The sequence below is a fragment of the Tetrao urogallus genome (assembly GCF_951394365.1).
Source record: "Tetrao urogallus genome assembly, chromosome: 5".
NCBI lineage: Eukaryota > Metazoa > Chordata > Aves > Galliformes > Phasianidae > Tetrao > Tetrao urogallus.
In genome coordinates, this window is record NC_136818.1 from 20,920,484 (window position 1) to 21,064,662 (window position 144,179).

Below are 144,179 nucleotides of genomic sequence, written 5' to 3' on the forward strand. Positions count from 1 at the left end.
CTGTAGCCATCATCTGTAGCCATCATCTGTAGCCATCATCTGTAGCCATCATCTGTAGCCATCATCTGTAGCCATCATCTGTAGCCATCATCTGTAGCCATCATCTGTAGCCATCATCTGTCCTTCTCAAAGCTGCAACTTGTACATCTTTCCTCGGAAGAACAGATTTCCTGCTTTTTTTATTCTTTTTTTTTTTTTTTTTGAAAGAATTTTGAGAGAAAAACCTGAGTGTTTTAGAGATGATTGACACTGTAAGCACAGGATATTTGGCAGTAAAGGAGACAAATTACTTGAGCAGCAATATAACAGAAATGAAGAAAATCTTGTAGGCAAAAATATACGACCCAGTTTCTCAGTGCAGGCCAATAGTAAAATGGAATAAGTGACATTTAATATGGTGTAAGTTTGGAGAAAGATATTGTTGCTAGGTCTTAGCCTTGTATGGAGACAACATAGAGCAGATCAAGTATGTTGGGCATTGTGGACACTGACTTGACACGAGAGGATGACAGTGGGGATTAGATCAGGTAGCAATGATAGAAGGCGGCATATCACACTGAAGATTGACAGCTCAGAAAGAAGAGCGCTTGCTAGACAAATTCCTGTGAGGAACAATGTAGAAAGGCTCTGCCAAATGAAATATTAGAAAAGACAGAAGTACAAAGCAAACTATTATGCAGGAAGAAGAGGCGAGAGTTAAAAAACTAAATACATCCAGCTGGGCTCATCTCTGCATGGATAGTTTTATGAAACCAGGTATCTACCTTTCACACTTTTCTTTAAACCACTGTGAAGCTTACGCATTATCACCAACTTGCCTGTCCCTGCACTTACACCTTTACAAACAGGGTAACAAGTCTGTCTAGCCCGCTACCCCCTGGACAAGATATTTGGTTATGTAGCACAAATAATCTTTCTACCTCATTTTGAAAATGAGTTTTATTTCTAATACTGCAATGGGAGCTGACTGTTAAGAAGTGTCAAAAACACAATTAGAGCTTGCTTGTGTAACTGCTGTTTTCATCTCTTTGTGGGTCTTTTTCAAGTTGAAGGGTTTAGTTGTTTTGAAGAAAAATATTGTTTCAAGCGCATTGTGAATCCTGGCAAACAACAACTAGTCATTTTGTAGCCAAACTCTGGATAAAATCTTTACACATTTCATCACTCTTATTTATTGAAATGCTTTGTTTCCGGGTGGATTTTGTGAAGACCAGCATCCCATTGCATCGGAACATGCTCAGAAAGCTATGTCCACACACAGCTATTCATCCAGTCTCAGAGTGAGGTTTTCCACACTGTTGCATCAAGATAACCCAAAAAGTTTTGCTTACTGGTTTGGTTCCTCTTATTTTAAGAAGTCAGTATATTTTGAGTTGTTATTGACATTTTCAAATTAGACCTCTTACAGCAACTCTCTGTTTTGTCATGTTTCTATACGCACTAAAGGTTTATCCCCATTCAAAAGTCATACTCTGTGAAACCCCACAGGCTTTAGACAGCAGGTTGTAGCAGTACCTGGATACATTCTTTCAGCCTCTTCAAGTATTATGTCAAAGTTATCTGTCTGATGACACCATAAGTCAGGATGCTACTACTTTCTACATGAAAGCTTCACAAGAGCATGAAAACACAAACAATGACAGCACTTAATTCTTGCAAGTGGCAAAAGACACTCTCCAGAGGATTTCATGTTTTTCCATCTCAATTTTCATTTCTTGAGCCAACTGTCCTGTCCAATTGCCCAGCTGAGCCCCGCTCCCAACTGTTAGAGTTCATAAAAAACAACTTCTGCCTTCCAGCAATCTTACGTTCTACTTTCATCTAGAAAGGCAAAAATGTGTTCCACAGTGCACCAAAACCACAGTATTCACCACTGTTAGAAACAATCTGCGTGGCTCTTTCACATCTCCATTTGCAAAGCCCCTTACAAAATTCAGTACGGTAACCACAGCAGTAACTTTCCAAGTGTCCACACACATCATCCTCTAGGTAAATGGAGAATATATAGCATCAGGCTGTGAAGCCTTATGACTGGGATCAAAATAGCTCCATGAATACTGCCTTTCTCATCTAACCAAGAGACTCCAGAATTAGAATTACAGTGGCTATTTCTGCTGATCTGAAAGATTGAACGCAGCCCTTCTCATTAAAAATTCTATTTGAGATAAAAAATGAATACTTCCAAATCTAACTGTGCTGTACACAATATAAGGAAGAGACAGTGATTTGGTAGCTTAATAAATCTTTTAAAAGATATTGAGGCAAAAATCTCAATTCCCACCAATGAAACATTAGCAAAAATTAAAATAGAGATGTATGACCAGTTCATTTTTTGTATCATTTGATGTGGACAGACCTGACATTTAGAGCAACTCACAAACTTAGAAATCACATTTGTCTCAGATCAGCCTTGATGAATGTATGAGAGAAGTCAAACATGAGATAAGCAAGTTAAAGCATTTAGTATAGTAAACAAACTTCATTCTCTGTCCCCTTAATAAAATAATGAATAACCACCTATAAGTGTTTTTAATCATAAATGTTTTTGCAGAATGCCACGACTTGTGATTTGCTGTCAAGCTGCATGATCAATTTGAACCAAAACACTGAGGGGAAAAAAAGGAAGTTTGGCCATTTGTTTCGGTATTTTCAAGTAAAAACATTGACTGCCTTTCCTCTCAAAAGAGAAGTTTACATTTTAATATTGATGAAACCAGTATAAAGTAATGTTTAAGTTAAAACATTCGCATCAGACCAGGAACTTACATTCACCCAAAAGAAGCTGATGGGAAAGCTAACCCCACCTTCACCCATCTGGTTTGGTTTGTCCTGAAACCATTTTCTCCCTGCTCATTTCAAATGCTTTAATTCAATCAGTGAGCTGAAAAATCCAGCTTTATTTGACATCTGTGCTTTGATGCACATATATAACTGGAAGATTGCAAAGCCTTATGCTGAGCAGTATTTAATTATATTGCAAAGAACTTTTTGAAATTTGTTCTGTTTTTATTAGATGCCACTGGGGCCATTCACCAAACTGATTGCATGGCGACGGAAACCACGTTAATTTTCTCTGGGCACCAATAAAGGAAAATTTGGCAGTAGACAAACTGCCACTTTATTGCTGGACAATAAATTTAGAGCAAGCTGAGTTACTTTCTTGCTCCCTTTACACCCCTGCTTCAGCTGTCCTTACTGCTGCTGTCAGGCAGGGCTCTTCCTGTCACCGTGAAGATCCGAGGACCAAAGCAGCCTCTTTCCTCTTACAGAGAAATGCAGGATCTCCGGATACACAAGAATCAACACCCACATTAAAATGCAGAACTGCTTTCCTTCAGAGAAATTAAGCATTGTGTAGCAAAAACTATTGCATCTGATCCAACCAAAACAAAAAGACAAAAGAACTCTTCCACTTTCTCTTCTAGAAATTTCCAATCTCTTCCTGTAGAAATCTTTATTCAAAATCTGAGGCAGCAGTTGGAAGCCATGCAGCACCTGCTTAGTGTGCATTCTGACTGGGGAGGGGAAGCAGCACAGCACAAGGTGATTCAGAGCAGCATTTTTAATTCCATCAGTTTAGTTTACTTTGAATACAGTTCAAGGCTGTCATGGCAGCTTGGCCAAAATTAACTTGGTTTCTATATTTGCTAGTTTTAAAAAGTCACAATCTCGAAGGCTGTTGTAAGAGAGAGTGACCTAGGCTTCCGTCAGTGACATGAAGCAGCAAGGAAACGTGCCTGACAGGGCTACCTGCAGACAGCCATGGACCTACTCCACATTTAAAGTTTCAGATAAAGAATGAAATCAAGTGGTATGATAACAAAGGATGGGGAAAAAATAAAAACAAAAATCGAGGAACGTTTTCCAAGATAATTTCAACTACCACAGTAATCAACACAAGACGGAAGACTTGCCAGTAGTTTGTTCAACTAGCTTTTAAATGAACATTTTAATTACGTAAATCACATGCTCACTTTTAACTCCTAACTCAGGCACCATTGAAAAATCCAAGTAATAGAGCAACGATTACAGACTAACAAGCATCATTTGCAGATAAATAAACCATTCTTCTAGCTCAGAGGACCCACTATTTGCTTTGTTCCACCCAGGTAATTTCTCAGACACTGAAAGCATGGCAGGATGCTCTGCTTTCTTCCCATTGTAAGGATGAAAATATCCTATTCAGTCTCATTCCAGAGATGTTACACTTCCTCTAAAAATAGAAACTGAAATGAGTAGTACTTCTTTTATCAGAAAGTAGTACTTCTTTTATCAGTGCTTCCGCAAAATGTTTTTTCCCTGATGCGTAATATCCGATTTAATATTCTGTCTGTTTTTTTGTATGGAAACCCTCAAATGGTAGAGTGTGGGAACATAGAACACAAGTCTGTACAGAAGATGACAAAAGCACAAAGCAGTCAAAGACACAAAAAGCACAAAATGTGAGCAGACACACAAAGTGGAATTTGAACTTTGTTAATGCAATTCCTTGAGTAGCTTGCTTTTTTTAGATTAAATAGTCAACAAACATGGGATTCTAGGTATGACTGCTTTGACAAATTTAGACACTTCATGCTGCCACGGACAATGCAAAAGCAGGCAATTATTTAACATTCTGAGACTTAGGTGCACAAAAATTAACAAAATCAAAAGCTTTTTAGATGCCAGGTTGCAAAGCAGAATTCATCACACGTGCTTGTTGCATATTATCTCACTGCAGGAGCCGTGAAGTTCTCCAAATGTACACAGAACAAGATTTCAATCTTGGAGCGCCTTTTATTCATTGCCGAGATGTAAGGGCAGCCCCAGGTGCAAGCAGGCATGCCTGCACTGGCATCAGCCGCACGACTGAACCTGGCACAGAACACTGCTAAGTGGCCTAACTCACAGTGCTGCCCCATCTCCCCATTCCAAACAGAAAAGCATTGCACAGACCATCACAACACCAATAGCACTCAAACAGAGCTCACTAGCTATTTCAGTAACCTTACAAGCCGCAAGAGGTGACAAAGCTAGCACTGCTAATTCAGGGGAGAATTTCCAAGTTGTACATACAGGCTGTAAAACCTCCTAACAAAGACAATGTGGTAAGAGCTTCAAACCCATCTGAAAAGGATTTACTGAATAAAGTCAGCATTGGATTCAGAATGCTAATTTGGGAAACAGAGTATTTACGTAACACTGTTAAAGCATACATTTTAAGATGCCATTGGAGGATAAATATTCCTGAAATAAGTTCACAAAAAAAAAATGTCTGAAAATGCATACCAAAAGCAAAGCCGAAAAGAAAATACAGATAGCATTTTGTTTTGTTTTTAATTTATCAACTTCATGTTGTGCAAGATTCAGAAAAAGCTGAATTTTCAAGTTGAATTAATCATAAACTTCAGGTTCAACAGAGTATGCAAATTCAAGTCTGAAGCCTCAAACTCATATTTAATACTTCATAAAGCTTCCTCTTAAAAAATAAATTACTGCTCTTTGGTAAGACAGAGCTCCCCAAGCACAGAAAATGACCCCTGTTAAAACAGATATTATATTGATTATCCAACTTTTAAGTATAATCTAAATAACATGGTGGGTTGAACTAGCCAAGAAGCGAGACAGCTCCTTACTGAATTGGCCACTAGGGATTCCAAGATAAATCAAAGTATTAATTAGGTTAAGCATTGGTGGTGATTATCAATCCCAGCTATTAGATTATGCAACATTCCTATGAACTTTTATTCAAGAGCTCACAAGTTCCTTATCACTCTTGAGGCATGCAGAGTTAGGTGTTAATTAAGGAAGTCCTCACTTGAACTAACTGCTGTTACAAAAAAAAGTCTTTAAAAAAAAAAAAAGAATTCTCATGTGTTATCTTTAAGCAGTCGCTGCAGACAGAATCGCATTTCTCAAGCTGTATTCTCAACTACTCTCAGAAGCAAGGATTGCTATTTCATATCATACACTAAGAAATTTCACCCCTTCAAGCAATCTTTCACACATCACTTCTATGCTTATCTATAAATATAACGAGCAATCAGCTCCCCCAGTGGTGCCTTGCTGTCTGTCTACAACTACTCTTCTATTGTAAAGTTCTCAGACAGCACTTTTGCCTATTAATACACAAAGCATTCAAACCTGCCTCTTTTCACAAGTATAATCTCAGAATATCTAAGCTGCCCACAAACCCATACATCTTTATGAGCAAATATTTGGCACACAGACAAACTTTATTAAAGATCAGAATTTTGAGCTAAAGGCCAGAAGTGAACTTTTTGATGGCCTTTCTTTATACACAAACTACAGCATTAACAAACATATGCCCTATTAGCTGTATGTTCAGAAGGACAAAGTTGGATGCCTGTCCCCCATCCTCCTCACCTCAAAAAAAAAAAAAAAAATCCCCCAAAAAACACACAAGCACATTTATTTAACAAAGAAAGTGGTGAGGCAGCCTATGTCTGCACCCATATCACCAGCATACACACAAATTTAAGTCTACTGTAAATGCATTACCACAAAGACACCCATGATACAATGCTCAGCTTCATAATACTTTAGTAATCTCCTCTAAGAGAACAAAGTCATGGGTCTCTTATTTTCCCTGAGCTTTTCCATCCACATTTTAAGCCCTGTGTCTACTTCAAATTGTTTAGAATCTAATCTGCTATCACTTGAGAAAGTCTTTAGGAACAGGCCTTTCAGGTTTCAACCATTTGAGTTCTTACCATGGCACCAGGAACATGAGAGGCATTTTAAATAGTTAAGACACCAGAAATGGACACAGACCCATTAAATCAGAGGCTGGAACCAGCCTCAGGAACATGCTAACGGGCAGTCAGAGTCCCTGGATTCAAGCAGTGCAGCCATTCAGTGCTGCCTTCCACTTCTTGCAGATGCATTCAGGAGAGGCACCACCTGTTTTCTCCAGATGTTTATATTAACGTTCCTTTAAAAGACAACTAATCAAGCAGCTAATCAACCATGATTGTGCCATGAGAATTTTTCATTTAGTGGATACTTCATGCGAAAAACAACACCCAAGCTTACTGTATTCCTTCTATCTACAACCATTTCATGAATTTTTAGAAGTTAAAAATGCGTCCGTGCACAAGAAGCTATCCTGATGAAAAATGATATAAAGCTACAGAAACTCTTTCAGAAAAGCTATAAAGCAGCAACTTAAAAACCAAATGCAGTAAGTCAGTTAATATGTGGGTACTTGAAGTTCATACATACTTGCTAGCATGCACTTAAGATCTTCTGAAGCAATCCGATTCTACTGCTTTCCTTCAGAGCAAGTAAAACGCAAACTATGTAATAACTATTTGTTTTAGGGTGTTTCTGTGTTTGGATACATTTGTTCAAATTCCTGGCTAAACATTATGTTTATAAATGGTACCTGATTGAAAGGCAACGCAATAACTATGGAATTAACACAGCCCTTCCTCTCTCTCACAAATAGAAGAGTATATTCAAGTTGCATACCTGATGTAGACTTTTTTCGTTTGTATTAACTTCTTTATTTAGAACAGTTTCCTATCCATTTCTCGGTGCTAAAGTCAGCTCTTTTTTTTTCTTTTTTCTTTTTTCCCCAAATTGCAAGAAAATTTATTTTGTTTTGTATTTCAGTCAGACATTTAAGGTCATCACTGCCCAACTGGATCCAGTGCTAATTACAAGATGTAGATTTCTATGAACAGAAATGCTCTCCAAGCTCTACGTTGTAGAGCCTCCAATTTGACACAAAAAAGCTGTTTTAGTCTTTGACATTACAAAATAACTTATTCCACATAATGCACGTCTCATACATCATTTTTCATTTGCTCCCATAGCACAACCACATATTTTGATTGTAGAGTGTAAATGCTTGCACAGTTCTCAGAATCGAAGTTCATTTTCTATTTTTGTTAATACGTTATTATTTATTGAAGTTGTATAATAATCATTTTATGACAGCATTCTTCTGTCAATAAAGATTAATATTCTTGAATACACAGTAAACAATTAGAAAACTTCACCTTATTTTACATTTGCTAGTAACACTCAGACCATGTTCTCAGTCTTTACTTTACTAATTCCATAAACAAAATTTAACATAAAGATAAGTTTTAACTCAATAAAAACAAAATAAATTCACTTAATTTCCCCCTTATTTTCTTCTAATCCAAAGCAGCTGCTAGTTGGCTCACATGGGAGCACTGGGAAAATGCAAATGCAAGTTATGTGTCTCCTTACCTCTGAAGCACAACTGAAAAAGAGTAAAGTGATCACATTTACACAAGACCAATAAGGAAAAGTCTTCCTAGTACCAGGAAAGGCAAATTGTATATACAATTAGACAGTCAACGTTACTTATCTTCTAGAACAAAAACTGCACTAAGATTGCTCCTCCCTCAAAGCACTGGCTCACCTCTCAGAATCCATAGCAAGAACATTCTAGCCCAGCTCAGGGCATACTATAGTACTAAAAGAAACAGTCTACAACACCAACAGTGTGCACAAGAGATGTTTGTTAGGAAACATGATGCTGCAATTAGGGCAATAATTCATTAAAATCTTTCCCTACAAATACCATTAGCAGGTCTAAATCTCTTCTCCACATCACAGCCTATGAGTGTGCATAGCCAAGTGCACAGAGCTTCATGCTACAAAGGAAGAAAAACAAAGAGCCTGGAACAGCAAAACAGGGACCACACTTACACAAACATTACTGCTACCATTTAGATGCAACACTAGCCAATCATAGCTGTAAGAAATGTTAAGAGAAAATACTCACCTAAGCACCTTAGTCCTCTCCTGAGGAGCTACCCGAGAGAATGAGGGTTGCTACCTGCTAGAAACTGCCCTATATAGCTTCTGCTGAGGGACGGTGCTCCCCGACCAGGACTTGGTGGGAGGCTAGGCCCAGGTGCTGCCCATCAGCCCTGGCACCCACACAGCAGCTGTGCGCTCACGGCCACCTGCCTCAAGACCTTGCTCTGAGCTGCGTCTTCAGCTTCCTTTTGTGCCATACCACAGAACAGCAACACTTCAAGCAGGAGTTGGCTATCCCAGCACAGCAGGGCTGTGTGGGGCTCCCCGAGGCACTGCTCCCAGGTCCCTGAGGGTCCCTCTGCACCGTGAGCTGAGTGCACCAAAATGCCTGGACCAAACTCCAGCCCTCTGCTTCAGCCCGCCTGGCCACCTGCCTCATTACCAGCTGCACCTGTTGAGCTATTGCTTTGTCTAGCAACAGGGCATTTTCTGTGCAGTGCCAGAAACTCGGTTCTTACCTGTAACGTCTGAGTAATTCTTGGTGGAAGTTTCTGGAAGCACCCAGCACGCTCTGAGGCAGCTGCTTGCTGCCCTTCCCTCAGGGCGCACTGCCCCCCCCCCCCCCCACACACGCACACACACACACAAAATGGCGCCCACAACATGGCGGCAGGCTGGCCTCTGTGCTGCCTGCTGCAGCTGTGCGTGCGTCACGAGTGCGCCTACCCTTGCAGGCCTGCAGGGTGTTCATTTGTTCATTCTCTCAGTGATTACAGAACTCTAACACTCTCCAAACTTCGTGCTGTTTAAATGCCACGTTCCTACCTGTGCTCCTACTTCCACTGCCCTTTGGCCAGCTGTTATTAATTGTTCAGTTAATGGTAACTAACGAGAATGCCTGACCACAAAGGGACTTCTGATATTAAACAACAACAGTTACACAGTAGCAATGGTAGCATGAGCACCAGCTGTCAAAATTTTCCTGAGCACTTTTTGGTTCATTCAGGCAAACAGAATTTCATCTTTTAAAGTCATGACGTCACTGTTGTTTGTTTTTGATGTGAATGAAGCACGGTCTCTTGAGTTGCACCAATTCTTATTAAATGCATAAACAATCTCCTTTACCTGGGACCTCTGTTTTACTGTGGCAGTTCAAAATCTGTTGAACATTGCAAAGAATTCAGAACGTTTCTGTTTCTGACACTCATTGCTTATAAATCATATCATTCATATGATCAGAAACAGCTGTTGCGTTAGACTTCTAATTACCTCAAAGGAGGCAATGAACATTGGAAGGGATGTTGGAAAGCTTTTGCAGAAATGCCACCTGACCACTCCAAAATCCAGTTCTTAGGGATTCAGAACTTTGCTAAGCATTGCAAAAACTCTTCACATATAACATCACAACCTGGACAGTAATGTTCTGTGACAGAAATAGAAATAAAATAGACACAATACACACAACAAGCAAAAGTGTAGAAAGTGCTCCAGACAGATGCATCTTTTAATTAAATATACAGCACATGTATCACCAGTTTTTGTGAAATGTAAAGAATAAAGTTTTTGCCTAGCAGTCCCTATTCTCCTTGAGTTACATAAATCCCATTAATCCAGGCTTATGAATCCTTATTTGAGATGCAGGATAGAAAATGTTTTGTTTAACACCAAAAGCTGCACCTGTTCTCTTTACCCCTCATTTAAAATTCAATGAGGCTTTCCACATGAAAAAAAAGAAAAAGGAAAAGAAAAAGAAGAAGAAAAAAAAAAGAAAAAAGAAAAGAAAGACGTGAAACAAACTAACATAATAGCGAGATACTTCAAATATATCAAAATTGCACAAAGATCTACTCTGCTTTATATCACGTGCCCAAATGTTTTACCGTTGCAGATTATTGGCCGCTACTTTAAAGGAACAAAGTAATACAGGTGATAAAATGTCTTGAAAGTCATGCTTGGCTCCTGCCTCTGTTCTGCAAAACAGTCCCAGGGAAAAACAAATAATGCTTTCAGGCATCCATGAATCACATTCAGGAAAGAGAATCCTATTGTCTCATCATAAGAAACTGATCTATAAATGAAAAACAGTGTAGCACTCAGAAAATAAAAATAATTGGTGGGGCTTTTTTCGTTTGTTTTGTTTTCCCCAATGCAACTAATGTTATTCTAAAATACACTGAAAGAAAAGCAAATACAAAAAGACAGGAATCACCATGTCAAACCAGATGAAAGATCCTTCGTCCAAGACAAAAGCATGACATTGAAAGTGAAAATTTCTGCGCTAAGAAAGTTGGAATTGATCTTTCCACTCCCTCCATTTGAAGTTCTTTTTCATTAATCAACAGTTGATTTGAAGACCATCATGTGTGGAAGTCATCAACAATTTCCCTGCTAAAGGGCATCATTTTGCACATGTATCCCCTGTGACCTTCACTTCTGCTCACAGTTCCATGTTTCCCTTGACACTTAAGTCTCCATATTCAGCAAGAAATTAGAAATGCTTTTTTAGCTGTAAGTACTCACTAATAGCCATCTTGGAAATTTGTTACACCTGGGTTGCCAACACTGTGAAACATATGTCTCCGACAGCCTCTTAATTTAGGTGTTCTCTCAGGAAAAGCATGTTCCAACAGCTCTTTCACTCTCCACAGTTCCTGCCTGCCTTCATTAATTACATGAATCAGTACTCCTGTTAACATTTCTCCCCATTAGTGTTGCTTCTCTTAAAAATGTTTGATTTTTTTTTTTTTTTTTTTTTTGTCATGCGGAACTGCAATTAGTAAGGTCTGATGGATGCTCCTGAACATCATGAGAAAAAAACAATTCAGACAGCTAGAGCAGTGTGTGATTTTCTTTCATGACAAAGGTGACAAAGTCTACACTAATAAAGACTGCTAATTTGAAAGTAGAAGAAACATCTTTGTATCAGAAAGGAAATCCAGGTTTGCTGCTTTTGAAGAGAACACTAGGATTTTTCTCAGTGACATTCTGCCCAGAAAGCCACCAAACATCTCCTTGTAATTTCTTCTCAATTTTTTCCTAAGCTTCTTTTTGAGCTTTAGTCTCTAATTTAGACTCAGACTAATTTAGAGTTCAGCATTCAAAAACAGAAAGGATGCAGAGAAACAGAAGTGCCTGCAAAAGCTGCTCTGAAGTTTAATCAGTCCTCCTTCTTCTGGATTATTTTCACTTACTTCCAGAATGGATAAGGACATAACAGAAGACATCATCTTCTACTTTCTCAGCTATTTAAATCTTAATCATACCTTGCATTTCTCCAGAGATTTCTGGTTTTGATCATCAACCTTGGATTTTGACTCCATTAACAAAATTGAAATGGACATGCAAATTTAATAGATAGCTTTGAAAGTCCTTACTCCCATTCTGCGCACACTCTGCCAAACTGCTGCAGCTTTGGAAGTATGAGATGGGAAAGAGTACTGTTTTGCTACAGTTAAACCTGTTTTGCTGACCTCATAGAGAGTGGCTTTTTTAGCAGTCAGACTCTTGCTTCTCTTGAAACTATACCTAAAAGGAAAAGCATAGGAGGATAAATATTTGTTTTGTTTTGGTTTGGATTTTTCTTTTTGTGCATTGTGCACGTGTCTTTGAGAAAACTGATCTCACAAACAGTGTTATCTGCCTTACCCTTAAGTCAGCACAACTTTCTGACATCAAGTCCGTGTTGCTCCAAACTCATTTGGTGAGGTACCAAGCACTGTAGCTGCTCTGTCTTTGCAGTCTGCCCAGGCAGATCTGTTCTCCCTCCCAGCTGGACTAATTAATTCTGGTGGGAGTGCAGGAACAGCATGGTTGGACTGCATCTCATCAGTGGTGGCTCCCAGCTCCCTGGCTTAGCATTAGCAGAGGAGCTTCTGCCCTGTACTCCTCTGTGTGACACCTTCTAATGCCAGCATTGCAGTGAAGATTCATCACATTTGGACCGTTCTGCCCCAGTTATCTGGGGGATGAAAAGAAACCACAAACTGATGTGGAATCATTTCCATTTTCCTCTTGACAAATTAATTCAGGTACAACCAGGAGGCTGTGAAAGGTCTGTCATACCACATTCCCCTTATCCAAGGCAACAAAGATTAAATAAGACCTTGCTTCGTTTTACACAGAAAACAAACCAACAAAGTTCATTTGCTTTAGTAACATGATTTTGTTAGTTTTCTTTAATTTGGGGATAAATGTTGGTGAAATTCAGTGCTCATAAAAGTGAAAGATTAATCCTGGCCAGAACAAGGCTTGGTGCAGCTGACTCTCTGCAAACTCCCACTCGTTCCCATCAATGCATCTCAGTCAGGGTAGCAAGATGTGGCTCCTGTCCCAGCGCTGGGCCTCTTCTGAGGGGAGATTGCCAAACCTGCTGAAAAGCCCAATGGTTTGCTTGATTGCAAATAGGTTTCAAGCCCACTAGAATAGCATGTTTAATTACACTTCCCTGTTGCTTAACTCTGAGATAGTAACAGGTACTTATGTGTCCTTCAATGATGTTCATGTAATAGGCCCTATAAAAAAAATTCCATGAAACAGCAGAGATTGTATTTCTGATGATGGTTTACTTCTTTTTCTTCTTTCCTTCTCTCTTTCTTAACTAAATGCTGATTTTTAGTCTGCTGGACTGAATCTTGATGTAACAAGAACCACTTCTAAGGGCAAATTCCTGCTGCTCCTTGCTTTGATCTTTTGCACACACAAACACACAAAAATCCAACACAAAGGAAGACAGGATTTGAAAAAGAAACAGGTGTGAGACTCTGAAAAACACTATAACCAGGTCAATAGGAATTTCCCACTTGCTGTTCATATTCTGTGCCTGTTTGCCAAGGAATCAAGGGTCACCACATACAGTTTCCCTACTGCTGGCAGGGGTCTTATCACTGAGCCAAATTAGCAGGAAGGCATATTCTTAGATCTTTGTTGGCTAGGGGCCAATGTTACCATGGGCTCCAGGTGAAACAGAACTGATTATTGTATCCTTTCTCTTAAGGAAGCAGAATGTGAAAGTTAATACTAAGAGTTCACCACAGACCTATCCTGTGCTCTTCTCTACCTATAGGGCAGCAGAATCCAAAGACTGAACAGCTTCAAGGCACATTATTGTGCCAGATGCACATTTTTTATGTATATAACCTCTGTTCTCCCCTTGGGAGACTGTATTTGTGAGCATCAGTATCTCTGGTTCAGAAGGACAAAAAATATATATTGAATGTCATCTATTCGTGTTTTCTCCTCTTATTTAAAACCCAAAATATCGCACAGCAAAACCACTGGAAAGAATCCCACTAATTTTAGTTGGTAAGGGACAGAGCCCAAATTCAGAATAATGAAGTGATCATATCAACATTACTGGACAATTTTAAGCAACATTACAATAGTAATTTGTCCCTGGAATTGCTTCCCCAAAGCTCATGATATGCCTTGTGCAGCAAAAGCACACACTGGGAAAACTCAGGGAAGGCTACAACCCAGGGAATTGCTTATGCATTATCCAATTGGGTCAGAAAATTTGTTTTTCTAGAGAATGTGAAATGCATTGGACTTGAAAAGCTCTTGGCTTATGTAAGAGATGCCAAAGGGCAGTCTATTCATTAGCCAAGACATAAAAGTAAAAAGGCTGCTTCAGGGCCTTGAGGCAGCACAGTTTCTTGAGTTCTCCTTCATAACAGCTGCCCTCCAGAGTCTGCCTAACGTCATCAGACATGCTCTGTACTAGAGGAGGAAGATGATGCACTTACTGCCAGAAAATCCCCACGTTGGACAGACTCTGTATGAGAGGAAAACACCTTCCATTTTCAAATCTGTCTTTTCTAGTGCTGAACCCCAACACTGGGGTTTTTCCTTTACTTCAGTGTAATTGCAGTTGGAAAATTTACTCCTTTCTTCATAATATTGCTTTCTACCCTTCCATAGAGCTGTAGCTTCTCACAGATTTAGTACGTGTGCTGCTAGCCCTGCATACCTCTATGAAGAAGCTGCCTTGATCATTTGGGAATCATGAAGCAGCCTTACAGAATGTACGCTTCAGATTTACAATAGGCAACCAGTACCAGAAAGCAAGGAGAGTTAACAACTGAGTTCCTTTATTACTTGGCTGTAGATATGATTAGTGCATGTTGCATTTTTTCACTTAAATGCTGCCATAAAATGATCTAATTGGCTACAAATTCTTTGTTACTCAGGCTGGTACGCACTTTTCCCTTTTGGAAGTCCAGCAGAACAGCAGGGCATCTGCATTTCTCCCTTGCATACAAGCCGACTTGCCTGATGTAGAGGTGCCTCCTGCTCTGTCTTCCAGCTGGGCTTCTCCTGCTACCTGCTAACAGCACCCTGCATACAAGCTCTGCCTGTGAACCACTTCAGAGGGGCCATCAGCACGCAGTTGTAGCTGTTCAGAGCAGTTACCGTCACACGGTCACTCGTCTGTGTTTGTGATGTCTCTCAGCCAAGAGTGTCAGGTTGCAGGGGAATGCATTGGCTGGGATGTCTACTGTAGTTCGAGCTCTTGCCAAGGAAACCTGAATAAACCCTATAAAAATATTCTCCTTCTTCCTATTTATCTTAGATTTTTTGAAGTTATAACTATTTAATTTATCAGGCTTGATTTATTGAAGTATTTACCTTGGATGCTGTTGTACTTGATGGTTTTGAGCAAAGAAATGACTAATTCATAATGACAGTTGGGATAAAAAAAATTGCAGCACAGGAATTAAACTAAACAAACTCTTGATTTATTTATATCTTTAGTTGCAAGCAAAAACCTGAAGTTGAGTAATAGAGTGCTAGCTGCAATTTAAAGTACAATACAGAAAAGAACCAAAGCAAAAGAAAATTCCATTAAAAAAAAAAAAAGAAAAAAATACCATACCCACCTGCTTCATCCAAAAGCTTTGAAGGAGAAAAGGGAGAAGAGGTGGAACTGGCTATTGAATAACACTCATTCGATGACTCCTGAGTATTTCTTTACATAAAGAGAGTAAGAGCGTGAGGCCATCTCAGTCCAAGCCTGCTTACTCCCTCTCCAGCAGTGCCTTCTGCCAGCAGCTTCCTGCCACACAGCGAGCACCGCGGCTGGCCTCATGCCTGTGCTATTTTAGTGAAGCTTCTTGCTAAGAAAAGGTGCCCACTAGAAGGCTATGGGGATATCAGAAAATGAGATGTGGGATTGTTAATACATCTCTGTGTTGCAGTGCAAAACCCGTAGCTTCAAGGAGTACTGAGTTAGGAAGTCAAAAATAGCAGTTTTGAAACTGTCTCTCATAGAACACCATCAGAAAACTTCCTGCTAGATGGAAAAATTATGAACAAGATATCTAGTTTGTGAATACTTCTTTCCTACCAGTTGTAGGACAAGCTCTCACAATAAAATCTCAGCTGTGCAGGTGATGGGTGGATGCACTTTGGATGCAGAATCTGCAGCTAAATAGCTCAGAGCAGAAGTGGGCCTTGGAAGGAAATATCCAGGAGCATCCTCTCTGTAAGGCAATGAACTCAGCTAACTTGCTTTTCTCTCATCTCTACGTGCTTAACTCAACTTTAAATTCTGCAAAGGTCATTATAAATAATATTTTATATCAATAAAGTTCCAATTTTTATTCTAAATACTCAGCTTGCACCACTGGTTTTACAAGAGTCATTGCTTTTCCTACATGCTGAATATGAAAGACCTAAAATCTCTGCAATCTCCAGAAGTACTAAAGCAGAGACCATAGCGTGGCAGGGCCACTGTGCTGCTGCCCTGATATCTCTGGCCTCATTGACTGCACAGTGGTGTCAGGTCCCAGGGAGGATGTCACAGGCTCCAGCAACACCACGCTGTGACAGCAAGTCAGCCCCTGCACGCCAACCCAAGTTGTACATGAACTTTGCACAGCCAGTAAATCCAAAGAGGTGTAATGCCATTGGAAGAGTAGATGCAGGGTGCACTTGTTTCACAACACAGGGAGGGCAGGGCTAGGGTTGGGAGTTAATCAAGTTAATTAAATAATGAATGTAACAAATAGGGAGAAAACCTAGAAAGCTGATGTAAATGTTCTGGTAGGATATTCCAGTAGGCTGATAAGACGGGAGATAATGGCATCAAGTTGTGTCAGGAAGGTTCAGGTTGGTTATTAGTAAAAAGTTTCTTCTCTGAAAGAGTGGTGAGGCACTGGAACAGCCTGTCCAGCAAGGTGCTGGTGTCATGGTCTGTGGAGGCATTCAAAGAAGGTGTAGATGTGGCACTGAGTGGAATAGTTTAGTGGTATGGCAGTGATGGGTTGATGGCTGGATGAGATGATCACAACAGTTTTTTCAACTTTAATGATTCAATGATATCCAATTCAGAAATTCAAGCAAGAGCTACCGAAGAAAAAGGCAGACTGACTCACTGGACTGTGGGGGATCAGACTGGGGCTGTCTGCTGCTAAGTGGGTTGCACACTCCTACCCAGCACACTCAAGAATGTCTTTCCTTTGCGGCTGGGGCAAGACACCGCCTGATCGTGACAATCACTCACTCTCTTGAGAAGGAGACGCGGCTCCTTATGGAATAATTTATTAATGCCATTTAAGAAATTGAGTTCCTGTTCAGTGAGTATTTATCCTGAATCAATACATGAAGTCAGAATTTCATTTTATTGCTGAATAGAAAACATATTAAAAATCAGCATGGAAAACGGAAATACTTTTAATGATACTGAGCTGTTTTAGTCTTCAAGTGCTTTCAATGACAAAATGATACATTAAAAAGAATACATTTAAATATTTCATATAAGATGAGAGTAAAACTGAAGTCAGTGCTAAAGTTAGAATAAGATATGGTTGTTCCCAAAATGATGTTAATGTCAGTAAAATTGGATGAAAAATGATTCATTTTCTGTTTTTTTTTTTGTTGTTGTTGTTGTTGTTGTTTCAAATCGAAGCTAACACATCTGGCCAAATGCCTGCGTTTGGCAAGAACTTCAATTTTGAGTGAAAATTTACTATCATCATTTTTTTAACCATATTTCTTTGCAGTTGAAGATCACGAAAGATGACTTACATTGCAGCATAAGGAGAACTGATTTCTTGGTAGATGCTGATGCAAATACTGATTTACTCTGCATGCATGCAGCCTATTGCACCTCACCTCTGGTTAAGTTTTTGGAAAGTCACTTTAGAGAACCACTGTTCCAAAGTTCAACAGTCACACAATTCAGTATTGTCTCTGTGCTGTATTGCTCCACAGAGAAATTAGTAGAGAGACACTATTTCGCTGCTTTCTTTCCTACTTTCTTTTTCAGCCTGAGGAGTTACCAAATCAACAATTCACTGAATTCTGTGTTGGGAACGCAATCCTACTTTAAAGCAATTAACAACATCCACAACCAAACAGGGCAGGCTAAGACGGTTCAGTTACAGCATGTACACTTCAGATTTGAAATTGAGCTGCTCTGAACAGAGCAAAAGGTGTTTGAGGAATTCCAGCACAGCCTGGTGGGTAGGCTAGGAAAATGCAGCAGGCTGAGGCACAGGCAGGCAGCCAGGAGGGATGCTCTCCAGAACAAAAAACATGATGCTGAATGCTAAAAGTGGTCCAAAGCAAGCTTACTTAGTTTAGAAGTTGTCGTCTTGCTTTCATTTGCACTGAAAGATCAACTTATGAAACATTTGTATAAACCTTTTTATGTATACTGTACAATATGTTTATAATGTATTGGGTCCCATATTTCCTCAGAAGCCTTATGTTTTTCTGAAGTAGAGCTGATGCATACAGAAGTGCACTGTACTGTGACTAAAAAGTTCCTTTTGGTTTGGTTTCCCTTGAAAGTGATCAGAAATCAGCACAGCACTCTGGGTCTTCGCAAACTGTTGCTCTATGTATGGAAAAATGGCTGTGGCACAGCTGTGCAGAGCCCTTGGGGAATTTCTGATATTCTTTCAGAGGCAATATGGGGAATGTACAGAGTCAAAAAACACTGAGCCTGTACAAAAGCAAGATGCCTTGTGTGAGAGATAAGCATTGCTACTGGAGAGCTTTTCTGAGGAAAGTTTTAAAAAGGATATAATTTCCAACTTAATGAAACACCTGTCTTGAGCAACTTCTCATTCTTACCCTCTCTGTCATCTCACACAAACAAATGGGCCAAATTGTTAGCATTTCACTTTCTTTCGTAGCTCTTAGATGAAACTCTGGGATGTGCCAGACACACTTCTTTTCATACATACCCAAGCAATTGGGTTTCTGTGATCCCCTCAGAGGTGGCCCCCAACCACCATGCCCTGAGCCAGCGTCCCACACTCAGTGGACTGATATTTCTGTGTTGGGTAACATCCATCTCAAAAATTGTGCTGTAGTTGTTAGTCATAACATAGAGCCTCTGCGAAAGGTTATACTGTAACTACTTTGTTCATTACAGGGCACAAGAAACATAAAAAGCTAAACTAAAGAGAATGCATGACTCATCCCATTGTACTCACCTCGGCAAACAGAAGCTTGTGAAAGCTCAGGGACCCTTCCTCTCTGACATCTTCCCACACATGGCTTCACTAACATAGCATCACCATTCTTCCACTTTTCTATCACCTTCTAGACTGTAAATTGAGCAGAAATCTAACCCCTTTGGTCACATCAGTCCTTGATTAGCTTCACTTGTCTCCCAGCACACCTGTCACTTACTTATTCTTAGCCTAGATTTCAGATTATAAAATACTTTTGAACAACAACTAACTTTTAGTTGGAGGCAGCAATTACCAGTTTTTGTGCAGCTAAGCTCTACCTGAGAAAATCAACAGTTTTCCATCATACTTTGCCTGACTGTTTCTCAGGTTTGAGCTGTACCAGGTATCCAGCCCACTACAATGAAGTTGTGCTTTAACAAAGTCAGGTCAGTTTCCTATGAGCAGAGCTTGTTAGTTTGCGCTTTGTGCCCCACCTGTAATACACTTCACCGGGTTCCTGGAAGACTTGCAGATATGCCCATAGCTTACCCCTATGAGTTTGTAAGCAGTGTCCCAGCGTATGAATACTCCTCTACAAAGACTGTGTCACCATCTGGTGGACTTCTGAAACTCGGGTGACAGCACAGAAGGCAAAAAAAATACAACCCTGGTGTATGCACAGCAAGATCTTGCAAACAATCAGAACTTCTAAACTGTATTAAGACAGGCTCTCTCAATTGTCACATTGGGATTTTGCGAGATTTAATTGTGTGAAGCATTATTTAATTTGAAAATAATTAAAAGCCAAGAGCTCAGTTTACCCTCCAGGAATTATACTCTGAAAGACATTTCCACTCAGCATGTGGGGACAGTTTTAATGTAAGGCTCTGTTTCCCTGTCTTGGTGCCTAGTGAGAACATGCATACAGCAGAATTTCACACCATTTGGAATTCTTCACTGAAAATGCATTCACAAATCGATCTTCAACTCTTTGTGCACTTTTTTAAAAAAATCCACATTCTGAGGTTTGCTCTCCAAAACAAAGAATGTGATCCTAAGTGCTAAAATCGGCTCAAAGAAAACTTCTGATATTTTTCCTGTAGCCAAGAGAAGAATTAGAATCCTCCTAGGAAACAGCTTCCAAATGAAAATGAAATGCTCCAGAATGCTTACAGCCCCAGTGTTGCTGGAAGGGCTCACAAACAGTTTTTCAAGGAACCAATATGAATGAGTATCTCCAGAGTTACACAGGATGAAGATTTGGGAAATATTTGCAGTTATTCCTACAAATAAGGTAGATCTCTGTCTGTGCACTCAGATACTGCCTGAAATAGCCAGAGAGGCTCTATGTCAACCAGATCTTAGAAAAAGAAACAGAAATGAAGTATTCTCTGTCACCCAATGATCCGCAGTGAGTAGATCAGTGTCTCAGGCTTCTTTTTTTTTCTCATTTGATCTCCAGAAGCATTCCTCAAGACCTGCCATTACAGAAGCCCCCAGAGCTTTGTTAATGATTTCGCACAGAGCTGGCTGGAAAGAGAATTCGGATCATTGCTGAGAAGAATCCACTGCCTCTGTGATTGCAGCCACTTACTTAAGCAAAACTGTCAAGGATGCACTTAATCGAGCTGATAATTGTGAATGAATTATTTGATCTATATTAGCAGCAAAATTAAACTAATGTTTTAACCAAAGCAGTGTGACAGTGTACACTGTTGTAAAGATAGGCGGCAGATAGAACTGCCTTTTGAACACATTTCGGATCAGCAGAGGAAGGTATTGATCACAATCTGTAACAAAGAAGGAATAGTTTATGCCTTTCCGAGGATCAGAGCTCACTGAAAACTCCCAAAAAAGGTGATCTCCGAGTAGAGATGCTTTCTCTCTGGCTGCTGGCCCATCAGTGAGGTTTGGGAGGGGTGGACCCTGGATGAATTGCTTGCACCTGTGCTCCCAGGGCTGGCCATGTCCTTTCACCAGTTGCTCAATTCCTGGTTCAGTCCCTGACCTAATGGTCCCCCGCAGTTGTTTACATAGCTCTCCAGACATTTTCAATTTTGTTTTGAAGGAGAATTTATGAACATGCACTGATAAGTGAAGTGGCACTACATCTGTTGAGCGACAGTTTCTTTAATGACTTTCAGCAGAAGAAAATCAGCTTTGTTCATCTGTAATGAGAGAATCATGACACATACCCAGGCTCATACAGTTTCATAAGAATTTAATGGTGTCTTTTCCTAATGAAATTTGTTGCTTTTTTTTAAATCCACATGTTGGATAGAACAAGATTTTGGGCCTTTAGAAGAAAATGGCCAGTTTAGAGACTTCAACAGAAGAAAACAATTACCACTTTGTTAACTAAGTTGCTAGAATGCAGCAAGAAACAGTAAAATTATCATAGCTATAACATATAAAATCTCAAAAATAAAATAAAATCCCTGTACTAATAAAAATCTACACTTTGGAGAAAAGCATGTAAGTATTTTCCAGCTCTGAAAACAAGTCATGTGCATTTGTGGAAGTATTCTCTTCAAATCACAGGATATAAGCATAAGAAATAAATGTGCAAGCATTTCCATCTCTAAGAATAAACAGAATGCGTTTTCTGTCAGAAGTGTTGCAGTCATTTAAATCTCAAACCCTTCTTCGAGTCTAATATTGAAATTGCAGATGAATTTTTGTGGAGCAACAAGGACATCTTGAGGCAAGATAGAGAAATGCAAAACTTCTGTTCCACATTGATTTGGGAGGATAGAGGGTCAGAATCTTGGCACACAAATGTAAATGTTATCCTCTTGAATTCTTTGGCAAAGTCCCACAAGTTCCTCAGAGTATTATTAAAGCAATTCTTAGCCAGCAGTCCTGAAATGATAGGAGGCATGCTTACCCATTATGTTGCTCTACTTGCTAAAAGCTTTGAACACAGAGCTGCGTTAGCAACATGCTTGCCATGGTGCGTTGAGTTGCTTTTCTCCTTCTTAGAGAATTGAAGAAAAAAACTTCCCACTGCTCAAAATAAGAATATAGTATTACACTGTACATATTTTAAAATGGAAAAGTATAAAGATAGTGAGGAGGCTTTTGAAGCATTAGACGCAAATCTACAAAAAATTTAACTTTCACAGTTCTTTGTCACTCTTTAGAAGTTTCAAGTATTGCTTTAAATTTGTACCTTTGAAAATCCGATATAAATGTTCTCCAAAAGGGAGGGGGAAAAAAATCATAAGTTTCTTACTGTGGTTAAGATTTGTTTGGTATGAAAATACCAAAAAATTTTCTAAGTTAAAACTGGAGTTGTGGGCCCATTTGTAGAACTTTCTGTCCCCTTATTTGTGTCTGCAGCCTTAAAATCATCGCAACATTCAGGAGCATCATTTGCCTCTGGAGTTGATGGAGTAAGGTCAATAGTGATCAAATCAGTTTCCTGATCTTTTTTCTCTACTTCGTTGCAAAATTCAACCTTATCTTCCTGCTGGCTGGTCTTTATTTGTCCATTCTGGGCAGGATAGGTACAAGCAATGGTGTCATACAGAAATTGGTAATGTTCCTTAAATACAAAGAGAAGAGGATAGTATGAATGGAATGCACAGAGCCCACAGGTTATCTCATTCTTACTTCTTTAAAATTTTAGAAATGTAGCACATAGCTGGATGTGCAGGACCATATATGAAGCAGATTCCACAGCTTCTGGCAGAGAGGACAGTGGTTCTATGGTATATTCCAATTTCATGTGTACGTAATGTCTCTGCAGCTGCCTTTATCAGATGCACCAAGCATTGCACTCTCGCTTTACAAAGCGAAGTCACCAAAGCACATTCTTCAGAGTATCTAAGCATTAAACAACTTGTACTGTGAAGACTCTGGAAGAGTTATCTATAGTCTGCAACATACTGACAAAACCATTTGGTTTGTTAGTAAAGCAGCAAATGCCACAGAGATCCAAAACCTCTCGAGTGATTTAAAGTAACTAAGTTGGTGGCTCCTAATCTGTGCAATGGAGTTAGCCCCCTAACCACTCAGCCAAAGGACGCTGTACCTGCATGTCCTTTGAGCAGCTGCAGAAACACCAGTTTATGCTATTTGTAATTGTACAACATGCATCCTTCCGTAATCTGTTCTACAATTCCAGCTTTGGACTGCTGCTACAATTACAGCATAGACTGCTTTATTTTTATCAGTAATGGCCAGTTCTAAAGTAGTGGTAAGTGGCTGTTCATATTCTGATTGTAATTAGTGTTCCCTATGCAGAAACAACACATATGGTTAGGAGGATATTTGACTGATGAGAAACCTTGTGATTAGTCCTGTTATTTCACAGGATTTACTTACAAAGGTAGAGACCACTCCCAGCCTGCTGCGACGAAGAGCTTTTACTACTTGGAAAACATCTATTACTTCTTCAGTTTCTGCACTTTCCAAGAGGGTCATCAAAGCACAAAACACACCAGTCTGCTGCGATCCATCACTAAAAGAAAATGCACCTTCTTAAAATGTAAAATCAGTAAGATTTCTTAATTAAACAATAACTTTATTTCAAAGTCTATACAATGAATTACCTATCTGAAAGGTGTTTTACTGGACAGAAATTGTGACAATTAAGGATATTTGTAGGATACACACAAGACATAGCTTATTTAGATTATATCTTGAATTAATGTGGCCATTTAATATATCAGAGAGAAATTAGAAGTAACAGACTTACAGGCTCAGCAATGATTAGCGTAATTATCTTCCTTTTAAGATAGTATGCAAGGTTATTTTATTTCTAGAAATGGTCCTAAAAAAGCCAACTTATGCACTGGGATAAACTAAATACTCTGCTGGATCCTCACTATTATTTCACTATAAGAGCACTCTGAGCTAGCACTTCTCAAAATACACATATCAGGCAAAAGCAGCTAGCTCTAATCACCTACCCCATACAGGCTTGTTGAAGAGAAGTGCACTTATCTTACAGTACTGCAATCAAAAAGGTCAATTCTGAGCTGAAAAGAACATCCTAAGGATAGCTGAGTCTCTCCCTCAAACCACAGAAAGGCTTGTGGGAAAAGGTAGCTACCACAAAATTGTGGTTACGAAGCATACCCAAGCCTCAGAGGCAGGTTAAAATATGTGTTGAGTCGAGACCCACCAGCAGTGGATGACAAGTGGGACAGTGCGGCTGTTCCTGTTGTCCTCAGAGGCTGCTCTGGCTGGCACTTTTTGTTTAAGGCTTAGAATCATATCAACTAAATCTTTGGGGTCTTCGGGAACATCCAATCCATTCCACTTGTGATATTGATACTGATACACCTTCTGTGTTTCTTTCCTCTGCAAAACAGCAGTGGAGTTGTAGTTAATGGTCAGGCTGAAAGAAAAGGTTCATGTAGCAGTACATCCATTGCAGCTGATACACAAAAGAAAACTTACATTCCTGGGGAAGTACATTGTGATATGAGCTCTGCCTTTATGTAATTATGAGGTAGGGAGAGGACCAAGCTTTGCTCAAAGTACAAAAGATAACTGACCTCCTGGGACTCTGCTACCACTCTCTTGGCAATGAGCTAAATGGTAAATCTGAGGCAATTTGTCACATTTAGTGTAATTAGCAGCTGGTCTAGAAGACAAAAATACTTCAATTTTTTACAGCAGAAGGTGTAAGTGGTGGGAACTGCCCCTACTCTCTCTTTGGGCTAGAACTATAATTAGAAGAACAAATGTAAAACGCCCTTTCGTAATTTGCAAAGAAACTTCTACCTTCAGATGTGTGACATCAAATGCGCGTATGGTGTAGCTAGGACAAGAGTTGACATCTGTCATTTGAACTTCTATGCCATCGTATGTTTGTCTTCCTTCTCCCCAGTACTGTGCACAGAGTTCCTAAAATAGATAAAAATACAAGTTAGTGCTTACTGTATAAACTTCTTTATATTTTATCTTCCACGTTCACTTACAGAATGCGTTCTCTTCCAAGTAGAAGAGAATAAGAGAGTGCAGGTCAGTATTTTCTTTATATACAGATGACCTTTAATATGAGAAAATGTCGCCCTTACCTCATCCCCTTGTTTCAGCTCTGTCAGCATAACAATGACTTTGACTTTTCTTTGGAATACCATTTGCCAGAAGTCAGAGATAGTTTCCTGCAGTGGTCCTTGCGTTGCAATCATAGCTTTTGGACCCCAGTAACCCTACAAAAGAAATGTAAAATATTTTTTCCCTTAAATTCATTTCAAATGTGACTGCCATGCAACAGAACTCATTGTCATTTAAAGAGCACTAAATTAATTATCTCTTTTGGTCATTGGGAAAATACGCCCATCACAGCAGGCAACAACTTTGCAAGAATTACAGAGTCAAATGACAGCAAAATCACAGTATGAATTCCAAAGTGTTACTTCCAGATTGACAACAAGATGCATGCATGCTACAGTGAGTGAGGTCTCACAGTGCCATTACCTACAAAGCATATTTTTTCAGGGCTAAAACAAATATTGAATTCGATAGAACTGTTTAATTAGATCAATAATAAATAAAGTTTACACTATTGCAACAGAGTTAGTATGCCACAAGTTCACATTAACCTACCAAGAGTAAAACTAAGTTTACACTTAATAGAAACAGTGTAGAAATAGAAATGTAACAGTGTCACATTTTAAAGAATCCAGATAAATCTAATTTACCTACTAATTGCATAACATCCATTATTTTCGTAAGTGACAGATAATGGCTCTCTTCCTTGGGGGTAAATATGTCACCGTAAAGCTGATAGTCCAAACTTTACTAGCACAGTTTTGTATATGTGAATAACAATCACATTTCACTTGTAGAGAAAATATTAATATGGATAAGTATGTTGTAGCAAAGTTTAGAATATTTTTATTACTAAAATTAAAAGTTGATTTGCCAATCAAATCTTCCTTGTGAGTTACTTACAGAGGACCCTCTATATACATACAGTTATGAAGGAAGCATTAATGTATTTGCTTGATTCTTCACAGTCACTCTCCTCATCTGAGGAGTCCTCTGAATCGTGTTCGCCCTCCTTACTTTGTTCCTCTTCATTCCTGATTGGCACTCGGTTAAAGTCATCTGCATGAGACAGAGTCACAGTTACACCACACTGCTGCTCATATAACAGTATTTGAGCAGGGCTGACCCTCTGTGTCATCACCCTCCTGCCACCTCCAGGGAATCCCAGCTACTGTTTTATCACTGGTGAAGGTGGCCACACACATGGTGGCTTGGGTTCCTTTATGGTTTGTTTGCTTTATTCTCGGAGCTGAGCACAGGAAAGAAGTTTATCTACTCACTCTGAACTGTATCCATTTCTGAATTTGGGATCTTGCTACCAGATGTACATTTGTCACTCTGACTAGTAGAGGAGGGTCAGGAAACTGGGTACTGATTCTGAAAAGCCCTTGCAAAACACGTTATGGCCAGCAGTGTCCTTCCTGGCAGAAAGCCAGAGGCATCAGAAAAAGGGTGTTTGATAGAAGAGCACTATGAGCTTCTGCACCTTGGGTAATGCCAGAGGTCAACCTTGGAGAACTCAGGATTTGAGAAAAGCTCCTCCAGGTTTCCACCTGTCAGGCTTCCTCTTCCCAGCGCAATTCCTAAGTGAGCCACAGACATTTTGGGGCACACTGCATCCAAATACTGAACAAAGTTTTGCCCTATATGTAAGAGAGCAACCTGCTATTTGAAGCTTAGTGCCTGTCATCCTTCACTAGCTTGTCAGTCACCAAGTTCAAGTTCTTCATTTTCACCATCAGAAAAGACAGCAGGTTCCTGATATTTTAATGGAAACGGCAACCAGAAAAAGGCCAGTCTTTCACCTAAAAATTGCAGAGTGAAGACCACCTGGTTTGAAATAAATCACTCCCCAAAATTCATATTTTTAACAAATCATTTCTTCTTCGAATCACAAGGGGAAGTTTCTAATTTTACAATCTTGAGAAAATTACTTAAATACATCTTTGTAAGGTAATTTACTGCCCTTGTTTGTTCAGAATTTAATAGGTTTTCTTGAAGAAGACAACAGATGAAATTCAGAAGGTTCACAGAAAATACTTACATGGAATTGTGTTGGCACTCCTATTTTTGTTTTTATTTTCCTCTCTATTCCCAGTGTTCTGTGTCCGCCATCCCTTGTAGGAAGGTAGTCTCTAAAGAAATAAGTTTGACATTATATTTGAGATAAAAATGGTTTCTTGTATCTTGGTCCCCTCTGAACACCCACATTCTGTCCTCATCTCCCTGTGCCTTGAATTCTTACTTCAATTCTATGAACTTTGGTCACATCTGGACTATAGCTTACAATTGCCAACTCCAACAAGTACAGTAACATGGAAAATATGCATGCAGACGCAACTAATCATCCTATGCCCCTAATCTTTATTAAAAATATTATCACAGAAGTGATCTATTATATATATTATCTCTTTCTTGTGGCTATTGTGCAAGTCACTTTCAAACCTAAGTGGGAGTGAAGGCCTAGGAGACCAGAAAACAATGCTTCTTTACCTGAAATTCTGCCTCAAGTAGAGAAGGTTCACTTGGAGGATCTTTTCTTTTCAGATTGTTAAGATAGGAATGTAGTTCTGAGAGGCTGACCTCTGTTTCTCCATACTGATTGTATTCCACTAGTGCTTGATGGATAAGGATGTACTGTGACTGGTGTTAACCATTTGAAAAGTTTAAAAATGAAATTATGAGTAAACAAATTTATACCATTATTTTAAAAACAACTACCAACCACTATTTCTTACGTTGTAAGTAGTAATAACATTAAACATTATAATTAAGCAGCCATTACATTCAAAAAATCATAGGGGCTTCCAAGTTAAACATTTTGGAGCACGCAATGTGTTGGATGAAAGGTATCCTGCAAATAAATGCCATATCAATAAAAAACTATGCAATTAAGATTTGAAAGATCAGGGGGAAAAAACGAAATAAGTTAAAAACATGCATCCCATTAAGCCTACCATTGTACTCTCAACTTAACTGAAAATCCTGCTAGACAGTTTCTTCAATACAAAATTTATTTGATTATGCAAGTTCAACTCTGCTTCTTTGCGCTTATGAGTTGCATGTCAAAAGCTGGATTATCAAATCTAAAAAGTAACTCTCCCCTTTCTCTAGCATCTAAACTCAGCAAGCCTAAACTTGTTAAATTTAAACTAAAAAAAAAACTTTGCTGGAAGTTCTCTCACCCTTTTTCAAAGCTGTATTTTGTATGAAAGTCTTCACCTGAATTTTAGCAGTATCCATAACTGAGCAGAGCAGTTCTGAGAAATACAGATCAAGAACTAGTAAAAGAGAGCTTTAAGTGAAAGGAACTTTAGTAAGATACCTCTACTTGAACCATGAGGCACCGCTGCCGGCGCAGCTTCACAACGTAGCCATAAACATCCACTCTGCCTTCTGCATCCAGCCCCTCCAACATAGCATCAATTCCAATATAGGTCCCAGTGCGCCCAACTCCAGCACTGCAAAGTGCAAAGGGATTTGGTTATCATAGAATCAAAGAATCACTAAGATTGGAAAAGACCTCAAAGATCATCTAGTCCAACCGTCTACTTCCTATCAATATTGCCCACTGAACTATGCCTATAAGTACTACACCTGCATGTTTCTTGAACACCTTCAGGCACAGTGGCTCCACCATTTCCCCAGGAAACCTGTTCCTCAATCACTTTTTGGGAGAAGCTTTTCTTAATATCCAATTAGAACCTCCCCTGACACAACTTGTCCTATTGCTAGTTATGCAGGAGAAGAGGGCAATCTCCCCGTTGCCACAACCTCCTTTCAGGCAGTTATAGAGAGCAATAGGGTCCCACCCTAAGCCTCTTTTTCTTCAGACTGAACAACCTGTGTTCCCTCAGCCATTCCCAAGAAGATTTGTGTTCCAGACCCTTCATCAACTTTGTTGCCCTTCTCTGGACACGCTCCAGGGCCTTGATGTCCTTATTGTAGTGAGAGGCCCAAAACTGAAGACAGCACTTAAGATATAGCCTCACCAGAGGCCTCTCTGCTCCTGCTGGCTGCACTATTTCTGACACAAGCCTTCTTGGCCACCTGGACACACTCTGTTAGCTCATGTTCAGTCAACTGGTGACTAACATCTCCACGTCCTCCTCTGCACAGCTTTGCAGCTATTCTGCCTGTCATGTTTCATGGTGTTGTTGTGTTCAAAGTGCAGAACCCAGCACTAGGTCTTGTTGAACCTCATCCAATTGGCCCCAGCCCAGCAATCCAGCCTGTCCAGATTTCTCTGTAGGACCTTTCTACTCTCAGGCAGATCGACGCTTCCCCCCAGTTTGGTGTTATCTTCAAACTTAATGAAGGTTTTCTTAATTCTCCTACCCAGATCATCGAGAAAGATATTAAACAGGCATATCTGAGTCCTTCCCTGAGAGAGGAGCAGTCAGCAAGAGAGCAAAAGTGAAAACAATTCTCGCTGGAAATTAATTGCAACACTAAAAATGATGAGTCTGAGTTTTAAATGCTTTGTAGTGACAGTAAGGTCAATTCTGTCAATCATGGTGCTTATAGCCAGAATAGTGCAGCATTTACCTGGCTGCTTTTCAAAAGTCTACATATCCTCAGGTTTAGTCAATTTGAATAGAGAATGATTCACCAGAAAAAAAAGCTTTTCTTTGCATCTTTAACTACCTCCTCTCAAGTAATTATTGCACAAAATTTGGCATAAGCCAATTACTTTTGACTTTTGCTAGCTCCATTCTGTGAATAGCTTAACTTCATATTCATTTAACATAACATAATCATTATAAATTTTTATGATTTACCTGCAATGAACCACTATTGGGCCACTAAAAAAGTTGCTGAGAGCATTCACTCTGCGTCGGAGTTTGAGAAGGAGATGTGGATCCTCAGGAACGCCATGGTCTGGCCAGCTGGTGAACTGAATGTGAGTGACATCTCTTCCAGATGTTCTTTCTCTTCCCTGGACAAAGAGAAGTATGACTTTACATATATATATATATATGTGTGTGTGTGTGTGCATGTGCGTTTACGAAAAGCCAAAATCAAATGCAGATACACAAAGCAAAAGAAAAATAAGGACAAAAGTCATCAAATATTGAAGCAGAAATTTCTGACAGTTTGGTGTCATGTGAGGCTCCCAGCAGCCTCTCAGGTTACAACATTTTTCATATTCACTTTTAATAAAAAAATTACAGTCAAGAGCTGTGAATCAGGAATTCACAATGACTTGAACAGAGGACAAGCAAAAGGTTCAAAGTGTTACAAATGTATTATTGTCAGGCTAGCCTATGATCCAGGGTGTAATATGTTTCCCCATTCCATTCATGAATAACTTAGTTTATAGCTCTTCTTGTTTCAAGTGATATCGGTTAGTAATTCTCTCATGTCTCCTAGAAGTAGTCTGCTGAGGGCACCTTAGATTAAGAACAATAAATAAAATAAAATAATAACATATAAACAAAATAATATACATTTAACTGCAGACCATACAAGAAATAGACACAGTAAAGCCATAGTTCTCATCCTGTTGCAATTTTTTCCTTTTAAGATTAGTCACAGAGCAATTATTTACATCATGATACCTTACTAAGTTGCAATTTCTGCATTATTGCAATGTAATGAGAGAGAAGAGGAGGAATTTCCAGCTGAAATAATGACTCAAGATGGGTGGATTTGCTTGATTCTTCTGCTCAAGATATCTCAGTAGAATTACTCTTCGAGTTTTAATGCTTTTATCTGTGAATTAAGTTCCATTTGCCCTTGCTAAAATTTATTAGCATGAGAGAAGCATTTAGCCTAACATGGTAATTTTTTTTCCTCAATTACTCATAGAGCAAATAATGTATTTCAGATGTGTAAAGAGAGAGCAGTTAACCATACTTACTGACTCTTCACATAGGTAGATGGTAATTTTAAAATGTTTATATTTATATTGAGATCACTCAAATTTTGCAACTACTGTACAATTATCATGGAGTTAGGTAACAATGTCCTATGAGTCACATTGATACAGCAAAAGATAATGCTGAGATGCCTATACAGTTTCTGTATTAAGGAACAAGTTATAAGAAAATCACGAAGTATTAAGTTTTCCATGCTTAACATGTTAACAGATTCCCCTTAAACACAGTCCAGATACTATGAAAAATAGTTTTTTAAGTTGGGAAATACATATCTAACTCACATTTCCTGAAAGAAATGACACCCACATCTGTCAAGTTCTCTTTTAAACAAAATGTTGCTTGGGAAACATAAGCAAAGCATCTTCCATTGCTACTTAACTCTTCTCATGCTATAAATAATCTCTTAACAATACCTACAGACTGACCCCCATTCAGCCTTATGCTCCTAAATCGACTTACATTTGTGATGTGTAGTTTCTGAATTATATAGTCTGGACACATTTTACTTTCATTGATCTTCACAATAATGTCTCCATATGTTGCAGAGCCATTCTCCATTGATGGCCAGTACTGGGCACACTTGTTCTATGAAGATATGAAGTTAATTGGTGAGCAGAATGACTGCAAAATGGCAGACAGCAGAGAGCTAGAACAAAGTCTGATTTAAAATAGACAATAACTTCATATCGTTTTCCAATTCCTTATAGGTCTTGTTCTCCCCTGAAAAGGCAGTCAGTGCTTAGGATGTCACTGCCAAACAATTCCAAATATCTATGGAATTTAACTTGAAACAGAAAGTGGGAAAAAATCTCATATACTAGGTGACAATGTGAATACCTCCATGCAGACCTTGTGGCTGTTGCCTGAAAGCTGTAGAGAAGTTTGTTGCTAATTCTACGGCGTCTTTTTCAGCCTCCAGGGAGGAACTTTGCTCATGCTTGCTGATAAAACAACTCAGAAATGCTTTAAACCTGCATGCTGCCAACATTTTAATCTTTAAAAGCTATCAAAACTCCTCATGTTACCTTCCCTGCTCTATGTGGAGTAAGGAACATAAGCAAGCCAGAAGCATCCAACTTTCCCAATGAACGGAAGGGAAAAGATAGTAGATACAAAAAATATTATTAACTGAGGGCATTGGCAGAATATCAGTAGAGCCTAGACAGGGGAAAATGCAAATCATACATTTTTTGCCAAGTCTACAAAAAGCCAGAATTCTACCTCAAGCCCTTTTCTGGGCTTTACTTGGAAGCCCACCCTTTACTACTTACAGCTGTAAATAAAGTGACGTTTTCTGATAAGTGATAATTCCATATGGAAACACTGGTTTGGCATGCTATCCAACATAGGTTTTGACAAAGCCAGAACAACAAAAAATGAAAACAGAGGACTTAAGAAGAAAATGTAATTCACCACAGCATAGCAACCCATTTTGTTTTCAGACAAAAGAAGGATGGATGGATGGACAGATGGACAGATGGATGGATGGGCATTTCTCACCCTGTTTCCTTCCTCACAGCGAGTAACCATGACAATAATTGTTGCTTTCTGTTCCCAGATCATTCTCCAGAAATCATCCGTAGTTTCATCCTTGGGACCTAGCGGCAGAAAATTTCTTTACTGTGAGGGTTATATGGCACTGGAATTGTGTCCAGGGAGGTTGTGGAGCCTCCTTCGCTGGAGAACCCTCCTAGATGCTTTCCTGTGCAACCTGCTGTAGGGAACCTGCTTTAGCAGAGCGTTGGACTCAATGATCTCCATGGGACCATTCCAACCCCTACGATTCTGTGACTGTGATATTTCAAGGCATTTTTTCAGAGTACAGCTACTCAAAAGCTGCCTTGATGTTAGCCCTGCAGTCTGAAAAGCTAAACAGATATCGTGCAAATAACAGCCACAGACTTGCTTTTACAAGGGCTGCTGCCATTATGCTACATTTTAAAATGTTCATACATTTTCAATACATGGCTGTGAAATGTGAAAACTCCTGCTGTAAAGTTATGCATCATCAGAAGTCTACCTCTAACATATTATTTGTTCACCATCACAAAATTCTCTAAGCTAAAACTTACTGGAAGCATTTTCTCATTAAATTTTAAAATGTCAAACTTTCAATTCCTCCTTAAATTTACTTTAAGTTTACTTTGTGACTACTCCCTAAAAAAAAGTGATTGAAAGAATAAAACAGAAAACTTAAGGTTAAACTTACCTTGTGCAGCAATATATTTTCTTGGTTCTTTGAAGCCCTATTAAAATGTACAATGTTATTCAACTTAAAAAAAAAGAAAAAAGCATGACCAATAAGATTTGTAACTTTAAAAATGAATTCCATATGCAACAGTCCAATAATCTCAAATACATTGTAAAAATGGAACAAACACATGAGGACATCTTCAAAGCTGTTTAACACATGAAATGCACAGGCTCAAAATTTCTTCAGTAAGGCCTATAATTTTGTACATGTAAAACTCACTCACATCAATATAACTTGCGTTGATATAGTCTGATCCCGGGTCTCCTGGAATCTCAGAGAGCTCAACACGGTTATGATCATCTGTTTAAATTATTTGAAACAAAATAATTATACTCTCACAAGGAACTGAGAAAAGAGGTACTAATACACCACGTAAAAACTGTAAAAATACTCACATGGAAGAATATCGATGTAACGGTTTTTGTTCTGATTATGGCTCCTCTTGGCCTCCTTCATTGGAAATTTAGTGAAAATTCTTGGTATGCTCTGTAAATAACAATGTTTATTTAACTGGTAATCACATACTTCAAATAGCTTCTGTTTACCACCAAATACATACAGAAGACATTTGGTACTGCTAAGAATCTGGAAGACAGCATTCTGTTTCATACAATTCTATTTCATATATTTCTGTCATTTATAACAGTCATGACATTTATTTTCTTTCGTTATATATCTCCACAATATTATTTATATCCCCAAGCCTACACAGTAAGAGAGACTAGAGAAAATCTACCTCGATAAGCACTTTTGAATTAGATAATTTTTAAACTATGCATTTTATACTTTTGCTGAAGAACACCTCCAGAAAGAAAAGGAAAAATTGTAATATGATCTAGCAATGAGGAGAAGTAAGTAGAAAAATTAGCTGGAGCCTTATTTGACCTTTGATGAGAATTCACTGAGGTGTCTGTTCTTTGGGTTTTATTTGTAAGCAGTGCATATACTTCAGAAATGCTCTTGAAAAGAATTCTTCCCACCACCTGGCCACAAATCTGTGGTATATTTCAAGCCAGTCACAAACCTGAAATTCATCCAAGAAAAGTCTTCCTTCATCAGCAATCTTCCTCTTGTATGTCTCCAACAATTTCTCTGAAGGTATTGGATCTATGTTCAAAAGCTGCCTTTCATCATCTTTAACTGTGTAAATATGTTGAACATTTATCTTTACTGGCTCTTAAAACACAAATTACATTTCAGCAAATGTGATTCTCAAACTGTCAGCTGTATTAACAAAAGGACAAACCCATTTATTTTAACTGAGCACGTTAATTTTTCACGAACTGGTGTCCCTCAGGCAATCTACAAGGAAACAGGTCCCAGGAATAACAGAACTTGCCTAGCTCTGCTGTAGAGTTGAGAATGCACCAGCAGGGCGTATGCGGGGCTCCTGCCTGAGCAGCGCCCTTCTACAAAGTGGCGGTTGTAACACCTGGGTCAGTGCAACAGACTGCCCAAACACCCACCGTAGTTACGTGAGTGTTCTAATTCTTTATTGGCAATGGTAAATTGAATTACTGTATAAACAGCCTGTTAACATTTCTCTTGAAATATTACAAGACATGTTGCCTATTTTTCCTAATTTTCTCTGACATATTCTCCATCAGATTCCGTTGTAATAATCTGTAATATTATGTTTAATGACAATGAATGACAAGGCTTAACATCTCTAAATATATTTTTTCACTTCTGCTTCAGAGATTTCTTTAAGCAATGAGTCGGAACAAATGGATTTGAGTATCAATATTGTATAATGTCCCATTTAATACAAGGGCTGCCCTGAAAGTAATGCCTCTCATTTCACAGTGTTGGCCCACGATGTCAGAGGTGGATGATGGTGGTATGGCAGTAGAGGTTGGACCTTCCTACCAATATTCCAGCAACATGCTGTTGCTGTGTGACAGATGGCAGCAGAGGGGCAGTCTGACAAAATGGCATCTGACATGGAAATGTGTTTGAAGCAAAGATGTATCACTGAATTCCGCCTTAGGGGAACAATGGCACCCAATGACATTCAGTGACACTTGCTGAACATTTCTGGAGATTGAACAGTGGATGCGAGCACAGAAAGGCAGCAGGTGGAGCATTTCAGCAGTGGTAAGAGCAATAGTGTGTCACCTCCACTGGTGCAGCATGCAGGCTCTTGTTCTTTACTGATTAAAACGCACATCCAGTTGTAGTGACAGTGTTGAAAAACAGTACTTTGTAGCTGAGAATTTGCCCTCTCAAAGTGTTATTGTACTCCTTATATCTGTTGTTTCCATGAAAACATATAGGAGGCATTACTTTAGGAGTGGCCTATAATAATCAATTTTTCTGTGCTTAAATGCAATACATGATTTTTTCTTGAAGATCTCTAGTAGTCACTGATTTCGTCTTCCTCATAAGCTTTGAAATCCTGTACAAAAGGTTGCACGCACTGTCTAGTTTCAGTCTCCGGAATTTGAAAGCCTTAAAAAATTTACAGTGATAAAGTACTGCTTCATGTTAAAATCCTTGCTTTAAAGAAGGTAAATTGGGAAGGAAAACTCTAGATGAAGCAATATTTGACTCTGAAGTTGCTTTCAGGGTTACAAAGGTGATGACCGTTGTCAGAGACAATTGTTTTTTCAATGAAATAATAAATAAGAGTGTTTCAAACCAATAAACTTTTAGTTCATTTAAGTATAAATACTTTTGAAACATATTTGAAATTCAGTATTTCAATGTACCAAAAACACTCAAGTTTTTTTTTTTTTCCTAAATTTCCCTGAATTACGTTATATCATGCTAATATTTGCAAACTACATTTATAACCTAGAATGCAAACATTTCAAAATTGGCAGTAAGAGATCTGACTTATTTTATTTCCATCTGTTATGTAAAGATACTCACCACCTACAAGGCTGATGACTTCAGAAGAATTGCTGTAAGAGGCAAAAGAATCTGTAAAAGCTTTGACTGGTATGACACATATCTGATAACAGGTTAAATAAATGCAGTTTTGCACAAGAACACCAAGGCTTTTCAGTAACCAACAGACAGCATTACAAGCTCACTTTAAAACAAGAATGCTACAGTTGAGTCTGACAGCCCCTGGGCAGATGTGGTCAGGATCTCTGTTGTCCTGCATTGAGCACTTAGAAGGGGGAGAAACAAGGGAGCTGCATCACAAAGTGTTACAGCTTGCACAATTCTGTCCTTATCACCAGTAGGTAACATCTTTAATTTATTGACTGGAGTGACTTCTCACACCACCTTTGTTCCTCTTGTTAAACATGTGTCAGAAAACTTACACATATGCAAAATGTAAAATTAAATAATAAGAAAATTAAGTTTAAGTACTAAAATAACACAGAACAACTCAACCTCCCTGGAGTCATATAGTGAAAATTGATTTTGATTCTTGTATTAGAAAAGTTTGAGTCTGGGGAAGAGCAGCTCCCTGTCCTCCTACTGGAAAAAGAAAACATGAGAGGATCTAGCAGAGATGAATTCCCTGGTTTTACTGTGGCTTGAAGGCTGAGAGATTTCTGAAGAAACTGTTCTAACTCCTCCTTCCGTGCCAGCAGTAAATGTCCTCTCACATGTTGCACAGCACCCCTCACAGCAGAAGCAGCAGTCAGCCTGGTGTTCTAGCACAGTACTAAGGGAAGGCAATAGCTGTCCTGTCCCAATACACCATCCTACAGACCTGTCAACTCAACCCAGAGATGGCTGTAATAAACAATTTCTCTGACATGGGTGAATCCAATTTCAAAACAGTCCCAAGAAACTGTGTATCATTTCCAATACTTTTAATTGAAATCATTTAGGAGAGGTATTCCAGATAACTTGCGAATATTTTTCACATAGTGAGAGGCATTTTCTTCTAGCAGATTAAACCCTCCATGTTTCAGATAAAAAGGCACACCAGGGAGATTTTAATTCTCTCTCACTGTATTTGCATTGCCAGACAAGACGAGAGGGTTTCTGAGTTTCTTTTGAAAGGATGAGAAGATGAATGGATGACTGTGCCAAGGATTAGTGAAATTAGAGACCTTAACACTTCCGAACTACTGCTTGTGAAATATTGTTGAGAAACAGAAAAGAAAAGCAAAATATTTGTTAAGAAAGGGAGAGAAACACGAAGCTTACCTAAGCTTTTTTTGATGAAGGTCATAGATTTTATACAGAACCAGTAGTAAAGCAATTGATGTCACAACAATCAAGAACACCAAGAATATAATCAGGGCCCTCGAGTTATCTAGAGACAGGCAAAGAATAAATACATTATTCCTCAGATAAATAATTAACAGTATATAAGTTTCCTATTTTTTCTTTTTTTTTAAATTTTAAAAAGTATATACACAAACCAGGGCAAGTTTTTTATGTGTGTGCGTGTGTAAACAACTAAGTACTTACTTTTAAATATTAAGTTTAGGTTTGTTATTCCAAGGTCAAAAAATGTTAAGCTCACAGAAAAGGAGGGAACAACTTCTTCCTCATTATGAAAAGTTTCACTGTAGTCCTCCATGTCCACCTGTCAAAATGCCAAAGCTCACCAGCCTGGCACAGCCCTGGTCTGCATGCTGCGCTCACTGAGTGTGTGCGTGGTGGGAACGGGGGACCTCAACCCCAGGGCCGCAGCAGCTCCAAGTGCAGCCTGCCCTCTGCACGATGGCCCATCCTGTCATCATCTGCTCACTACACAAATAAGCATGTGAAGTCTTGGGTAGTTGGTCAGAAAAACTTCTGTTCCTCAACTGATCTCTTGATTCACCTCTTTTTATCCTTTTTTTTTTTTTTTTTAATTAATGACAGCTCTTGCGAGCTCTACCAAGAAACTTTAGTAACAGATATTCTTCAAATGAAAAACTCATTTATCCCATTTATCCAATTCCTTTAATCCAACCATCATTTTGAATTGAATTCAAAACAGGATATCTCACATGGGAGATCACTGACATGTTCCCTGTGCCTCTGACAGTTGATAAGACTTCTCTGACAGACACGGAGGGATACCTCCCAAAAAGATGCAGTGGGAAAAGTCTTCCATGTAAATAAGTTACTTTAGTTCAATAATATATAAAGTTCTTCTTTATTTATATCTCGTCCACTATACTTTCATGCCTACGATACTTTAAGTTTCTTAAAATATTTGGAGTTGTACACACACACTCCATGGGAGTGGGGATTCCCTCACAAAACACAGCTCCTGGAACACGGCATCTGAATACAGGAAAATAATTCTGAAGTGATCGATTTAAGTCAGACGAATGAATTTCTAAATGCACGCATGAGGAAGCCACGGCTATGTAGGTATTCTGAGTTGTGTTTGATGACTTGTTAACATGGTCTTTTACATTAATGTTGAAGAAGGATTTTTTTTTTTTTTAATGCAGTTAATTATTACCTATACAAATAGGCAGATTGTAACAGAATTCAGAATTTACACCATTACTCCATACTACACTTAAGTCAAAAAGTAAAGATGCTGTATGTTTTTACTTACATCTGGTATATATTTCTTCACATACTGCGTCTCCTGTATAAAATCCATTATTCACGGAGATCTGCATACAGTGGGTGAGAATAATAAAAATGTTCAGATACGCCAAGTAAAAATGCTTGCATAAATTCTTTAAAAAGAAAAAATCTGTAGGTCTTTCAAATATATCTATTTCCAATGAATATCAATCTCATTGACAGCCTGTTACAGTGCATCTCATGTTTCCAGTTAAGTTACAGCAAGATCTTGATCCAGAAATAACTGTTTAACTGAATGGCAATGTTAATGAAATAGAAGACATTTTACAAAGTCAAAGACAGATGCATCTACAAATATATTCTTTCTCTAATCAAATCTCTCAAATCTGAAAGAGAAACCAAACGATGTGCAATGAAGCATCATTATTATATTTGCTTCAATACCAAATACATAAATAGTAAACTGATATGGATATTTCTAAGCCAGTTACTGTGCTGGAATTTATTCATAAAAGGTTAAATTACAAAAGCCGAAGACAACTGTTAAAAACTTGCTTTCTAGAAATATTAACTTTTGATTACTTTAACTGTTAAATAAAATACCAGCTTTGTTTAGATATGTTCATGTCTTTCATACTATTGTACATTTATCCCTCCTTTTTCATTTTCTTTATAGAAAATATCTTTTTCTATCTGTCCCAAGCTATTCAGCTTGTAGGTTGCATGCTGTCTGAACCTATACGGAGTAGCAGGTAAGGGCTTGATTGATACAACTAGAAACATATGCAGAGACATGTTATTTCATAAGTAACAGCTACTTGTTTACATCTCCTGCCTGCAGATCCATAGATGATCTCCACCGCCAGATTTGCCTTTTTCTCTAAAATCAAGAATAATGCACTTAAACAATGTAAATATAGGAGTTTTGCTTTTTATTTAGCTAAATAAGCTCACTTACCTTAAAGGTATATTTTGTCAAGTAAGAGAGATCTTTTATTGTAAAATCGCATTCATTCTTACTCTTTTTCTCACTCCCGCTGCTGGAATTCCAAGCCAATTCAAATTTTGTTTCACTTCCATACACTTTTTGACTTCTGCATTCAACTTTGACAGTATTATCAGCCACCAACTTTAGTTTGAAGCCAGCCACTTTCTCTGGTTCTGTTTGTAAAAGAAGTGTTACTGGATCCATTCTCATCATTTCAAACCAAACATTTTAACAGTATGTGTTCACGTCTACTTGTTATAACTTCTCAAAACAATGTTATGCGATTTCTTCCTTAAAAATCACTGTCCCAATTTAACAAGATGAAAAAAAAAACAATTTGGGAAATCAATTTGGACTTATCTGAACTGAAAAAGCTATCAAAGGGAACTGAGACAGCTGGGAGGAACAGAGCTTCACTGGAAGTCGGGCTGCAAAGATAATAATATGGCAACTATCTTTTGCTTCTGACGTCACCCATTTGAGGACAACGGACAAAGCATGGGAACAAACAAAGTTTTCAGCCTGAGCACATAGGTTTCAAAACTGATGTGGAAAAGTATAGTTGGATTCAAGTATCAAATTGTTCTAAAACTCCTAAAACTTTTTACTTTTTAATGCTAGTACATCTATTAAGTCTAATCTATGTTTTCTACCTTTAATTTTGCATTGTGCTGCAAAAGATTTAAGAATGGGACACAGCCTAAGGGATCTTTCACTGGCTGTTAAAGCCTCAAAGGGCAGTAAATAACCATCCACATAAGGCAGCTTTATTAGCCACACTGCCATGGGAATTTTCTCCAAAAATCACTCCAAGTTGCAAGCCAGTACACTAAGAAGTATAAATATGCAGCTGTTTTTTCTTCGTATGGAGAGTTAAGGTGTGTGAAGCTTTATGAGCAGACTGAATTTCATCTGGGGGGCAGCAGGACACACTGCTTCGCTGGATGGGCTGTGGTTCCTGATTCACTTTTATCCACAGGGCACATTTGTGACTTTCAGAATGCTGCTAAAAGAACTAGGACAAGAAGAAAGCATTTCTTGTGGGAATGTGTGTGTTGAAGATGGAAAACTGTTTTCCAAATTGTAGCTTTTCCTATTCCCTAGGAGCTGGTTTCTAATGACATGTTCTCCTGTTCAAGAAATCAAAAAAAACCTCTCACAGTATCTGCTTGATCATGTTGTTATCATCTGTTGTAGCAGCTGGAGAAGGTTTAGTGTCACAAATTTGTGAAAACAATCAAATTCTAGTTTTCATGAATAATACAGGATTTTTTTTTCCTGGACCTTTAAATATATGGTGGACCACAGTCTCTACCAGATATATTAAAACATGACTGGAGCCCAAGAGAGTAGGAGCTCCAAAATTCAGAAGTTTTCAAACTATTGTCTTAATTTAAACAAACAAAACACGCATACAAAAAAAAAGCACACCAATTTAAGCTATTGTAAGAACACTAGCACAAAAATGATATTTTATTTTTCACTATAAAGTATTTTTTCTGATTCTGTGCAGCCAGAGGAAATATTAATTTTGTATTCCATCAGGTTATGTAGCAGTGGTGATGCCACACCTTGACTTCTGTGCTCAGTTTTGAGCCCTGGGGGCAAAAATCAATCAACCCATCACCACCACCACCAAAATAGGAAGCAGTGATGTCTGTATTAACCCTTGTCTCCATCAGGAAATATATTCGAAATCTGGTGGGAAGGGTTCTTCTGCTCTTGTCACAAATTTCAAATGAATGCAATTAAAAAAAAAAAAAAGTCTAGTATGGATAAAAATATACCGTGTTTAATTAAAATCATATTAAATAATCAAAAATGAAACACTACTGATATAAATGTTAGTAAAAATAATAATGTTAATAATTTTATGGCGGAATAGTAGTAACATACATAAAATTGCAATTAAGTACAATAAGAAATTACGTACTTCCTGTGTTAGTGTCAGCCTTGTTTGCAACAATTAGCAAATGAGACTTACTTGCTGGTTGTGTTTTCAAGCAGCCTTTCACTGTATCTCCGCAAAAGGTTTTATTCCTTACACACTTGCTGCTTTTAAATGCTCTTACAGACACAAAGACATCAGTATAAGGTTCTAAATCAATACAAGTAAAGTTGGTCTGATTCATGGTAACGTCTTAAAAAAGAAAAATGAAATTAAGATTTATGCATGCAATCTCTTGCACCTCATCAGAGTTATGCAAATCCACTGTTATGCACTTCCATTTTAATTACTATCTAAATTTGACATTTATTTTCTGAAATAACTTATCAGGCTCTTTCTTTTCAAAACGTCATCTTCCAGCACGTTTCTTATTTTGAATTAAAGCTCACAGACAGAATATATGGTCCCAGTATAATGGGGACAGACACATCCATCTAAATGTAACACAGTCTAAAACGGCATAGAGGAAGGGAGTGAGAAGAACCTGGATTTATTTGTTTAAACATATATATGCAATCCTGTACTTAGCACCCCTGACTTTTACATATATAATTTTTCCACAGAAGGCAGCCCCCTTTTTGCACTTTCTACCATTTCAGTAAGCAGTCACAAATCTGTAGTCCTTCTTAAAAGTTCAATTCTGTTTATCATCCTTGAAGGAATAAACAGGTTTAGTGCTGCTTTAGGACAACCTACCCACAAAGGTTCTTAGCCTTTCCCTAAAAAGTAGGTTTTTTCCTAGGGAAAAATAAAAATAAAAATGATTCCACTTTCTCACAAATTTCTGATGTGTTAAAAATTAGAATTCTAAATAGGAATGTATCTTCTCAGTAAATATATTAACAAGCTGTAGGTGCATTTTCTGAGGCAGAGAGTACTGTGCTAAAAACCTATCAGGTAACTGATCCCATCGGGACATTTATATTGCAAGACACATGAGAACTGAAGTGTGACAGATGATGTCCTGAAATGATAAAATGATAAAATACACCACATTGTTGAAGTGGAGCAGCTCAACTCAAAGAAATGTATAAATATGTTTGTACAAACAATATGTTTAATTGTTTCTACTGGACAGGTTTAAGAAATACATTTGGAAAATGCATCATGCTCAGTGCTTCGTAAATATTAAAATATGCATGCAATTATTCTATGACAAAGGGGCAATACTTACATTTAACAGTGTCATTGCACATCACAGTATAGCCATCTACATGGTTTTCTGATGTGTTGGCAGGTTTCATCCACGTAAGTGTTACTTCTGTGGCAGTAGGATGTACCGTAAGATTTTCTGGTGCTTTTGGAGCTGTTTGGAAAAAATGTGACAGGAAGAAAAAGTTTGAATGAAAGTGCAAAATACTCCTTTTTATATCTACTTTGATCAAATTAAATTTCGTTAAACAGTACACAACATACCAATATTATTTAACATTTTGCATAGCACATTTCCTTCAGAGAAATTATACGTAATTATAAAGAGAGTACATACAAAATCATAAAAATCAGAGAAATTTCATAAATTTATTAAATTTGAGACACAGATGAATACAGCAATACCATATATTACTAAAATTTTTCAACACTTCCAGTTAAAATGAAATATTTTAAATTCCTTACAGTTTTAACCATATGTATATTTTTTTATCCTGAAATTTTATTAATAGGTTACATGTTTTAGGGTGATTTTCTGTTAATTCAGAAAATAAAGCTAAACCATTTAGCCATCTCCAAGGGCAATGCTGTAGAAAAACGTGTCATTTTTCTATGGAGACACTTTTTGCAATCATTCTATCATATCTTTCCTCAAAAGCCAGAATTCAACTGTCGTTTCAGGCTAGGCCTGCACCTTCAAGTGCTGGGCAGCCTGGTCTAGTTGTTGGCAATCCTGCCCATGGCGGGGGAGTTGAAACTAGATGATCTTTAAGGTCCCTTTAAGGTCCCAGGCAATTCTATGATATGATTCACTGAAACCTGCTTACATTAAGCCAAGTTCTCTCCCTTAAAAAAAAAAAAAGTTAATCTCTGAGTGAAGGAGAGAATGGCTTCAGACTGCAGGTCTGAGCCAGGGGCTAGAAAAGGAAAAGACAATTGTGACTATGGTCAAAAAATACAAAGGACATGAGATGGGGGTGGCAGGAGCTGGCAGAGAACCTGAGACTGGCTGAGCATAATGTCGAACAAATATCTTCATCTTCAGGAAAAGAGTGGAATTCCTAATGGGTTTTCCTAGAAATATATGGAACGTAAAGCAAAAATAAGCATTATACTTACCATCATAATCTGTGGTTATTTTGATATTTTTGGTGAAGTTCTTTTCAAAAAAATGTACTGTAACACTGCAGTTGTACTCACTGTCTGATGATAAAGACTTTAGAAATATGGAGTCACCAATTAATTCCCCAGTGTATTCTAAATTTGGATTATCTGTGGACACAAAAATGTCTTACGAATATTTTTCACAACTCTGAAAGTACATAGTATCATTTTAAATGAGATTTGCTCTTCTGCGTTTAATCAATATCTAGAAAACTACAGAAGTACCTCAAACAGAAAAGTATACAAGCTCACACATAGACTGAGTTCTATGTGCTTTTATATCAATTCAGTTTCCATAGATCTTTACTTTTCATCACTAACACTCTCTTGCTTTGACTTTCCAATAGTTTAAGTATAGAAATAAAGCAATTCATGGCAGAAACCTGAAGAGTCGCAGCTTCTTAGAAGCTCACCCATCACCATCTTCAGCTCCCTCAAGTGGAAAACCTCAATCCCAGGACACTGAAATCATAGACCTTATTCTGAATTGGAAGGGACTGAGAGGATCATGGAGTTCAATTCCAGTGCAAAATAAAAAACCATATATATCAGAGCACTGCTGAAACACTTCTTGAACACCAGCAGACTTGGGAACACGACCATTTCCCTGGGGAACTGTTGCAGTGCTTGGCTATCTTATCTGAGGAGAACTTTTACCATCAACTAAAACCCCCAGATCTCTGTGTGCAGGGCTATGCTGCAGCAATTTGTTCCCCAGACTATATGAGCTTGCAAGATTACACAGTTCCAGGTGCAGAATCCAGCATTTGCTCTTGTTAAATTTCATAGTCAGTGACTGCCCAGCACTCTGTTCTATCAAGATCTCTGTGCAAGGCAGCTCTACCATTATGAGAAGCAACAGCTCTTCCCTATTTAGTACCATCTGCAAACTCAGCCTGCACTCAATGCTTGTGTCCAGATCATTGATAAAAACACTGAAGAGAACATTCATCATACATTTTTCTGGAACGTGAGGATATATCCAGCATATCTTCTGCATAACATCAATTGCCATTGAACCAATGTTTCCTCAGACTCCAAAGCTGGCAAACTCCAAGACCAGAGTGCCTCAACTCTCACTGTACAGAAGCCTGCAGAGCCAACTGCCTAGGCAATTTGCAAGGAAGCAGCTCACAGCAGACACTCAAGTCTCTAAGCTCTCACTTTTCCTTCAGGCAATCAAGCAGGAGCTCAAAAGCTCCTTATGTCTGCAATGTGTGAAGCTGGGAATCTCAGCAAGTGAGCTTTCTGGGCTTGAACTCTCCCCACATGTCCTGCAGGGCACGCAAACCCCAGAGGGCAGTCTCTGACCCTCTGACCTCAGAAATTCTGAACAACTCTTCCCTCACTCTAATACAAATAATTTAAATCTGCCAGACTCATCCCAAAACATCTACATTGCTTAAGAAATAATAAAAAACGATCAGCATTTAAAATATGTTAGATGTATCTTACTCGTTTTGCAGCTAGCAGTCACATTGGGACAGCCATCTTCACAATCTCTACATAAAGAATGTAAAGGCAATGTTGCAGAGTTGTTTCCAACGCATGAGTTATTAAAAGTGTACCTTTTTTCATCTAGAAAAGATTAAAATTAAATATCACTGTGATAATAGTTATATATATTGATTTGTTATATTTATTTGTTTTGCAACACGAAGGTTCAATTAGCACAGAATAACATGCAAAGAATTTAGAAGCTGAAATTGAAAATTAAAAGGTGTTCATGAAATAAAAGACAATGTTGGCATTCAAATAAAAAATGAAACTTTTAATCCACCGAAAATAATATCATGAATGAACAAAACCTCAAGCATAAGTAATAGCTTTCAAGTACTCAGTGGCCCTGTTACTGCTAGCCATGCTGTATGTGGCCAACACAGATGAAGTTCATTTTTTACATTTACAATAAGAAAAGTACATTTTTTACATGAAAACCTCTGTCAGAGTCCCTGAAAAGGCAACAATAGATAAGAAAGACCAGTACAGCTGAACTACCATATAGCCAAAATAAATATATATTTATTTATATATATATATAAATATATATTATATATTTATATATATTTATATATATTATATATTATATATATATATATATATTTATATATATATTATATGGTATATACCATATACCAAAAATAAATAAATACATAAATTAAAAAAAAAATTAAAAAGAAACTACTAAAACCCATATATACCTACCAGGTGGAATAGTAAGATACATGTCGTTGCAATTATCAGATCTAACTGTATATCTTTTGCACCACTTAAGCACTGCTGTGTTGTTGCTGGCACTCACTTGTGAGCTCTCCCCACCTTTCCCCAAAATATAATAGGTTCTGTTTCCTTTGAGATTCTGTAGCGTAACTTCAGCTAAGTTATTCTTGTCTACTATAATCACGTCATCAATATCGTTATCTAAAAGAGAAGGAAAAAATAGTCAACCATAATTTTATGACAATTTTTAAGAAGTATTAAATGCTTTTTTGGCTCTCCACAGCATCATACTTGTTTTAAGAACTAGAAAATATAGGAAAATTAGTTGCTTTTTTATACTTCATTTTTATTTTTATATAACTTCTACCTTAAAAACAGTTTAGTTGAAACAGAAAATTTACTTAGGAAAATACTCTTTTAAATTGTTCTCTAGTAAGGAAACCTAAAGAATTTAAAAGATTAACATTCCAGAACAACTTTTTTTTTTTTATTACTTAAAGCACCAATTGAAAGATAAATATTTTATTTTGACACATTGAATCAATTGCTTGAAGAGAAATTTAAAATCTTCTTGTCCAAAACATTTCGTAGCTATCTAGTAAATATCAAAAGCCATTCCTGAAAATCAGAGAGTGGAGTTATTTCAAAAAGAGAGAAATCAACATCCAAGCTTTGGATTTACTATGGCTACAAATTGTGTTTTGCAGCATGTGATTATCGGCGTGATGGGGGAAAATTAGCGAGGGCCTCGTGAGATGAACGCAGGTTCTTCCATAGCCCTGAACAGCCCAGTACAAGGGCAGTTCAGCAGCTCTGCGAATGGAGATGAGAAGGCCAGAAGAGTTAATAACTTTACTGCCCATCTTCCAGAAACACGAGACAGCTCAGATGGTCACTAATTTGTTTTTGTGATCAGCTTTCTTTGAGTTTACCGATTTGCTCAACCAGTAGGGCTGAGATGAATAAGGGGCTTCTTTCTTACCACAAGATTCTTTTGCTGTTGTAGTACTTTCTGTAAGAAAAGAAAAAAAAAAAAAATGAAGGTATGCTTCTCACAGAGTGTTAGAGGGGTGCAACTGATAATGCTCAAAACTCTTCAATACATTACAAATATTGTAAGTCTACTCACATCTAAAAAAGGGAAGAAAATATCAACTACCTACACACTTCTCTTAGCCAGTTCTTTCAAAGATGCATGCTTCACCATCTTCAAATGGTGTCAAACTGCTTCTTCATAACATTACTCCATACAAAGTTATACCAGAATATTCCAAATTCACTCATTCTCTGTGATATAATGAGTTATAACAGCGTCCCAAAATACATATGCTATGTAATGCCCAACTGACAGTTTCTAATATCACTAAAGAAACACAATTTACCTACTTTATGCGTAGCTACTCTTTCTGAAAACAGATTCATTCAACATTACACACTAATTTACAATTACTTTAATACTGGTATATCCATAAAAGGAATTAAGAACCAGAGTATAGGAAATCTGTACAGAAGCTCAAACAAAGAATTTCATCCTGCAACCAATTATTTAAAATGCACTAAGGTAAAAGTATTATCCAAAGAGACTGAAATCTGAAGAAAGGCCCTGGGGTTGTGTCCCTCCAGCACTGGAGCCACACGGCTGAGCAGTGCCCCTGCTATTCTTCATTCACTCAGCAAATAGTATACCTCATGTCTTGTGCTATTAATAATATTGCTTAAAAAACAAACAAACAAAAACACCCGAGAAGTTTAATTCAGTTGTATTTTCAAAGTTTGATTTTAAATAAATCAGGATTATTTCTCTCTAACACATTTTCTGTGCTTGCAGTATCATAATTGTGACAGCTGTGTGCAAGTTTGTCACCTATTGTGCTAGTGGGGATGGTCTCAGTGCTTGCTGGCATGGTGACTGGTGATGTGGTGCTGTGCAAGGATGCTGAACTGTAATAATCTGTAAGGGAATAAACAACACATCAGCATTTAAGAAGTAAAATTGACTATTGCATATGGCTATGTCACCAGTAAATATCATGCACTATACTCCCTCCTCCCCCTTTATTTTTTGTAAATCCAGGGTTTTTCTAAGTTAGAGAAAAGTGCTGAAAGAAGGATCATGCTAATTTATCCAGTAAAAGAAAGCAGATTTTTAGGAATATGCCATTTAAAAATGAATTTTGCCAAAGGAGGAGGCCATTCTTTCTGGTTTTTTTTTTTGTTTTGTTTTGTTTTTTGTTTTAATGCATAATCCAGGATAGAGTCAATAGAATACAGTACAATAAAAACTGCTTTAATGTTTGTGAACAAGGAACTAAAGCACAGTGCTGTGTTCTTACAATAATACACAACTATGAATAGTGCTCATGCTCCTTCAGAAACAATAATCCAGTTGGGTTTATTTGGCAGATAAGATACATTGCTCATGATGTTATTTACTGTTAGCATTTACCCCATTGCTTACAAACCACTGACAAGTTCTTCCTTTCTCGTAGGTCCATTTGTGTGGTTCTTGCTTTGACATCAGCCTCATTCACCAGAGTTACAATACTACTGAGATGACTGCAAGACTTTTCCATCAGATACCAGATCCCAAACACTATTGGGCTCTTGCCCCTATGCTGAATTGCAAGTGCCTGTTCTATCTGATAAACCACAAGGTGGAAAAAGTTACCCTGAGGTCAAATAACTCTGTTTTTCCCTACAGCTCTGAGGGCATTGCATGGCACCTGAAAGAAGTAAGCAAACCTGATGCAGGCTGATGAAAGTCAGTGAGAGTGTGTGTGGTGAGGGCAACAGGGCTGCTATGCTGCGAGTGGCTGAGTCCCGTGGTCGGACCGGAGCCTGTGTGCGTGGAGAGGTGTGTGCTGGCTGCGGGAGAGGCACCTGTGGTGAGAGGCACAGCGTCAATTGCTTTGGAGACATTAACTCGAGGAGAGACACAAAGCTCACACAGCTCTGCTGAGGCAATATGAACTTGGTAGGAATCAAAGATACCGTGTATGTGCAAGGCTCACGGTGCTGGGGGGAACAGGAGGCAAGAGAATATCCTGCAAACGTAATCCATTATGGCACTGGTTGCACATCTTCCATAATACATGCTGAGTTTAAATATTCTCAAGTACATCTTGTTTGATATTCTACCCTCTTAAAAAAGCATATTTCATTTCACCGGGCTGAATGAAAAGACATTACACAAGATGACAGTGAGCAGGAAAAAGGAAGAAGAAACCATAACTAAAAGGTGTCAACAATGTTCTGTAATTTAAATTAAACATTTCTTACCTGTTGCTGCTGGCTGAACTCCTTAAGAAGAGAAAGAGAGAGAGAAAAAAATGTAAATCACACTTTCAACAAATGATACATAGTCAACAACAAAAATAATAATAAAAAAGAATAATTTCTCCTATCAGCTGAGCTCTCCCTGGGGAATTACTTATTCTAAAGTAACATTTAAAGACATGTAGCAACAACAAGGACCCCAAAACATCAAGCATATAGTGTATGAACTGATACTGTCACATTAAAGTTCCATTTTCCTGAGTCTTGAGGGAGTCTGTGCCAAGCAGCCTAAGGGATGGTCATAGCTTCAAGGAAGGCTGTGATGGATGCCAGCTCAGCTGAAACAGAAGAGCAGCAGAGCCACGGTCCCAATTTCACGGTTACCTGCAGCGGTGCTTGGAGGTGAGAATGATGTGGAGCGTGTAGGTGTAGGTAACGTAGAGGAGAGAGAGCTGGCAGAGGTCAGATTATCATTTCCTTCTGCGCAGTGAGAAAAAGATATCATCAAGTGAGAAATGCATGAAGGTGAGAAGCTCATCTACATTAGAAAAAGACTGGAAGTTTGTATGGCTTTCTCTAAGTAACGTTTCTTAGGACAGAAGATACTGGACAGTACTGAAATGGCATTTTCATAGTTTTCAGTGTATTTTGCAATAACAAAAACTAAAACATTCAAAATCTTTCAGTTCATCACAAAGCAGTGTGTCTGAGCAATACCAACAAATGGAGCTAGACTTGAGTGAAAGAAGAATGAATTTATTAGCAAGAAAAACACCAAGTTTACTTCTTTTCTCAAGGAAAACCTTACTGGTATATAACCCCCAACTAGCTAGAAATGAAAGCTAGAAATACTTGACTCAGTATTACTAAAAGCCCTTTAATTTTACTAATACTCATTCCTATATCCCAGCACTTTTCCTGGACCACCCTGCTGATATTTAAGAAACTCTCCTGAAAGCACTAAGTTAACATCTTATAAACCACTCCCTGATTTCAGCTGGAAGCTGTGACTTTTTCATAGCTATGAAAATAAACCTCAGCTTAACACTTTGCTTTGAAACTTTGACCAAAACCATTCTAGATTTGTGTAATGCAATATCAGGAGAAAGACAAAAACAAATGACAATGGCTGGGACTGTGAGAACAACGACTTGCAGGAGCATCCACCATAAAACAAAAGTTTGTCCTCATCACTGTATCTTTTGCTCACTTTGAGGATTAGAAGGCTCCACTTTGAATTAAGAAGCATAAAAGCCCTGCTCAATTCCTGAAGAAATCTCTCTCTAACACAATTGCCATGCTTCCAATATCTAGCAAGCTTCCACTTGTTCACATGCTTCTTGCTGTAACTGTTCACAAACTGTCATCTCTCTTCTGTCACTTGTTTTTTTTTTTTCTTTTCTTGCCCTTTTGCTACTAGTTGTTCTCCATTATATTTCTGTTAGAGTTAAGAAACAAAAATGTAGATGATCTTTTGAACCATCAACACAACTTTAGCATCTGAAATCTCAGGTAAGGACTGGAAACTTTGTTAACAGCAATTGTATAATCTAGCAATATAGATGAAGTTGCCAAAGAACCATGTAATGCTAACATATAATCATATTTGCCGTAATCTATTCAGCCTCCAAGTAACTTTATATTTTTTAAATCCAGTATTTGAAAGCTGGCAGTTAGTCACTTTCAGTGTCATGGTGTGATTTGCTTTCTTCAATCGGCTTATCAGCAGAAGAATCAATTATTCCCCCTTCTTCCCAAGCCTTGCCTTGCTTCAGTGCATTAAGTATACTTCATGCCTAAAATTTACTTTCTGTAAGCATCTGTACAGATTGACTTTCAGTTTAAAAAATAATAATAATGAAAGGAGTTGAAGTATCACAAAGTGGCTAATGAAACAATTCAAAATATTTGCTAGGTATTTAATGGAAATGCGATGAAAGCAAAAATGTATAATTAAAGATTCCCTCTTTTGATTAAAATTGAGTAATATGAGCAAAAACGTCACAGTGTTGTAATTCAGGCTGTCTCGCTGATTTCCTTACAGATCCTGTGAAAGCCATTTTCTTCATTCTTTCCCTTGTAAAGTTAGGAACGATGATACTACTGTAAATACAGTTTCTTGCTTGCTCATGGTGACAGATGCTACATGTTACACACAAAGAACTGATGAAGTTTGGAAGGAGATGACAGAGGAGATTGTCTTGTCCAATCTGACCTACACCAGGGTCAGCTAGAGAAGATCATTTCTTAAAGAAGTCTGGAAAATAACAGTCCTAGATTACCCTTTTTACCTTGGAATAAGCACTGGCGTTTTAAAGAACTGCATGGCAATTTTGTGTCATTCTGAGCGGTTTATAAATCTCCTGTTCTGTGATTCAATGCTGTTATTTATCATGGCAATGGAATAGGATGCAGTTAATAAGAATTCAATAGGTGGCACCAAAACACTAAAGAAGTCCTCCCAAACAGCAAGGCATAAACTTACAGGGAGATCTTAGACAAACTGAAGGGACAAAAGAGAACTCAGCAAACAAACTGTAATACTCCAGTATGAGTGGGCATGTTGATAAATTAATTTACTTTTCTCTAAACATCCCACAGTTGTCAAATACGTCTGAGCCAATCTCTGGTTAACAAAGTCCAAACTGTTTGCTCACACTTGGATTCTAAAACATGTCTCTGGAAACTTGGAGGCTGAAATCTAAGAATATCTTTAAAATTAATAAGGATGTTCAGCCCACCAAAACCATGCCAAGCAGTATGAAAGTCTGATGATCACTAAAGTGAGCAAGTTGGTCTGGGTTTAAACAGGAAATGCTTTTCTCTCATCTTAAAGTGCATCCATTAAGAAGCCTTTTTTAAGATAATATAAAGAGGATAGCCTCAGATAATCCAAGTAAAAGAATTAAAGCACATAAAAAGTACTAAAATGCACATGAATACTTCTTTTGACTTCCTTTAATTTGGCCACTGTCTTGTTCCTGCTGACTTACCCAAAAGACTTATGATCTATCAATAGCGTTTGAGCAGTTCTAGCCTTGGCCAAGAACCTTGCAAAAAGATCCCACCAGCACATCCTGCCAGCAGATGGGCAGCTTGGCTAACTCATTTGGTTCTCTTTTATGTCTCACTATCAGTTGGCAGACAAGAGTACAGCTGCTGCTTAAAAGAAAGGTTTGAGTTGAGATGACAGCGTCTCAAAGAAATACTCCTAAACTGGATGAGCTAATCATGTTTTCTCCTGAAAGCCTGAAGGCATTCAGGCCCTAAGATTGAAACATGGGACTATTATATTTTGTGTTCAACAAGAGTAAACAGAATAACTTTGAAAGAAAACAGGCTACAAAAAAAATAAACCCGACAACCACAAACATCTTAAACCCCAAGGAGAACAATGTGTAAGGTCACATTTGGAGACCCAGGAGCAGCTTTGTCACTGCTGCAGTTATGACTTTGGACCTCCTGCAGTGAACCATGGTCGCACTCTTCTAAGAAGTTAATGTTTGTTGATGTCCTCTAAGGAAAGGCAGAATAAAGTGAAAACACTTCACTTGGAAGAAACAAGCAACTCAAGAGCAGACAGCTAAGGTCTAGGATATGTTAAAAGTTAATGCGCATCAAGGCACAATCTCTTTAAGCAGAACTCTCCAGCACATGCTTCATGTGCTTGTGTGTAAGTAAACAAAACTCCTATTACATAAACAGAAGAACCTGTGTTAAAATCCTGAAAACTTAATGTTTTTACGGACAAAAAGACTCTAACTGAAGCACATCTCCTATCAAGGAAGGTTGAGGGAGCTAGGCTTACTTAGCTTGGAGGAAGGCTTCAGGGAAACCTCACTGCAGCCTTCCAGTACTTGAAGGGAGCTTTGAAGCAGGAAGGGGACCAATCTCTTACAGGGGAAATAGCAACAGGACAGAGAGGAATGGCTTTAAACTAAAAGAGGCAAAATTTGGGTTAGACGTTAAAAAGAAATTCTTTACTTAGAGGGTGGCGAAGCCCTGGCACAAGCTGCCCAGAAAAGCTGTGGATGCCCTTTCCCTGGAGGTGCCCAAGGCCAGGGCACTGGTGCTGTGGGCAGGGCTGCACCTGCAGGCAAGTCGTACACAGGTCCTTTGGTGCACACAGCTCAGAGAAAGGAAGAAAGGAGGGTCCCTTTCTGCTGACAGTGCATTTGGCTTTTTATCTAGGGTGGTGCCACACCTATTGGCTCTTTGCATCCAGCTGCACTCTGCGTCTCTGCTTGAGCTGGGGAGAGGCAGAGGAAGTAATCCTCTCAGCCTCGTGTCGGCATCTGGGCTCCTCTGCCGGGAGAAGAGCTCAGTAACTCTGCAGAGCTGCCACCCTCTCCCAGGCGCTCTCTACCCTTTGGCATATTGGACAGACCCCAGACCCCCCACCTAGTAGGGCTTCAGACAAAGCAGCCAGTATAGCACCAGAATAGGTCTTCCTCCTTTTTACAGTTTCAGCAGAGGCAGGTTCTTCACGCCTGCACTGAAAGTAACAGGATGTGGTCTTGTTCAGATGGAGTAAAGCTCTCTGAGGGGGTCCTCTAGCAAAGAGCGCAGACATTAGTCAGCTCCACTGCAAGCCAATCCTAAATTGCAAAAAAAAAGAACAGTTCCTAGTGGGAGGTGAAGGGTGAGTAAGGCAAGGAGCCTTACAAAATGCTGCCAGCCGCCCTTCTTTGATTTATTTTTAAACTTCAAGTGGGATAGGATGTAATTCACACCTACTTTAAGGCTGCCTTCTGCTGCCAGAGCCGGCTGAGGAGACATTAAAGTAAATGAGCATCAGGGCCAGAGATGTTACTGCTTCTTTTGGCCACAAACACAAAATAAAGAGATCCATTGCTACTTTATAAATAAACCTGGGAAAACCTATGAGTAGGCTTGCAAACACTTAAACGTCTGAGTATTTCTATACCACAGAGGATGCCCCAAATTCTAAAAGTAGAATCATGTGTGCCAAAGTGCTTCCACAGTCAGAGTGCAGAACTGCTCTTCAATCTTTACCATTGTGTCTTGAGGATGAAAAATAAAGCTGTTTCTATTTTCCGGACAACTTGCTGCTTTTTGAAAATTAACTAAAATAAAGAGACATACAGTTCACACAAAAAAACACATGAGATTTTGCATGCTTTCAGTTATAAAGTAAATAAAAATTAATCCTTCAAATTTAACATGTAGAAACTTCTCAGGAAAATGGGGCAATTCAGATAGATGGTCCTAAACAAATGCAAAAGGTTTTGTTTGTTGTGGATGGAGACACAAAAGCACTTGAAAATAATCCATAACCCTAAATGATAAAAAACTTCAGCAGTCCTAGGAATGCAACAAACTTAAGGGAATTAAAAGTAATTAAGAATTAGAATTTCTATTCACAGAGGAAATATGATGTTTATTTTCATCTGGAACTCTGGGATAAAAATTTGGAATTATAAATTTTAAACTAAGAAAAATTCTTAAGTGTTGATCATACATTGCCAATCATACCCTTTTGGCATCAGGATGTACGCGTTCATTCTGACTCTCCAAAGTGATAATTAAACTAAACAGTTTTGGTGTGAGTTTCTCAAACTGCTTCCTTTTATACAAATCCATTAATTTTCCCCACTGTGGTTCCTTACAATACTGCAATCACAGTTTAAGAGTGTGATTCTGACAGCTCTTTCCTGCCACACATACACCTCTGGGGAACCAAAGGTTTTGTCCTTCCCGGGACAGGGGAACCTTTGCTCAGACCTGAATTCCACTGCAGAAGGCACAGACCTTCAGCAAACTGTGTCTCAGGAGTAAGCACAGGTCTGCACACCAGCTAAGTATGATAGGATGCAGTACTGTATTTTTAATGAAAATTGACCTTTAAAATTAATGCTTATTCTTGCCTTGCCAACCATTGCCATGACCTTCTTGCTCTACACCTTCCAGGATGGGAGCTGCCTTTATCCTTCACAGTTCCAGAGCCAACCAGATACACTAAGCAGAAGGCAATGAATTCAAATTGACCAGAAATCAATACAAGGGCAGGGGGTGGAATTAAGAAGAATTTATAGCTGGCAGATACAACAGGGAACACAGTGTTGTAGGCTCAGGAAAGAGGGGGAATTACAAACATCAGAGTTTGTCTGCATCCACCAAATTAATACCAAGTATAAATTCTGCTATCATACAGAGCTTCTCTTAAGGAAAGAATAAGAAGAAAAGTGTAAGAAGAAAGCTGGAATATTTTTTTCCTCAGCTCATCTAGCTAATCTGAAATCTTTTTTTAATCAAAAACAATTTTCTGATTCTAATTTACTTTTCCTAGAGAAAAAAAATACAGGGATAAACAGAAATTTCCCTCTAGAAATATTGATTTTATGGAAACATCTGTTACAAACAATATCTGGAGTCTGACAAAACCATAAATGTGGAGTAGAACATAACCCAAAGGCACTAATTCAAATGCATTTTGCCAGCTGCACAGTTCTTACAAACTAATAAATATTTAGGAAGATAGTGCATTTATCAGGCAGAAGAAAAGCATTTCTATCAATTGCACTGCATTTCAAATGCCCTTCTTGGTCTTCATAGGAATACTTTAGCTACAGTAACCCACTTGTTCGACTGCAGCTAACGACGCCTTTGCTGCTCTGTGGTTTCTCTCATGCTGTTTACTTCTGTTTTTCTTCTACAGAACCCTGCTCAAAAGGAAGAGGGTGCAGCATACTGTGGTTTTCAGCTTAAGCACTTCCAAATGGTGAAACTGTGTTACCATAGCACCCACATGCTCAAGCAATCAGACCTATCTCAGTGCTAAACCACAACTTCTCTAGTGCAGTCATGAAATTTCCCTATTAAACTCCTTTTTGCCAAATTTGCATTTTATAATTATTTTTAGTCGTACATTTAATTGTATCATTAACACGATACTGCTGAGGATGCTTTGCATGGAGAATTTGTGATTATGTGAATTGCCTCCAGGAGGAAAAAATATCAATTGCTGATGCAACAGTTCGCTGTGAAGCGCTGGCTACCATCCACAGTCATTACGAAACACCGATCCATGAGGGATGTAAGACTGGCTGTGATATTTGCTTGGCAATTTTGTGATACGTCCAAAAGAAAAGATGTGCTGTTTGTGTTCCCTTTTGTATATTTTCAGTGTTTGAACTTGTACAGAGCCAAGATCCTCTGTCAAGAATCGGTACCTAACTTCAGTTACAACTCTTCCAGGTCTGCTGTCCCTTCCTTGATCTTCTTTTTCCAAATTTACCGTGAGCAGGAAAAAAACACTTGGTCCAAATTGGTGGCTTAATGATAAAATCCAGTTGTGGAAGTGCTGAGTGCACATTGCTTATGGCAAACAGAAGAAAGAAAGGATATGCACCTGTGGCACCCTCAATTCCTATGTTGCTGTTTCTGTGTTGTTGTTGTTGTTTTTTGCTGTTGCCACTTCTGTTAGTCTGTTAGTTCTGGGGAACTACTGAACACAGTTAAAGGCAGATCAGTTCCCAAGAGGTTTGAGCGGAGACAGAGGCTGCAGCTGAGAAATCACTACTGGTGAGAGTGTGAGGTGAGGGCAAACTTCTTCATCCTGGACCATCTCATTGGACCGTGGCTTATCTAAATGTCTACCTTCTCCATCCACCCTCTGCCCCGCTTCAAGATAAAAGCGCTATCCTGTATCGCATATCTCTCCAGACTGCAAATTGCTTCTTATAATTTTGTCAGCAAAAGAAAATGAATAAGCCCTGAAACTGTTTCCCTAAACTATTCCTAATCAGCTCAGATATCAAACCATGAACAATTTAACATAATATGAATTGCAGCATTTTGACCGCTGATAACCCAAAGTCAGCTAACATCATAAACCTCCTGTATGTTAATATGAAATCCTTGGATCAACAGCTCTGTACCTATTGGGAATGTTGTTTCAGCAAGTGAGTTTCAAAAGATGCGGCCAGCAATTGTAAAAAACAAATGAACATTTCTTTCAAGAAAAGAGACCCGTCCATGATCTTTCCTCTATGCACTAGTACTTTTTTCTGATTTGTTGCTGTGTTAAAGGCTCAAACATCTATAACACAGCTAACAGGCCTGGGGGTGCTGAGCTACAGAAATAAAAAGTTGATTTTCAGGTGCTCTGAACATTTATTTCTCCATAACTTTTTTTAACATTAAATGTGTATTGCATTCAGTCGTGAAAGAGGTTTAGATGGAAGACTAACTTTCAAAGTAAGATTGCTTCCTCCTATTTAGCTTTTATTTATAAAGCAGAAATATCTTATTTATAAAGCAGAAATAATTCATGTATAACAAAAATAACTACTCAGTGCCATATTCTATGGATGCCAGGAAAGGGTTCATTTGGACAATGTGGACAAGAGGAACATTTCTTGTTTTACAAAAGAAAAACAATACACAAAAGTTGAGATAGGTGTTCACACTTTCTTTAAAAAGCCTGTGCTATAATCAGGATCCTCAAATGACAAACCACATGCCTGAAAAGCCCCATACTGGCTAAATCCACACACCTGAAAAGCCCCACACTGCCTAAAGCCAGTGGCCCTATTGCATAGCAGAGCAGTGCACAAGCCACTGCTCCATACCTCTCATGCACAGCACTGCGCACCACTCCTTTGCCTGCACAGCCTCAGCTTTTGAAGGATCCTTATCTAGAGCAGAGATTTATGAATCAGAATAAAGGGGTTCTACTGAAACCCACAAAAAAAAAAAAAAAAAAAAAAAATTAAAAAAAATTCCAGTGATCTAGCATCCACTTTCTTGCTCCAAGATTAGCAGGACCCTCAGCAGTTCCTGTGCCCCAAAATCCCAGTGAGACATCACCAAGCAGCAATGCTCCAAATTATCTTCAGACAATTCCCATGACCCAGATTTCTTCCAGCATCAAGCAAGATCCTAACCAGCACTGACTGATAGATGCCTAGCTTCTGTTTTGTAAAAAGATAGAATACAGTGAGAAAAAATGTGCAACTGGCTCACTGAAGAGCCATTCCCATATCAAATGCCTGCTAGATAACTTCCTTACTGCCCTGGGCAGCAGCTGCAGCCAGCAAATATCGTTTCAAGAGAGAGAGATTGCACTCGGTCACCAACCTCTTTTGATTTTTCCCCTCCAGACATTTAGGCCATAAATGACCAGCAAAGCCAAATGAACACCATTTATCAAACACACAACTGAATAACATTTTTGTTATTCATAAAACATTATGATAAATGGAGTTCACCAATCAATAGCTAAGTCAACTGTGCACTTGCTAGGTTACAATTTAAAGCAGTAAAACACAGTGTTATTAGGAAGTCTCATTCAAGGATCACATTCTACCACTGTTACTGAAAAAAGTTAATTAGTGAACCATATCAACATCCTTTAGAAAAAATGTCAGTTAAGAGCTATTTATACACATTTCCTATGGAAAACCACATGGAATTATTTTTCTTTTTTAAAAATCTTATTATTGAAAGCAGAAATTAGCCAAACTTCCTATATTTGATGGGTAGACCTAAATCCATCTTGCATTCAGATACCATAAGGAAAGCTGGGACTAAGTACTACCCACTGATCAAGCTGGTGCTTCAATTCCACATTTTATTACTGCATCAGTGGCCAGACACGACTTCCACCTCTGTAACATCATCTGCAAAGCAGAGATAAAGGCACTATCCTACAAAGATGGCATATTGTTATTAGAAGCTCATTAAGAACCATGAAGCTTGCAGTCAAAGGACCTGACGGTGTTAAAAAAAACAATTATGCCCACACCTGCTCGATAGCATGGAGAGAGTCATAACACTACAAAGACTGAAATACTTTGAACTCGAGCTCCTCAGAATGCCATGTATGCCTTACAAATTCTCACACTTTCTCAAAAACTATATTGCAAAACTTGTGCTCTGCCTCTTCAGGACAGGGAGCCAGCACTCAGGAGAAGAGACCTGGACCTCATGTCACACCAGAAGCAACGGAGGTGAACAGCTTACAGAGCAGCACTGAGCATACACAGCTCCTCCTGGAGCCAGTAAAAGCTTTGAGTGAGAGGAGCTTCTCCATTCCTCTTTCCTTCTCTTCTGGCTTATTTGGTTGGTTGGTTGTTTTTGAAAGTTCAGATCATCAATGTTGGTGTCCAACCATGCCAGCATTCTAAATCCATCCTTTTCTCTTGCTCTCAATTTGCCATTTTCATTAAAACAATCATGGCACGTGAACCTCACTTTTAAACAAGCAATTTATCTGAGAAACATAAGAACAAGGAGGAGGAAATAGTTCATACTACTCCACCTTCAATTCTCTGATGACCATTCTTTTCTAAAAGACAGTGTGAGTTGAAAGTTTCAGGAGATGAAAATACAGGCTCAGAACAGGACTCCACTGGGCTCACAGGGATTGTGGTGCCCCAAATCAAGAAAAGAACCTGTGAAACCTAAAGCTCACATTCCTCTGGATCTGAACGAGACTAATTTTAGCATTGTTTTAAATAATTCAGGAAAACAGGAACACAACCTACATTTCTTTCTTTGGTGTGTAGCAAGTAATTTTTAGTAGAGCTTCATAAATCTTTGGGTTTGTTGTTTTTTTTTTTGGTTTTTTTTTTTTTGCTTGTTTTGGATTATAATTTAGTCTAAAAATGCTAAGTGAGTAGTGTGGGGAAGATAATTAAAATCAAAGATACTAGGTAAAGTATTCTAGAAAAAAAAAAAAAAAGAAATGAATCAATTTAGGAAAAGAATCTTATGGACTTCCCAATGTATAGGGACCCAGAGAAAGCCCTCAGGCAAAGCCTAGAGAACATCCAATTTCGTGCTCCAACTAATTTAAACCCTTGCTATAGAGACAGAAGTGTAAAAGCCAGGAAAATTATCAGACCTTTAAATATTTCTGAGGTCTAATAGTAAGAAAGATGTATGCAGTGGCACTACACATCTCACAAGTACAACTCCCACTTGGAAGTGAGAGGTCAGAAAAGCTACGTGAGCAGTAAAGTGAGTAGCAATTTGTATACACACATACACAGATAGAGCACTTTGGAAGGAGCATGTGTAATGTCTCCTGCGAGGACAGGTGGAAAAGCTGACACAGAAAGACACAGTATGTGCAAACGTGGGTAAGATTTTACTCTTTGACAGTCTATACTTTTCCAGCCTCTGGCTGAAACAGTGATGAATTTACCGCCACACGAGCTGGTAAACTAAATGCTTTTTCCTTTTTAAGTAAGGGAATGTATCAGAAATTCTGAATGTATCAGAGATTACTGAACATCTATAAAGCGTTGAATATATTTGCCTAACAAATTTGATTATACGAACAAAGTAAAAAAAGACAAAATTTCTGGCGGTAAATATTCATTTCCACACAGAAACTCATAATTGACTTCAATAGGAATTAAGGCTGCAGTTTAAATTAAGATGAGGTTCTGAATGAGGACTGTTACGTTTGTGGCATAAGCATGTGACACATCCCTAATAACACCTCAGCAACAAATACAGATGGGCTTAATTCAGCATTCAGCTCTGCTGGCTAGGGAAGGCATGAGCCTTTTCTGTGCTTGGTGTGCCTAGACCAGCTCCAGTGTGGAACTGACGAGCATACTGCAGGCTGGTCTGCACCAGATGGGCACGCTGTTAGGAGTTACTTAGATAAACTGAACTGCAATCAAAACCCTGCACAATCTACAGCACCCGCAGCCAAACTTCATCAATTCATCTTCACAGTGACTAAAAATTCCAAACTTCGTTCATATTGAAATTATGGAAGATGATTTATAACTGTGCCCAACGTTAGCAGAACAATTGAGACCGCTATACCCAAGACTGAAAAAAGCTGCATCTTTTCTGTTTGGACTTTTTAAATTAAATTAGCATCATACCCAAAAAGAAGAAATCTATTAAAAAGTAAAACACTATCTACTGAATTCCTGTTTTACTGCACAGAATGATTTTGTAAGAAGCTCCATGACCAGGAATACTTGATGTTCTGCTCAGCGTAACACAGAAATTTCTATTTTATAAAATAAAAATGAATTAAAAGCTGTCTCTTCATTTTGGTTGATGCCTGGGGCAGAGAGCTATCCCAAAGGAGTAGGGTTTCTGAGAACGAGAACAGAAATTGAACTTCTATGAAAACCTTCTCCAAAGGTCACAAGAAAACAAGTTGCCATCCTCCACATGGCTGACGGGGAATCCAGCCACAGTTGGCCCGAGCTGGCCCTGCAGAGTGAGGGGCTGATGGCTGAGCGGGATCCCACTGCACTGGCCTCACAGGTCACTTCTCACTTGAGACCAATTACCATCTGACTCTGCTTTTCACCCTGTGATTGTGGGTGTAAACTCCATGAGGAATGCCAGAGCATGTGCTCTCCAGGCAGCAGCGAAGGTGCCTTACCTTGTGCAAAAATAGCACAATGGCTTCATAGCCAATTGTATCTTGTCTTACAGTTTTAAGTTAGTGGCAGTTGCTAATGAAAAACAACTTTTACCTCATCAGTGCTAAGGAGCATTGGCAGCACATTACCAAGTGTGGTTATAAGAAATCTGCTTATGGAGCTAGCTGTGTTACTGTCTATACAGGGAGAACTGAGAGGCTAGTTTTGGTGTTTACCCATTATTCAGTCCACAGTTTTGCTTGCTCTGCATCTGATGGTTTGGTAGAGAGTTAGAGCTATCACAAAGTAAATAGAGCCCTCTGCAACTCACCAGCTCATCAAGAAGCGGAAGAAGAATTTTGAGAACTTTACCAGAACAAAATTGTAGTAACTTTGTCCAACAAAATGTCTTCATGTGGTCCTTTCCAGGCCATGCATCAGTGCTAACACTTAAAATAGTGTATGACTATGTGCTAATATGCTAATGGCCTTATACAAAGGGTTCATGGATAGCTGTAGGTCTAACAGGGCTCTGTTGTTTTGTGCACATGCACCAGCCTACGGTACTGTCCGTTGGGAAAACTAAAACTGCAAAAGCCATATGTGTTCTGTTATTTCTTGCCATGTTATTTTTTTTTTCTCCCCAGATGGTTTCTTCTCTGCTTCTTCTGGAACAGTTTCAGCAACCTGCCTCATTGGTGCAATGGCCCCCAGTGCTCAAGGGGCTGATCTCTTCCTGCCTGGCATAGTTTGTTTTCTTATCATCATGAATCTGCTCAGGTTAAGCTCATCTCTGCCTCTACTGACAATGTCCCCACAACACAAATATTTCCATCTAAAAGATGGCTCAGCCTTCTGTAACGTGATTTAGATCTGGTTGTCCAGCAAGCCTGAGACATGGCCATAGTACTCTGATTATCCTCTTAATTTTGAACAGATTTCACTGGGGGAATATCATTTGACTTCAGACAGACTTGCAAGCTTAATGAAAATTTGTTTCTTCTCAGAAGATAACCAACTTAACTTCAGAGGAATGTCCAAGTTCACCCATTCCATTGTTCCAAGCTCCATTTAATCATATACTATTAAAGATAAAGAAATCTAATTCCTACCTCCATTCCTGCTCACCACTAGAAAGGAAATGTCAATTTCCATTAAGTCTGAAACATTAGAAGTGTGTATGTACTCCAGAAATAGGAGACAGTTGCAATTTTTTCACTGTTTAAAGCTGGATAGTTTATGAGTTTTGATCAGAAATAAGAAATGACACAGGAAATAAGAGCAAATAATGGTTACAGATGTACAAGAAGAGCCAAATTAACTACCATTTACAGGAACGTACTCGCTTTAATTTGCAAAATTAATATGGCAGACAAGTATACAGAATGGAATTTTTCTCTTCCTCTGACACCAGCAGGAAAAGCCCAAGTTGCATCAGAAGAGCTAGCTCACAGGGTTTGCTTTCCACTATATGCAGCAAATCAAGCATAACTTAAGCACCATGGTGTTTTAGCAGCATCTGGAACTAATGGACTTCTTTTCATTTCCTGGTAAATGGCTGCCTGCAAGAACTTTATGGTATCACAGGATGTGGGTGCCTTAATTTTATCTCTCTTTTGCAGCGTGCTGGTCTGTACTTAGCAAACTAGTTCTCAGCTTGCATTTTAAGCTAGTGCTTTCCCGTTCCCATGGCAAGGCTGCCTGTCAACCCACAAATGAGTAAACTTCCTCACTGAGGTAAGCTGAATAGTAGCAATATACAAAAATATTAATGCTTCAGTCTACACTTGAAAACACAGAATTCTGCAAAACAAAATTACCAGAAAGAGTAATTGTCCTAATGACTCACTTTTCATCTTCAGCAAATTTCTTTAGCTACAGAGTACTACAACAGCAATGTCTACAACACAAGTCTCATAAAATACCATAGTATGAGACAGTTATCATCTAATAATTAACAATTTCTGGTTTAATTTCCATAAACATTACACTCTACACAGAAAATCCAGAGATTCTCCTACACTAGAACTATTTGATTTGCCCAGTACTTTGTACAATGTACTTTTTCCTCTCAGTACAGCTGTGGCTTCTCCAAGTTGGTACCCTGGCTAACTTAGTCGTGATGACCTCCTCCACACTACTGCCAGCAAGGGACAAAGAGCTGCAGCACCTTACCAAGAGCCACTCAAGTAGATAGTAGGCCATGATAACTAGAGATTGAGAAATAATTTAAGAAAATGCTTACAATCTACTAATATACATTAAAATATATTGAATATGTGATTTTTTTTTTCAACTATGCAACAGCCTATAGACTAACAATGAAATATTCCACTTTCTTTTCCCAGTTAGCTAGCAACGCAATTGATCATTACTAGAAGATTATTCTTCCAGGCAAAGGCTTTCAGATAAACAGGTTTCAGGGCTGGTGCACACTATTGCCTAGGATATCTATTCCCTTTTGTGGTTTTGTCCAAGAAATACCCCTGCAGACCTGCTTTTGAGAAAGTTCATAAGTCAAAAGTAGATATACCAGTTCAAGATTAATTCTAAAATAAATATACTATATTTTCCTTCTTCTAATCATATTTCAGTCAACACAAACTGTGACAACACAGACAAATAGCCCATTATCTGTTATCTGTACTAGGTATCTGGTCACTTTTTCCCCACAGTATTGTTCCTTGGACCTTTGAAAAAGACTTTAATCCGTGAGACAGCTGTTTGAGAAAGATATTGGAACTTGAATATTACATGAAAGCTTTTTAATATTACTATTTTCTTTCAGATCCAAGTTAAAAGACACTTTCAAAGACATCAACAGAAGTAAAGTAGCTAATGTTTCATTACTTTCATTATGCAGTCTTTCCAAAACTCCCTTTGTATTTTTGGGGGAATATGGCTGGCATGGAGTTAACTTTCCCCACAGCAGCACATGTAGTCAGAACAGCACTGTCACACCAGCATCTTGGCTGCTGCTGTGCAGAGCTGGTGCAGCAGACAGGCTCACTCCCACGCCCCCTTACCACACAAGGTGCATTACGATGGGGGAGCAAGAGGTGGGGAAGAAACACAGCCAGGAAGGTTCTAAACAGATCATAGCATACCCTGTGCTGCACGATGACATGTTAAAAAATAAATTCTGGGGGAACAAGAAGAAAGGGAGATGGTGATTGTGGAAGTACAACAACTATGTGTATTGAAGTCTGCTTCCCTAGAAGTGGCTGAACATTGCTTGCAAATGGGAAATAGAGAAAAATTCTTTTCCTCCTTTTGCTTCCACAAGGCTTCTCCCTTTCCCCCTCTTAAAAAAAAAAAAAAAAGCGTTAAGTTTAGAAAATAAAACAATTATTTCTGCCTGCTTAACAGATTTACAAACGTTAGAGAACAGCAAAATAAGCCAGTTGATTTTTGTGAATTTTCTCAGATAGGTAAACCATAAGTACCACCGAAAATAAGGATATTTACATAAAGACATACAGAAAGTTCATTCTGATAAATTAATAGTCTGTTGACAGCACAGAGCTACTGCAACAGACCTGGCTGTGTCCTTGAAATGCCTCTGACCTTGTGAGCCAAGAAAGTGGCAGGAAATGGATTTTGCAGATTATGAACGATTCTCATGTCTCCAGAGAATCCTCAAAACTCCCCAAGATACAGAGAATGTGTACAGCATGGTTTAGACCATGTTTTTTTCTGTACTGTGCAGAAAACTCCTATCTCAGTATAAAAATTCTAAGGAAACTTTTTGACTTGCTCTATTATCCTCAGAGCAAGACTTCACATGTAAAGAAGACATGAGCTCAGCTGATGCCCACCAATTTGATTATTATGTCAATAAAAGCATCGAAGGCAATACTAAAAATATGCACTAGTAAAATTGTAAACACTGAACTTCTAAATCATATTAAATATATATTTTTTTAGGCAAAGAATCATCAAAGAACTGGAATCCAGTAAGCAGATACATAAAAAGAACTGTGTCATAAATACAGTGAGCTGAGAAACCAAGCTAGGACCTGTTTGCAGTCAAACTGGCTTCTTCTCCAGTAACTGCACTGCGAAGCTTCTAGATGGAACCTACAAACAAGAAACCAACATCCAATACTTCAAATACTCCGCATCAGGTGCTGTCAGTCATTCCCAGTATTCTTCATTATGAGTGAAATCTCCCGTCTCAGTATGGGAAGGAGTCAAAGGGGTTTGGTTTTGAGTTTGTTTTTGAGCTTAAAGCTTTGAAGCCCTTTTTGTTCTGAAACATGGCATTACAATGAATTCTGTGACAGATCATTTCCCTAACGATCATGCTTCCTGCAGTGAGACTTGTCATCTGCCTCTGTACTGCACCACCACTGCAACCACGTCACATCATAACATTTTCACCCCCAGTGAAAACGCTATTATGTGTGCTCAGATTGACACGCAGACAGGGCTCAAAGAGATGTATCACCCTGACCTAAGGCACAGATCAGGAGCGTTCTTCACCAGCATGGTTGAGCTGCTTTGGTTTTGGATTTGAATTTCTTTTACAAGGAGAGTAGAAATCACCTTTAAAAAAAAATTCACCTTGCTAAGACCTATCATCATAGTCCTCATCATCCTAATTCTCACTTGCACTTGCCTCCAGCAGTACCACAAAAAAATCCAGACTATGAAATTAAGTACGCTTATTAAACGGACCAATGCTGCAAAATGGCCAGCGTTATTTGCATTATTATTTCCCTGCTCTTAACTTACTCTTTGCACTTCTCTAACTTGCTTATGGCTGAAGAACATTTGCAAGTCATCAGTCTTTGATCTTACCCAACTGTCCAAGCTACCCTTTCATTTGTACTCCAATTTGATGCCTCTGCCTGAAAGCAGGCAGAAATTTCCCTCTGGAGCCGACAGCAGCCTTCGCTCAGGAAGAAGGACTTTCCATGGCTTCATTCCCTGCTAGCCTTTGCTAATTTCAGGAACAGTTCTTGTGGCTGCCCACTTCTAGAGTGACAGTACTTTAAGAAGGTTAAACCAGGATTTCTGCAGTTGACTGATAAACAGAGTTTGCACAATTTGGCTGACTGGCTTCTAAGACACGTTAAATGAATTGATTATTTTGCACATAAATCAGTGTTAGACATGTCTGTCTCTCTGCACTGTTCAGTATTTTTTTGCTTGTTTGCTACTTTCTTTATAAAAATGAAATTTACAAGCAACTTAAAAGTTCTAAGTTTTAAAAATTGTTCTTCATGTGTTTTTGCTTCTCCTTTTTGCTTTTTCTTACTTGGAAAAAGTTCCAGGGTATTTCTTTTCAACCACCACCACCTTCCTAGATGACCTTTTGGATGTCAGCACTCTGGACCTATTCTAAAGCCTTCAGCATGCAGGAAGAGTTACTGCTTTTCTAATTAAATACATAAAACCACACACTATGAAGAACTATTAAGCCATTAACAGTTTGTGAATACTGGATGCTTAAATACATACAAGAGACTAAATCTTGTGTGTTTAGGTTGCTACTGACACATATTATCCACACTTGAAAAGAATCCAACTGAAATTAGCTCTTAAACTTTTGCATAATCATTATAGTAGTGGATCTCAATGATTATTGATGCACTTTTCTGATTGGAAAAAGAGTTTTCTTAACTAGATACTGTTTATTTCGCTCTGCATTGGTTCTGCACAATATGCTTACTCCAAAGAGAACTTTCTCAGCAACTTCTTTGGGCAAGAATTCCTTCCCCTCAAGAAATGCCTCTAGTTGTTGTAAGTGGAAGAATGATAGTTTTCTGCCTACACTTCCTGGAAACTCATAGAGGTCTGTGTCTGCTTTTATCAAAACACCTATCAAAGGTCAGGTAATTTTCCATACTCACAGAGAGATAAAAATGCTACCCCTATCTTGATGAATCAGTGCTATTGCTTGTCCCTTAAAATTAATCTGACATAATCACTGAGAAAACAAAGGACATTATTTGTATAACTTTAAACTCGTTCAGAATTAGAAACTTCTCAGGTTCTCCTACTATAGGGCCCTGATCAACATCTAGAGTCAGGGACAGGAGGCAGGTGACCACACAGCAAATTGGTCAAGCACTGGGTAACTCACCAGAAAAGCTAAGCTCTCAGGTAGTTTTGGCTGACATCAGAAACTATGAGGTCATGAGAGAGCAACAGACTGCAAGTGCTTTCCCTGGAGAGGAGTGAGGGGAAAAAATGATTTTTAAATAGTTCTCTTTGTCCTAAAATGCTGGAAGTTGGTGACTAACATGTAAAATAGCAATTGTGCCCTTAATACTCAAGCATTACTTGTGTAGGAAAGAACTGCATGTACTTCCTTGCGGGGGGGGGGGGGGGGGGGGGGGGAACAGAAACAACACACAGTGCCTATAGTTTATTCTGACATCAAAACTGCAATTATCAGTACAAGTTATGATATGTCCACACATTCACTGTATGCCATTCCAGAGGTTAAAAGTTCCAAAACTTAGCAGAGATTTAGGAGCCTTGGTGGTCCTCAGAAAGCCCACACTATCCATCAAGAAAGCTTCTGTCAGCTTCAACAATGATACAAAGAAAACTGACAAAAGTGTTGTGCAGCAAGGATTCTAATGCGAGCAAGAGACATCAAAATATCTTTTAGCACCTGATTCTTATTTTAACAGTATAGCAGTATATACAGGCAGTAACAAATAATTTGCTAGGGACTTTAATTTTAAAATATTTGAAATAGTAAAATAAAATTTAAAAAAATGACCTTTTTTTTTAATCTTTTAATACCTCTCATACTCAAGATATTGCTCTACAATATTTGGTACTCAAATTTTAATTATTCAACTTAGCAAATAATTCAATGTAGCAAATTTTGATGCTCAATAAAGACATAAAAACAAAGACTACAACTGAAAACATACTAGGGGTTTATTTGATTATAAACTGGGATATTTTCCAGCAGGATTCCCTTGCCATTTTCATGTCAGCTCTATGTTCCACTAAATGGAAACCTTTAAAAAGTTTTGCTCTTCTTTGCATTTAGCAAGAATACCTCAGGAAACAACACTTGAAGGCCTTTTTCAAATAAACAACAACAAATGTTCAATTTGATACACAATAATAGAAAACTATACCAAAATAACAGTAGCACTAAAAATATGTATTAGTTTCAGCAGTCTTAATTCATAACTCCCAGAGTTAAGTAGGAAAGACAGCTGCCAGTGAGTTGTGCTGGGTCATGAGGCGCAGGTATGGGGGGAGCTTGGCAATATCCTACCACAAAGGACTGGATGTTTTAGCAAAACAAACCAGCACAGTCAAAAGAACGTCAGTACTAATTCTTTAATTATGTTACATAAGTCCAGAGAGTAGCTATGAAAGAGTTCAATTTTCTTCATGCCGAAGGAGGTTGTGGATGCCCCATCCCTGAAGGCATTCATGGCCAGGCTGGATGTGGCTCTGGGCAGCCTGGTCTAGTGATTGGCAGCCCTGCACATAGCAGGGGGGTTGAAACTAGATGATAATTATGATTCTTTTCAACCCAGGCCATTCTATGCCATAGAATGGATCTATGCAATATAATTACATGCATAATTACTATTTTATAATACAATCCTACACACAAACTGTTTCAGAAGACACGGTTTGGGAAGCAATGGTATTATTCAAGAGTTGGGAAATATCCATTTGAATTATCAGAGCAAAGCATTAGTACTTTTCCTTCCCTAAAACCTAGGGACATTCACTGAGATCTGTCAGCCTGTTCTCACAGACTGCTCCAGCACATGCAGAAATACACTTAAGCATGCAGGGCAGGTACCTTCTGCTGACTCTGTGCATGAACCATAGAGTTAGGAAGGCAGGGCATCACAAAATGAAACGTCATAGCTAAATAACAAAATGCTTGTTCAGGTAACAAGGTTATGTTCCAGCTCATCTCAGAATGCTTGTGTGATGCTATAAAATCATCTTAGGCTAAATTTCTCATACAGCAACCTGTAAGTACTGCTCTGCATTTAACAGATTATCTTCACTATATCAACCCGATTTACAGCAAAGGGGAATCCTTCAAAACAGCACATTAAATGAAGTAAGAGATGTTTTTAAGTTAGGTCTCACATTAAACTTCCTTTTCAGATCATTTTGTCACAATGAATAAGAAAATCCATTTGTGCATAGCGCTGAAATATGGATGAAAACACTACTGAAAATCTTAAAGGAAAGTAATACTTCTGCTGCAGAAAAGGTTTTGAATGATGAGTCAGTAAACACAGCCTCACAGCCTGAACTATACACTGAAATACACCAAATATATTTTCATTCTCTGCATAAAGAAAATTGTACCATGGGAGAACAGTAAGTGACAGTAAAAGCTGCCATACATTATACAGACAAGGCTGCTCCCTGAAAAGTGAATGCTTAGATTGGCAATTTTCATGCATGTGATTTTGCAGTTATTAAAAATATCGCTCACCCACAAAACAAAACAAAACAACCCACCGGAAAAATGACTGAAATGCCATGAAATGGCACAAGGCTGCTCTCTCAAAGTTCTATCAGTATGGTTGTGTCTCTCTCCTTGCTCAAGTCTGCTCTGGGGGTTAAAGGAACACTGACAGGATTAGTACCTTTTCAGCTGTGCTCAACAGTGCTAGAAGACTTTTATCAGTGAGGTTTGAAGAAATTTCTGACAACAAAAAAGTTTTGAAACTTCAACTTTCGCTGAGTACAACACAGAGATGAGCAATTCTTACTTCTAGCTACAAATATCCTTTCTGAACTGTCTTTGCTCAAACCGTATTTTCTATCAAAACAGAGCTATCTTCTTTTCTCATCTAAGCAGAACGAGGTCCTCAGACTTGTGATTCCTATCACATACTTGCCTCTTCCCACTGATCCCTAAGCAGACCATTTGCATTCCCATCTTTTGCCTGTTCTTGCCTAGGTCTGGTTTTCTATCAGTTTCTCATATCTTCCACCTGCCCTGTTCCCCACTGCCATCTCAGTCCCAGCACCCCATCTCTTCTCTTAAACCACTCGCATCATTTGGCTTCATATCTGATCAGAACTGCTTTCTGAACATTAATTGCTTATAACTACAAAATATTGCATTAAAAAGATGATTGCATCTAAGAATACTGTGAAGATCTGGTATCAACCACAGATTAAAACACTTACTACTCTGTCAATCAGTAGAGAGCTTTTCAAAGACTATTATAAAAATTTTAAGTGATTTTTTATAAAGAGAAGCAGGTTATGTAGCCATTTCCTGCTACCTGTGTTGCTCACTGTTATGGAGATAAGTTGACAGAACAGATAGAGCTCAGATTTTATAGCAAGACAATAAACAGCCATTACATCAGTTTCACTTGGGAGTCTACTTGCAGCCATATGCTATGACCAACTACTTTGTTTAGAGCAAACACAGCCACTCCAAATCCTTTGCATTTCACAACAAAATCATATTACTCACACTTGCAGACATCTCTAACCTGAAAGTTCTTATGGCCCCAAAGAACTCCAACTCAGCAAATGAGCAACAACCAATTCCACAAACACTAGCATAAAAAAAACCAACACCTCTATTGACTTCAACTAATATTTCCACAATTTTCTATGTTGTACTGTGGATCCGTGTCAAGCTTGAATTCATTAGAGGCAATTCCTTGAGCTCCTGCCTACAGAGCTCACCATATGATATCCAAGAAATAGGATGTCATCCTCTGCACCCCTGAAAGGGAATTCTGTACTCTGTCCTTTCTAGTTTTTTTTCTTCAAAAAATATCAGTGTGTTGTTTTTTTTTCCCCTAGTCTAAGCAAATATTTCAGAACAACGATGGGTCATAATTCATTTCTTTTTATAATACTGTTTGTATTCAGCATTCACATATTCAAGTGTCCAAAACATAAAAATTTTTGGAACTGCCCAAAACATGAAATGCAGTCTCTCGTTTTCATATGCAGATGCCATTCATGTTAGCTCATTTTCTCTACATAAGATAGAGTATCTGTTGTAGGAATTGAATATTGGAGGAGTGAGATCATATGCTCTCCCAAACAAAAGTGCAAGTGTGTGTATGAGAATTAAAACGTTTGGACCTACACAGGAGAGTTTAGTTTGAATCCTGGGAGTAATTTACTGAGTTCTGTGCTGCACTGAATAAGATGTTGTGCATCCTTTTTTCAGAAAAGGAAATAGCACAGGGGGTTATGCAAGTTGTTTGAGGGGCACACGTCCACTGTTGCTTTTCCCTCATCCCTCTATTTCACACTTTTTTTTAAGAAATGTCCAAGCTGTCCAGAATCAGACCATAAACTGGTCTGGTTTCATCCCATAGTAGTAGAGCACCTCGCCCCCAAGTTATGTTTGAACATGTCTGATCTCATTGCACTCATGTGAACACTGGTTGCACAGTCTCTCACACACAGAAGCAGCTCCCTCCCAATTTTCCAAGTGTTCAGTATTCACAATTGCAGCAAAAATTTCAGGAAAGATTCACTTGTAGCTGCACACTCAGTTTTTTCACATCAGTGATCAATATGTAGAAATCTTCTGAAAATCTGATAATTTTCTCCTTTGAAAAAACTCATCCCACGTGTTTTGCAATGACAGTTGGAAGCAGAGGTGTCTCCTCAAGCAGCATTCACAGGAAAGCAAACAAAAAACTGCACTTACATTTTAGCAATCTCAGGTAGGTTAAAAAAAAAAAAAAAAAAAAAAAAAAAAAAGTGGAATCTATTTTCTTATTTTAATATAAAACCAAAGAAAAAATCAGCAAACCACAAAGAAAACCACAAAGATAAAATAAACTTTGTAAGACTTTAGAAAGTTTCAGAGTCTTGCCTTCACAGACTTTCCACTGACAGCACCACTGAGGAAAAATTGGGTGAGAAGCAGTTCTCTTGCAAAAAGAAACCAAGAGCATCAACTGCAGAGACAGCAGCTGTAAATGGCTGCTCTGGCATGCGCAGTGCCTCTAGGCTGCCTTCGTTGCTCAGCGGGGAGTGCTTTTTAGAAGCTGTGGTTTGCAAGCAATTTCCCTTGCCATTTAAGGCACTCTCCTGCAGTGGCAACACACTTGTTGACATCGCTGTAGCAGAATCATTTCCACGCTGTACACTGCTCTCTTCCTGACATTAAAACACAAAGCTTCTCTGTTTAATTCAGAATGGTGCAAAAAACCCTGCATCTTAATTTAGTGGTATTACGGTTTTATGACTTTTGGTTATTGGTATTCCACATCATAACTTGTCAATGGTTTATGACAAGTGGCCCTTAAGTTCAGCATTAATCACAGTAGGAAAGACTCATTTGCTATCCTTTTTAATAATCTAACCTTCAAATCTTGGAATGTTTGTGAGAACATTATATCCTGAGCTTTGCTGTGATTTTCAATGAACCTAGTACATTCTGCATTCATTTAAAGGCTTCCATAGGTGAGATTCCATACATAGTATGCTATCTTAAAAACATACCAAAACTTACCTACTTTATCACTTCAAAATCCTCATGAACAGGTAAATCTTCAGAAAAGTATAAAGTGGCAAATTCGGGAGGTCAAAATTCACTGTATTTTATTTAAGTTTCGTAAGCGTTCTCTAAGCATTACAAAACTTGGATCGATCAGTATGAAGAATAAATAACTACTTACAGATTTTGCATTCATTTATTTGAACCACATCCCTTGTGTTCAGCATTATTCCACTGCTGAATATTCCATTCCGTGCTTAGTCATTCTATTCTCTGTTAGTATATACTGACCCAAGTGGACGCTGGGTTAAGCTGTTATTATTCCTAGCATTTTCTCAGAGGGAGAGTGAGTGCATAGTGTAGCTCTTAAGAAATGTTTACTTCTAAGTTCTTTAACTAGCAATCCAGAACAGCAAAACCAGCAGTGCTACTTAATCACAGAATAATAGAATGGCTTGGGTTGGAAGGGATGTGAAGGGACAAGTTCCAGCTCCCCTGCCACAGGCAGGGCTGCCAACCACTAGATCAAATACTAATTAAATCTTGCAGCTATTTCACATTGCTCCCCCAGTCACAGTTGACACTCCAGGCTAGAACAGTAGGCTGCAGGTGTGGAGGATGTAGAAATGTCTTTCAGTTCTGTTGAGCCATCACAGTTGAGCACAGAAGCATTAATGAAACTGCAAACTTTGCTAAGTTACTTCATCTACATATTGGACAGCCTCAAGTACTGTAAATTTCCCTCTCCACTTACCAACACAGATACACGTGCAGGTGTGCAAATTCACACACATGGGGATCATTACTGGGGATGGAGGAATGCATATATTGCTTAGAAGAGACAATATTCTGTCACTGCCATCAAGTGCAGTGTATATAAAACATTGTGTGCATTTAAAAAATAAATGCGTTTCATTATAATTTGAATTCTTCCAAGAAAGAGCAAGAATACTAAGAAATTCTCCAGAAACTCTACCCAAACTTCCTTAAAAACAAGAGATTTCTCTGAGGTGAACATGCATGTGATTTACATGTCTTTTAAGACTTCTGAGTTGTATCTCCTGATTAGCTGATTTGCTGTAGTAGCAGTATTGGCCATCTTTCCTTGTGTTATGTGAGCATGAGATTTTAAGTGGATTCAGCTTGGCCTGCACTTCTCTAGAGCTGCTGACATATATTTATAAATGCTACCACTAAAACTCCTAACACACCTACATTGCAAAAACGTGGAGGATGCTTTGCAATGCAAAGCCTTTCACAGCTGTGGCCCATTTGGCACATTTGTCTCATCTCATCTGCAGACAGTGGAAGTACAAAGCTGGTGGCCCTGTTCCTGTGTCTCACAAGCTCTCACTGACTTCCGTTATTTCATCTAGAATTGTTTAAAATGGAAACTACAGTTGACATGATCACATTTTTGAGAATTTCAGATTTGCTGACATTAAGCATAGCACGGCTTGGCACAAAAGCATCAGCTCTCCCTTGACAACACCCGTAAGATGTTGAACTGAGATGTTGTATGTTGCAACATTACTGCTTCAGCTCAACAGATGTTGAAACTGAGATCTGGAGAAATGAAGACAACACCATGAGTTTCTCTAACAGCCTAGATTGTAGCTGATTTCTGTCTCTTACATCTTATTCCAGAAGCTTAACTACTCTCTACCATGTCTCACTCTTCTCTCCACCTACTTGTGCCTTAACTCACAAGCACACAGAAACAGTTCAGGAGCTAAGATGATAAATACTCCCTTCAGAGGCAATGCATATGATTCAGTGGAAAGGCCTTACTAGCCATAAACTTTCCTTTTATCTCAGTTGAGACTCCCTATTGCCCTACATTTCCTTGAGTACAAAGTATGTCAGGTTGTATAAGACGGATATGCTTCATATAAAAAACAGCTCTTTGCTTATATATTGTACAGTGTTTTTGCAAAGCTCCATTTTTCTGTTAGGCAGCTAAGCTTGATTATTTCTCTTTTTTTTTTTTTTGTCAGGGAAAAAAGTCTATTTCAGAAGGCAATTAAAAATATTGCTCCACAGAGTCCACATCTTTGCAACAACAAACACAAATCATTCACCCACAACAAAGATACATCTAGAGTTCTGTGCCAGGGCACTGGGATCACAAATGGAGGACAGAGAGATCGTAAAAGAAGCCTTTGAAACTAGAGAATAGAAAACTAAGCTAGTGGGCTAGCCGAAGAGGTACTGTCACAGAGGGAGTAAGTGGAAGAACTTATTGTGGAGGCATGAAAGAGCAGAAAAAAGTGGGTTCTGTTAGCCATACAACACTACAGGTAATGTAAGCTGGTACTGAAGTGCTCACAGCTAGTTTCTAAAATCCCAGCACTGAGGGGCCCCAAACTGCTTTACTTGAAAGAAAAGGAAACCTGGAAATAGATAAAATATCTTAACAGTGAACCCCAGTGAACACGATCTGTTTACAAGTGTATGGCTAGCCCAGAAATATATCAGGACACACAGTACAACTGTCTCAGAAAAGTAAAAACAGGGGTGGACAGTGGACAGCTTTCAAAATTGTCTAAGTAACTTTAATCTTGATATTTACAACAGGAAGTCAGTTTTGCCACTTTAAGATTTTCTACTCCTGTCTTTGCACAGGAGAAATTCAGGGCTCAGCCTTAGCTTTCAAGAGCTATTACAAATGCCCCCAAAATATTCTTAAAGTTCTGTAGTTCATAAGTCTGATTAAAAGAAATAACGCATTTTTATTCATATGCAGTTAAAGATGAATAAATGCCAACAGCAGACATCTGCACATGCTGCAGAAGGTGGCAGAGCTCAGGGACCCCCAGAAAGTGCGGGCAGTCCTGATCCCAGAAGCCAACACAAGGGTGCTTCTGCCTGGAGCAGCACACAGATATTCTGTTTGACACGGAGCTGTTCTTGCTGGAGTTTGTAAGGCATTCACTCCTAGCCAAGGAGCTGAAAACACGCCAGCAAGCCCTGCTGAGCATACAGAACCTTTCTGCAGTGCCTCTTTCCATTGCCAAATTGGGTGTCCCCTCTTTGGCTGCCCTGCATGCTGTTGCTGGCAGCATGGGATGAATAGGAATGGTGACAAAGGGGAGTGATAGAAGTAGGACTGGGGAGGTGTACTGCAAAATGCAGGGTAACACAGACATTTGAACTAGTGCTAAATGAGGAAGTTAAATAAGCATGATGAGACATCAAGCCAACACAGCACAGTTAAGTGTGAGTTAATTCACTCACCTACCTGGGGGGGGCAGATATATGCCTATGAATATTAACTCTTAAAACTAAATCAAGAGTGCAAACAGAGGACAGAACATTTTTGTGGCTTGCTGTTCTCCTTTGCTTTCTCCCAGAGTGGTATATTCATTGCTACAATGCAATTGGCTCAGGAAAAGAAAACGGGATGACTTTTGTGCACTAATACAATGCAGTCACAGCTTCAGCATGCAGGCTGCCTCCTTGTTCCATGCATGCACACACTCTCATGGCGGCAGACAGTTTTGCAGACAAGTCATTGGAGTTAGACAAATAGAGACTTGATTCCTAATGCAAGGAACATTTTGAGAAGTCACTTCACGCCATTTCCTCCCTTCATTTCTTCAGCTCCACTGTATATGTGACCTTCCTAGCATATTCACTGCTGATTTGTTCTTCAGAACCCAAACTTACATTATCTAAAGAAAAACTAAAACTACAGGTAATGGTTCTCTGCCACTGCGAGCTGGATCTTCAGCCTCTGCACAGCAGTTTTGTGGCTTTAGGTTTATACTGGTGAAACATTCTCAGTATGGTATGACAGTGATGCAAGTTAACACAGAATGATTAGCAAATGTTCCTTCCATACAACATAAGAAAATCCCATTAGCTTTTAATCAGCGTCTCACCTTATCTGCAGTTATCAATCAAAATCCCACACCAATATCCCAGCCATCAGCTTATGCTGTTTGTGTAGGGCCAAGTGAAGAAAACTACACATTTGGTCCAAGTAATTAGCTAATTCTTGTCCAGAAACCACATAACCATGCTGGTGTGGTGCAGTGCTCAGAATAACATGTCCTCCTTAGGTACATTACTGTAAGAAAACCGATTGGCTTACAGCTTAGAACTGGTTTGTGAATGAGACAGCCCAGGAAGTGAGCAGGCCTGCATACAGCCATGCATACAGCCCTGTACACCATACTGCATAAACCAAGTCTTGATTCTGAATTAAGCGTTTCAAGGCTGCAAGATGTGAAAAGGGAGCATTCCAGAGATACCAGATTTCACTTCCTTCTACTTTAATGCCTATCCTCCTGCCTGAGAATCTCCCCTTATCCTCTAGTAGCCAATATTACTAAGTTCTGCCACTTAAAAATTAGGTCTGCTAAATCCTTTCTAGAGGGATAGACAGCAACCCATTGCCTGAGCAATATAGAAGCTGATGACTGGAGAAGGAAAACACAAAAATTCTAGACGGAAACATCCAAAGCTCTTTTGCATGGAGACTCCACAGCCTCAGATTTCTGTGTGCTTACTGAAAGTCAGTACTTTTCACATGGAAAATAAAAAAGTCTCACTGAAAGCTGTCAGGCAATTATTTAACTTCCTGAAAGTAAGGAAGTGGCTCAGAAGTGAGTGAAGCTTTTCAAAAGCTGCTAAATTGCTAATATATTTGTGGAGTGTAGGGCAGAAGCCTACATTAAAGAGCTAATGGAAAAAAAATGCTTGCAAGCATAACTTTTTTTTTTTTCTTTTTTATCTATATAAAGAGAGCAAATGATTTTTTGCTGTTACTTTGTTTTGTTCTGTTTTTGTTGCCAAAAAGACATCATGGTTGCATTGCATCAGGTATGTTAGTATGACTTTTTTGATCAGAAAGTCAGCATCGACATTAGGGCACATTCTGTTATCAATTTTACACCAAAGTTTTTAATAAGTAAGCACCTGGCAATTACAGATGTTCATTAACCTTGCTATTTCAAGTGGAGGAAGATGACAGACTAAGAAATACTGCACAAAGCACTGAGGAATTTAATGGGATATTTCAGCAGTGCAAACGTTTACAAGGTTACACTTCAACAAAAAAATATGAAAATAAGTCCCAAAGCACAACGATCACAATTAAGTGCCTGAAATTTGTCTTACCATAAAACCAAAGCCCACGTCACCTCTTCCTATTGTTGCTCCTACAATAAGAAATTCCTTCCTACCAGGCAGCACAGTAGCCCATAGCCACCAGGCAGAGTAATCTGCACAGTAATGACGATGCACAGTGGCTCTGCTGCCACCGTGATAGGAGAACCAGCCTCTCTGTGCCACCTGCTCCTACCCTTCCCACTCCGCCCATGGTTTATATAAATGAGTTCTGAACACCAAAATGCAAGTTAAATAGAAAAATATGCAGATGGATCTCTAGAAGTGTAACACCAGGCAGAGAAAGAGGAGCTCTGTGCTCTCACATAAGCCTGTGCCAAACTAGATGGTGAAAGCAAGGTCTGTGAGGTTGAATACTTGACACTGCAACAGACTGTTAATTGCTTTAAGTGCTCTAGAGAGGAGTTGAAACATATCCTTACTCTGAGGTTCTTCTGTTTAGTAAAAGTGCATAGAGAGGAATTGGCTCAAGCTAGACTGCTGTCTGCAGACAGAGAAAATAACTATTTGAACTTCTTGAAATAAAGCAATGTTACCCCTCTGAGTCTTCCAGCCCTCTCCGTTAGCTAACACATCCACTGTGTGGGGTGGCAGAGAGAGCAGGCAGTTACCTGCCCTTCTTGGAAAAAGCAACCAGTGGGAAGTCTTATAAAATGGAAAGTAGGACAGCAGATTAAAAAAAAAAAAAAAAAAGAAGAAGAAGAAGAAGAAGAAGGGGAAAAGATTCTTTACCATACAGCATTCACTTGTTTTTTCACAATATGCGGCTGCTACTAACCACATTTATTCAGTGTTGACTCTTTTCAGAGATTTTGAAGGACAGGAAAGCTAAATGCTCAGACTTTAAATGCTCTTAGTGAGTTATCAACTAAAAGCAGATCATTTTCTTGCTCGCATCAGCAACAGAGAGCTACTAAAGTGAAGTTATGACAGAAACATACACATTTAATGTAGGTAAGAAGATATTTCAGCACTGCATATAATCTGCAATTGCAGAAAATGTGCTCTTGGCCATTTTTAGGGTGAACAGTACTTAATAAAAAACAAACTTTGTGCCAACTTTGTGTCTGCTGTAATCCTGCATTACATTAAATATTGATGGAAGGTACTTAGACACAAAATGCTGCATGTTATTTTCAAGAAAATAATTTCTGAAACAGATCCATAAAATTATCTTTATAGTAAGTATTAATTCAAAATTAATTGCTTTACTTACTACTCACAGTATCAGTGACAAATTCATCTACATTGGGCTAACATCTAGAAGCAGTTTTAAAAACTAATTAATCATAAATGTAATTTTTCAGCTATAGAAACTACCTTACAATGTTGAGACTTTTTGTCTTAACCACACTGCTGTAAAAATCAAACTGAGAAGCTTAGGGTAGATTCTCAGATCAGGGAGTACTTAAATTGATGAGAAGATCGTTTCTTACAGCTTTTAAGCACATAAAACAAAGTAATGTTTTTTGAGACTAAACATAAAGATAATGCGTGTTCTCACAAGAGATCAATTTATGTGTTTTTAAATGCAACTATGAATCTTTTGTTTTTCTTTTAAAAAGTCTCACTAAACCCACAACTGTGCGGAAGACATTTTAGCTTTGTACATCATACGTTAACTTTCCAGATCCAGGTTATGACACCATTGCATTCAATTATATTCTAGCTGCTGAATAAAGATGTTTTATCTCCACTTAACAAAGCTTAGAATCTGTTTGAATTCTACAGAGACATTATGGGATTAAAATTAGAGAAGCAAATATCAATTGCTACCTACCTTGGGCAAAAGCATCCTGGCACAGAAAGGCAACACCAAATGTCAAGAGTTTAAGGCGCAAAAACATGGTTATTTCTGGAAATCAGACGTATCCTTACGAAGCAGCATGTGCCTCTCTCTGGAAAGCAAAATTTGTGTTATCTTTCTGTAAAATAATTTTGCAGCAAAACTTGAACCAAAAAGGAGAATAACCGGGCACATACATTACACTGCCTGCTTATCTGCGAAGGAGTTGGCTTCCTCTGTTGCCCCAACCTAACCACTCGCAGACTTGCTGTGCACAGTGATGTCAGAGACCATTACTTCTTCAAAAAAATCTTTCAGTTTCCAGGAAGTTAAGAGGGTTTTTCTTAAATTGCTGCAGTAATACTCAGCTTCCTTAATTCAAAAGAAATAGATTGTTTTCAGCTATTTCTACAGGGGAACTTCTGAGACTTAACTTTTCAAAGGACCAGACTCAAGAAACCATCATTCTTTTTCTTCTTATTCACTTTTCTGTTGGATAAATTTTATTGACCCTCCTCTCACTTACGGACTGTCAAGATTTCTGTTGAGACAAAAGGAAACCCAAACGATCAGTCAACAAAATACTTACAATGGCAATAATAAGATCCTCATAAAAAGACACAATTCTGATTTTTTTTTAAATTCTTTTCTTTTTTTTGCAATAACGCAATTCTAGAACTGACAATAAGATTGAACAAATGGATATAGGCAATCTAATTCTATTTTCTAATTCTGTCTTCAATTCTTAATTACATATCCCCCATACAATTCTTTTATCATGATAATGCCAGAGGACTGTGGTCCATTTCCTGCAGTAAATGCAACCTAACCAAAGAAGTTTATGCCAGTACACCCAATATCTGGATAAAAGATACACACTGTATAGTAGTCTACAAAGGGAATAAACGTTGGAGTAGCTTCTTTCATTGGAATATATTTGTTTTATTTTTCAGGTCTTCCTAAGCATCACATGCATACATTTACATAATAATTTACAGACAACATAAGTAAACTCAGTTCCTCGTAAGATTAAACCCAGCTTCAACTTTGAGTCCAACTTTGAGTGAAACCCTATAACACAGGCCAAAATCCTTCCATAGACAATGTGTGTCCGTACCACCTCATATAATAATTATTGGAAACGTGTTCAGAAAGAAACTGACATGGCCTAAATCTCCAGAAAGCCCAGTTTTGATACACAGGAACTTCATCATGCTGGAGTTGTTTTAAGTTGATTTGGACTATAGCTACATATTGTCTGCATCAAAACCATAATTCTGAAGAATCCCAGCTGATTTACATAACACACTGGAGAATTTCACAGAAAGGTTCTCAACAAGAACCAGGTGCCATTTCTATCTGACCTTCCCCAGCAGTTTTACACAACCTCTGCTTCAATTTTTAAGCTTTCTCCCTAAGCAAAATTCTAGCACAGTGGACCTTATCTGGCTGTGTGATATTTACAAAGCCTTCATATCACTTAAATATTGCAATTATCACAAATGCTATTTAATTAAAGCATCACTCTTTCTAGTCATCACATCATTACAGTACTTTATTTAACAGCTGAGGAAGTATAAACAATTAATCGCTAAAATTGCTGACCAAAGTTACAAATGAAACTCGTGGGGAAATTATATTTTACTGATATTTTACTGAGACTAGCTGTGTGGATTTTACCCATAAGATTCTCAAAACAACTGCATACCTGGCTTAAGGAGGAGGAAGGAAGTGTGTGACAAGAAGCAAAATCTCTGAAGTTCCCTCCCTTCATAACAAGCCTTTAAAAGCAGGTAATTATCAAACACGTCAGAAAAACTGGAAGTTACACAAAAGAAGCTCACATCTAGGCAAAACCATACAACCACCCAAAGGGCATCAATATACTCTGCTAGTATGTAAATTAGTCAGAAAAAGCTTAGTGACTCTTGATATAAAATCATGTGTATTAAAGGACGTGAGAACTGACAGAAATCTGAGCTCTGCTGAATAACAAGGCAGGGCAGCTTACCTCCTCCCAGCCACAGGAAAGTCACAGAATGGTTGTTGTGGACTTGTTGGGTGGAAGTTAAGGTCCATAAAAGCAGTTGGTCCAGAAAACAGAAAATAGAGATGGTTTGAAAGGGAAATTCCTACAGAAAAAAAGTCAGCGTAGGGCTGGCTTACATCCAGGATATAGGATGCCTTGCTTCACTTTTCCTTCAAGGAGTGATTCCTCAGTTTTGTTAGCTAAGAAAGTGCACTATAAGGAAGTCAAAGAGCTGGCTACAAATACGGAAAATTCAGTTCCAGCGTGGTTCAGACTTATGCTGAAAATGATACTATAAAGATGCAATATTGAGATTTTACACTTATAGTTTTGCATAGGTTAAGCACATTTCCATTTTCCATTGCATTTCAACCACTGTGAAACCAAACAAATGGAAAGCTTGGGCTGTACTTGCTTGTGCAGGAGCTTACAAGGAATGAAGTCACTGAGAAGGCAATTATATTTGAGTGGGCAACATGCAAAAAGAGGGCATGAGGTTTTCAAACACGTCTAAGAAATGACAAAGACGAGCAATGACGTGAAAGAGTAAAAGTTACCAAGGTAGACCAGATGAACTTCTCCATAACTCCCTGCTTTACAACAGCTTTACCATCTCTGGTTGGACTGTCACAGGTTGCCACAAGAAGGCTGGGGTATCCTATTTCTGACATACAAAATAATAGCCATGTTGAACACGCACACTAAGTATCTACGGGGCCTATACCATACAAAAAGCTTTTCTTCTGGTGCTTGTTGTGTTATATGGCATAAAACAAGACAGTGACCAAGAGCTACCAATGAGCCCTGAAACCACAGCCTTTTCGTTCTCTGTGTGGTTTCATACATCCAGGCTTCAGTGTGTGGTTTTTTTCCTAAAAGTTTAGCTAAATAATGATGAGACAGTAATACTCCTCACTCTCCACAACTTCCAAGTTCAAATTTTCAATTTCTGTGTGGTGTCACTTCAGCTTTCATCGCAAAGAATTTGGACTAGGGTACGTTTATTTTAATTTTACACAGGTACACAACCTGATGTTATTTTGTGCTAATTTGTTTACAGAATGTTGTATAAACTAGCTTTCTCAAACATCTGTATTTGTGAGAACCCACCTTTGTTTTCTTTTTGGTTCAAAGATCCTCAAAGTACTAGTTACAGAGCACATAGATCAATAAAATGGAAGTTCTCTAGATACTCCCTGCATTACTTGGATTTAAATGCAATTTGCTCTGGATAATAATCTCTACGTGGAAGCTAGCTGCTATGATTCAATTCAGTTATATTCACAAATACAATGGCTACACATCAGAATTAAGCAGTTCTCACAGTCTGAAGGCATACACCTTAGCAAATGCTATGAAATGCTGGACAAATTCATCCCAAGGGCAACAATGTTTAAGTCAAAGGAGCCACCTCCATAATACTGTAACATTAATTTAGTAGGATACCTCTGACAATACTGTTCATGCTAAAGAATACATGCTATATTGCTTTTAAATTTGTGTTGTTTGCTAGGGAATCTATTGCGCAGATAGTTTTTCAGGCTTGTTTGCAATTGCCAAGAACAATTTCTTGAAGAAAGAAAACATTTTTACTTAATATGTCACATTGGATCAAATTTTTTTAAGCTCAAGAGTAAACAATACAGCTCTTTGTGCAGGCATACTGCTCTGCTGCTATCAACCCTCAGGCAACAATGATTTGACATCTTCATATGTTGCCTGCATCATCTATACAGTACCTGTTCAGGACAGAGATCAGATTTTGGTATCCCTGAGGCACCATTCACAATCTGGCCCCAAATGAGCAGTATATGTATGATAAACTCTCAGAAGTGCCAGGCACTTCTTTCTTGCTTACAACTAAAATCATTCTGGGATAACACTAGGCACAGTTGTTCTGAAATGAATCTTCTTGAATCACTATGTTTAACGTGCCCTTTAGAATTTACTTCCGTAAGCAGTGGCAGTGAGTCCAGAAGCACTGTGTCAGCTTTCCCTGAAAATCTACACCTCCTCCTTTGAAGGAGTGCTAGATTCTGAGAAGCACTCAGAATTTAGCTTTATAGCACTCAAACCTTGCACACTAAACAATGAGTTTACTTCATCTTATGTAAATAGCATCAAATAAACATTTTTAATCGCAGTGACTTTTCTTATCCTTTCATCACTCAATTTGAGAGGAAAAAAACAGGAGGTGCGGAAGAATTATTTGAATATTTTACCCTTGGCCCATCCTGGTTGAACTCTCATTTGAAAATCTCTTCAATGATGATAGATTTCCTTCTCTTAGATTGATTCTCCATTTTTCCAGTTTCATTTCTCATAGTTGTAACCTCTAAATTCTCACAGACTCGCATGACTTTGTCATGACAAATATGACTTTGTTTCAGAAAATATACCTGAACAACTACAGCTTAAAACAAAAGTGAACTGACAGCCAGGCAAGGAGCCATGCTCTGCAAAATCACCGACACTCGGGAGCAGGTACCCAAGCTAGAAATGCAAAGGGAGCTCCTTCTGCACATGATGATTCTCCATTACCTTCATCAAATCCACCCTGCCATTAGAAAAATTGATTGCTTATAATTAGTTAATCAGTATCAGTTAATTTGCCCAAATTATATACAAAATTATATGAATACTATATAAAAATATACATACACAAAATAATATATAGAAAAAGATACAAAAAGATACGTGCCTTACTTGCAACACATGGAAAGTCAGTTGTGTCATGTTTACAGAAAGACTGATAGAATATAAGTCAAAATAATAGCAGCAACAATCTCCAGTTAAAAAAAAAAAAAAAAAAAAAAAGCCTACAGATTTCCCAAAGTACTTCCCTAGTAGTTTCAAAAGAGCAGTCACATACTTTATCATAGTTCACTGGATATTCCGTTATCTCTTGGACATTGTTTCCTGTGGGCTCTGTAACATACTTACAGATACGAGGATATGTCTGCATTAATGTTTTAAATATACCTAACAGAATGGGGGTTTTTTGTTCTTTTATTTTTAAATACTGTGGTTCTGTCTGGAGCAAGCCAGGACTAGTGTCAGATGGGCTACTGTAGCTTCATTTTGGGATCCTGAAGGAGAGTGGCTTCCTTTGTGAGAGCCCTCCATCCATTTATCAGCTTTCCCCAAGTAGGTGTATTCTGTGCTGTGCTGTGAATTTCTGGCACCATGTTCCTCCACCTAGGATGCCAGACCCATTGTCATATACTATTAGCTGTAGCCTGCAAGGCCTCCTAGTGTTTTTGCAATCTGTCAGACAACGGTGCTCATATCCAAGAGTATTGGTGTTTGTTTTTTTTTTGAGGTACCAGATAACTTTATAGCAGATGTCTTTCTAACATTCAAACGCTGATTTTGTGTATAATAATGCATTCTTACAGCTGATTGCAGTCATTATGATACACAAACATAAAAAGCCTCTCGGCAAGGTATTACAGGCATAAACCAAAAAATTTACTTAGAAGGCTGGTCCGCTTACAGTAATGCTGTTGGTCATCTTCTGATAGCCCATGTCTTACCATTCAGCCTGTTCTGACATATTTTTCTCTCTGGGGTTGTCCAAATGATTTAGACAGATGACTCCAAAGACAAGCATCCAGCAGGCATTACTTCTTCCTCAGTGGCTTGTCAAGAAACTGCCATTATAAAGCTAAAACTGCCCAAAAGATTTCTATAATCTTAATTCATAATCTGCATCTTTGAATTTGCAACAGTTAGGAAACCAGTCTGATCCCACTGTCTTACCCTGCACATCGCTGTGCCACAGCTCTCTGCCTCAGTTTCCCTGCCTGAAAGCTCTTCCTTTCACACACATTTACACACACACAGTAAGGCAACAGAAATCATGTCAAATGTATAATGCTGATACTCAAAAAAGAAGAACAAAAAGGCAATCCAAAGATACACTGGTTGTCTTTGTTTATCCTCACGTTACAAAAAACAAATCAGCACATGCAAAAAATTCAAAGTTTATTTAAAGAGAAGTAGTTATGAAACATGGAAAGAGACATTAAAAAGAAAGTGAACCATAAGCTGAGACAAACTTTCCTGAGAGCTTTCTGTAGCATATAAAGACTTCTGAAATAGTGGAAATGACATGAAGCTACATCCTGGAACTTAGGCTTTTGAAATATGTTTTTCAAGTATTGTCCTCGTAACATTTTCAGTTCACAGTCTTGTTAAGGTCCACATGCCTTGGTTATTTGCTCCTTTAAAAGAAGTGCTAAAGATAAATAATCTTGCCACATAACTTCCCTGACTTGACACAGTATGAGTCAGTGTGCTTTAAAAAGAGCAGTTTCATAGAGTAGGTAACAAGTGGGAACAAGCTGGGGACAGTGGCAGAAAACACATGGGAATGAATTCAATAGCATGGAAGAAAGGATCCTTGCCATGAGTTTCGTGTACACCTTTGTAAAAAAGTTTCAAGTCAGTAAACTCTGCAATGATTGTTTAAATCCAAATTCACTAAACTATCAGCCTTTTCCTCATCTCTTCTACATTCATGTAGTCTTCATCCTCTCTCTTAATCAAGAACATTATTGTTCTGGGACAAAGATGACATTTCTTGCAGATAAACATTATAGAAAAGGAAGAACCCGCAAATATAATACAGGATTATTTAAGGAAAAAATGAGACCTACCTACCTACCTACTGCCTACCTAGTTAGGCCCTACTAAAGGTTAAGATTGGCTGATATTTTAGGTCACGTATTCATTTGGACATTTCCAAATAACCACAGTATTCAGAAATCTCTATGACAATCACGAGACTCGAGCAGATGGCATAAGAACTAAGAAAGTAGATCTGAGCAAAAATGAGATGGACTCAAGCACTTCAATTTTATTAAGAAGATGAAAATGAGTATGATACGCTACTTTTTACGTAATTTCAAACACTTCTTTATAACTTCTCATTAATGGATATAATTAAAGTCAACTATTAGGGGCGCAGAAATAATGCAAATACATGTTTTTAAAGCAACAGCAAGATAAAAGGCTCTTGTGCAGGAGAAACTGTGACATACAGCCAAAGAAATTCATGATAATTTAAAGACAAGTAAGAGGAAAGACAGCATTGGGAATTAAATACTCTGGCATAAAGCGACTGGTTTCATCTATATTTTCTGTTTCACACCCTATTTCTATTTCACTGTAGGTCATTCTGCAATAAACATTCAAAGAGAGTTAGCATAAACTATTTTAATTATTCCAGGAAACCTCAAGGAAACATCACTGGGTCCTTAGAAACACACAGAGTATGTTTACTGCATACAGTGCAATGAAACGGCCAAAAATAACCCAAAACGGATGATGAAGGAAGAGCAGGAAAAGCTGAAATAGTTCATGCTGTGATGCTCCCTAAACACTGGGAATTCTCCAAGGATGTTAACTACAGCATTACAATGACAATAAAACAGTATCCATTTCTATTTGTCAGAATGGGAAAAGAACTTCCACGTGTCTCAAAGAAATATCTAAATTACCCAGCAGTTAACTTATGCTTACATACGAGCTGCCAAAGCTCTAGTTTTTGTTCAAGAAAAGGGCCTAATATTGCTGATATTTCCATTTGTTTTTAAAATCAGTACAAGGATCAGCAATGTAAGTTCTAACATCACAAAAATACTCCTGTTTCCCATATCAATCTTATGCTGGCAGATCAACTGAGGTAATGTGCTCTCCCTCCAAAGATAGGCACAAAACATTTGTGCATCCACTTACTGCCTTATAGCACTAAGTTACTTCCTATAAATTGTAAGTTAGGAAATACTGCAAATGAAATTGTGCAACAATTATTTGGCAAGAGGCTCTATCTTCTTCTGACAAAAGATCCCCTTTGTAGTTCATGAAATTCTGTGTAAAAACACAGAGGCAATACTTAAAACTCTTCTTAGATAAAACATGATAGGTTACCATAGCTCAGTTTATAAGGCCCATAAACCCAGAAACAAAAATCAGGGCTTCTCCTTTGGGCAGTCATACACTGAGAAAGACACAAACTTCTTGTTCAGTTTGCGGGTACAGTTGCCCCACACAAATCCACAGAGACTCATTCTGGAGGGGAGATGTTTCTGACACATTTTATCTCCTCAGCCTGCAGTTTTAGCCGCAGAACATCAACACTGATGCAAAGATAATACCTTCACAAAAGTTTCTGTAAGAAAATCGACTAATTTTTAATTGTTTTCCTTTCCTTATCCTGCTGTAAAAAGAAGCATAATTTTAAGATAGAAGATGACAGTAGACAAAGGAAGACCAGTCTGCCCCTCTGCAATCTCTCATACCAATTTTTTTCACTACTGTTCACAGAGCTCTTGATTTCTTTAATTGTAGTCTTTTAAGATCATACCTATACTTCCAGCTGTAAAGAATGTCTTTTGTGTATCACTACAGTATTTGGACACTGAGAGTGCCAAATAGGAGTCCTGAGGAAGCCAAGCTGCAACTGAACTGCTGAATTTGGGGCGAAGTGCAATGGAGGGGGAGTTTGGTCTTTTCCCTTTTGTTTGCATGAGGAACACAAGCAGAGCTAGAAAAGAGAAGTACTGAAATGAGATGGGAAGAGATTTCTCTGCTGCTTCCACAGCGCTCTCTGCTCTGCTCCAAGGAGAAACAAGAAGTAGAAAAAGTGTTTTGAGATAGCCTATTTTCGATGCATGTCTCAGCTAGAGTTGTAAAGCTGAATGGGCTCAAAATGCAGGCCTTCACTGTACAGCCATCCAACCATGCAAATTCTCTGTTCACGACACATCTTACTCATTTACAAGAGTTTTATACTTCCATTAAAATTCAAATTACTTAAGGAATAAACCAGTTTGCTTTGCATGATCTTGAGTTATTAGATTGTGTAAATCTGGTTTCATAAATCATTTACACCAATTTTCAAAACCTTTTAAGAGAGCTTATTAAGTAAATGAAAACTCCAAAGGAAAAAGAGAACAAAAGCGCATCAAACACATCATTTATCTTGTATCCAAACAAATACCCACTTAAATTATTTTACTGCTGATACTATTTTTATGCTGTGTTTGTCAAACACTTCGTGTATTCGAAGCAAGCTTTGCTTAACTGCATCATGAGATGCACTTAAAGCCTTTGCTGACTACTACTTTATAAAAAAATCAGCAGCATTATCTTCAAGACTGCTTGCTTATAATCATTACCGTCGAATATACTATGACTGAAATGAACATATCTGAGCAGTAAAATCTCCTGCCTTCTGCTTTCTGCTTCTGCCTCAGCTTGGCCTGCAAAGCTTGGTAGCTGTCAGCCTCCCAGGCTGGTTTCACTTTCTGGTTCCTGTATGATAATTAGCAAGGCCCAGCAACGCGGCAGAGCTGCAAAGATTATAACAGAGGCCTAATGAAATCCATAACCATTCCAGCTAAGTGAAATCCAAGCTATACCACACAAGCCACAGTTTTTTTCATGGTGTCTCTAATAGATCTCTCTGAAGGACTCTCCAGAAAACAGCTAAGGCATATTAATGAAGCCCACTCCAGCTCACTGAGAAGAGAACACTTTGGGAGTAAATGACTCAGAAGTGCTGATACCCACTCCTGCATTCCCCAGCCTTTGCACAGCAAAACATTTCCTGTCAGTGTATTTCTTCTCACCATCAAACTGCTTGGATTACATGATTGGTCATTGAACATTTCAGGTTTCATTTTGTACATCAGAAGTACAAAGCTCAGTGTTACCAGCCTGGCTTTGTAACCCAAGTGCCACAGGAGCCAGTACTTTCTTGCTGGAAGTGGAAAAGAACGACAGATAATCACTGTCCAAATTCAGCAAAACTTATTCAGTTATTGGCCTCAGGTTCTTCTAAATTGATATATTGGTTTCTTAGCTCTTGTCAAGATGCATAGAATGATTAGGAGTTTGCACCAAAGCATGTCACATTAACTCCCAAGTCTCGCAGGACCAATGAATCCAGTTCTGATGTGCTGATGGAGTTGTGAAAGTATACAGAAATTTGAAGTAATGTTCAGATTTCCTGCTGAAATTACCATGAATAGCATTTAAAGGGTCATGTCTTTAAAGCTGCAGGGTCTAAAAACCAAAGGCAGGAGGAAAAAAACAAAACAAAAACAAACGAAATATCTTATATAGCAAGAGACTTAGTATCTTAGATTAGTTGCTAGAGCTTGAATGATGGGGAAAAATCTCACTAAGTGTTCCTGGGGCCCCTGACTAAAAAGAAGAAGCCTGACTTTAAGAAAGTTCACTTCTGGTTTTCTTAAAAATGAGATGTTGCCCTAAAGCTGTAGGAACCTGGAATCTTATAATAATTAAATGTAAGCCAGAGAAGCTTTTAAGTAATCTACATTTTCACCTTAACAGGGAAATGGTTTCATCTCCAAGCTGCATAAGAAACACTGAGCAAAAATTCTATATTTTGTTCCGAAGCTTTCTTGAGAATACAGTGTTCTTTTTCTTCACGTTTACAGCTTACAAATAAATATTTGCATTTTGACATATCAGAAATTTCAAACCCATACCAAATAAAACAGCCATTGTTAGCTACAGTTCAGAGCTAAATACTTTCAAACACAACAGCCTCACTCCTGTGCAACATGCAGGACATACTCCATTTGTCCATAGAGGAGCTACTGCTATCAGTATAATCTTACGACTGTCCCTGGTGAGTTGAGAGGAAGAAGACAAAGTGAACTCTTCTCAGAGATGCACAGGCGAGGAACAACAAGTACCAACTGCACTGAGCACAGTTATGACAGCATATGAAGAACAAAAATTCCACAAAGATGATCAGTCAGTAGAATGCAGCATGCACATTCAGGGAAAGTGAAAACTCAGTTAGAAAAGGCCACCAACAACTAACACTGAAACAAAAAAAACAAACACCTCTACTCTGAGCAAGGGAAACAAGCAGATTATGTTCTCAGACCATACCCACCTGAGGTTATTCTGTACAACAATATTGTATAAATCTGAACCAGAGAGCTTTTACCAGGTGTGAGGGGAAGGCGCTGGGGAGTTCATTTATGAAGCTTAGGGAATTTCTGGTTAGTTCTTAAATGATTTCCAAAATACTTCATTTACTTTAGAGTCACCCTCCTTTTCTTAGCATCCAAAACTTTTTTTGGTTTGTTATCACGTGTGCTTTTTGGTTTTCCTTTTTGGTTGGTTGCATTGTTTTGTTTTGTTTTTTGTGCGTTTTGTTTGTTCGTTTGTTTTTTCCCCTTCTGCAACATCTTGCTAGGAATAGATTTCAAACAGATTTCAAACTATCAGAGCTTTGCCTTCTTATTCGGGTCCACTGGCTGACTATAAGAATTTTTTGAGACATTAGATGTATTTGCTTGAAATACCTGATACAGAAATTGAAATGGTTCTTCAAGCAGAATTCCTAGTGAGAAGGATTTGTGACAGGGAGATTACAAGATTTACTTTTAAGAAAAAATGTGTGTTTAAGAGAGCCATGAACCTCCAAATGAACACCTCCTTCAAAAAGCCCCATCTCACAGCTAAAAGGGAACTTTTTCTCTGAAGTGAATGTATTTACATGAAGTGGAAAGACTTGCAAACAGTACAAGGCAATTACTGCAAACACCGCTGTAGTACTGAACGAAATATTCCCGATTTCCACTGTTTTCTCAAATAAATCAACTATTTCTTTCATCTACACTGAAACTACAGGCCAAACCCTGTAGCTCTTAATGAAAAAAAAAAGTCATTTTAGAGCCCCCCTGCTGGTTTCTGCACAAAGAAAATGAATACTGCAGTGAGGTGAAGGGCACAACAGAGATTGAAAACACAGTCTATATGGAAAGAAAAACTGCATTTAAAATGCACCCAATAAACACTAAAGATCTATTATGCTGTATTTGAGCAACTTTGATTTTTACACACTGTTGTTGACATTTATATATCCGTCTGTATGTATCTAAAGGCACATACATGCACCAGTATATACACACACTTCATTCCACATGGAACCATCTATATTATAAAGCCTCCCCAGTTTTACTTTTAGGCACATCAACCAGGATCCTACACATTCCACAGTATCATTAGCTAACAGTTCCCAAAGTTGTGGTCTCTTATTGCTGCATGCCTCAAATCAACTTTGTGAACATATTAAAACTGTATTTCACAAAGAGAAGTCCAGAAAAGATAAAATAATGCCCCTTTCCTGGGCTCTGAGCAACCTGGTCTAGAGGAAGGTGTCCCTACTTACAGCAGGACACCTGGAACCAGATGATCTTAAAGGTCCTTTCCAATCTAAACCATTCTATGAAAAGATGCAGAAAAACAGTCGTGTCTACTTAGGGGATTCAAACTTGCAACTTTTTTTTTTTTAAAAAAAACTTTATTTTTAAAATTCCCTTCTACTTTACACATAAATTCTTCTGCATCTCATATTTTATGTTTCTTATTATATCTGATAGTCCTAGAGGGCTTTGGGGAGGAGGGAAGAGACCTTGAATTATTATTAGAGCAAGGAATAGGTCTGCCAGCTTTTCACCAATGTGCACATGCACACACAACCATGTCTACACACCAACAATCATAATTTCATTGTGGATTCTTCCCTGGCCTATAGTGGTCAGTAGGAACTGGAACAGACCAACAAAAATGAAAATCACTCTTCCCACTACTGTAAGCTTAACAGTATCATTCAGTCTATGCACAATAATGTTCTGTATTGTAGTCTAGTAACACTTTTCAAAATCACAAGAATGGCAAGAAGTTACACAAGGTTACCCAATATCTACCAAATATCATTCCCTTTTATCTCCTTTAACAACTGGAACATTTTTCATTTATTAAAAATCAGATTCATTTTTAAAACTACCCTAAAAAATTCTGAACTATTAATAATCATCAGTTCCCAGTAAATTCATTACTAGCTGGATGTTTCATATTTCTTAAAATCATTCTACCTAACTGCAGAGTGAAAATATAAAAATCCATCTTATACATCACACCCAACACATATAAATTCTATGAAAAATGAAGGTTCTGTAACGGATATCAACATCGATGAAAAAAATACTACGTTAGCATTTCCATATCACTCGCTGCTTAATTATCAAGTTAGCTCTGAGATAAGCAAGCCAAAGTGATACCGTTTCCCATGGATGGTGAATTCTGAGGATGGGTATGCATCAGTAACTTTCTGTTAATAACTAGAGTTTATGAATTTGCACGCAGAGCTATAACTGAAAGCAGTCCACCAAGTGCTTGCAAAATTGTGCATGAAGATTTGGATGCACTTATTTCATAGAAACCAAGTCCCCAATAACTAATGTTATGGCTTTTGTTTTTTCTCCTTAAGCTTCAATTTGCTCTTTTGAAGTTTTTTGGTTTTTCTTTTTTACAGAAAAATGTAGATATTTCCTGTCTACTTTAAATAGTATTTCAAGATAAAAATATTCTGTACTTTTATAGATTTCCATTTATGTATTTCTGATACCATTAATTTATCAATAATGGTAACTTGAATAATAATACACAAAGTGCAGAGGAAGATCAAGATACCACAGACAGTGAAGCAGGAAAAAAAAGAAAAGTCTTTCAAAGTTAATCTCTTAATCCTAGCATATGACTAAGATAACAGAACAATATAATAATCACTTCGTAGGAACAGGGAAAGATAAGGTAACATGATCTTCAAAGTCAGCATCAATTTCCAAGCAAACTCCATGCCGAAACTGTTACAAGTTCTTCCTGTTTTTATAGCAACGGTTTTAGTTTATGATGCTCCAGAGTGAGTCTGCCTTTCCCCTCCAAGTCGTTCAGTTCTTCAAGCATTTCAAATATTTGTTTTGAAATATTCTTTTCTGTGTGAAAGCCTCCTCAAGTGCAGAGACTATTGCCACTCACCTTCTATCGAAACTGAGCACTAGGAATTTGTGTGATCGTTGCAGTAAACGCAAACACACATTCCAGCTGTTTCCCAATACTCAGACTTATCTTTGCTCATATGTCAAGGCCTGCCACTCTAAGGTTTCCGTGACAGAGATTATGATTTAGTAATATTACTGAAAACCACAGGCCTGAAAGCATTTAACTCATTGTGACTCCTAGGTGGAAATACAGCCTCCTCAAAACCTCTCCACTTTCCCACATGGTGCTCCTTGAGAGCTTGACCAACTGCTGGTAGGCCAAGGAGCTAAGTTATCTTCCACCCTCCACGCAGGCTGATAGGGTTCTTTAAATTATGTTCCTGCAGAGAACTGTGAAAGTTTCCCTTGCAAAATTATTTTTCAAAGTAGCTTTCTACAGTAAACACATTTCTCTGTCAAATAACCTGTTAGAATGTTAGGAACATTTGTGAGACCAAAACCAACATGACATATCTAGTCACAGAGTTAAGTTTATTTTCATACAAGCCTTTGGGTTTGTTGGTTACAAGCTGTCTAGGCAGGAGAAAAGTTCATCCCTTTATTATTTTTTTTTTCATCTGAACATTTCAAAACAGCTAAAATTTGTATAAAGGAAGTCAAAGTTACTGTAAAGTATCAGGTCTCTGAACCTCTTACCGCTAGCTCTCCTCCCACCCTGTAATTCACATACCTGTTGACACCACTTTCTACAATGCAGAGCTTTCTTTTTTCTTCAGTATCATCAGTGCCATAATAACAAGTGTTTCACAACTGCAAAACTGTAAAGAAAACATAAGTGAGAGAGGCTAAGAAGAAAAGACCAATATAAAAGCTATTAAAATGACAGTAAGTAATTTGCATTGCAAGAAAAATGTAGCGTTTTACCTGCAACGCTTCAAAGCATAATAAAGCACACTCCTATCTTTTTCATAAGTATATAGGACAGAATATGCGCATTATGAAAAATATATCAACCTGTTGCTTTTAGAGTCAGTAGACACAACATCCAAAGAGCATGACACTGTAACAATGCAGTTATTCAGTGTAGAGAGGCGAGTGCTTTCCTTTTCTCTTCTCCAATCAATGCAGGTCACAAGAAAGTTTTGCCCTTTCATCACTGGTTCTCCCTCTCCTCTTCCATTGGGGGATTCATAAAAACATGGTTGGATGAGAGATGGCTGCTGTAGCCTATCCAAAGATTGTACTGGACAGCTAGTACTGAGCAGGGAACCATTGGTACCTACAAAATGCATGAGCTGCTCTCTGTATTACCACAGGGTAGTTCATAAAGCTAGCATCATCTTTGTTCTGCAGGCAAGGACAGGGTGGAAAGAGGTAGAATAAGTAATTTCAGAGAGTCTCAATACTTTGGCATAAGGTGTTCATCCCTACCTATGAAAGGAAGAGAACTGAAAAGGACAGATGAACTGTTGCAATATTTCCAATTCTATGACACAGATCTACAATCACCTCTGCTATTAAGAGGAGGAGCTCAAATGGCTTGGAAGGAACAGGTTCAGACAGAGTAAAAGCTATTACATAGTAGGCCTTTTCTGAAGAATTTCAGTGCATTTAATTTCATTTCAAGAGGGTTTTGAGAGCCAACCTTGTGCAGTCTTTTATCAGTGGTTATCTTATCATAAGCACGAAGCTGCTGTTTTTTTTTTTTTTTTAATGCATCATTTGAGGTTTTTCAAAGCAACGTATTTTCTTTTGAGAGACTTCTTTTAGAGCCTATACAATGCTCTGTGAGAATAGGTTTAATTTATGCTGCTTCTGCTGTTCTCCATAGTATCAGAAAAAGAGCAATGCAAATATTCCCAATATTCTCAGACAGAGATCAAGAAAACAGCTTTCTGCTTTCATAATAGACTAATTCTAACTAGTTCTTCAACCAAAAAAATATGTAATCCACCTTGCCCTCGTGATGACTGCGAACCACCACACCTTGGTGGTCTAAGCTTTGCTCTCTGAAGAGGTGTGCATTACCACCAATGCCCCAGTTCTCTGCAGGGCACAAAAACACTTGCTCTGGCAACTGCCCAAATCCTCCTGCTGCACAATAATTTGTTCCTCCTTGATCCTTGCACCTTTCAGGCCAAGTCTGACTCACTGTATACTTGCCTGCAATAGCTACAGAAATACAGAGCCAGCTTCTCCACACAGGTGCCCTGGCAGAAATGTACAAGAGGCTTTTCCACAAGCAGCCCCTGCTCCAAGAGCCACCATTAAAACCATAATTCCTACCAGCAGATAACATCTCCAGCACAGCAATGCTCATTATCTTCAACCAATCTCTGGATGCCCACTATCCCACGTAAAAGACGAGTCTCAAGCAATGCTGGGCCAAAAGCAAAATTTAGAGGCCAGTCCCACAGTTCCTCCGAAAAAGCATTACGTGGGCCGCAACTTCTCTGGTACTGCTTTCTGCCAGCTGCGTTCTCCTGTCCCAAGCCTCCAGCCTCAGACAAGCCCATAAGCCATGCCTTATACTCCCCTACCTCAGGCAGCTCAGCCTGCCAGCTCCCGTCCCCGCCCTGGCAGCAGGCCCTCAGGGAGTAAGCGGCTCTGGGAGCACAGAGCTCTGTGCTGGGCAACTGGTGGCTCCTGCCTTTCACTGAGAGGGAATAATCGACGTGGTGTGGATCCACGGGAAATGGCTTCCTTCTGTGCTCGAGGCCTGACAACCCAGGTACAATACTGCTTTGCTGTGAGATTTAACTAGGAGCGAATTCTGCCTTTCTGATTGCAGCTCCCATGCATTTTCTTCACAAGTTCTGCCACAGTACTTGTATCTCAGAAGACATTCCACCAAAAGGAATGCTTAAAAATGATACTTCTGGACTAGAAACAATGACCATTTGACGCACTGTGCCAGAATCTAAAATATTCACCAGAGCTGGCTTGCAGAAAATTATCTGATTTTTGCAGTACCAGTCCTGAAAATGTAATGGAAGAAAACCATCAGGAAGGTCTCTTAGATTCATGCCCTTACCAGTTAAAACAGCAAAATTCCTCTCTGCATTTTCTAGCAAGGAAAACATGAAATACATTGTGTTGCTCACTTTTTCTTTCTTTCCTTTTTTTTTTTTTTTTTTTTTTTTTAACGTTCTGTACTTTCCAACATAAATCATTCAGCTACAAAAGAAAGACATCTGACATTGAAATTCAGGACTTGTTGAACACATTGTAACCGTGCTTGGATCAGCTGAGCTCTGAAATAACTTTCAGAACTGAAGCATTTGCAAAGAAAAGCAAAACTATTGGTGAGTTTTGACCTTTTCTCCAAGCCTGGAAAGAGGACAAATGCTATACATAAAAACATATAAACATCCTCACCAGCTGAATTGCTCTCTGCAAAGCAAAACTCAAACTCCTGTAAGTAGCCAAGGGAATAAAAGAAGCATTTACTGCATCAACTCTTGATGACAATAGCCCTTCCTCCTCTGAGGTGAGGGAGTGACTGACACGCCAGACCTGCTCTCACAGCCACATGAAGAGCAAGAGACATGTAGAACAGAAATACCAGAGACATGATGTAAAGTGATGATAAATAGGCTGAAGTTAGTTTGTGTTCTTATTTCTTTGATGAAGAATGTGTAAATTCTTTTTTTAAAATTCTTTTTAAAATTAAACTGAAAATTTGAGAAGGTATGGAATGGTGAAGAAATAGTAGAGATTTAAATCTAAATACGCAAATGTCTGCATGCCAACATATAAGTATACTAGTGTTTAAGTATACATACATTTTTTCTGCCAGGAACACTAATTCATAAGCAAGTCTTAAATAAAACGAGAAAAATCCCATCTTCTTCATGAAAGTATCAGGAAAAACATCAGGAAATGTTGTAAGAACTAGGCAATGTCTACTTTGGTCTTAAAGACAGACTGCCATCAGATCAGCGTTTTTACAGATTTTGTGCCTTACCTTTCCAAACGTTCACTTGCTTATGTAGACTAAAAAAAAAGCCTTCTGTCCTCCTATTGTAGTATTAATATTTTCACTAGAAAGAAGGAAAGTCTTCTTATTCCCTTTATTCATTTTCAGTTTAAGCTGGTGTTGCCCAAAGCTGGAATGAAACACAATGAGATGACTAAGTACAAAATTAAAGTTCTCGTCAAAGGTCAGCAAATTGGTTAAGTATCCTTTGAGCTATATATGAAGCAGCAGCACATAAGTACAGTACAGAAGATTACAGGTTCAGCTTCACCAGGATGCAAGCAAAGCTGAATTACTTTCTTAGTGGTGTCTTTTTGCAGTTCAGTAAATGCAACTGTAAATAGCACTGAATTCTTCTGATATATTACATTTCTTTCTTCAAGTGAATGTTGAGCTGCAACATAGATGCGAGTTTTTGGTTAGCCTACACAGTTCAAAAATATATTTAAGTGACTCCCCACTTCCCCTCTCCTCCCAGCCTGCCTGCACAGATGTACTGGTGGAGCTGCAAACTTCTCTTTGAAAAGGCAGCATTGCTAAAAAGTCATCAAGGGGATGTGGTAAGAGAAGAGGCATGCTCTGTGTGCCAAAGGGTAGGAAAAAAAATAGTAAATAGCTGCACTGGAAAAAGATGGAAGGAAGGAAGGGAAGGGAAGAAAACATCTGAAATGAAATTGCAAGCTGGGTCTGGCTGGGATGGAGTTAATCTCTTTCCAATAGCCTGCTTTGCTGCTGTGTTTGGCATCTGTGACCAAAACAGTGTTGATAACACACCCAGTGATAGCACACTATCAGAACTTTCTCTGCTTCTCACTCTGCCCCAAGAAGGAGCAGGCTGGTGGGCAAGAAGTGAGAGAATACAGCTGGGACTGCTGGGAATAAGCCAAGGGATACCTTACACCTCGTATCACAAGGCACAGAGAAATAACTCGGGAAACACTCTTTCCAAAGCAGCCGTTGCTCTGGGGCTGACTCGACATTACTCTGCTGATGGGAGGTGGTGACTGACTTGTCTTTGCAATATTTGGATTTTGCTCTTTGCTTGTTTTTTTGGTTTTCCATTTATTTCACTTCTTAAACTATATTTAGACTCATAAATACAGTATATGGGTCTGTATTAGGCCCATGAGTGCGCATGCTTTCACTCCTTCCATTTTCTCCCCCATGCTACTCTGGAGGAGTAACCTGGTTGGGGCTGGAAAAGGTGATAATCACAGTCACACCAATGATCAGGTTATAAATTTATGTCAAACTGCTGGTGACTAGAGTTGCCTTTTTTCTTTTTTATTTTAATGTACTGTACCTGAGTTATCATATGATTAATTAAAAATATATATTCTTCTTCATTGGTGTCCTTGCAATTCAAGAGATTTTTAAAAGGACTAATTAAATAGCTCACACGGGCTTTCTCTGAATGCTCATCCAACTAAAAAAGCAAACATAATTACATGTATTTGGACTGCATCAGCCAAATTTAGGAAAAAACACGGGCTGATTAACAGGTAAAAGCTTAATATAGGATACAGAGGCTGCTAAGCCAGTCAGAGCTGGGCCTCTGTCAATCAACTTGGCCAGACACTATGGCAGCAAACTGCTTCTATCAGTACACTAATCTTTGTGTATCTTTGCTTACCTATTTGTTCCCATATTTGTTCAGGCTTCCAGGTGAAACTTAGGCTGCTGAGGTCAACTGCACTGAAGTTAACAAAGCGAGAGCATCACTGTTAGGAACCGCTGTAGAGAGAATCCCAAATTGCAGACATAATTATAGCTTCCATACAGAATTCAAAACTATCTCTTTAAATATAGCTGTTTAACTATGAAAGAAAAGGACATAATTTTGAGAGGCATGTGATAGTTGTTGCACACAGTTTAAGTTATACACAAAGTCCTTTTGATGCTAACGCTGACAGAAGCAGCAGAACTGTGCACTATCTGTTCTTTCTCAACATGATAGCTCTTGCTCCAGTTGAAGATGTTTCATTTTCACTAGAAAAGCAGACCTCAGTATGGTGTAAGTTATGCAGGTGTGCACAGTGCTTTCTTTTCTTTACTTAGACCTGTCTAGAGCAAAGAAACAAAAGGTGCACATGCTGATACACAAAAGCCTCTGTGCCAGCTGTCCTGCCTGACGCGCTGCTATTTTAATGCTTTAGCATTGAATCAGTCACTGCTTTGAAGCCACAGCCTGAACAAAGAGTGCTACTTAGTACTCATATCAGCACCACTTAGAAACAGTATTTTTAATAATTAAAAAATAAAGTTACAAAAATGTGCATGCTTAAGGAAATACAACCACACAGACAATGCATGGGAGAATTTCAGCTTGAATAGAGTTTCAGCGGAAACTCTGCCTGCTGCTGTCCTACAGAGAACAGCCTGCGCACACGCAAACCACAATAAAAGGGTGCTGCAAACACTGCTTGGTGGGAGATGTGTTGAGAAGCTGCTATATTCGCGCAAGGTAAGGATCAATCTGAGTCATAGCAAGCAGACCTTTTTCCAAGTAAAAAAATCTGAATTACCTGGGGTGAATTTACTCACTGCCACCAACCTTCCCACTGCAGACAGAAAACAGCAGCCTCCATCTAAAGTAGAAATGGCTGACTTAAAGTGTCTCTGCTGGCCAAGCTGCAGCTGAGCAGGAAGGTGTCTGCAGGGTCTCTTATGCCACATAAGACTCATCATTACATAGAGCCACAGTTTTGCTTTGGGAGAGCAAGAATACCAGAACTGTGCCAATCTTCCTTTATGTTGGTGAGAACAATCCGAGAAGACTCACAAAACTCTGAGTAGTGAGAGAGCTGGATGAGATGCAGAAGAGGGAAATGGAGACACCTTTGAAAGAAGCCTCTCTGCCTTTGCTCCCTCTCATAACACCTTTGCCCACATCATCAGTCATCACATCAGCTTCTCTTCTCTAATTAAATGAGTCTGGACCTGACTTGAGAAAAAAAAGAAAAAAGAAAAAAAAGAAAAAAGAGGCCTGTGACTACAGCACAGAAAAGTTACTTATTTGTCTGGGTGATGAAGTAGGAGTCTGGTCAGTCAGTGGCTCACCCTACATTATTTTAATGAATTGTCCATGAAGTGGCATACGCATAAGGTGCCATGTCAAAATAGTCTGTCATCATCACCAGACGAGCTTCAAAATGAGTACTAGGTGGCAGTGTGTGTGGAGCCCAACAAATTGCATATAAGCATCAGTCAAAACTTCCCCCCGGGGGAGACATCCCAGTACCTGCTCTGTCAGGAATGCTGTCTTCTCATCCACATACTTGGACATACAAAAACTAACTGTAGGACAAATTACTAAGATTTTTTTTAAATTTAGAATGAGCATTAAAATATGTGAATGTGACATTTGCAGCCCAAACGGCCTGCTTTAGAAATGCATGCATTTTTAAATGATGGAAGAGCTTGGTAACCAGTTCAAAGTTGGAAATTTTTCCTATAAAAATTCATCATATGTAACTGTTTTCTGTGAAATATTAAAATCAACAGACTTTAAATACCAGTATGTAGACCATTACTGAGGTCCACGTAACACAAATACAGCGTTGAGAACTTCTCAGAGAAACAGAAGTAGCTCACTGCTGGCTCTTTTAGTTAATTCCAGAAGCTGTGAAACAGCCTAGTTTGGTAGCAGCTTTGTTTCATTTCTTGTAGCACAGAGATTTGCTTGACAAGACCCTTTGCCTTGAATACACTTTTGATGTCTGAGAAAAGCCTGGCAACATCTCTGCTTCCCACTTAATTTTTAAGTAACTGCTGCTTTCAAGTTCTGCACCCAAGTTTCTCATCCCACGTTAACCATTTTTTTTCCCTAATACTTTCATTTTCCACTTCTGCTTTTCTTTGCTGGTCAGATTACTTGGAGCTGAGCTCCAGAAGCACAACGGGCTTCCCAGCGCTGCAGCTTGCACATTTTCTGTACAACTGATTACCACTTCCTTTTTTATTTCTGAATAAAGCAAGCTTCAAGGATACGCATTAAAATCTTCTAAAAATAGTGCCATATCTGTTCCCTTGCATAGAGAGCCGATCTCTGATGTCAGCACTAGAGCTGGGCAGACATCTCACGTGGTTTCTGGATGAAGGTTGTTAACAAACCGTAAGGAGTACGTAAGTGCTCAGACCTTCCCAGAGAGAGCCTGGGTCACAAATCAAAAAGCAAAAAACTTCCTTTTCTCAATGCTACCATCATTCAGAGCGCAGCTGAAGGCAGTAACAGGGCAAGAGGCTTCTCCCTCCATTTTCCCACAAACCTACAACCACTTGGGAAGAAAAAGCCTTCAAACAATTTCCTCACAAAAACCAGAATGCATGAAGTGAGCAACAAGGTCGTCACAGATCTCCATTACAAATCTTGATGCGCTCCTCTCCCGTGCAATGCATGAAGTACCTTTAAGAGCAAGATTCGATTCTGTTTTAATATATCTTGAATTCTTATTTAAAATATTTGTGCAGCAGCACACAAGTCACCTTCCCTCCACAGGGAACAGATGTGCACTACAGCCAGGCTCCCACCTGCTTGACTGCTCTGTGTGTTCGTACAGCTTGAAAGGGAAATACATGGACCAGCAGCTACCTTCCCAGAGCCCACAGCCACCCACCAGCATGGCACTCAGCTCCCCGGGAAAGCATACCTACCCAGCACATGCCTATTTAACCCACAGTCCTTGATGAGCTCATTTCCTATGAACGTTTTGTTTTAAGAAAAAAAAAAGAAAAAAAGAGACTACCTTCAGGAAGCAGCATGAAACAGAAGCCTACAACCAATTCAATCAAAGCTATTTACGTACTGCCCAAGTCTGATTCTTTACATTCATGGGAAGTTTTATTGAAAGCAAATTTCAGGAGCCAAAATTATTTTTCTCCTTAGTTCCTCTCACCAGGTTTAACTATATTCCACTTCAACTAAATTCCACTTTAATCAGAAGATTAAAAAAAAAAAATACAATCACAGGCTACTTGGAGTGCTTTTCTCCTCTTTTCCTAGAGCATGAACCAGATACTTTGGTGATACTAAGGAGGAGGGAAGTTCCTTGTAAATCTAGTTGCTGTTTCTCCAATTACACCAGCAGCCTTTTATAGCAGAAGTAATCCGGACAGAGCAGGCTGGTTTGGTGTAATCTGGAAGGCTGTTGTAATAACTGACAGACAGAAAAAAGCACAGGGAAGGGCCTGGCAGCTGTATAAAGCTCCCTCCGAGCCCTGAGCCCTGTAGAAGTACATCAGCCTCAGCCACCAGCATGACCAGCCAGTCCCAAGGAATCCAGCAGCTTTTGCAGGCAGAAAAACGTGCCAAGGACAAGCTTGAGGAAGCCAAAAAGAGTAAGCATGTGGCCTGGTTTTACTCTCTTTTTCTACTGTAAGCTTTTCAGAAATATAGTGGCTCAAGGAAAAAAATTATTTCATCTGCACACATTGCAGATGTGCACCTATTCTTTCCTATGTGCCACTTCCCTTTCACTTGCACTAGTGCCATGCCTTTACTGCAGCAGGCATTTACCCAGATGCATACTTGGCTTAAATTCTGTGCACACATGTGCTTGTGTGTGTGTGCGTGTGTGTGTGTGCCTCTTTACATTAAACAAGGCTTTCTTTGTTATATTCATCCTGTCAACTAGATTTATTCTTGTTTTTTCTCTATGCCAATAAGGTCATTCCTTCTTTAGGTATTTAAACTAGAAGCCTACATGCCTCTGGTGGCCAGCTCCAGAGAATGAGACTCTAGACCATGTATTTTGCTTTACACACATTTTTAGTGTTCCTCTTTACTTGTGAAAACAAGCACCTTGCCTTTTAATCTCAACTGGGTGTCAAAAAGTATTTGACAATAAATTGGGATGGAAATAATCAAAGCCCCAGTACAATAACAAGAACTGAGACCGTTTCTTATAAGGTCTTATTACGAGCTACCAGCAAGTGATCAAACATTCTGTTTAGTATAAGCATATCTTGTATAAGTGTGCATAATCGGTATCCAAGAATAAATTCAAACCTTTATATTCTAATCAAATACAAGCAACAAAATAACAAGAAAATAAAAGCAATATCTCAACTTATAAAAAAAAGTTGAAACTTTAATAATTCCAGTAAAAGTAGTAATCATGAAAGCAAGAATACCATTCCATCCATCATTTTCTGTATTCATCTCCTATTGATTTTAACACAAAATACTGTGGCCACGGTTTCCTGAACGTAGGTTCCAACTACATGAGTCACAAACTTGCATTGGCCATGACAGATGAATGCTATTTCACATAACAATCTTGACTTAGAAACAGGAAGCTTAATGGCATCCTGCAGCACTGAGGTAAAATGGGTGAAGATCATAGAATGGTTTGGGTTGGAAGGGGCTTTTAAGATCATCTAGTTCCAACCCCCTGCTATAGACCAGGACACCTCCCACAAGACCAGGTTGCTCAAAGGCCCTGTGCAGCCTGGCCTTGGACACCTGCAGGGAGAGGGCATTCACAGCCTCTCTGGACAACCTCTTCCAGTGAAGATTGATGCCATGTGCAGCAAGATAGTGTGATAAAGCATTTTGTTTTCCAAGAAAAAATAGAAGCTAAAGAAAAATAGTCTATGTAATATGTATATTCCCTCTACATATCAATCAGCGTCATTGTGTGATGTGCTAATTTGTACAGCAGAGAAGTGGAAAAGTCTTGTCCCTTCCCTGAGCATCCAGCTGCTGCCCATGCCTTGCAGCCATGCAGAAGCAACAGCATTCTCCCATCTTCAAAAAAAAAAAAAAAAAAAAAAAAAAAAAAAAAGGGCTCACCAGAAGGGTGTTTGGGGTTGCTATTCCAAACTTGAAGTCCAGGAATAATTAGGTAGAAATTCAACCTTTCTACAGCCAGCTGAGGTGCTTTCAATGAGATTTGCTCCCCTTCTGATGCAGGGCAGAGGACATGCCTGGTTCCCCAGGGCAAAAAAACTGGGTGATCTGTAAGGGCACAACTTCACATGCAGGGAATGAGTAAGGTCTGAACACCAATTGCAGACTCAGTCCTTTAGCTGTGACAGCTTGACATCACTTACATTTTTGTGTGTTTGTGTGAGGTTTTTTTTAAACAACAAAAAAAGGCAATTTGGCTTTTTCTGAAACACCCAGTTTAAAAGAAGCTCTGTAAGTTAAGAAGTCTCCAAAATAAAAAGTATCATTATAGCATTCAAGTAATGACCAAAATGAGCATCTTGCTGAGTCCAGATATAAGCCAAGCTGGGTTTACTCCATTCTGCCTACAAGTACACTCCTCTGTCAGCAACCCAGCCCCACGCACAGCACTCATGATAAACATGGAGCTTCTTCTAGATAAGCTTCCTTCCAAATCCCTCTGAGTCTGAGTTCAACCCCTGCCCATGCCTACCAGTTCTGCAGTGCTGAGGGAAGAGTTATTCAGCAGCTACAGCAAACAAGCTGTAGAAGTTTTGTTTTCAGTAAAAACAGAATACAAATATTTCATCAGTATGACTTCCTTCTCTGTAACTCATCTCCACTCTCACGCTCTTGCTGTTGCTAGCACAAATTCTCCTTGCTGTCCTTCACTTCAGGTTTTCATGGCAATGTCACTGTGCCACTTTTGCATGCCTAAGTAAACCAGGAATGGCCTAAATAACTTCAGCCAGGGACTGAAGAGGTTTTCCTACTGCCAAATCCTGTTGTGCCAAACGAGAATTATTTCAGCAGTCTTGTTCCCAGAGTGATTCAGCAGTTGAATCAACATTAATGACTGCAAAGTCTGCCTCTGAGTGAGACTAAAATACAAGGAACATCAAACAGAATTAACATATTGAAGTGCAACCAGTTAACCTGAACACACCGTTCGGAGAAGCAAGGTGAGGGTGTTCTTCCTCACCTCAGAAGCACCAGCCCTGGTCCACCTCAGACCAGCTGGGATCAGCAGCTGCTGCTCTTGGCCGGGCATCTCAAAGCTCTGGTTGAGAGTGCTGAACCTGTTCTGCCCGTGCCAAGCAGCCCTGCCCCTGCTGAACCCTAAATATGACTTCCTTGTCACTGCAAAGTCTTTGCACAACACCACGGGTTGAGTAAACCAGATTATCCTATTTATGCTGTAATGTGAGAAGACGGAAAGGCTGGCTGCTCGAAGGTCACAAATGCAAGTCATTTTCAAGGAAATGCAATTACCGAAAGTACGCTTCTGCAAAACTGTCATGTTTACTGCTGAAACTCACATAATCAGAACAAAATGTAGAATGGACACACAGAGAATCATACATAAGCAGGTAATGGCCCTGACTGTTACTGAAATACGTGCAGCTGTTTGTAATGCAAAATCTACTTGGACCACTGAAGCTCACCAATAAATACAATTACAGTCACAAAGCAAAGTAAAAGTGTAGCATCGAAGCTCTTCTTGCTCAATATCCTTTATCTCACCTTCCATATCACATCCTTGGCCATATCATCAACTGATGTCATTTATACCTGACAATTTATTAACAGTCAATTGGTAAATACACATATGCAAGGCTGAAACCATCCAATCCATTAATTGTGAACAAAAAAGAGCTTGCTGTTCTCTATCCTTTTGTACACTGCGCTGCCTTGTCTATTGTTTTTTCCTTAAGCATAAATTGTATCCCTGAAATAACTTATCACAGAACCAAAATGTCAATTTCTGAAAACCCTTTTGGCTAAAAGAAGGGAAAATAATGTGTCACGTACACTGGATTTAGCAAAACTTGGATTCCTATAGATTTTTATGTCTTAGCTTGAATTTCTAGTTTCCAATACAATGGAAGCCTATATGAAACTTTTCAAGAAATCATGTTAAAAAAACCCACAAATATTAACATAACACTTAAGAAGAATGATATCAATTACATCCATCATGCTCACTTGGACAATACCCACAACATATTTTAACTAGCAAAAAGCTATATATACACTGATCAGCTGGTTTTACTGCATTTTATTGTAACTGCAAAATAGTCTTTAAAAATGAGCATTCCTAAATCCCATTTAGCAGACAAAAAACAAAGCAGAAAACGACAGAAACAGTCTTATATAAAGAAAACGTCATTAATTTTTGGCAGCTTATTCATTTGACATTTCTGTGCAGAAATTTAGCTAGAAGCCCAGATGATCTGTTTGAAAACAGAAAGATGATTTTAGCAAGTCAATTCTGGGGAAGCAAGATAACAGTGTTTAAGCAAATTAGAACCTAAAATTTTCAGAAAGATTTAATTCCTACTGCCTTTCTCTTGCAAGATGCTTGAATAAATAAATAAATCACTCTGGTTGCTCCAAATTTAACCAGAGTTATTTCATTAACATTGTGGCAATACCTATAAAGAAGGGCATAACCTTTCTTTATGCTACTAGTTCCTTCCCATGGATTGTGTAAGAGAATATCTAATACAGGGCTGACTTGCTACAGAAAGCTGGTTAAGATTAGTGTGATTTAACATGAAGCTTGGAGCCTGCTGATTCTCCCTCCTCTCCCTCAGGTACCATATCCAGGGCATAGTGGGAAATGGAGCCAGGACAGCTCTGCTCCATTGCTGCTCCCTGTCCTGAAGGATGAGAAAGAAGGAAGGACAAACAGGCAGCAGCAGACCTGGCCCTCACTGTATGTCCCTTGGGACAAAGGTCTCTTCAAACTCAGAGCTTTCTGCACCTCACCTTTTCAATCCTGGGGTAAATCTATGAAAGACAGGTTGGCTCGCCCATCCTTCCTCTTTCTCTAGCCCACTTTATGCATGATCTTGGCTTAATTGCTGTGCTCTGCCACCCATGAGGACATAAGGTTTAATATTAGCTCAGCTGTATGATAGAGAATCCCATCTAGAAGTCCAGTAAGACCTGGAAAAGGCAATTCTTTATTGTACATCTAAGGTAGCAGACAAATGGTTAATAACAGACCGATTAATTAATTTTGGTTTGCCTCTAGTGAAACAGCAGGTTAAGCTCTAGTTTCTGCTTAACTTAATCAGGTGCAGCATATGCACTATCGCATATGTTGGCAGTTGCTGCTTCTGTCCACAACATTCTCGAACTAGCAGTAATTTACTCACAGCTTTTCCACTTAATTAAATAGGAAGCAGCAGGTTCCTGCTGTGCCAATCCTAAAGGCAACATGAAAAAAAGAAAACAAAAAAAAACAGTGGCTATCAGTCTCCACTGACACCCTATGTATTGTGCTTATTGTGTGTCAGGAACCGACATGTATGTATATATTCACTTTTTGGTTCCCCAGCTGCATTGTGAGAGGTGGATGAACTGCACTTCTATAGTTAGCGTCTCTTTCTATTGTATGCATTTTAAATGGATTCATTTATCTACCTCGTGGCCAAATATGCAACATATTTAGTACAGATGGCCCCCCAGATGGAATTTGAAATTAAAATCCCACCATTTTTGAAATAATTTAATTTACTATAGAGATCCAATTCTTCAGCTGGTGAAATTGGCAGAGCTTCGTTTTAGTCACTCCCTCTGATCACAGTTCCAGAGAATCTCCTCCCAGTGCCATTTCTAAAGGAAAACCTCTATATTAAGCTGAACAGCTCTAAATTTGGAGATGAGAGGAAGAGCAATTTGAAAACACAGTTCTCATCTGGTCCCAAATTTTGTTCTCCAGATTGATATCAGGCTTTTACATGAGTCTGTCAGTTAATGATCCCAACACTCCATGACACAGTGACACAGAAGCTGAAGGTATCAGCTCCTGTCAAGTAAATTTAAACTTTTGGGAATTAAAATACATCATTATTCCTCTATACAAACTATATTACTTTCATGGCAGGAGAACTCTGAGATGAGTAATAGCCTGCACAGGTGAGTACACCACTGATGAACTGAAAGGCCGTAAAGCTGTGGAGCTCCCCACCATTTTCCTTCTTGCTGTAAAACCTCACCTCTCTGTGTTACCCACAACAAGTCCGTCCATGAAATCCAATGGTTTGAGAACCAGAACTTCAAAAAGAAATCCATGTTTCAGGCAAATCTCTGCTCCTGCTCACTGTCCTGCAGATAAAGCTTCTGAAGGGGCCACCAGCTGAGCAAATACTTTACCACTGGATCGGGAATTTTGCCCAGTCAGAAACATACCAAAAACAATGGCCTTCCTCTCACATTCGGCTCTGTTGTGCCCTGCCCAGTTGACAGATTGCTACATGTCACACCTGATAAGGCTTCAGAAGCCCAGCACAGGTGCAGCCAATCTGACAGAGCCACCTGGAAAAAACAGGTCTGAAATTGGAATGCACAGCTCCCCAGCTTAGTTCAGGAATGTTCTTCAGGCTTTCCAAAAAGATACTGTTTTCAGTGTACTTGCATTTGAAGATTTAAAAACAAACTAAAAGCTTTCTGAAAGTATTGATATTTCTCAGTGACATCAAGTAGGTGGCCACAGCAAATTAATGAAAGGGCATTTCATGCATCAGATTAAGCAAACATGTTCAGTTGTCCAGTTTTGCATTATCCTCATTTATGCAAGTAAACAAGGGATTTCTTATCCAGTTGAGCAGGAGTATCCTCTCCCACCCCTTACATTCTAGATATATAGGAGAAAGAGACCAAAGAAATAAAAAAAATAAAAACAACAAATCAGCATCAGTGCCAGCAGCTTAAAACTTAATGCATCAACTTTCAATGAAAGAGGATTGCTGCCCTATCAGTTAGTGATCTGCAGAAAGTAGCATAGCAGAAACATGTCAAGATCCACAACTTTTCCAAGTTTCTACATGCAAAGCATGCACACAACGTGTAACCATGGCATTGTCATGAGATGCTCAGTACTTCCTTCGTGTAAAAACTTATCACATGCCCATCAATCCCTCTACTTTCATCCTTGATCTAACATTGCTGTGACACCCAGGCCGTGCCTTTTACCTGCTCCTGCAATAACTTACATGGGTTTCATTTCACATACCCTTAGTATTTACCTAAGAACAAATTAAGCTTGTAAACACAAGCCTTCCCAAGGGGAAAAGTCTAGTTTTCACTACTGCCTAAAATGCCATTTTTAAGTTCATCATCCTATTTAAAAATAAAATGAAAGGAAGACTTCACAATAACTTTGATGTTTTCTGCACATTTGTAGAGAATTCTATCAGCTTCCTTTTTCTCTTAATCACCCACCTCTGCATTTAACAGATGTTCAGGAAAAAGGGTGGGGGCAAAGAGGACAGAGCCAGGAGATTGCAGCTCAGTTTAGTAATGGTTAAGATGTATCTTGCAGCACTTTGGAAATCTGCCAGCTCTAAACAGAACCCAGTTGGTGTGGGATGAAGGGATCCTGGCAGCCAATCGATGCAGAAAAACCTCACAAAATAACGTCTTTTCCAATCACTGACAACTAAAATCTGTTATCTGGCTGCTACTATTGCTGATGAAGGGAAGATAGATATTTATTTAAACACAAAGCTGTGATGAAAAAAAAGTCATTTGTGTTATGAGAAAACGTGTAGTTGCAAAAGGACTTCTGTTGTTAGCAAACCAGCAAGATTTTCATTTTGATGTGTGCTTTCGTGTTGAGAGCTGATCTCAGAAGATAGGTATTTTCACTCTAAAAGAGCCCTACTAAATCCATTCGGCTCTTCTACCAATTCTATGCAAATGCCACTGCTGCTCACCTTGCTCAAAACTTTGTCCAGGAAACTTCTACCCAAGTGAAATATCTCTTATGGTGGGAGATGCACCTTTTGGGATAATGTGACGACTGTGACATAAATCTGCATTTCTTCCCTCTGTTAGGAAAGGGAAAGAGACTGAAGCAGGCCAAAGAAGAAGCCATAGCTGAGATAGACCATTACCGGTTGCAGAGGGAGAAGGAATTCAGGAACAAGCAAACGAACGTAAGTGAGACCTGTACGGGCTTTTGCAGTAAACCAAACTGTGTCAAAGAGCAGGATGTGGACACTCATAAACTAACCTGGCCATGCTGATTAAACACACCTGTCACACGGGCCTCACCTATGTTGTGCATATACTTCAGTTTGACTTCTTTCACAGGATTGGAATGCATTTGTACCTGATATTGTGGATTTTAACTACTGAAATTGTCCTGATTCTGTATTACAGTTCACATTTGCCCTTTGGAAAGCATTATCTCCCTTAAGCAACAATACTTTCAGGTTCTCCTAAAGGAGTGTTCCAGAAAGACCTCGTTTCCGCCCCGAAACTGGAGGTTGAAATAAGGTAGATGTTCCAGTTAAAAATCCCTCTTCCACTTCTGTGGAGAGATCAGCTCCCTCTGTTCCACTTGAGCTTTTTAACTGCATAGAACAGTACATCTTTGATGAACTGAAATCACCCAAGCTTTGGAGTTTTTCTCATCTTCCTAGAAACAACTGTCTGGATATTTCCATATCTGAATTGCAGTTCGTTTTATATATTTATGGCATTTTGCTGTCATCTCTGCCATTTTCATAATATTTCACAAACTATTCTCTTTTTGCTTGGCAATTTTCCTCATGGTTTTCTTCTTGTTTCCTTCCTGTTTGTTTTGTTCAAAGGAAAGAAAACTGTTCAAAAACAGTAACAACAAAAAAGCCAAGGAGGTCAAATAAAAACTGCCATATAAATATATTATTTCAGACATATTTCACATAATACATTTCCCAGCAGAGATCATAATTTTTAGAACATACACACCAAGTTTCCTGTATGCACTGTCAGCCTCCAGACACACTACCAGTCTGCCAGGCCAGGTGGAGTTGTCTTATACAAACAACTTCAGATTTTTACTGATCCTAACAAAGTAAAAATGCATCTAAATGTCTTAAACTTCTCAACCAAACAGAACTTCCTGGTTTAGTCTAACATACACAGCAGAGGAGAAAAAAAAACTTTGTTTTGGTGCACTCAATATTTTCATCATAAACAAAAACTCAAGCTGCAAGCAGAGGCCATTGTTCGACACCTGAGCATGTTACACAAGCAGGCCAGAGCAAGTATTGCTCCTCGAATGAGAGCATGCTGTGTAAGATCACTGCAGCCCTGCTTCAAGTTCCCTGGCCCCATTATGCTGAACATTTAGCTACCTCAGAGCAATGTCATCACGTTTAACCTGCACTTATAAGGCAGTGAGGAGGTAACCCAAGAAGGTCTGACACCCAGCTCAGTTTGCTGGCTCGTGTATGCAGACACTAATATAATTTTTGGTCAGTCTCACTTAATGCTGTTTCTCATCTTACTGTGTGTTGCTGGACCTTACTGGGGTAATTTTTCCTGTCCCATGAGATGTTCGGCACCAGTTCAAAATGAACAATGACAAAAAAAAAGTCATGATTAATATGAGGTTAGAGTGACGAACAGCAAGACTTTGTTTTCAGAAATAACAACTTTTCAAAAGAGACATACAAAATTGAAGTTCAGAACCCAAATTGGTTTTCATAGTGCTCGTGGTGTTGCACTCAGGTCTGAGGTCACTGAACTCCGGCATTGTGAACGCTGGCTCCAAACCTGTGCTTTCAGAAACGGAGTAATGCATTAGCAACTTCGGAATGCCTCTAACATAAAACCAGCGTGGGCAAAATGATGGACAGACTATAAAGGTCAGAAGAAAGCACAAACTAAACTGAACATTGCCTGGATCCTGATAAGAGAACGAATTCAGAAGTGGAGTGGAAATAAAAGATGAAAAATAGGATTAAGAATCAACCATCTCAGATCAGTATTGAGCACAAACCAGGAGAGCAGGTTCCTGATTTAGAGAAGCTCTTCTTATTATAATCCTTTCCTTGAGGTTTTGCAAAAATATTTAGTAGCTGGATAACATGCAACCATCTGGGATCTCTAGAAAGTTATTTTCCCCAGTGGAAAAAATCAGCTTCATAAATCTGGTTTAAGCTGTACAATCTTTCCCACATGAGACCCTTACAACTTGTCTAAAAGCTAAAATAAAATGCCAACTAAAAATAGTTACTACAGAAAATGATACTCTTTTCCCAGTGTTTACAATTGTGTCTACATCCTGTATTTCTTCCAAATCAGAAAATGTTTTACATCTGGACTGCAGACAAACTTCTTACTACGTTGCCAGGTACAGATAATTGCAAGCGTGATTTGTGCAAAAGGAGATCATAGTTCAGCTGCCTCTCCTTCTTTCAAGTACTAAGTTGGGCAGAAGTCACATGGAAAATACAACTAATGACTCCTCCTGTTTGAGGTCATCCTCTATGTACCCCTACTACCATCACAGGTTAGTCCAGCTGCTAGTCCGCCCCAGAGAACTGTGGCAGGAACAAGGAGAATATGTTATTTATTACTTTCTTACTCTGTGTGCAGAAATGTCTTCCGCTCTTCCCCGTGGAATTCTCCAGCTGAAAACAAAATCCTCTCTCAGTATCTGAAGGACTTTTCCATAAGGGAAGAATGCGAGAGATGTTGGGGCAGTGGGGGAGGAGGAACAAAGCCACGGATTTGGAACGTGTGCATCTGTTTATAACATAACCTTGCTAAAATGTTCAGCGAGCGGAGAGTCAATTAAATTCTAAGCGAACGTCCTGATATTAACTGTGCCAGAAGCTGTCTGGTACTTTGCCAGATAAGAAAATGTAACATTAAAAGACCTTGTCTGAGGCCTGTTGAGGGTTATACATCGGTAGCTGCTGAAGACATTTCAAATACTCTGAAACTCTAACAATGCAGTTTCGGGAAGGCTTTCCCATGTTTTGCTCCTTAGCTGTGCTCGCATTCATTCTGAATGAGGCCAAATGAGGCACAGGAGTGCTGAAACTTAGTTGACTAGTCATTAAAACAGAAAATGAATAAAATGAATGGTTAAAAGACAAAACACGTACAGCATTGTTCCCACAGGGAGCTGGGAAATTTGCATTACATGGGAGATTCCTATTGCTAATGAGCATATGAAAGAGTTGCCTTTAATTCTGTTTTCATGTGTATGGTTCAACCTAGATCATACCCTTACTGTTAGAAAACAGTGTGACGTGTTTGCATTATGTTTATGCTAGACAATAAAGAGAAGTGCAATAAACACAGTCATGCATAATGTCTGCCTTGCTTAGAGGACTTTTGCTTTTTCAGGTAATGGGCTCCCAAGGTAACCTCTCCGCTCAAATAGAAGAGCAAACAACAGAAACCATCCGTAACCTCACCAGCAGCTACCAGAAGAACAAGGAGAGCATGATGAAAAAGCTTCTGAACATAACATATGATGTCAAGCCCGAAGTCCACCAGAACTTCAGATACGCAGCTTAAGATCAACTATATCTAGGGGAAGGTTGTCTGTAAAAGGTAGCCTTGTTTCTTAATAACCACAGATAGTTCCTCCTCTATTGTTTCTGAATGTGTGAGAGAAAACACTGAAGCCAGAAGTGTACAGTTCCATAAAGGTTTTGATGCGATAACAACCATGCAGGGTTTCACAACCATTTGTTGGAATAGTGTTGTTCCCTGTTGACAGCCTAGCCCCTGTCATTTGGATGGGTGCAAGTCAATAACTGCAGAAGAAATGATTATTTGACACCAGCAGCTTTTCAGTGGGAGTCTTTTTCATATCAAATGTTCTCTACTAAACGGGTTGTTGCATAATGTCTGTTTATCTCAATCTTTAGTATAATTCAAGTCACATGAAATAAAATACTACAAAAAATAAAAACAAAGCATTTCTATTTAGATTGCGACACATGTAGCAGTCAGGTTCTGGAATATAAAGGAGCAGTCCAATTTTGGAATATATGGGAGCTGCCAGTTTTTGGTGAAAAATAAGACGTCAGAATAATTCTCATTTTTTTAATCCTAATTTAAAGCAAAATATAGATATCTTGGGTAGAATTATGTTCAAAAAGCCATATTCAAGGTATCACCCTGTTGTATTTAAATACATCATGGGCTTTATCGTAGGGTTTTTAAGTCTGAAAAATGACAACAGCAGCAATCATTTATAAATTTGCCTATGCTCAAGGTGCACTCTAGCATGCCCATCATTACCTATACATTTACACCAAAAGCACAGGAATCCATCAGCTCAGACCATACCTCTGCTACACTAACTAGTCCCTTATTCCACAACACGTTTGTGGAAATCCAGTCGGTCAGGGCTCACTTACTTTTACCTGAAGTGACCCTGAGTAACATTTCTCTCTACAGTGGCACAGATTTCCCTTGATATAAATTTTTCTGAAGTTAGGAAAAAACAACATGGTCTGGTTGCTTTAAGTTGAAGCCCATTAAATCTGATGGCAGTCTGAGGGAATGAACTGATGGAGCAGGGAGGAGTTGGCACACACCTGCATTGTGAACCATATAAATGCTTTGTCTTCACTACAAAATTACACTGGATTAGAAAACAAGCTTGAGAAATTGAGAAGATTAGCAAACAATTGCCACATTTTCCACTCCACACAGACACAGACAAATCATTTCAATTTCATGGCAGCTAGTCATAGGCAATCTCTTGTTCCTGGGAGGTTTACACAGCTGACATGCTGTCATGTGTAAAATGACCATAAAGCTGTAGTCAACTTAATGTCAGCAAATGTGACTCCTCAAGGCTGTGCTTGATGCTACACAATCTCACAGCACTGACTGTTACAAGCTCCCATGCTTGATTATGTTCTCTGGAGACAGCACAAGGATAAAGGGGAATGGGAAAGAGACCAGAAATGCTACTGACATCAGCTGAAAGGCTCTTTCACATAGGAGTGCTTTGAATCAAGTTGCGATGAGTTTGACTTACTGAGGGGATGAAGGAGCCCCAGTTCCAGCTCAGGAGCCCGAGTCAGTGCTGCACCCTTCTACAGGCATGGGCAGCTGGAATGGCCTCGGCACACACACCTCCAGCCTGCACTGCAGTCCCAGCACGGTGCTCAGATGTGAAGCATATGTCTTCTGTGAAATTAAATTAATATTGGAAAGTGATCATTCTGAAAGGAAATAACATAAGCCAAAACACAGCCTGAACTGCACACTAAGAAAGTATCCTCCACACTAAAGGAACATCCAGTGTCAAGATGACTGGCTTAAGTTTGACCCCTTAGCAGTTACTGCCAAGTAACCTGACTTTTCTAAAATGGAAAAAGATGGTGACTGGCAAACTGATTCCAAATTTGGCTAAGCCAGTCAAAGCAGAGACAGGGGTGGAACAAAGAATTTATTTGAAAAGCTAAGGCTTTGAGGTGTGGAATAAGTGATAGTAGGAAGCCTCAACATAATTAGGTGCAGAAATTATTCCTGTGGCAAGCAAGCAGGCACAAGATCCTGCAGTGATTCCCACATAGTGGGAGGATGTGACTAGATAGCAAAGAAATTACTTTCCTTTGATTCCTTACCCTCTTCCTACCTTACAGAATTGTACCAACATTTTGGGGGCAGGAGAACTTATTTCTTAAATTTTTCAGCTGTGTTCTTCTCCACCTAAATGTTTGACTGCCAGTCGAACTAGCACTGTACTGCATGATCTCCCCAAGCACTTGATGTAATCAGCACTGCTCTACTTGCCCACTTCCTTTCTCCCATTCTTGTGAAAATCTCCCCTGTCACCAGCTGCTCCTCTTGTGAAGCTCTCGACCTCGTTTCAGGGCTGTTCTGCACCCTTCCAGAGCTAACGGCCACGTACACATCTTCTCTAAAAGACATCTTCCCATGAATGCAGCCCCCTGACAGAAACACAAGTGGCACAGCAGAGGCCACTAGGAGCAGGAGACATGCTGTCTGGAGGGGAAGATGCAGCTCTATGTGCACACATCTCCTCCAGACCCACTCTCTGCATGCTTTATTAATGTCAACATGGCCAACTACATTAAAAACTCATCTGAAATACAGGGAACAGACAAAGCAGTTAGACTACTTGAGGCTCTGTGAAGCCCAAACGAGGCTGCTCATGCCAGCCTACCCAGTCTGTTCAGTGCCAACTCTCACACAGTTAGTTACACTGTGAGTGCAGCAATGACCTAGCCATACCCTCTCTATCCTCCATACTGGATAGGGAAATTGGGTCTTAAGTGCTTAAGCTTCCTGGATGTGATATTTTTGAACTGTGGCCACTATGAAGAGCTACCACTCATGAAAATGAAAATAACTCATTATGTATAGTGGCTTGCTACTGAGAGAGAAATATGAGCTTTGAGCACTCTGTGCATTTAGACTAAGTCCTACTTCTGGATGGGGATAGTGTGGTTGTGTTGCTGTTGTAGCTGTGCAGAGGTAAAGGCCAAAGCAGACTTCATGTAAGTTGGCAAGAGCCTTTTTTAAATGAAGAGTTGCATCAATGGGATATTGAGAAGCCAAGAAAATGTCTGCTGAATTTACAAGAGCACAAATGTCTTGTATGCAACATTCAAGTTTTATAACAATGGCACACAGTAATTCCAGTGCAAAGAAAAATAGAAGAAATGAGGTTTAATTTAAAAATACTCTTCAAAGCATTTCAAATAAATAAATAGAAAGTATAACTGGGTACTCTGTATCATCAGTGACCTACTAGGGATGACCAAAAATGACTGTATAGATCACCACTTGAGGTTTGATGCAACATCAGTTAGGTGGTGCCTGCAACACTTCCATTCCCCTCAGCACTGGACCCTTCCCATGGCTTAGTGCTCCCAGTTCATCCTCCGCCCATGCACAGGGTTGTATGCTTGTGCTGGGAGGTGTAACAGAGCCCAGCTGCCATCCTTAACCTGATGTCTCCCCCCCAGGAGGCCCTGCAGCTCCAAGGAGCTCCCAGCCCTTGCAGCAGTCTGATGAACTCGTACCTGACATGTACTAATGCAATTACCAAATAAAGTGGCACGATGTTAACAAATGGCACAACAGAAAGTCATAGATTGCATTCTTGCTTGGTAGTTTCTTTTTCATTAATAACTGTGAAAACAGGGTCTCAGAAAATACCTGAAGAGGTGTTGTGAAGAATTCTGTTTCTCCAACCACGTTCTTGCCATGGAAACCTGCTGCCCGCCAGCAGAGCACCATCACAGCATGCTATCATAAAGTGTAGACAGTGGGCAGCTGTAGTCTAAACCTGGTAAAGATTTTGGTGTAAGAGCAGCGATTCCAGCCTTATGCTGTTCCAGAATACACTACAGGCAAATGGCAATTAAGCAAGAAACATGAATGCTTTGATATGATATATTCTTCTTTGTGCATACAATACAAATACTTCACAGTGGTTTCCTCCAACTCATCGAAGGAAAAGAGGAAATGCCTACTATATAATACACAAGTGACACATATTCCTGCCAACCTCACAGTGGCCTCTTCTTCACAGATTTGATTATTCCTCATTTTATGGCAGAATAAGGCACTTCAAACTCTAAGTCTTCCCCGAGGAATGTTAACGCTTGTTAGAAGTACATGACCCAACCAGCAGTACTACAAAACACTTGGAAAATGTTACATTGGAGTACTATTAATACACTCTATTGCACTTACAGGACATGACTGCGTGTGGAAAATCTGATTACTTGCAAGCTTATTAACTTACTGAGATTCCTCATTGCTTTTAAGACAGACAGGCCGCAAAGGAGTTACCTGACTCAGGGTAATTCCTGAAAGTCTTCTCTTACCCAAACACTTAATTTACAAGCATACCAGACTCCCAACTTCTTACTGAATTTCCACACTGCTTTTAGAAATACTGCAATTTTCTCCAAAGAAAGCTAGCTTGGTTGAAGTTAAATACCATGACAGGCTATGTAGAACCACTGTAAGAAGATCATTTTAGACTCAATTGTCAACTGCTGTGAATCAGCACAAGTGGGGTAATACCAGTGAAGCAGCAATCAACTCATTTTTGCAGTATTTTTTCTGAGCTCTGCATCTGCATATAGCTCAGGCACTTAACAGGCATTGCTGCTCCAGAATGCCCAGAGAGTTCTGCTGCTCCTTAGTAGCGTTTCTCACATTGGAACCCAGAATCAGTAAAACACCTTATTCTGGAGGGGATGGCTAGACTAACAAAGCACAAGAAAAGCAAGCATGTCCACAGTCACTACTTTTGCTGGACTAATATATGCGGCCGTTTCAACTCCCAGAACAGCAGAACATGCTGTCAATGAAACTGACTATAGAGTACAACACACAACTAAAGCAAATTTCAAGTCTCAATAAAATTAACATTTTCTGAGAAAAACTGAATTTATTTTTTTTTTTTTTTTTTTTCCCCCAGTCAGATCAAGCTTTAAATTATGGTGTTGTATTATTTTCCAATGAGAATAACTAAGAAGCAGAACTTACCACAGAACTCAATGCGGTGCTCCTCAGGATACTGGTTGTTTCAACTGAAAAAAACAATATCACCATGGTCAATGTAACATGAACATCTGTCACAGCTTTGATCTATACAGAAATTCAATAATGCTGCAGTACAACATGGTGCTTTAAAATTGTGATTCACTTGTTTGAGATGATTTGCTCAAGCACTAAGACCAATATTTATATTCTTTGGTGGTTAAGAAAGATGTCACATTCTAGAGGAAATATGTTCCTCGCAGAACCCTGTGGACTCGTCAGCAAACATAGAATGCAGTCATATTTACTAACGTGCTATTAATTACTTTGTGGGTAGTAAAGTTGCATCCCTGACCAGCTTCAGAATGAAACTATCTTTCCTTGCAATGGTTTGTAAACATGTATCCTACACACAAACATTCCAGTTTTTCCCAAAACCTTCGGCAGCTTTTCAATTAAACTTGAGATTCATTCTCTAATATCAGCTGGAAAAAGATGAGATTATATGTGCACTAGCCAAGGCAGCGTGTAATTAAAATTCAAAGCACTAACAAAAACTGTACTTTGCTGTTTATGGGTGAGATGCAGGCATAAAGTTTAATGAGCCTCTTTGTTTTCTCACCCCCTTGCGACTTGTTCCAACTCTTAACTATTCCTTTGCCTTGTAAACCTCGGGTCCATGAGAGGTGAGGACCAGCCTGAAGGTGCATAACATAACGAGCATGTCTGAGTTTATGTTACACTGCTTCGCTTCCGCTTTGCTGCTCTTGTGAGTCTGGAGTCTTGCAGAGTACTAACAGCAACAAAGTTCAGAAGTCATCCAATAAATTGGCACTGATACAGTTACAAATGTCTGCACAGCCAAAACATTAGTAGTACAAGCAGAAGCGTTTGCTGACCTTATAGGCTACTACTGGAGTTCAGAATTCAGTGTCTCCGTGAAAGAATTGGGAATTGAAAGAGCAGTCTTAACAGACTCACCAACTAAAGGAAGTGCACTGCAATGACATGGGTTGGCAAGGAGGTCCAGCTCTTGACTTAAAACCTCCGGCTAATGCCCTAAATAAATTGTTAGAGGCGCCCCTGCACTGCAGTAGCTTTTGCAGACCATAGTAGTACTCTGTATTTTTTTTTAATACACTCATGAGGCAGAGAAGGTCTGTTTTCCAAGAATCACACAGACATGCTGCCATGACTAACAGACTTGAAATCATCCCTCTGTAACCCACGATACTGAATTCATCTCCCTTTCACAGGGTCATTCCTGAAAATACACGTATCTACTGCACCAAAGAAGTACAGATGTCGGAGCACTATCACCAACACTCTTAAAACCATCTCATTCTATTATAACTCATTCTGAAAGGCTAGAAACATACACTAACTAACATCAAACTGATCAGGTATTGTTTTTAATTAAAGGCTTGAATTTAGTAAGCCTGACCCAGACTACGAATTATGAGCCTCCTACTTCCAAGCTGTCTTCATATAAACACTGGCTGCCCATCTATAGCACAATCTGAGCCAGTTCTGAACTTGTAAATTGCTCTCTACCACCTGACTCTAACAGGCTGCACAAAGCTGAGTCTAATTGCTCAATCAGGGGTGGAAAATATCAAAATTATTTCTCAACAAACCTACAATGTATCATGTTTAATTACAGCACGTTCATTTCTAAGCATATCATTGTACTGTTGGTGGACAGACTAATCCACCATATATATAAAGAAGGCAGTCTACTGCTTTTCGACTACTGCTGTCTAATCTTAATAAAATAACAATGTCTATAAATAATTAGATGTCGGAAGTAAGGGTACTGTTCTAATTCTGCCCTTGTCTTTTTTTATTTGACTCAGTATTTCAAGAGAGAGTGAACCAATGGCCTCCAGTTCTGACCTTTATCAAGTATTCCCGAGTTCTGCAGCTCAGCTTTTCTAATCTTAGCTTGACTCCTCTTCAGTGACCCCCCTTCTTACAGACTTCCCAATTACCTCAATATTCACAGTATTCCCTAAAGCGCTACTACACGAAACACTATTATCTCTTATCTATTTTATCTATTAACCTTAGGAACACCAGCAAGCTATTACAGGCAATCACTGTGCTTAGAGAAAGAGAACAGAAAAGGGGCTGTGCTTTAAAGCTGTATGTGAAAATAGTTTGCATTTAGGCTACATTTTGAATTTCTTCTGAAGGAAAATGAACTAGATATTTCAGAAGCAGAGCCAATGTATCTCAGTTAAGCCTTTCAGCTGTTTTGCATTCAAATGAAGTACTCATATTTTTTTAAAAGATGTTTCTACTTGCTTGCATTTTTTCCACATGCTTTCTGCTACTTACTCCTCATGGAGAGAGCTTCAGAAGGCAAGTGCCACCTGGGGATAAAGATGTGCTCTAACTCAAGCCCCATAGCCTTCCACTCAGGTTGACTGTCAGGTTTCTCAGGTTGGTGATGCTATGCATCTGCTTGGGGATGGGAAGCAGAGAAGCAGAATGCTTTACAAGAAATAGACAGTTTGAGATTGAAGGAGCAGTCAGAACAGAACAGCATGAGACACTAATAGCATGAGACAGCAGTTAAAGCTGGAGGAGAGATCTGCAGGAGCAGAGATGATCTCCGCTTGCAGAACCAGTGAATTATTTACTTTCTAGACAAAAATTTTTGGTGTCTTCTGAAAACTGAGATTCAGAAATAGCATCTGAGAAGACAGCTGAGATCAGTCTTTCCCCCTCTCCAGTCATTTGTTTGGCTTTTTTAATTGCAGAATTGGCCTTGTGATCACATTGGGTAACAGTGTTGATTTCAGATGAAGGGGGAAATTATTTTTGTTTCACAAACAAATTCAAAGTATGAAATCTTGATCTTTCTGTTGTTACTCCTACTTTTTAAGAATGAACAAAAAATGCAATTTTCCATTTTTCCCAAAAGCTCCCAAGACTTTTGAAAACTACTTCTGATTTTGAGTGGCAGAGGAGTAAAAAGACCTTTAAGCATGAGGAGAAAGAAGAATCCGTGGGGCTCCTCTGCACACACGGGATGAGATTTCAAAAGCACCATTCCCGTTCGATCTCCTTGAGTCACACGGCCCCAAAGTGCTCAGTATGATTCAGAGGCGCTGAAATTTCCAGGGAATAAATAGTAATAATAAACCCCAGGTATTTGGTGCTTTCCACATTTTACAGCTGTTGTTTAATCACAGAGTTAAATGTTCTCTTAAAGCTGAGCCCACAGCAAATTCTCCTCCCGACTCGATCTCAGCGCTAATTCCGTCTCTAATCAGTAGATGGCACCATTAATTCATCGTACAGGATGGAGACCAGAAAGAAGAAACATTTCATCCCACCAAAAGAGCATACACCCTATCTGACACACAAAGACCAGGAATTAAATTCGGAGGGTGCACCTTTCTCCTTATGTCACCCTTCCAAAAGAATAAAATCCATGCAGCATGCTGCGTTATGCACTGAGACACAAGCAGCAGCTGCGCCTAACGCGTCCCCAGCTTGCCCTGTCACTGACCTACATTGCCTCGTGACTTCCTATGAGATTAAAAACAAGAAAGATAACCTTTTCTCCATCCTCCCTAGCTCTGAACAGCAGCACCACCAGAACAGGTCTCCCCTTGGCTGGAATAAGTCAGGAACGACCACCTGCAAGAACAGAGACCAGCAGGCAGGGCTGGAGATCCAGCCCCACAGGTTGACCTCACCTGGGACTTCTGCTCTATGGGCAAAGCCCCATTAGCTCTGATACTGCAGCATTCCGTAAGCTAACCGCAGCCTGTTGGCAACTGTAAGGTGGACTACAGAGAGATGGAGAAAAGTTTACAAGCCACTTTCTGCCATGCAAACTGCAACCCTTGTACCTGGAATTGTAGAGGCAGCCCCTACCACATTGTTCAGCAGTGCCCTTTGACTCCAACGAGCACAACATGAGGCCAGTCATTACCACCACAGCAGTGCCTGCCTGCCAGGAAGGCAAGCTCTGCTCAGAGGAGCAGCTCGGCCCACTTGGCTGTCCCCCTTCACTCCTGGCCTGGCCAAACTCACCCTAACCAGTGTCATGGGACAACTGGTTTGCCAGCAGCACTTGCCTGGCACCTCCTCATGCTCACCCCGCTGCTGTAGAGCTGTCCATGCAGGTGCTCAGCATAGAGAAGCATGCACAGGAGTAAGTAAGAGACGCAAGATGTGCTCAGCCCCATCAAAAATCTACTGCCTCGAATGTGTGCCTTCCGTGCCCATACATATGAACAGTGAGTGTGAAAATCCTGTCCACCCATCTGTTGCTTAAGGTTTCTCTCTTTTGCTGCCTATTAGAACTTCTCCCTGTCTTGTCTGCAGCAGCACAAACCACATCAGTGAAATCTGTAGGATCAGTAACTAGTATGTGTGGACATCATCTAAGCACTGTTACAATAACTTCAATGCTATGGACCTCCAGCTCCATATATTCTGCTCTCAGTGAGCAGTAATAAAAACCTGCAGCAATAGAAGCACTGCTCTGAGAAGCAATAGCTCTGCCACACGAAACACAGAAATACTGCCCACAGAGAAGAAGAGTTCAGACAACAGTCAAACCACGACATTTGAAGCGACATTTGAAGACAGAGCAAAGTAGCACAGGAGGGAAAAGAGAAGCCAAGCTCACACAGCATGGAGCCATCTGGTCTCAGGCCATGGAGGAGGTGCCATGCATCTATCCCCTTGGGGCTCACAAGCCTTTTCTCTACCTGGCCAACCCTCACTACTTTCCCAGACTACCTAGCAGACACGGCTCAGGAATAACCAGCACCATTAGCAGTGACACCATTGATTAAGCACGAGCAACACCAGCTTGGGTTTTGCCTCCAGTCAGCATTCAGCAATGGCACAGCACAAAGGCCCCGCTTGTGGGGGGAGAAGGGCCGTCTGTTGCCTGTCCCTGGAGCAAGGTGCGAGGGGGCCTGACTGAGATGGCAGCAACTGCACTGTCAGAAGCCATAGTCGCAGGAAAAAGGCAGAACAGTGGAGATTAAATTACAGCACTGAATCAAAGAATGACTCTCCCCAGAGGCTGGGACAGTCCAGGCTTCCCTGCAACACCTGCTAGGGGCACGCAGGAGGGCCTGGAGCTGCCCCTGGGGAGCCCTGGCAGGCACAGGCCGAAGGGCAGCCTGCAGACACAGCTGCAGGACAGCAGGGCCCACAGCCAGGCACTGGGCTGCACGCCCGCTTCTCAGCCTGCTGTCATGGGCTGAAAAACAACCGTGTGCCCTTTGGCTGCTTAGGGCGTGACCAACCCTTTCCTCAGGCTGCTTCTCCAGCTTACACAGACTGGTAAATTTTTTTTTTTGCATGAGAAGGAGGCAATGAGAGACATGATTCTCACCTGAGAGACACAGCCTCAGCTGCAGCCTAAGCACCTGCATAGCCATATTTTCCACAGGCGAGGACAGAGCTGAGCCAGGGAAGGCTCAAGCCACACAGCAAAGTTATGAAACAAAAACGACCTGCTTGAAAATCAGACTGAATTACAGCAATGCGCAACTTCTGCTCAGCTCAAGCAAACAAAAACAAGGGTTAGCAATACACAGTGCAGTGACAGGGAGGAATTGGCCAGCAACAATACCAACAAATTTATGCAATCATTCACGTTTGTTATCAATACGAGACTGCTTCCCTGTAGACTTTCTTCCTAATCAGGCATCTGTACAATTTTCTCTCAGCTTCAAGTTGGATAAAAGCTTTTCAAAGCTAGCTGTTTAAAAGGGGAAAATATTCTCTTCAACATAGCTTTGGGAAAACGTTATTTGTGTTTCAAATTTAATTCAAATTCAAATTGTGTATTAGCAATATACCACTAGGAATTGCACTTAGCAAGAAAAGCTAGTGACCAAAATACGCATGTGGCTCCTTGTGGCTGCTGCTTCCAAAAGGGAAGCACAGGGCAGCAACCACTCTGCTGCTACCCCTGCATCCACCATGCTCCTTCCACAGCACACAGGCCTATAGCATCACTCTCTGGTTCTCAGAACTGCTGATATTCCTGATTTTATGTGCACCTCCAGCTGGCTGTTGTTTAGACAGCTTTTGTATTATTACAGGGGAGCCATGACTGAGCTTACCATAAGCACTGCTGAGCAGCCCTTATAGAGCTAAGTACTTCTGGGAGAAATTAACAGGACATACGTAGAAATGCTATGGGTGGTTTTCTATTAGTATAATGTGGGTGGTTTTCTTGAAGAAAACAAGGCCAAATTAATCAGGTCTTCATTGCAATTTAGTGATCATCTCTGAAGATCAGTAACACAAAACTCACACCTCTCTGCTTCACTCACCACTTGAAATTACACTCCTTTCGGGACTCCACAAGGCACAATGGGGAAATAAGTCAGCTGGCAGCAGATCCAAATGTGAGTGCATCCCACCATTCAGAGAAGATGGAAACAAACGTGCATACACCCAATGGTACAACAGAAATAATTATCTTCAAAGTTTGACTGGGCTGTAGCACAACCAGAGGTTGGAAATACACTCACGTGACTGAAGGAGTTATACCACAGGTGAGCCCCAGAGCCTAAGGAATTCAACCTGAGAGGAAAAGACGTTTTCCAACTGTGTAACTATGGAGCTGCAGATAATCTTCAGGCTAACAAAATTCCACATTTCCTTGCAAAGAAGCATCAAACTCTTTAGATTTAACTTTGAGCTAATGTCAGTACTAACTTAGATAATCCGTAGCTGTGTAACAACAATTCAAATTCAAAACTCAGAAGTGAAGAATATTATACTGACACAGTGCACATTATCAAATATTCCATATTAAACGGATCACAAATAATTACTAGATTTGTGTTGCCTTTCACCCCCCCTCCCCCTCAGTAGAGCTTTTCTGTTTTTGGTAATCTTTCATTAACAGGAAGGTTGAAGACCGTATGCCAATATATGCACTTGCACCATATTTCTTTAAATATGTTCCAGGAAATGCCATACTCATGAACTGCTCTGTAATGTAATCCTTCAGACTGGAGCAATTCATAAGATCTCCAGAACAAAAAAGCTTTTTTTCAGCAGGTACAGTTAATCAGGAAGTGAGTACATGCCACATTAGCATCCCCTAAGGGTTTCTCATGCTCAGTGAGAGTGTGGCCAGTTTGTTGTTTTGCTCAGAAAGCTGTCATAGGACAGGCGTCCTCATTAGAGCTCCATTTTCACATTCTCTGGAGTTTGGAGCAGAAGCTTTGCCATCTCCCCTCCGAGACCTTTATTGGCTGCACCCCAGGACAGGCTTGAAGGAAAACACTTGGCCCTACAGTCCAAAAAGTTCACAGTGTAAGAAGCAATTCACACTAAGGATAAACCGTGAAATGCATTCTTAAAAGTGTTTTATTATCATTTTCCACTCAAGCCTTGTGCAGGAGGTAGACATCCATCTTTGACATAAGGCTCCTTGTGTCACCATCAGTGTTAGAGCTCCAGAGACCCAACTGCAAATTGGTTTCCAAGATAATTTTAAGAATGGTTTAATAATTGGAAGAGGAAATATCATCTTCAAATCAAACAGCTAAATTTCTCAACCTTAAAGGTGATGCAGCAAGATTGGCTCTAATAGCACAGAAAGAAGATAAAATATCCTTGCACAGTGAAGCTGCACCAGTGGTCCAGCACCCACCGAAGTCTCAGCTTTCTTCATGCTGACTTCATTAGGGAATGAGGCCCCAGGGGAGCCAGAACAGCGAGAGGCTGGGGCCGGTCTCCTCTCCCAGCACACCGCACACAGCATCACACACTGCAGCAGGTAGTGCACAAGGTCAACAGCACCCTTGCTGCAACACATAACACCCAGCACTCCATGATAAACTCAGGCTGCCTGACAGCTCCAGCTAATTGCTCATCAGGGTGTATTGACTCAGTACCATGGGTTTATGGACAGCATTAAGCTCCCAAAAAGCAGCAGCGAAAGGATGCATTGGTCCTAAATTTGGCACTTTCTTCTTTCTGCTGGAGCAGACTACACAAGAGCAGGAAGGCAAGTTACATCAGGTTGGCATGGAAGGCAATAGCCTCTCCAAACACAGAGCCTTGTGCCTCCCTGGAGTCTGCCAGGTGTCAGCAGAACGCCACTGAAAGAGCAGAGCTGTTCCACCAGGGCTGCACCAGTGCTGTGTGGCTACACAAGTGGAGCCTGTACAGACATTCAGAAACAGTTCATCTCAAACTGCTTTTCTAACTCCAATGAAAAGAGAATATAAATACACTCACAACATACATAAGCAAACCTAATTTGTTTACACTTAGCAGGTAAAGGTTTCTTAGTGTTTTTATTGAGCCTTTTTTTTTTTTTTTTTAAACAGTATGATTATTCATTGCTCACTTGCAGCAATGCAGAATTTGTAGATCTTTTGTCATAGAAGGAAAATATTATCAAGTGACAATAGAGCAAAACTGCACTGACAAGAATGGAACAACTTTAGATTACTTGAGCAAACGACCCAGCCTCCAGGGTCTTCTATGATTTCAGACTGAAATGGACACATTGCAATCCTTATGCTGAAAGAGGACAGGTCTGATATAAAAAATACTGAAAATTAGTGGTGGCTTATGCCTTTATACTAACTTTCATTTTAAAGTATATCATATGCATTTTCTTGGCCCAATTCATTAAACACTACACCCTACCATGCCCAGTGCAGCATGTATGAAATTGAGCCTTGCAATGCTCTGTCTACACAGCCTACAGCACCACAAATCCAAATTTAAATTCCTGGCACAGGAAGCAAGCCAGTGCTCTGAGATGTGTGTGATTACAGGGAGCCTACACTACTCTGCTTGTCTATGGGCTATAGGATAGATTTAATCATGTGGTTATATGGCTGTGACTGAACATTAAGCCTCTGCAGCCATACTGATGAAACTCCCTACCACTGAAATATTTGCAGATCAGTTTAAGTAGCTTTGAATGCAATATAAATATTACACTGGCATAATCATAAAAGGACATAATTATTTGTGAACGACATGTAAGAAGTTAAAGACTTCTCTGTAGATGCTAACAGTAATGTATCCCTAGCTTTTTTTTTTTCCCTCTGTTTCACTGTAGGCTGTGGGCTAACAAATGGAACACAGACAAAACAACCAGCATCTGGCTTTCATATGTTGAGTGCCACCAGATAAGTCACTTCTTGTTCCCTTTGTGCCTGTTGGTAACACCAAGATTTTTTTCTGGCAAGAAAGGAGAAATGCCAGTTTCACAGTCAGTGTCTAATTTCACTGCGACACCCTGCCGTGTACCCTGCACAAACAGGTCTTCTTTTGCTCAGCATACCTGACCCTGACACTTGCAATAGGTTTGCATATTTAGAAACAACTAGCAAAACTGAGCTCTTTTCTGTGTGAATCTAACCAATGTAATTCTCCAGAGACAGGTGAGAAAGAATGAGACACATTTGAATGAACTTCCTCTGAAGCCCCAGAGGAAGATCTCTCTTTTGTCACAACACGTTACAGAGCTGCAAAGATGCACTGTGGTGGCAGGACGTCTCAGATGTCCTTTGACCTTAGAACAGTATCTCAGCCTACTAGGTGAATGGGACACACTATCTACTATCTGGCTTAAACCTCCTTAAAACATATTTGCTGGTAGGTGTTTCTGTCTCAAAAAATCATGCTGCATATTGAAACACTCACCACCACCTAGGGAGCTGTGCTGATGCTCTGGGATGTGGTGGGCTGCTGCAGAAACCTGTTTCACAGAGCACACTCCAACCAGTCACAGGGCCATGGGAGCCCACATGTTTCTGGAGACTCCAACCCAGCACCTACCACAGCTCCTCACTCCTGGTAAAGACCACAGGCAGCATAAAGGCTAAGCAGATAACAGCTTGACATAAACAACAGAAAGATGGTACCCTTTGAAACCCAGCATGCAAGTAAGGGAAAAAAAACCTAGTGCTCCCAAGTTAGTGGTGTGAGACAAATCAGTTTAAACACCAGCAATCTGCCATAAAACTCCAGACTACACCTTAGGATGCTATTCTTCCCCTTAGGGTTTTTGAATAACAGAAAGAGTAAGTCATATTTAACAGAAAAAGTTTGTGTTCTTCTCCCCATAACTAGGACAGGCTATGTGATCCTGGAGGCCTGAAGAAGTCACTTTCTACTTCAGTTCATTGGTCAATATAACAGTCAGTGCACTCTGTATTATCATACATTTGCATTTTAACACAAGAAGTATTCTGAGATGTTGAAGTTAGCATCTCTCTCAGACACTCACAACTTAATAACATACAGGTGACACATGCTGCACACGTTCATTCTGCATAATCAAATGATCAATTCATGACTTTGCAGATACTAAAAAATGCACACATCTTGTGAACAAAAAAAATCCACAGTTCATTTTTTTTACCTTATCGACTTTCAAAAACAGCATTCATTATTCTCACAGTATCTAAATGCACCTATGACAAGGGTTTGTCACACTGCAGTTTAAGAACCGAGGTAACTAACTTCATATCAGAGAAAGTGGAACAGATTACTCATACTTACCAACCTAAATAAATATGCAGTTCTTTGAAGGCACAGAAAATAAATTGAGACGTAAAACAGTACAATGGGAAAACAGATTGCACAAGGAGATGACAAAACCATACCAGATCAGCGTGACATGGCCACCTCACTGTTGGGGTGCCTGCTTGTGCTGCTTTCTCAAAATGTATTACAACTCCAGGAGTTGCTATGTATTTACCTTCTCACTAAATCCAAGCCTATCTGAAGGTGCCAGACAAGAAAGCTGCCCTTGCAACTTAAGGCTCAGGTTTCTCTGCTGCACCAAGAGACTTTCAGCCTCACCTTGGCAAACCTGTAAAATATTATGATGGGAAGTGCGTTATTTCAGGGCATGTGGATATCACAGCGCAGGCAGTCAGATAAATATCTGGAAAAGAGTCATCATCTGCAGCATCTGAACACAATTTTCCTTTAGGGTTTTTCAGCAGCTTATTTTAAACTTGCTGCTCTCTCCTTTTTTAATGTCTTGCTTAGAATCTCAGCAACAAACAGGGAGCAGCGTGGGTCATCCTGGCTGCATTTTAAGCTCCATTGCTACAAGTGGCTGTTCCAGGCATCAAGATAAGTAAGAGATGAAGGGAGGGCATCGTGCACTTTTTAGGCTTAGGTTGTCAGTGAAGCTGCTAAGCGTGACAGGTTTTTGGTTCAGGTACTAGTTTCTAGGAAACACTTTGGTAAACAACTTTGAAGTCAAAATGAAAAATTACAGCCCGAGTGCTTTTTATTTTTTGCTTTTATCCCGCGTACCTTCATGACTGCACTAGTCCATTTAAATGGCAAAGCAGTGCTGAATGCAAACAGCCTCCTTCTGCAGGCTGTCTCCACAGTTCAATTACCAGTGCTTTAACAGTGCTAATTAGCATTCCTCAGAGCTAGATCTCTTTGAGTGACAGGTAACCATGGAGAGTCACAGTCCTGTAGGTGATCAGCAAGAGTCTGACTTTTCTTTTTAATTAAAAATTAGAAATGCCTTAAACAAAAATAATAATTCACTGATTTATGCTATTATCCCAGGGTTGCCAAGCTGGTGAGAATAACAATAGCGTTGTAAAAATGAAACAATCTTTAAATGAATAGACAGGGACGACAGAAAGGAGAGCGGGTTTATTATCAGCAACAAGAGAATGTACTCGTAATGATGGTACAAAATAGTAGACACTTCTCCAGAGAGTTGGCATGGAGACCAGAAGTAGGACACTTCCCTGAATGTGGGATGGGATTGCCCCACTTTATTTTAGTTTTTAATAAGATAGATAGATAAATGCTGAGTTTGTAGCACAAATAGAAATTTCACAGGGATATGCTTTCAGAAAAACTTCACCATGAGCTACATTGAGAGATAATATTGCATCTGGTACATGTGAGCGCCAAGACTGGAAATTGAATTAGCCAGCTAATCAATTAGTGAAAATTGTTTTCAATGCAGCTATGCCATTTTCCGCCCACTAATGATCTAACTCTTTCCAGAAATGGACTCTAGCAGCAAAAAAAAAAAAAAAAAAAGCCTTAGTCATATATTTGAAAACTGCAGTGGGTCCAGCAGTGTTGACCCAACCTAATTGTAATATTATTCATCAACAAATAATGATGAAAATTTTAGGTTGAGCTTGCCAAAGATGGGAGGTGGGATATATGCACATCCACAATTATGAAATACTTTACAAGACCAAGTCATCTCAACACTTCTTAATTACCTGTAGACTCTTGATGACAGCGATCACCTGTCAGACAATTAAGGGATGACTGAGCAAAAATTGTTTAAACAATGAGCTCAGTTGAGAAAGATAACCACTGTTTGCCAGTATAATCATGACTGTAAACTCTGAAGCATCAATTACTCCTTTAAGGAGATTGTTTAAACCTCCCCTATGTATTTTTCTTTTCTATACACAAAAAAAAAAAGCTGAATCATTATGGCTTTGTCTATTATACATGTCTTTACATCTTTATGAAAGAACCCTTGCTAGAAAAATTTATACAGTATCTATATGGAAAAGAACTGAAGTAATTAACTGCCCCACAATAGTACTATTTTCTTTTAAAATCAGAACGGTAACAAAAAAGAGTTGATTTCTACAAATTTGTGGAGAAACATTTTCAAAAACAAATTGCAATTTAACACATCCGAGTTAGATTCTCATCTTACCATTTTTAAATGTAGAGAACTCACCAGTAACATCAGTATCTAATTTTCAGCTCATTTGCTAGATGTTTAAGCTTACAAATTGATAGCAACAACAAAAAAAAATCTATTTATGGTTGACAGGATGGGCACGTAGCCAGGGCTCATCACTTTTTTTGTGAAGTCTATAATACAGGCAAATAAAGGGAAAAATAAAAACAGTTTTTAAGAAAAGCATCTCTGCACGGATCTGATATTACCTTTGTTTTCTACAATATTTATTACAACATCAACCAACGAGAGATGCTTTTTTTTTTTCCAACTGCACTGACTGTCCTGAACTTGTTATTTTGGAAGGAGAAGTTCTGCAGGCAAAAGAATCAGGGAGCTGCCTTTGTGCCATCAGGAGATCGATCAGTGACCCAGTTTCTGCAAGGAAGCTTCTCAGCAGAGCTGGGATGACTGAGCTCATTCTGCCTCAGCCTGCCCTGACGGCTCTCAGTAGATGTGCTTCGATTCTACACTAGTTACCTATGTACATGTTGTTTTTGTTGCTGATGTTGACTTTTTTTTTTTTTTTTAAGGTCGTCATGTTCTTATTACCTTCATATTTCAAGGCAATAATAAACCACAATCAATAAAATCACTCAGAATTAAAGTCTGCCTTCAAGACCATATTCCTCACCTTGTTTTCTGCTTTCCTTCATCTTTACTGCAAGCAAGAGAAAGAGATGGCTTACACAGCAATGGCACAGGAAAACAAATTCACCAGTCTCTGAAGTAGTAACACTCTTGTCCTTGTTCATGGAATTAAACTCTATTCTTACGGATCTGCTAAACTATTGCTTAGTTAAACAGAACCTGGATTTCAGCAACTACAGAAATCACACCCCTGCCAGCAAGTTCTAAATTTGAAGATCAAAAAGCATGCAGTGTTGAAAGAAATAACCTTCTCCAAGTCAAAAGAACTTTCTACAAAAGGATTTCATTATTTTAAAGAAAATTAAACATCTTCAGTATTACTGCGTCCATTAACACAGTTTCTATCCTGCTCACTTCCCTCACGTAAATAACTACATCTCAGAAAGATTAGGTTTTCAACTATTAGTTATCCTCTAATCCTCTATCCATCCTTAGTTGTCTCAAGAATACTTTGCCTACATGTTGGCAAACTGTTAAACTATAATCGCTAAGAAGATACGATCCAGCTTTTACAGGATCAAATCCCATTCAAACAACGAAACAAGCTCCTGGATAACTCCTAGCTGAGGGATGCAGCCTGCTAACAGCGGAGCTGATAAATTCCCCTACAAACACCTACCAGAATTTCTCAGCCAAGTCTCCTGATAGGACAGCCTCAGTGGCTTGCCCTCTTACTGCACAGTAAGAAGCGTTGCTAGCTGTAATCTCTTGATTTCTTGTTCAAAATCTTTGACGAGATCATGATTGCTCTCATCCTTCCTGAAATCAATATAAGCAATCAGACTGCCTTCAATAGAACATGTACCAAGACTTAAATGTGCTCCTTTTACCAATTCAGTGATCGATTTTGTCAGATATTTCAGTGTTAGTAAATATTTATAAAATTTCAGAGTTTTATGTAAGCTATTATTTCTCCTCTTCCCTGACAGGAACCCTCTGGCTACGAAACTGAGTGGCATTTTTCCTGAAACCACACTCTGCTACTTTTCTTTCAACTCTTACGTCAGTCAGCTTAAAAACACAACTAACCTCAGCCCAGACTGGTCTGTCCATTAGTCTACTTGTAGGCAGGCATCCAATTGTCAAAAAAAACAACACTTCCTTTTTTTTCTTTTCCTCCTTCTTCCATTAAGGGATGCCCAAGTCTTCACCTGCATTAGACTGTGGAGAAGGCTCCCAAAGCAGGTGCCCTCACAGGTGGCAATTCACACAGCACCCCATCCCTGCTGGAAAGCTCATTTGGCTTTCATCATTTCTTCACTGTTTTGAAACATTTACCATTTGATACAGCTCATTTTCTGAATCACAATACTGAGAGTAGTATAAATCTGCTGTTTAGAGTCCCTCTGGATGAGTGGCTAATTATATAGCTGAAAACATTTCCTTCAAGATAAAAGCAAAACGTACTGAAACATTCAATTATTTAAGTGAAAAAAATTGCTTCAGTGAAAAACAGCGCATAACAAAAAAAAACTAATAGGGAGCTACACACAGGTTTGTGGTTTACCACTGTTTACACAGCATGCGATTCCGAGCAGCATCTTTCTTCCCACACGTGGGGCCATGAGCCCAGCACGCAGAGCTGCACCAGTCAGTCCCCATCCCACAGTGCTGGCTGGCTGCCACACATCAGGGCAACTCTGCCACTTGCTGAAAGCAGTTTGGCTGCCGGGATCCAAAGAGCATAACTGGCACATATACCTAGGCCCCTCAGGCTCAGCACTGAGCCATGCACCAGAATGGTCATCTCTTAACATATGTTACACTGAGCGATACTTCCCTTAGCCTCAGGAGCATCTCAGAAGCAGATCTGCTGTGGGTGCAAAGCAATGGATTCACCTTGATCTCAACACAGATGCAACATGAGAGGCCACAAGTGAAGCGTGGCACTCTCTGTTATTCACCTTGCTGCTAAAATTCAGGTTAGGCCAATCTTTGAATTCTTTGAACGGTCACAAAGGTGACCAACAGAATGGATTAATGATCCACTCTTGGGCTCCTTTGTGAACACATGCACATCAGTTGTGCTGCGTTTTAGTGGCTGCTTAAACACACAGCAGGATGAAAGGAAGCAATACAAGTTAGACGTTCACAAAATAACTTCTCTCTCTCTTTTTGAAAGAAGTTCTTGGAAAAGCTGCTCTCCTATGCAGCGGCCCTACCTAGCTCAGCTACTTCCTTAAGACTCAGCATTACAACAGGAAATTACCATGCCGCCCAACGTCTGTGCTGCATCTCAACACTCATAAGAATGGAACAGGTGTTCATAATGACAGAAAGCATATTGAGCAGTTTCCTTCAGCAGCAAAGAGTACAAAACACATGTGAAAGCCTGTAACAAGTAGGACATCCTTCTTTTTTTCTACCAAAAAACCAATTATTCACAAATAAATGAGAGCTTCACAAGTTCACATATGGAATACTCACACAAGTAGCTGTGCACATACCACAAGAATTTCAAGTGCACAGAGGCTAAATCTGACTTCCAGTGATGTTAAAAAGGTGTTTGCTACTTATTTCAATGGGCCATAAGTGATTTGATATTCAGGAGAATGGAACAGAATGTTTTTCTCTCTCACATACCAATGGAGCATCCTGCAAAGAAAGGATGTATTGCTTTGTTCCAGCTAAAGGGAAATAGTTAATGAGTGAATAAGCATCATCTAAATGGAAAGATCCTCGCTGACTTCTCCAGGCTTCTGATCAAGCCTCAAAAGAGCAGCTATTTCTCTCTGATAAAGCAAGGAATCAATGCCGTCTCCCAGCGGTACTCTAAATAATTCAATATTTTGTCTCAGATCATTTCCTAAGACAAACGATGAGGCTGTTGTTTAAGCGGGCAATCCCCCGAAGTGACAGCCCTTGGCGCACTCAGCCACATCCCACCTCCCGTGCTGCACACAGCCAGTGTCCACACGACCCACAGGAGCCGAGGGCCCACTTGCCCTACTCAGCACTGCATGCGGTGCGTTCCTCCCCCCGTGGGCTGAGGGACACGCAGGGCCTGGGCTACATCTAAAGAAATGTCTGCACTGTGACATTTCTTTCAAGAAGCAAATTTTGTTTTTCTCTGCTTGAAATCACTCTTTTCTCCTTCTATTTGCATGACTCATTTTGGTGGGTGCGAACAGGCAACAGCTGCAATGCTGATTGTGTTATTTACCTACAGCCAAGGGTACTCTCACTATTCTGCTATGTGGATGTTTTATAGAGCAAAACACAGCACGGAAATACCTTGTTTTTGAGCTCTTTCGTTTCGCATGAAAAACAAATTTTTAAGAATCAGAGCAGCATTACACTGAGGAAGCATCCTCCAGACCGAAGCAAAACCTTGCTCATTTTCCCTGCCATGATCAGGTGGCCTTCTGCTCATTAATCCCTGGCTACTGCACACTGGAGGTTGCTATGAGCTGCATATGGACAGCTAAAGCATGAGCTGCTGTTTTGGCGCCACCCCTACATCTCAGCAGCACCCAGCCCTGCTTGGGGCCTCATTGGCTTTCAGCCACTGCAGAATACCAGGGATGCATTCTGCCCATTTGCACCAAAGGACAACAATTTGCAATAAGCCTTTTTAAGGGTAGGGGGAAGAAAATGTGCTTCTTCACTCCCACCAGGCAGCTCCGCAGCCCCAGCTGCAGTTGGTGCGACTCTCCCATCCCTCTCACTTCTGATTGAGTTGCAGCCACGGGGAGCATCTCGCAGCAGCACCTCTGCTGAGTGCAGACGTGGCAGTTCCAGCACAGCCGCTCCCTTCCATTCCCAGCACAGCCTCATCTTTCCTCATTATCTATGCAGAAATACTCACCAATATCAAACACGCTCCTATTTCCAGGAGGCAGGCACAAGCAGGTCTCCCACCTTCGTTTGCTGCCTTTCCCCTGAGCAGCATTATGGAGATCATCACCTCCTTCTAAGAGCAGGCAGAACCTCGTGTGCCAGTCCCAAGACCTCCTCTTGCTCCTCCACAAATCCTAGAGATCTCCCTACAAAGAGCAGGGCCCTCTCGGCAGCTAGTCCCCAAGGGCAGAAAGCACATGGCTCAGCACTACCACAGACAAAGGTTTTTTCTTCCATTCAAGTATTTCAGCATTTGAGATTATATTTGCTAAACTGAGCTGATACTCAGACAAAAAGACTCAGAATATTTCTGACTTTTCCTTGCCAAAAAGTGCTCTTTGGTTTTCGAAAGGTATCAGAACATTCAGGAATGAGGAAAGTTGAAGACAAACAGTAACAACCAACACCAACCAGAAACTTAGTCTGAGAAAAAAATATCACTAGAAAGATGAACATGCCAGGAATTTCCATTGTTACTTTTGCATAATGGTCAACTGAATCACCTCCATTTCTGGACAAGGCTCCCCACAAGGCAGTGGCACACCGCTAGCTTTGTCATTGTTTCCTGCAAGAACTCTCCCAAACCTTCCAGCTCCAATTCCTCCTCCCAAGCCAATTTTTCATTAAACAATGTATCACACTACCAAGGGGTATTTGGCAAAGTACCACCTTTAGCACTGACAGGACAAAAAAGACAAATCACTCTGATTTGCTGCATATATCTATGAAGATGACTTAATATTTAACATCACTCACTTGAATGGCCATAACAATGCTTCAGGAGTTCACTCTACAACTAAAGCAACAATGTGAATTCCTTGTTTTAATTAGCATTACATTAATTTATTGTAATAGAAATGCTCAGATCCCACAGGGAGCACACTTACCGGAGATGACATCGCATACAGCTCTCAGCCTCATCACCCCCAGGCTGGGGGATGCTCAGCAGCCGGGTGCTTCTCCCCGAGCCAGCCCCACACGGGCACTCACAGTGCTGCCCATGCCAGTGCAGCTCTGCCATCGGGTCCCACGCAGGCAGGAGCCGTGCACGGGTCCTTGGATTATATGCTTGCTGTCGCTGCCTCCATAACTTTTCAGAAGCTGGAGGAGCCTTTGCAATTTAATTGGTGCTGACACCTTTTGAAGCAATGCCCGGAGGCGCAAGGTCATTGTCTGCTCTTCCCTGCCTTTCTGGGGCTGCCTGCATTCGGCTGCCCTGCAGCCCGCCGTGCTGCGCTGGCCCCTGCACTCTACATTCATGTTTGTGCTTGTACCGCATCCCCTTACAAGGACCCTTGTTAAACGCCCAGCAGGCAGCACTGAATAGAGATTTTGACTATCTGGGATTTGAAGGCCTCTAGCAACAACAGAGAAAGCCCTGAGCACACAAAAGTATCCCAGTAGCAGTGGGGCGTTAACGTAATCACGCGTTTATACCACGGGACCTCAGGACCATGCTCCTCACTGTTGATTCACCAGCTATTAAGTGCTGGTAATTAGGTGGTTTCCCGTGACTTCTCTTTCCTGGGATTCACCAGTTATTCTCTTCCATATGTCCCTTTTTCCCAGAGCAGTTCTATATCCTCTCACGTGCAACAAGCTGGGCAGATGGCACCATGTGCCAGGTTCAGAGCAGCCAAAGCCCAATCAAGGCAAGTGAAAATGTTTGGCATGGCATTCCTAGAGCTGCCTGGGAAACCTGGATTTCATAAATCTGTTGGGCTCCCCTGGCCACATGATGGCAATCGCACTTCTCCAGGCTCAGCCCCTAAGCACACTTGTAGGGAAAACGGATGGAATCACGTATTCATCCAGCACAGGAGGCAGCCACTGTCAGCACTATGGAACCATCTCCCACAGTCAACCACAAGAATCACCCAAGTATGGAATATAAAGAGCATTTTGCATGCTGACAAAGCCACGCTCAGCATGAATAAAGGTCTCACCTTTCTTAATGCACTTCAAAATCCTTTTTCCGTCATTCCAAATGCTTTTCCTCTGGCACAGCAGATGGATCTTCCTGGAAGTACTTCAAAGTCAAACAACGTGGGGAAAACAAGCCTTCAGGCACACTGCTGAGGCCAGGCTGGCCTGGGTACAGACACGGCAGAGTTATACAGAAACTACCATTGATGACAGGTATGTTGTTCCAGTGAGCTTAATGCAAATAATGCCCAGAAGAGCTTTCAGCCAGAACAAGTTCTTGCAGTACAGCAGGCTGTGCCAGGCTTCCATTCAGATGGCATAGAAAAAGATCACCTGCAGAATAGGAATATCCTGGGGCTCCACCAAGGGTAACAATTTGCTGCACTAAGTTGCTGGCCGTCAGCTGACCACAGCCAGAGAGGTGTCTACAGTTGCCTGAAAGATCCCTGCAGCTGAACTACGAGAACACGCTGGAGGAGAACCCTGCCTGTCTTCCGTTTTAAACATCTTCCACACATGGAGCCAGCAGGAGCAGATAGCAAATAACAGAAAAATAAAGCTACTCTAGACCAACAACTCCATCATGCAAGTTCAGTTCAAGCTGTTCCTTGCAATGATGGGGCTAAAATTAAGACCCTAAACTCATGGAGGCAAGGACTTTACAGAGTTCATTACAAAGTTGAATACTAGGTTCCAACTGCCCTTGTGCCCTTTCATTTAGCAGCCTTCAGTAAAAGTCTTCTTCTATCACTGCACCCAGAGTTGGATCCATGCAAACTTTCGATATCATATCAGTATCTGAAGGGGGCTGCAAGAAGGAATGGGACAGACTCTTTAGCAGAGTATGTTGTGATAGGGCACACTGAAGTGGTTTCAAACCACAAGAGAGGAGATTTACACTGGGTATCAGGAATAAGTTTCTCTACATTAAGAGCGGTGAGGCACCAGAAGGGGTTGCTCAGAGAGGTGGGAGATACCCAAGGTCAGGCTGGATGAGCGCCTGACAGTCAAAAGTGTCCCTGTTCACTGCAGGGAAATTAAACTAGATGACCTATAAGGATCCCTTCCCAACTCAAACTATTCTATGATATGTAGGAAAAGTTCTATTCCAGAAGCAAAATGGTCGTTTAAAGTATCTGCTGTTTCTTTAATTAATTAGCACAAAGCACCAGAACTGCTCCCACTGCTAGAAATGTGTTCTCACCTAACACGATGCTCATCTGAAAACAAAAGGACATGGAGAAAATAAAAGCAGTTGTATTTCAGAAATTTTCACTATCTTCTTTCTGCAAATTATTTTATTACTGTCATTATTAATTTTAATTCTGCTGCCTTTTCTCTGAGATGGGAAGAGCACACACTATTTAAGGACTTCTACACCCAGGATTTGCTCAGCTGAAAGATGCTTCTACCCCTCCTTCCTCTGACACGCATCACTTGGGAGCTCTCATGCACAGAGAAAGATACTACTCTTCCCCCCCCCCTTGCCCAGCTCCAGGGAGCAAAAAAGACTGGACCTATTCTCTTTAGCAGCCAGCAAGGACAGATTATCTTTAGATACAACCCACATCCAACATAGCACAAATGTTTCCCCAACATCTGCTACTCCTGCCTGTATCCCAGGGGCTAAATAGTTGTGCAAGATATGGTCATTTTAGGGAGACTAGGACTAAAGAAGTAAAACTAAACATTTTGGTGTATTTATAATACGGCTTAACTCTTGCCTGGGTCAGATTTACATCTGTCCCCATTGTCTTCTAGGAATTCACCTCTGATTTACAGTACAGTGAAGATGAAACCATCCATGTGAGGCTAATTATCAAAAGAGCAATGCTGATCCAGGCGTCAGAGCAGGGGATTAAAAATCCCCCAGCTGATTGGCCACATTTCAAAATCCTTTCCTCTCTGTACCCCACATTTGCTTTGTATTAAAGCACAAAATAAATAATAAAAAAATAATGCCATGTTTACTCAGCGCACAAGGTAGCTGTAAAATTTAATTAATCACTGTAACTTAGCCTGCTGAGATTTTTAAATGAAAGCCCCATAAAAATGCAAAGTTTCCTAAAAAGAAAGCCCCTCAGAACTGCCCAACTTCCTGCTTTTGTATTGTTCGTTATGGGATCAATGGCTGGACACTGCCTGCAGTTCTGATTCAGTAAATTACTTGGAAATACTTCAGCCAATGGACACCGAAGCATGCATCGATATAGCTGACTTGGGACAAACTTAAACTGGTGCCCTAAAGACTGTCTGCTTCTGTATTTCTCACCCCTTTCCAAGCAAGTCCAAACTACCAAGCAACCCATCCTTTCCCATTCTCAGATTCCCAATTGCAGCTCTAGTCAGTCAAACAAAGCAAAAGCCCTACTTAGCCATACTGCATTTCACGAGCTCCCTCACAGATGCAAGCGGGTAGGCCTACTGCATGCCACCTTAATGGAAACAACCATCACAGCAAGGATTGCTGCTCTTGAACACAAGATTCCCGCGCTCAGAGCAGCACTTGCCTGGGATGTGCCCCAGGGTGCAACGCATGAATGCACACAGCAACGCAAAACGTGTGCGCTGTATCTCAAGCAAGCACTTCTTTTGTCTTCTAAGTAATTTTGTTTCATCGTACGAAGCTATACTGTCACAAGCCGATAATCCCCACAGATCCCACTCCTTTTAAATCAAATGGGCTAGATGAGAGCAAATACCCTCTTTGTCCTAAATTATAACCTTAAATAAAGATTGAGGACATAAGGTTGGGATGAGCACAGAACTACCTCACTACGCGCGCATTTTACTCCTCCAATCTCAACACAAACACCCACTGCTTAATTTGTCAGTTACAGGGCAAAGAAGACAAGGAAGAGAGCCCTCAGTGTGGCACAATAGCAGGGGTAGGTTTCTATGGATCAACTGCCAGCCACGACGCCGCGTCCTTTGGCTGGCAGGCATGAAGGACCACACGCCCTCCTCACCACCTGATGGACTGGGAACCTCGTGAGGGACTCAGAGTGCAGGAGATGGAGTAGTGCATGCTTTCATCTTCTTCTTTTACAATCCTTCTCTCCCCGTTTACGTATGACGTTTTAGACATTGAGCTTTGTTACAAACTGTTAGCCCAAGGCAGTGGATTTGGGAAGTGAGATTTAATGGAAAGACAGAGCACAAGAAAGTGTGAACAACTGAAACTACATGTGATATTAGTGGTTTGTTGTTGAAGGGATTTCTGTTTGGATTGTAGATCAGATGGTTGCCTTGATGTACTGCAATGAAAATCAGCACCCAATGTGCCTGGAGACAAACCACTGAACTGTCAAAAAACACTTTTTTCTTTTTATCTCCCAGAATGTGAAATGAAAAGTCCCCACTCGCCCACCACACGAAAAACACAGCTCTGCAATCACAGTGCTGTGCAGTACTGCACTACAGAAAATAACACAACTCCCCCCATAAGCACCAATGTGAGTCATCTCCGTATCCAATTGTACAGATATATAGTCACACTTCTTGACACTGCAGAGCCTACTGCAAGCAATCCCATCTCTGGTAATGACCAAGAGTCACAGAAGTACCCATTTGGATTGACCAGCTGTCAACCTACAGCAATTCTACTGAATTCTATTTTTATTCTGCATTTTCTTCCATGCAGTAGAGAAGAACAAGGCATTTGCTAAGTATATTGTGATCTGTATGTGACCGATTTGCTTAGCTGTGCTGAAGCATCCACTGGTGTCCATGTAAGCTCCCTGCCCACCGGTACCCACACATTCACTCCAGCTGAGGGCAGGGACTGGGGCTTGCACAGCACGCCATGATCTGGAAACAATATGATGCTCGTCCTGCTTACAGTGCTCATCTTTGGCAGAGCTTGTGCATGCAAATTGTGCAACGACTTCTCAGAAACCAACGAAACTGTTCATTTAAGCAGCATGAAACAATCTACAAGTGCCAAGAATTTCTCTAGTCTCCCTAACTAGTTACAGCTCTTAACTACCGAGATGAGGAGACTGGAGCAATGGAAATGTCTTCAAAAATCCACACAGAGAATACGGAAAGGAGAGCTGGGGACATTTAGAAACAGTCAATCTCTTTGATGGCATGCCAGTCTCACTCAAATGCTTCAGTTTGAATGAAGATGAGCAGTCATGCAATGCTATGAGATCTTGCATGGCACTTGTTCAAGTTTACTTCCAACACGCCAACGTGGGAACCACTGTGTTGCAATTAGTTTTGCAGGCAAATCATGAACTGCATTAGATGACTGACCAGTCTTGCAGGAGTTCTACAGCTGAACAAAATTAAAAATACTACCTACAACTTGTTAAAATAGCTCTTTTTGTCCCTTTAATTGTGAGAGGACTAGCTGTGAGGCTTGCTTCCTGTCAAATAAATTCTTTTCCACTCAGAGGCAAACCCAACTGCGTACCGGGAGAGCCTTGGAATGGAAACAGCTGAGGAACAGAAGTCCCAGTTGTGAGGAGCTGAGGACTTAAGCCAAATGGAAATGTTGTTTTCCTTATTAAATTAATCAGTTTACAAAATACAAGATTATAGAAGGAAAGCTGAGTTCTCCTTGTTAAATATTTACCATTAAATCTCTGCAGGGATTCCTACCGTAAGTCCGATCCTGGCTGGAACTGAAGAATTAGAGAATTACAGTGAGATATTTCCTGCACCACAGTACATGCAATGCCTCCAGGGAGGGACAGAAATCTCTGCCCTGAAGACAGCATTAAAGATGGAAGTGCCTTCTCTCTCTCTCTCTCCCTCTCTCTCTCTCTGAGTAGGTTCCTCTTCACCTCTACTTCATTGATTTTTATTGAATTACTTCACATGAAAACTGAAGTTCTTAGGGCAACGTTTTTAAAGATATTAAACTGAATTTGAATACTGTCATGGTTCTATGTTTTTTTTTATCTAGTCAACTCCGTGACAAATACACAACTTGATTTTCAAACTTACAGGCTACTTTTAATGTGCTTAAAAGTCCATTTCAACTTCTGCTAAAATTGTTTTTCACAAGCCTTTTAGGCCATTTGTAGAACTATTTCATATTTTGTCTCCCCATGTTTTTAATGACACAAAAATTCAGAATGAACTAAAGCAAGGCTTCTAATGTCCTTAAAGCAGATAGAAGGGAACACACAAAGAAAAATCATAATCACATTTGAGTAGAAAAGTATTTGAAAAAAAATGTTATAATTAATCCAGCATCCAAAAGGGCAGTTGTCAAACACTTAGGAGATGACTGAAAGATGGACAACTCCGTAAGGATTCTCCGTAAGGATTTGCCAGATTTGAGGCAACCTGACAAGCTCACCAGTAGGCAGCTAGGATATTCACTTTGTCCATGACATACCTTTCTATTCTAGCTCAAGCAAAACACCACACCATTAGAACACTGTCACATCACTTTCCTGCTCAAAGCAAGAACTCATGGACCAGCTGCATCCCTCCAGGGCAGCAGCAACGAGAAAGAACCAAAACAAAAGGGCACTGGTGAAGACAACAGAGGAGGACTACAAAATCCAACAGCTCCGCTGACAAATTGTATGTCACGCTGTGTTCAGTAGGCTGATACTCTGAGCAGTCTGGGTCACCCAATGCAAGTGTTTATTTATTTCTACAGGAAAATAATGTAAAGAAGGAACAAGTGTCTGAGGAAGCCAACAGGAAGCCAGAGAGGATGACTAATGTTTTGGTTACTGCCACAGGTCGCTCTGGTAACCACGGCGGATTCCAGGAATGCCTTCACATACAGTTCTTGCACATTAACAAAGCTTAAACTTGTTGTAGTATGTTTAGGTTTCA

At 39.6% G+C, this 144,179-nt stretch overlaps 2 protein-coding genes across 2 annotated transcripts; one reads left to right on the forward strand and one right to left on the reverse strand.

Annotated features, from left to right (window-relative positions):
* Positions 1-22,422: 22,422 nt before the first annotated feature.
* PTPRC (protein tyrosine phosphatase receptor type C) lies at positions 22,423-80,277 on the reverse strand (the record flags this gene model as incomplete). The annotated part of the gene is made up of 29 exons (XM_079535838.1): positions 22,423-22,692; positions 23,475-23,610; positions 24,277-24,455; positions 24,882-25,004; positions 25,178-25,312; positions 26,080-26,213; positions 27,199-27,289; positions 27,648-27,797; positions 28,480-28,615; positions 29,936-30,093; positions 31,496-31,621; positions 32,537-32,634; positions 33,246-33,282; positions 33,514-33,590; positions 33,686-33,776; positions 34,315-34,430; positions 36,165-36,196; positions 37,407-37,515; positions 38,764-38,824; positions 39,697-39,899; positions 41,711-41,866; positions 42,849-42,980; positions 45,446-45,568; positions 46,196-46,411; positions 47,193-47,222; positions 48,075-48,161; positions 48,953-49,117; positions 49,871-49,966; positions 80,211-80,277. 29 exons carry the CDS (start codon positions 80,275-80,277, stop codon positions 22,423-22,425), a joined length of 3,534 nt encoding a protein of 1,177 aa, XP_079391964.1.
* Positions 80,278-103,313: 23,036 nt separating this feature from the next.
* ATP6V1G3 (ATPase H+ transporting V1 subunit G3) lies at positions 103,314-114,262 on the forward strand (the record flags this gene model as incomplete). The annotated part of the gene is made up of 3 exons (XM_079536514.1): positions 103,314-103,395; positions 110,795-110,895; positions 114,089-114,262. 3 exons carry the CDS (start codon positions 103,314-103,316, stop codon positions 114,260-114,262), a joined length of 357 nt encoding a protein of 118 aa, XP_079392640.1.
* Between the last annotated feature and the right edge of the window lie 29,917 nt (positions 114,263-144,179).